The following is a 144179-nucleotide window of genomic DNA, read 5'->3' on the forward strand; positions in this document are numbered from 1 at the left end:
AACCTCGTTCAAACAATCTAAGCGCTCGATATCTTACCTCTAGCTAAGGAAATTATGTACAAACAAAGGTTTTACCACTGAATCCCATTCCAAGTTTCTTAGATGAATAAATATTCACCCAAATTTAATAAAATTTAAGCCCTAGGTGTATAGTTTCTATGTTTTGAATACAGGTTCCCCCACTGCAGCAAGGAGCATCGGATATACCTCACACCCAGCCTTCATCGTTGATGTTCAAATGTATATTGATGTGCCCTTTTAATATACCCAAAGGTACCAGACTAGAGGGTTGTAAGTTCACTATGGGTCCTTGTGAGGGTAGCAGTTGGAGACGAGATCTCTCTTCCCCCTTTTGGTGGGGGAGAAGGACTTGTGTACACTTCATCCTCTCTCCTCTCTTTCTCTTTCATAAGGGAGGGGTGTGTCATGTATACTTATTATCACCACTTGGAGATACGTGGAGGCCTATTTCGTAGGAGTGTAAAATTCCTCATTTGAGACGAAAATTTGATGATGGTCCAATACAGATATTGGGATCATGCAAAAGGGTTTGGAGTTACCACCCAGGATCATGGGCCTAGGACCCAGGGGTGGACCCAATTTCTGAGAAAAGTGCCTGAGAATTGGGCTAGTCCAGAGATTTAGAGTAAGTGTCAAGTTGTAGAGTTAGAAAAATGTTAAGCACCCAATCTACCCAATTCAACTAGTCTTCCTACTAGATGCTTAAGAATAAACATTTTTCACAATTATTCATGTTCCGCATGCATGGCTAAGTTTTCACACATATATACATTGACTGAATTTAAATAACTATGTATACTAAAACAAGGTCAATATAAAGTTCACATTGTGCTAGTTCTGTTAAGAAATTATACTTGAGCTTGACCCCTGTTTCGGGTCAAGAGGGGTGGACCCCTGATTAGCACTGGCATGGACTATCTTTTGGATTCTCCTGGCTCAGGGGAAGATGGTCTTGATCTTCAACTTCCTTTTCTCTAGAGATATTGATTGGATAGAGTCCTGACTAGAAACAATTACTTTTGAATTTTGACTATAGTATTGATTCGGTAGAGCTTCCGCTAAGGATGGGCTACTTCTGGGTTTTGATAGAGGTGGTACTCCGACAGAGCTTTTGCTGGAGATAGGCTATGGGAGGGCTAGGCTGAGGTGACTCTAGTAGAGCTTCCTTTGGGGATAGACTAATCTTAGGGATTGAGGAACTTCGAAGGCCTGAAGAACACTTTGGATCTTATGAAGATCTCTCCGAAGACTTGAAAAACTTTAAGGGGGTAGAGAAGGAGAGAGGGCAGAGCTTCTCTATAAAGGGATGCTCACTAAGAGGCTTGGGTTGTTGTGGTGTTATGTTGTGAAAAACCAAAGGGAGGGGGGTATTTATAGGATTCTTGACCAATGGGGAGAGAAAGGGAATTCCCTTAGCCAATAGGGGAAAAAAGTGGTTTTTCTAAACCAATGAGATGAAAATATCAAAATTTGAACCAATGGAGTGGAAGATGATTTTCTTGGACTAATAAGAAAAAAGTAAGTTTTTTTTGGCCAATAAGGTAAAAAGATTCTTTTTTTGACCAATGGGAGGTTGCCGAGTAGGGTATGCTAGCGGAAGAGTGTAAAGTGCACAAGTGGATAAAGAGATTAGCGGACACATATTCCAACCATTGACGATGGCACACGTAGTTGGGCAGGGGTGCACAGGGCATGCATGGGTGCATAGGACAAGCTGGGTATGCGTGGGGCTGGCAGGCAGGACGCGAGACTGGTAGGCAAGGGCGTGTGGGGCTAGCAGGCAAGGGTGCGCGGGGCTGTCAGGAAGGGGTGCAAGGCTGGCACACGGGGGCACGTGGCTAACATGTGGGGGAGTGCTGCTGGCAGGCGAGGGTGCATGGGGCTGGCACGTGGGGGTGCACGGTTGGTAGGTGTAGGCGTGCAGAGTTGGCATGCGGGGGCTTGTTCGGCTGGCAGGCTGGCTGGTCAGCGAGCGCTGCATGTGGGGCTAGCTAACTGGTTGACTAACCAATGCATGCAGCATGTGTGCAGGGTTCGCTACCTGGTCGTGACGCGCACAACTAGGTGTAAACTTACAGGAGTGATTACGGGAGATCCGACAGTCCGATTTTGATGTACCATATAACATTGGAATCGTAATTCTAAATACTATCCATCTGTATGGTCATCATGATCGAATTTCTTTGTATATAAAAAGTCATAATTAGACCCTCTTTTCTCCTGCATGGGATTTCTTGGGTTTTCAGGTAGGTAGGGGATGTTTCTGGGTTTCCATAATCAATTATCATCTCTGTCGGTCGAAAACAAGAAGTTACGTTCAAGATCTACAATTCATCATAGCCGAAGGGGGTGACAAAATTGGGTGTCTACAGTCCCGCGAACCTTCATTCCTGTCCCATAGCTACTTGTCGCATGGCCATGCATCTGTGCAGTGCAAGTATGTGAAAGTGTAATGCATGATGCTTGTTAATTATAATAAAAACAATAACATACATGTTCTTTGCATTCAACGTTCAAAAAATTAGTTTATAAATAAAGTAAGCACTTGTGTATGACCTAAATATGTTTGGTATGATGTTGAACTTGAATCCCCAGTGGAATCACCATTGTGAGGACCAATGGGGGTTTGCAAACCTCCCTTTGTGAAAAGAGTGGTGTGGGTCCAACGGTCTTTATTGATTGGGATTTTCCACCTAGATTAGGGTATAAGACCCATCACTAATTAAAATGGAAATTGAAATGACTCCATCTGAATTGTTTAACCATGGGTTAGGGTTCGTATCAGGTTGTGGTCCGAGGAAGGGGTTAGGCACTTTGGTCCACCTGGTAAAACTAAACTTCAACTCTAACCAATAAGCCGTCTAGGTTTGTCTATATACAAGCATCGATATCACACAAATTGAAAAGAAAATCATGGCAAAAAATGTTGGAGAAAGTTAAAATTCATGTACTTGTATCCAATTGCTCTGCATGATTACTATATCAAATGTAAAGCAAATACACTAGGAAAGTTGAGAAATCAAGACAAAGCTAACCCTAGCATTCATCTCATGGAACATGGTATAACGATGTCATAGAAATTGGGGTGGGGATTGGTACATACAACTAGCATGTAAATATAAGAAAAACGAGAAAGGTAATCAGAACATAATTTTAGAGTACTTAATTGAATTAAAAAAGAGGATGCAAATATGTAAATATTCAAAAAAAGAGAATTGTACCACAAGAAAACCATCGATTGAAAATTAAAATAAGAATTGTAAAAAATCTGAAAAATCATTTTAGGTAGAAAACATCAAGATAAAAAAGTTTGAAAGAGATTTTTGTTTCAAAAAAACAAAAGAAAATTTAGACAGTCTGTATAGAGATTCCATGGAAGTGGAATCAGGATGCAAATATGTAAATATTCAAAAATATTCAAAAAAAAAAAAAAAAAAAAGAAAGAGAGAATTGTACCACAAGAAAACCATCAATTTAAAATTAAAATAAGAATCGTAAAAAACTTGAAAAATCATTTTAGGTAGAAAACATCAAGATAAAAAGTTTGAAAGAGATTTTCGTTTCAAAAAACCAAAGGAAAATTCAGACGGTCTATATAGAGATTCCATGGAAGTGAAATCACATATTATGAATGGACCAACAAAAAAACAAATTTATGCAAAATAATAAATTACATTAAAAAATATGAAAATTGCACATGAGGTATATCATGACCTAATCTATAACTTTGAAGATGAAATTTACACAAAATTATACACGAAAAGTCATGTAACTGATTGTACTTCATTGCTGCCCTACTTCGGACAGTAGTGAGTTATGTGCTATGTAGAAGACAATAACTATGAGCTCAAATCTCAAAATATGAAACAGTAGAAAGGAAAGGGAAGAACATTTATCCCTTAAAACTTTCATGAAGGGTGTTTTCTGATTGAAAAGGTTTGGGCTCAAATGTTGTAAATTAGTGCAACCTCAAACTGATGCGAAGTACAACAAAATAGCTCCTTATAATTCCAGTGCAAAATGTACAAATTATAGTATGGAAAATCTTATGTCTAAAGATGTCTTCTCATATGGCCCTTAATGTGTAAACCTCTTGAGCTCTTGACCCATTGTTTGTGTGAAACATCTCCAATTCTCTTTGGACTTACACACGGCTCATGATTATTGTTAAGTTATCGCTTGCTGCCTTATATTGGAAGGCCAAAATACTTGACCAACCAAGAACCATTGCACTCAAAATATCTTGCACAATGTAACACTTAAGAGAGAGAACATATATACTAATAGGAAGAAACGTTTTTACCTTTTAACACCAGTGAGGAATCACCAAAAAACATAGACATGCAATGTCTTAACAATAAGGATTTGGATATTTTGTAAATTTTACTGATAACTTACTCCCACTTGGGTGCACATACCTAATGCATCAAAAATCGAAAAACGTTAAAAAGTTCAAAGAGATATGTGCTGAGATTAAGAACCAACTAAGTAAGCATATTAAATATTTAGATTATATGAAGGAGAAGAGTACTTGTCAGATTAGTTCAAGGACCATCTCAAGTAGGAAGGGATTGTATCATAATTGATAGTCCCAGGGACACTACAACAAAATGGTGTCTTTGAGAGACATACTTGCACATAATTCGATATGGTTTATTCTATGCTTAAGCACTACAAATTACCTTGATCTTTTTGGGGATTTTCCTTAGAAACTCCCATGTAAATACTGATTAGTGTCCCAACTAAATCTATACCAAAGACACTTTATGAATTGTGATACGGTCAAAAGTCTAGTCTAAGATATATTAGGGTTTAGGATCACATTGCACAAGTTCATAAACAACAAACAAACAAATTGAAATCTTGAACAGCCAAATGCTGTTTCTTAGGGTACCCAACTAGTGCTATAGGGTACTACTTTTATGACCCTCTAGACCAAAGGTAATCTTAGTAAACAAGTGATAATTTTTAAAAGGATTTTTTTCACTAGATGATCCAACATTCCAACCTGGTGATCATAAAAGAAGTTTCAGATGATCAAATACCAATTAGACCTCCAGATGATTAGAAGAGTTAGAAATGCATAGCATCTCATTTGCGTCCTTTGTAGGCATTTTGATCCATACACAAGGTTAGGCATCACCTTTGTAGTGGAAATTTTAGGTAGATTTCAATAGAATATTGATATTTCACATTGGAAGGAAGCAAGACCGTAAATGAGATACCTTTAGGAGCACCAACAGGTTCACATATTAACATATCAACAAGTTAGTGTATTGGAGTCAACTAATTGGACTCGGACTACGCTGAATATAGAGATACTTGAAGACCACTTTAGAATAATTTGTATGCTTGCTGGGGGGAACAATACCTTGAAAAGTGTGGAGCAACCAAAGATTTCACCTTCTACTATGGAAGCAGAGATAGAAGTATGCTATGAGGCAGTCTCTCTGATGCGTCTTGGTTATGGTATTTTGTCACAAACTTTCAAGTTATTTCTTCTATAGAAATGTCAATATGGAGGAAAACACCACGAAATGAAGGTATTCTAACAACATGTGCTCTGTGAGTCGGTGTGAATACATATAGATTAAGTACTTACAAAAGAGGATGTTTAGGATCATCGTCTAGCGATAAAATACATTGCTATTAAAAAAATGATAGCCAACCATAACACCAAGGGACTCCCGTCTATTGTATTTGTGGGACATGTGAGTCGTATGAACTAATGGAAATCAATTTTGTACTTGATTTTTTTTTTTTTTTTTAATCAAGACCATGGAAAGATGATTTCAAGACCTTAAGTTTTCTGGCATTTAATATGTTTGTGCAAATTAAGTTTTGAAATGACAAATATCCATTTTAGAATAAAGGAAAAATCAAGATTGTACCTCGAATTAACTATGGGAAAGGGAAGTAAAATAAATGATGGAAAAGGGAAGTAATTCCTATCTTCACTTTAATGTTTTACCTTTTTTTAAATTTTTTTTTTCTTCAACCAACGATGAGTACTTAGCCTTCGGCATGATTAGTCCCATTGACCCATACTAACCCTACAATTATATAGACCAAGTTATACTCACGTTGAACAAGATTCATTAAACTTCTTCCAAAAGCAATGAAGAGCACTATAGACACTCCATGTAAGTGATCCCAAAGAGATAAGAAGAGTTGAATTCAAAACCATATAATTTTTTAAGGCAAAAGTCACTTTTTTGTTTTCTCACCCCACAATGGGTTTCACCAATTTTACCATCTCATCCATTTTTTTTACACCAAACAAACAAGAGCTAAGGTTGTGTTTGGTAGCCAAGAGAAGAAAATAAAAGAAAAGAAAAAAGTATAATTTTTGCATTTTTTTCCTTGGGTTAAGAATTTTTCTTTACAGTTGGTACGTCTTCACCCATGAGAATATTCTCCTTTTCAAATTCAAAATTTCCTTTCAGAATTGTAAAATTTTCTTTTGTTCTCTCAAAATTTTTTTTGCCAATAACACAAGAAAATATAAGAAAATATAGAAACATAATAAGACAAAAAATGAATGATTACACAATGATTTCCTATGTGTCTATTTCACTCTTAAAATTCAAAATTTTTTGAATTTTTTTCTTTTATTTTCTTTTCTTCTCTTGATAACCAAACATATATACTTTTTTGATTTTCTCACCAATTTTTTCTATTCTGTTTTTTTCTCTTTTCTTGTTTTTCTTAGATTTTTTTTTTCTTCCCCTACCAAACATAGTCGAGGGAAAAAATCCAAAACTTTGAAGTAAGGACACAAAAGGTCTACGGTTTTAACCATCCAGATTTCTACAGATGCCGACAAAATCCCTATTCTAGGTATGCAGGCTATCAGTACTTCATGACCTTGAAGGTGCAGGTGCAGTTGCAGGTGCAATACTATCCCTTATATGCTATAAAACCCGGAAGACCTCAGCTTGTGTCCTCCCCCACCACCAACCACCGGCCCTGTGACTAAAACGATGGGTTCACTGATACAGTTCATAGGTAGAAAACATACAAACAAATAGGCAAACACCCAAAGGGTAAGTGCCATTGGGCAATCTCAACCTCATATTACAAATTAATACGAGGCATTGTTAGTTAATATTATTACATGTATTAATACTTGTAAGAAGTTTTGGAAACACGAACTAAGAATCTGGGACTTTAGGTACCCAGTAACTTGAGACCAAAAGCATATCAGTTCTCGAATCTCATTTCCATGGAGTCCAGAACCTCTAGCCCTTAGACCAACGGGGTCTGAGACAAGTGGGCTCCGTTTTTTCTGGGAATCCCTCAAGCCTATGGTCTAGATAGCAATGTAGGATTCCTTTCCCAGATAGCCTGAGTCTTGGCTTTTGACTCTTGACTCTTGAGCACTATGGTCTAGGACAAGAATAGTACGGCCTATGTTAAGAGAGACAGGGAACGAACTCCCACTCTTCACAATCTGTTGCACCAATCACGTCTAATCAAGTAGGAAAAGCATTGAAAGGGTCAAGGCCATGGCTCATCAGAGTTGGGGCTTGGGACAGCCACCCACCCCCTGTGCATGTAGGAGATGGATGGAGTCTGATGAGACAGACTACTACTAGATTGAGGTAACTAGAGTGCGCATATAATGCAATTAATTCAGCAAATATCGTGTTTATAAATTGGTGTAAAATACCAATGTAAGGTGTGACAATCGTTTCTGGTTTCTAGAATGTAACGTGACACATAGTTTCTAGTTTCCACGGTAATACCCTCTTTTAGGGTAATAATAATAATAACAATAATAATAATAGTAATAATAATACGTAATAAAGTTGTTAGAATGGGCAGTCTCACAGTCATTGGATCACGCAACAAAAATTCCTTCGGCTTCTAATTAATGTTTGATTTGTTTTTCAACATGCAGACAACAGTGCGGATTATTGTTTCGTAGTATGCCCAATAATTTTAGTGGGGTAAGTTTGGCACTTTGGCCTTGTCGGTCCGAACCACCCGCTTTATCCATCCTAAGTTCAAATTATGTCTATTTCGGTTATGAGGTTCAACTTGGCTTAGCCTGGCCTAACCCTGTCTAGTGCCTCAGCTGGGATCTAGGCTCAGCACGGTTGGCCTTGATTTTAATTCTGATTTATTATTATGTTTAATAATAGTGTTTCACTTCCCCTAGGCCTATATCATGCGTTATACAAATCACATAATGTATTACACAAGCTGTTTACATGACTTCAACCGATATCATGTGTTTGTATGACTCCAACCCACATCATGCATTACGCAAGCTACATAGTCTTTCCTATTGAGCTAAGACGACCAAATGGCCAAATTATTTCCTCTATTTTCTTTCCATAGGTTATCTTTGTGTCTCTTGTTATATATTGATATGAACTTTAGATATAGTAACAATCATGAATAATTTGGCTAAAATTTGGCTTGTCCAATTTCTAGGAGATGTGGTGATGCCAAGCAATTAAAATGTCTATCTTATAACCAAACTAACAATCATTCTTGATGCAAATTTATGGATTAGGGGTGGACAAAGGCTGGCCATAATCTTAAAATAATCTCCCCACCCACCCTTGGTAAGTATAGGCTTAACATTTGTAATCCTTTGTAGGAAAAAAATATATATATGTAGGATAAGTCAGGGTCAACCCAACCCGGCCCAACCCTGAGCCCAATAGAGTTGGGCCTAAGCGTGAACCCTCCAGGTTGGGTTGGGCTTGAGTTGAGTTTTGAGGACCTAAGATTAGGTTAAGGTTTTAAGAAACCTGGCCATGTTTCACCCCTAATGCCCAATGCCCATTACAAATCGAAGGGTGGATACTAAGGATGCAAGTTTGGCCCAGCAAGCCTGAGCCTACCTAAGCTCGCCCTAAGGCTGATAGGACCTAGTCTAGGCAATGGTTGAGATTTATAGGTCAATGGTGGTGGCTGAGGCCTTGGTCTAAGCCTAATTCAGTTTAGCCCTATCTATATAAACATGTAATATATATATATATATATATATAATCATAGATGATAATATCATACATTAAGTAGGAGAAAAAAATTCCAATTTTTAAGGCAAGACATTTTTTTCAACACAAAAGAACTTCATTATTCCCAAAACAAATTTTAAAATTCAAAAAAAAAAAAAAAAAATTCCCTTGATTCAAGACATACCTAAGATTATCAGAATTTCTTAAACATAAGTGACTCCCATGCCAACCTAAGGTGAATTTGATTATTTTGAGACTAATGGGGTATCCTTCAATATAGGTCATATCAAATTTTATGATCAATTTCAATTGTTATGGAACTTCATCTATTATTGGGCTCATTTTATTATATTTTTGTGAATAATTCTTCTAAGAGAAATATTTTTACAGACCTTTCATTATTTGACCTGTGGTGAAGTCCAATTGTCTGCAACTTGAATAATATATAAGTAGAAGATGATGTCTAATTGCCCATAACTTTCGAATCCAACTGAACTAACTTGTGATGGCCCGACAACAAATCCTATCGATGAAAATTATCCCTTATGTAACTCAGCTAAGCTTTGTTTCCAAATAAGAATCATACAAAAGTAAAATTCTCTAGCTAATATAAAGTAGGATTTCAATTTCATTTTACATGAATTTTCTTCTAAACAAAGAAAGCCTAATTAAAATATTTTTATACTAAATAAAAATATCTTCCCCAACCTACCCAAACCGCAACATGAGGCAGATCCGATCACTTGTCTCAAAAACAGGAGACCTTACCATCAAGGAAAGGGTGGCACCTCCCTATCATTTATATTCCTAATCATAGAAATCAAGAAAATATCTCTACCCATATCTCTGTCCCTTTCAGAAAGTGAGAAAAAGTGAGGTTCTCTCATATGAACTCTCCTATGAAACAATAAATCAACCACGCTTCTAACTTTTAGCACGCCCGGGGGTGGTCCCATGATGAGAGTCCACTTTCACTAAGAAAATCTGACAAAATCCAATTCTCCTAATTTTCCATCTCCCACATTCCAAGAGAAAGGGGTTGATGGTGTCGATAGGATATTCATAACAATAAAATGTATTTTCAACCATTTATAAATAGGAGGGTGGACAACTCACGCAGCATGGAGGAAAATTTTTCCCAAATCTTTTTGTTTTGGACCTAGTTTCTCTCCTCTGATGGTGAAGAGAGAATTCATATACCAGAAGTTGGGGATGTGGTACAGTTCGCGGGTGCAACGACTATGGGATCTGGAGAAATAGAAGAATTCATGATATAAAACAAAACAAAGTAATGGTTTTAATTCATGTTGGAGAGTCGAACTCAAAATTTGAAAGTATTAGGTGAAAAGAGCTCCCCAAGTAGCGATGTCAAAAAAGCCCAGTCAGCCCTAACACGCCCTGTGCCCGAATAGGGCCTAGGCTGAGATTTCAGGCATGAGCTGGGTTAGGCTGGGTCTGGGTTGAGGTCTCAAGCCAATCCAATCCAACCTTACCCTGTATATTAAGTATATAATAATATAAATATGTTATTATTCATAAATGGGAACTTATAGAAAAAGATCTACAAAAGTCTTTCGTTTTCCACAATCTACATTTATACGAAAACATTGGTCTTTGGCCTCTACAATGCATCAAGATCAAGCAACGAAATAACCAATAGTATTAGACTAGGATGGGTTAGGCTAAGCCCAGCCCAATCATGGTCTATCAGGGCTGGGCTTAGCCTGACAAGGTTGGGCCTGGGCCCAAGTAATCCAGCCCGACCTAGGGCTTGGCTTGGGTTGAGTTAAGAGACCATAGGGTTGGGTTGAGGTTTTATAAAACCCAACCCCACCTGGTCCATTGACACCCCTATCCTCAAGTATTTGAAAGTACCAAGGACCTAAACAAACTGATGTGAGACTATAACTCCGTAACTTTCAATACCCCTCACATGTAATTGAATGAGATGTCACCATACATGTGGAAAAAAACACGAGGGAAAGAACTAATGAAACATGGGTTTGGATTGAGTTAAGAGATCATATGGTTGGGTTGGGGTTTTAAAAAACTCGGCCCCACCCGGCTCATTGACACCCCTATCCTCAAGTATATAAAAGTATTAAGGACCTGAACAAACTGATGTGAGACTATAACTCTGTAACTTCCAATACCCCTCGCATGTAATTAAATGAGATGCCACCATACATGTGGAAAAAACACATGAAAACATGGGCACCGATGTCATGTTGAACATGGAGACAGAAATTATAGGAAAACTCAGGAATCAGAATGGAATTTCCACTCTATTGACAAATTACAAAGAAAAACAGCCCAGCCCAATAGTGAAACACCCACCCTACAAACTAACCCAGAGGATAGAACAGCCCAATAATGTTAGGCTCAACGTGTGGGTTTTTCTCAAATTTGGTTGTGCATAAGATCTTACAATGGATTGTCATGCATGAAATGACTAGAGTTTTTCTGGGCAGGAACGCTTACAAAAGCTATCTAGGCACGCCACATATATTGACACATAGAATAGTGATGTGATTCTAACCATCGAATATGTTAGAAAATTCTACACCTTTTGTGTGTGTGCGCATGCGTGCATGCAAAGGCCAACACCAAGGGGTCAAACAAAGACCTACTCCGGGCCATTAAAAGGGTTCATGGGCCATACTTATTATTGCATTAGCGATGGGATAAGAGGGTCAAACTTCCAACCTCCCCCAGGGTCTAAATTGATCATATATCAAATTTCATATTAAAATATATTTAAATACCCTCTCTTTTGTGTCCTTGTGCCCTGTATTTTTAAGATTTTTTATTCTTCTTTGCATGTTTCAGGAGTAACCCAATAATTTATTCTTTGTTTTTTTAAATAAATAAATTATTGATAGATGAAGAAAACAGCCCAATAGTTGTTGTGAAGCCATGAAAGAACAATACCTTTGATGTTTAACTTGGCATCGATTGCCTCTAGATAGAAATTCCTACACAGACAAGCTGGATCTTATTACTTAAGCTATTCTGTGTTTAATGAGTCAAACTTCAATATTTGTAGGCCTTTTCAATCCCCATGCCCAAATATCCCATGTCTCACTCCATCTCAACTTTTTGAGACTAAAAGATGACACAACTAGTTTGACCAATGTCACATCAACACCTCCCCACTTCGTAAATGTGTCAAGAGCGTAATATAAACGTAGCTGGTGTGTTCATACCCACTTGGCTCCACTGCCATGTGGGGCTAGGTTGGTGCCTAAATTCGGTGGATTTGTTATTCATTTCATTGTTTTAATCTATGTATTAAATTTCTCACAATATGACTGCTCCATGTGTTTTTATAGTTGTACAAAAATGATATAAAAAAGATAACATTGTTTAAATAACAAGGACTATCCAAAAATCAAGGAAAAAGTTCATATCCGTAATGGGTCATATAATTGAAATGAAGAAAAAAAAAAAATTGGGTAAAATGAAGCACCAAAATTTAACTTGTAGTTTATCAAGAACATTTACTATTGGTTGTCTATCTAACAATTAAAATGCCAAATCATCTTACCATGTAGTCCAAAAGAGTGGATGAAAACATTCCCTACAACGAGATTATATGAACAATTTTTCTTCAAAGTGCTTGGTAATGTGATGAAATAGCAATAATAAATGCTTATCGCAGTTAGTAAGGTTAAGATAAATTCTAGAATAGATTCTCTCAAATGTTCTCGTGTGCATCCGATGACCAAAAGTGTTACTAGTCATCCAATTTACACTGGACGCACTGAAGAGAATCCGATTCTATGCATTCGAGTCTTCTGACAGTTACCTTCCACCTCCATGTAAACCAAAAAGCCCTAAAAGTGTAAGAAGTGGGTTATTGGGTATTTGTGTTGTGAATTTTTTGTATAAAAGAAAAGTGGCCCCATTAGTACTAATAACATTCGCGGGGGTGGGGGTGTGAATCTGTCGTTTCTGTATCATTAACAGAAGCTTTTATGAATTGAACAGCCTTTTGCCAAGGGACTATTACCAGCCAAGTTAGGCGGTTTATGGCACATCCATTAACTCTCCTCTCAGTTGTCAAGTTTAATCTTATTTCTTCTTATGAGGTCTACGAATCAGACAGGCTGACTGTAAAGTGTAAGCCAGGCCATCATTCAAGGAATCAAAATCAAATATAAAAAGAATTGGTCAATTCTTGCTGCCTGGGGAGAGTCTACGCAGTTTTACTTCTACTTCTTAGTCGCAATGGAACAACCTTACTGTTACCCTTAGGTCCACCCTCATCAATAAAGTTCCCAGTATTCAACCCAAATAAAACAACAAAAAGGGGGATTATCCTGTGTCTGGAAAGAAATTAAAGAATGTGTATATCAAACAAATTCATGTTATTATACCTTCACAACTCAAACATGGATTCAATCACATTGTCGAGGTTCAAAACTCAAAACAAGCTCCAGTCAAAATGTAATGAGAATGGAAATTAAAAAAATAGTTCTACCCTGAAAAAATAGGGAAGACTTAAGAATTACATATCAATGTTGGCTGGATTCATTTAGGGTTGCTGAAGAAATCGTTAATTGAAGGCATTATTTGTGGGGTCTTGTTGCGAACGAACTTTCTCAAACTGTGTTCAGCGTATACTTCTCCCTCTGCATGATTGTCCAACACTCCAGCAGCTCTATTTTGTTTGCTGACCCTGGTGTAGAAAGAGAATAAAAAAGAAATGAGATGGAAAAAAACCAGAAGGAAAAGGGGAAGAGTATGTAAGTCGATATGGAAACTTTCATGAGACGGATGCATCCCAATCCATCACTAGATTTCTAAACAGGAAAAGGAGAATAAGTACAGCAACATCAATTTTTTTCATCCAGAACACCATGGCACCACCTATCTGTTACTGATGTTCACAACAAAACTGGCAAAAGGTGCAGAATGGGCAGAAAATACAAATTGAAACTAATGTACAACATTCAGGTAATCTGCATGAGTTTTGCCAGCAGTTGTGGAAGTTGCAAATTGGACCACATGAAGTAACAAATGCAGCCAGAGCTAGTATTGGAAGAGTATCATAGTCCTACCTTCTTCAATCTCATGTGTTGCTTATGAATTTTAAAATCTACTCTCAAAATGTCAATGAAACAAGGACAATGGTGGGTATACTAATACTGTAGCTGCTGTATCCAAACATTTAAAAATACAGAGACAGGAACAAACTGCATATGACTCAATTTAAATAAAATATCAATAACCTCAATTTTGCAGCATCATTGTTCCCATTTGCTAGTTTGTTTAAACTGGTCGCAGATTGAATTAAAACCCATGATTCATACATCAAGAAGCAAACAAATTCGAAAATATAAAAATCATAAAATAAATTGAAGAAAAAAGTACTTAACAAGATTTTCTTATGACACCCCAATAACTTGTAACCTTAACATTTATGTTCTTTTAGTATAACACCTTTTTTTTTTCCTGATAATGAGGGCAATTCTTATCATTTGACATGTACATGAATCGCAATGACAAAATGATAAGTCACTTTTAAATTTATTTTGAAAACCCCCTTTTGTACCCTTGACTTGAAAAACTTGTGGGAATAAGAAAGAGCAATCAAAAGAAGGTGTCAAGTTCTAAATACACCCATGGAGGTGTCATTTAGACAGTCTATACTTCTAATAAGGCAACTCTAGGCAAGCCTTCCCCTACCAACTCAGGAAAAAATATTGTAAAAGAAAGGATTTGAAAATGGGGTGAGTTCACAATTTCTTCAAGGCTCCATTTGGCACATACAGAAAATGAAATCAGTTTAAAAAAATGAAAACTTTTACAATCATGACTGTTTAACTACCTTATTCCTCCTAAATATGGTAAAGGAGAGGGTTTCCCAACCGACGGTGTGGAGGGAATCTCCCACGCCACACCAATGACGCCACGGGAAACGGTTTCATCCAATAGGGGGCCACATGGTCAAAAAGGAGAGAGAATGTATCAGTGTAGAAACCACATGGTCAATATGTGAGAGGACATGGGAAAGCATCCATAAACTGTTAGCATGGGATTTTTTCCCCATATGGTTATTGAACTTTTAAAATGGACTGCAAAAGTTCCCATTTTAGCAATCTAAAGAATTTGATTGCAAAATATAGTAGAAATTATGGGAAAAAGTTTCCCATACAGCTATGCCCTCTCACATCGATTTAATTTATTATTTTCACTCTCCTCTTCTGACCATGCAGGCCCCATGTGGATGAAAATGTTTCTCGCACCGCCATTGGTGTAACGTGGGAGATTCCCCATACACTAGAGGGATGATGCACCTTTCTCTCAGAAGACCAGATTTAGAATGTTTTGGAGTTAAGTAAACAATCATGTTAAGTGATAATTACAAAAGTTTTCATTCTAGTTCTGATATAATTTCACTTCCCTTCTTATTTCCCTTGCAACCAGCCAGAGCCAAAATAACTATGATCATAATAAATGGGCGAGAGCCAATTGCTTGTGAAAACCATAAAGCACAAGCTTCTCAAATATCAAAGGCAAAAGATAAAGTTTAGTCATGGATGATGATCAAAGATTTCATACTAGAAGATGCCATAGATCCAACCAACTTGTGCAGTGATATATATCTACAAATTTATTCAAAATTTTATCGAAAAGTAAGATCATATAGACCAAAGGGCATGTATTAATGAATCTACCTGATGTCCTAATCCATCCATCCCCAATGGAACCTCTGCTAAATACTCACCCCCCATATATGCGTTCACCAGAACTCAAAGAGAAAACAAAAGACTAACCCAAAATAAGAGGGATAGGCCTCAGAAAGAGATACCTGACTTCAGGGTTAGTGTAGATGTTCCGGAACAATTGCATTCCACAGATTCCCACGGCAACCCCAACCGCCGCGAACAACGGGTAGACCTTCACAATTCCACACACAAAAATCAACTAAAGAACAAATGAGAATCCACAGAGATCAATAGATCTAAGATTAAGAACTCAAAAGAGAAACCATTTGGGGTTCCTTCCTGAAGAGATCTGTGTAAAGCTCTGAGATTACATAAACCAAAATTCATAACCACCAAATCAAGAAACAGAATGAAGAACAAAGAGAAGAAAGACACAGACCTCAGGCCTTATCCAACGATTAACACTGGAGGAAGCCATTGGGGAACGGAATGCTAAGGTAGTTCTGAACACAGCCTCGCAAAGGTCGACAAGGAGACTGCAGAACCTGTCTTAACCCTGAGCCGTGGCTTGCCATTTTATACATATTTAAAAACGCCCCTTGAGCTGGGAAGAAGGTTCTCTGAAAGGTAGCTTGGTTCCTACGTACGCGTGGAAGTGGAGTACTGGAGTTACTTTCGCGAGCGGAATATCCGTTTTACCGCAAAAGATTCATATATACACGTTGTTCCACTGGTATCGAGGAGGAACGGACATCTTGGGCCATCCTTGGTAAATGGTAAGTATTCTTGTTTCCTTTTAGACTCGTTGGGACCAAGGAAAGTTCAAATTTATTCAATGATTTTTTTTTTTTTTTGATAGGTAGGCCCCACTTGAACTCTTGACTTCTTTATTGTGAGAAATTGATCTTTGTCAACTTAACTATCCTTTGGGATTATCGAATGAATCTAAAGATTCAAATGAGATGAATCTAGAAGTACCATTAAGGGCCCATTTGATAACGTTTTAAGAAATGCGTTTCTGCTATTTCTGTGTCAAGAAACGACAGAACAGAACGAAAATTGTTTGACCAAATTGTTTCATTTCACTTAGTTACAGAAACAAAAATAGAAATTTATATCTATTTCTGGTTCAAGAAATGGATTTGACGAAACAACTCCCACTTGTTTCACCATTTCCGGAAACAACATTCACTCAAAAAACTTAATTAAAGCCGTGTTTGGCAACTAGAAAAAGAAAGAAAATAGTACAAAAGATTAAAAAAATGATAAAAAAGTAATGATTACACAATGATTTTTATGTGTTTATAATTAGGGATGTAAATGGATAGTCGGAAATTTGTATTTGATCCGTGTTCGTATTCGTTTAGGAGAATCCATATTCAAAAAATCTTTGTCCGAAAACTATTCGAATCCACCCTATAACTCATCGGATACGAATATAATAATCCTATTTTTTGACTGATTATTATCCGATTCGTTTAGTTATTCAATGGTAATACAATATCCAGGTCCGTCTAACCGTTTAAATTTCTCTCTCTCTCTCTCTCTCTCTCTCTCTCTCTCTCTCTCTCTCTCTCTCTCTCTCTCTCTCTCTTTTCTATTAAGAAAATGTAACTAATTATCCATGTTCCAAAAATTTGAAATGCTAAAAACCAAATCTATTATCTAAACACGTCATTAAGAAGCTTAAAAAACTTTACCAAAAAAATAAATAAATAAAACTTAAAAAACGGAAAAGAAACATGAGCAGAGACCTAATCGATCTCTTGAAGAGAGGGTGCGGCGACGACATCGAAGGCAGGTCAAGAAGCGTCCAAAGCTGGGGACTCGATCGGTAGTCACAAAGACTGGAACATCTTCGAAAGACAATGACTCAAGTTGGTCAGCCAAATCAAAGAGGAACAAGTTGGTATTTTCAATGGTGGAAACAATAACTTCGATTTGGAAGATCTACTGGGAGCATCAGCAGAGATGTTAGGTATGTAACGGAAGCATGGGTACATCATATAATGTATAGTACTCATTCGAGTCGAACAATAACCGGATTATCCGATTAGTGATTGAATTCAGAATTGATAGTAATTTTCATCTCCGAACGGATAAACAGTTCTAATATGGATATAAAATTTTTAAACAGATTCGAAAACGAAATTATCCTATCCGAGCCAAATTCGAACCGTTTACATCTCTATGTTTATTACTCTCCTCAAATTCAAAAAGAAAAAAAAAATTTAATTTTTTCTTTTCTTTTCGTAGTTACCAAACATAGCCTACATAACAATATATTCTCCAAGAAACATGACTTAAAATTGAAAGGAAATAGAAAAAAAAAAGGGGGGGGGGGGGGGATGATCTTTCTAAATTTAACACACCTACATCAAAGTAGAGGGTTAGAAATTCAACCAAGAAAGAAGGCAATATGAAACCCTAAGCTATCATATAAATTTATGTTTGTGATCATCTACAATTTGGGCCACTTCACTATCAAGTGAAATTTATGAAAACCCAGTAATATATGATCTGTAATATTACGCTAGAAGATGACTGTTGGTATCTAATGGTCAGATATTTATGGTAGGGTGCAAGTAGCAAATCTCTAGGTTTTCGTTTTCAATAAAGAAATGGATCAGAGCCTAATTATCATATACCGGGGGTCTCTATTATGTTGGAGGAGGCTGAAATATTTTAAGATTATTTAATATAGCAATTCGTGGATTTTCTGTTGAATACAACTTAGGAACCTTTGCGAACCATATCTCTTGAAGTTCTATATCAATGTTTGCCATAAGAAGGTAGTAAGAAACTTTGATCTATCACATAAACAAAATGTGTATCACAATGGCATGAATAGATTTAATACATGCAGAAATGAAATATTAATTTAGGGATGCAAGATATTAGAAAAAATCCATAAAAATTTGAAATGAGCCAAATGGATGGCATATCCTGGGCGATATAATTAGATAATAATGACAATATTAGTAGAAGAAAAAAATGGGAGTAATTAGAAATAATAATATATGAATTTTGGATTTTTTTTTTTTTTTAGGCTAATAAAACAACTCATTAAAAAACAAAGGAGAAGAGACAAAAAGCTTGGGACAAGCCAAATTAACAAGAAGCTAAGAGGAACCACAAAGCCTTAGGTAAGGCAAAGGAGGAAAAAAAATAATTAAAGGGCAAACTAGACAGCCATAAATTAAGTTTTTCATTCCTTAAAACAAAGGTAGCGGAAAATCTTATGGAGTGACTCTGACCAATATAGATGACATTGTTATCCAAATCATCATATATTAAGGGTGCTTCAAAGATTCCTAAGTGTCATGCTAAAGCCTTGCTGAAGAAGGAGGTTCATTGATGCAAGAAAAAGAGGAAAATTGCCATTCATTAATGTTGAGGAATGGAAAATCTTCATCATGTTCCACACTAACTTCTTGAGGCAAAGGTTTGAAAATATCTTATGAAGAGGTGACAGAAGAGTTGTAAGCCTCAAGGGCCTCATTGCATGGAGGCTCATGCCACTTCCCCTCCGATCTCCAAGCTTTAAAGGCTCTAGAAATGACTTGGAGTAGTACAACATAATTCACACATTGGATCTTAACCCGATCAGAAGTGGATATGCCATTGCTATAATCAATCTGATATACCCAGTTGTCTTGCAAAGAACGATGGTGTTTCACCAAAAAAACAAAGAACGATCGATGGTGGTTATATTTTGAAAAAAAAAATAGTAATAAAGAATAGTTGGTTGATCCTTTACAACCTATAGGGAAAAGTAAAGCATTTGGATCTTTTAAGTGTCTGGTGAGAATAAAGGCAGTTCATTTCTTAAGGTGGAGATGAAAAAATGGGTTGATGGATCTTAATAGCGTGGTGGAATTTGGAAATAATACAATTTGATCCTTAACAACGTGGTGGAAATTAGGGTGATGTGGTGTAAATAAAAACAGTTCAATTCATGGTTTTAGTATCGATATTAGATCGGCTATTTTGATCGTATGTTGGAATATTTTAATAATTTTAAAATTAAATATTCAAAATATTATTTTATTTCATCAAAGTGTGTGTCGGAGAGGTTTGTCTCTTCCTAATAGGCACCTAAGTGACCAATAAGTGCGACTATTGGAAATCATGTCTGAATGGTCAACAGACATGTATTATGGAAGAGACATGGCTTTTGGGAGCACCCATTTAAGGTGACCCTTCTTCTCCTATATATAGTAAGACAATCCCTACTTAAAAAAGGTTTTTTTGGTTTTCTCCATCATTATTTGATTTTATTCTTTTGAACTATTGGGGTCTAGCCTTTCTCTCCCAAAGGATCACAGTCTGGGTACAATCAGACAGAGATCAGTGGTTGTTTTATCTTGAAGGTAAAATGCATGAATGCCCAATTGTACCATTGTAGGGGGCGTTTCAGACTTTAAGGAGAGTATCTATTTTGATACGACTCAACCTGTTTGGTTCGTTGACTTAAACAATCGGTGCTGATCTATTTTATCAGTTCATATTGCTTCAACCAAGGAGTGCATTTCAATAATATCTGTCATGTAATTTTCAACATCGGGTACTTATTTCTAACAATCTTAAGGTTTGAAAACTAAAAATCTGATTTGAGTTATTAGGCATGACTGATTTGAATTATAAAGAATAATCTGAATAATACTATTGGGTATGAGATTGACTGAATCGGCATGCTACACTTAGATAAATGAGTGTTTTTCTTATTAGAAATTCAGTACGTAAGTAGCGCATTTTAGTTGTAGTTTGAAATTGTGACTGCAGATGGGAACGGTGAAGTTCTCTTGACCTGTTGTTGTGCTCTCATGCCATGCAATTGGCTTTGACAAAAATGTGATTAAGGTTATCGGCATTGAAATTTCTAATGGGTACATATGTGTATGGATGCTTGACTTTTATTAAGAAAAAAGTTTGATTTGACCCCTAATTATTGCTAGATAATGGCAGAAGGGGGGATCACCACGTGTTTTATATGGTACTCTACCTTTAGATTTTACTGATTACTTGTTTCCATGCATTTGATAAGTGATTCTTGGTTGAACCATTACATTGGTTCTGATCGTTCTTGGTTGAGGCAATACACTGGTTTTCTGATTTTTTTTCTTTTTTTTTCTTTTTAAACAAGATTAACAGAACGTTTTAAAGAGACTTACACAAAGAACCGCTAAACAAGCATACTTTGCAAATTAGAATAACATAAAGTACTTTACAAAAATTCAAAATTTTTCTTATGCTAGAAAAACAGTTTTTAATACGGATTGATAATCAGGCAGTTCGCGATTTTTTGAAATCCAAAAAACACGAAGAAAATGACCGAAGAAGTAATTGGTATAATGAAATTAGTCAATATAGATTTGACATAGAATATATTAACAGTTCAAGAAATTTTCTTGTAGATTATCTCAGTCGACAATAGATAAACAACAAAACAATGATGGATGGATAACCATCAAAGGAAAAGGCAAAACAAAATAGTCCTCAAGCAAACCTATTGCAAAGGAGTCTTCTAGCAAACCATTGGCACAAAAGCCTTTTGGGAAAAAATCTTCAACGTTATATACATGACCTACTAATAAGATTGATTTATCATAAGCTTCACTTACCACAAGCAAACCATTTAAATATTCTCCTACACCAGGAATATCTCAACGGACTCCACTATCTCAGATTTAATGGACACAAGCTCCATTATCTCAAACACCTTATTCTCAAATTTAGTGGGCACAAAACCCATATGAGACCCCTCTCACTTACCTACAAGTGACTTAGATACAAAATGATATCTGACTTCGAAATCTCTTACAGCAAGAGCCTACAGAAGCCTTTGAATTCAAATTCATTGAATTTCATAAATATCAAGGACTCCCCAACGATGTCTATTACATGATTAATCAAGTATGAAAATCACACTGTGGCAATAAGAAAAAAACCTTCAGACAAGATTTGCATACTCTTTCCACAACCCTTGCCCAACATTTTGCAAACTAAAAACGTTTTCAAGAATTGATCTTCAAAATCATTACCCAAACAAATTTTGACGATGATATTGAATATGAAAAAATAAACAATTTTCTCAAGCTCTCCGAATTTCTTATTGATTTTCATGAAAAACTCATTTTTCACAAAATCAAAAGAATTTGTCTTTATGAAAAAGCAAGGCATGTACTACCCAAGGAATGCTTTAAGTTTATCAAAAGAAAAATTTTCGAAGATAATATTTTTCATTTTTCTCAAATATTACAAAAATATCTAAAAGACTTGTTTTTTCATGAAAATTATCTTCGAGTTCTTTTTTATCCTTCCACTGACTCATGGGATATGCACACTATCGAATGGGGACTCTGTAGACGAATTATATTAGAATTTTTTATTTTTAACATTAATCAAATTAGAAGATTGCAGAAGAAACGCCCTCAACTGCGATATATTCATATAGGTTTAATACAAATTGAAATTACATCTTTGTTTAGGCAAGGAATGGACGTACCAATTATTGCTGTCATTTTTGATAAAAGATTTATAAAAAACCCTATAAAAGCCCTTATAGGAGGAATGGAATCTAATATGGTACATGGCCATATTTGGTTCAAAATCAAACCAAACTATTTTGTCTCTATCACAAACCCTGCAGTTTGTGATTCAGTAGTTCTAAAGATCAAAACCCAAAATTTAGACATGAGATCCGATAGTCATAACCTTGCAGTCTCATGGAAATGTCTTCATGAACTTACTAACATGACTTATACAAAGTTACAACCAGCTGATAAAAGTTTGTTGAGATCTTTGAACCTCGTGTTTATGAAATAGAGTTAGAACCTAGGCTATTAAATTGGCATGACTTAAAGATCCCAAAAAATTGGCTTTTGACAGACATCCTGCTAAAACCTCAAGCACCACCAAGAATTCTCCAAACCTTTGATATCTTGACTTCTGGAGATACTCTATATCTCAAAAGAAAATTGCAGTACTAAAAGCTAGACCCCTGAAAAATCTGACAGACGAACAAGTTTGTGGATACAATTCAGGAAAATTCACGTATACACAAATACGTTATATCATATTAGAAAAAGAACTTTTAGCCCTTCTTTTTGGATTAGGGTAGATATACTAGGTGCTTTGAACCTATTTACTGATTAATTTAGTTGGTTGATAAATGAGCCTTCCAATGGTTGAACTAATGAAGGGTTGCGATGGTTGATCTTGTTTGTTTACACCATCACATAGAAATCTGGTAATTAATTTCAGATTGAAAGGAGAAAGAAAAGTCAGAAACCTGCAAATGGATTAGCCACTGTAATACAAATTTCAATTTTGTTGTGTTACATGGGATTTTTACGTCTCTTTCAAGATTGAACTTTGACCATTTAAGGCTAAGAGGCTGTGAATTGTGGTGGTTATGTTAATCAAGTGTTTATTTGTTTCAAATCTTCAGTGCGTCTCCAAGAAATTGTGTGAGTTCATTCCCTCAGACTACGGATCTAGGGAGTAATTGAAAGAGGATGGTGGTCTTGGACTTTCATTTCGTTAAAACTGTTGTCATGTGTTTACAAATGACTAGTAGATCATCATATTAAAACAAAAGGTTTAGGTGCTTTTGTGGCCTTTTGTCTTGAGTCTCTTAATTCATGACTTATGGATTTGTGATCTCTACTTTAAAAAGTCGGAAGTTAATGGACTTTTGTTTCAATTATTTGATTCTGTTGATTGCTTTCCACTATTGGTTAATTTGGTTGGGATTTATTAATCATAAATGTTTTGATTAATATCTTTCTGACCAGCCCAACTATAGGGTAATTGTTCCATGTTTATTTTTGGGAATAAGTGGGTAGCATAAGCCTATGATCGGTACAAATGGTAGGTGAATTTTTTTTTTTTTCCATGGTTACTTCTGTCCGATCAAGATTGGGTTGGTATCAGCCTTGACCATTTTTGGCATCAATTTTGTGTTTCTTAAACTATGGTCAGAAAATGGGACAAGTCATGTGTGCTTATTCTACTAGTGGTATTGATTTTTGTATCTAAATGGAATCATTAAAATTGGAAAATTGGATTTAAGCATGTCCCTAGATCTTTTGATTATTGATACATGGTGACTCAATTCAAACTGAAATAATTATGATGTACAGGTTTTGTTACCAAATGAGAAATTTATTTATTTTTTATATCAATGTGTTGCATCATGTTAATTACAAGTATACTTAACAACCCATATTTTGACTCAAGTTAAGTCAATCATTGTTGTTTTGGTTTTCCATATTTTATACGTATATTGATATATGGATAAGACAACATGTCTATGATGCAATGTTTAAAGTATTTTATAGGTTCATTATATGTCGTGGTTGTATGATTGACAATGAAGTCACAATTCCATATTTTTGGATGAGATAATATGTTTGCATACTAGAGAAAAGTGAGTTTCTCGTATGTGAATATGAAATTGTGGAGGTTTTGAACTCCACAACATGAAATTGTAACATGCAATTGGTAGTGCTTGACTATTATGTTACATGATGCTATAGTGGTGTGTGTTTCCCATAAAGTGCATACTCATATTGTTTGGGTTATATGTATAGATGTTATAAATCTAAAAATGTGGGGGAGTTATTATGAAATGTATATATCTATAGAATAAATATCTTTTAAAGAGATAAATAAAACAAGTAGAATGATTAATCTCTACTTGGAAATGGAATCTAGTAGATGTGCATAGATTTGGTTATGTATGTGTTTAGAACATTACCTTGGTTCAAATGTGGCATGTACAAACATGTGTTGATGGAGTGATTCATGGAATCGGTAAAATAAACCTTGGTTATAGGTTTCACCATCATTGTATTGGTTTATGACTTTGCATGAAGGTCGTATCATAAAGCCAAAAAGGCTAAGGATCTAAATAACAAATTAAAAAAATATAAAAAGCATATATATATATATATATATATATGTTTTGGATATATGTGGTGTGGCTAGTAAGATAGAGTTATCAACTCTATGTTTATGTAGTCAAGAAAAACAATGACCATGATTTGTATACAGTCTCAAATCACTAAAGTGATATCATCTAAAGGAATGAGCTCTAGAAGGCCTGTGTCAAAGGTCATGTGATGAACACCCAACCTATGTAAAGAGATAAATTCCTAAATTAGGTTCAAAAGGTAAAAACGAAGTCACTAGATGACCTGTCTAACACTACTAAAATATTTGTTCATTCTAGTTAGATGGGAAAGTAGTACCACCACAATGAAAGAATGATGAGTTTTAGACTCTTAATCAAGTCGAATCTCATGAAATGTGGAGATGTGTTAACTGTGGTGCATACTATGGACTGACCAATGTAGATGTAGGGGGTTAGGCCACCTACTGATGAAAGTTTTATAGGTAAACTCTCTAAACATCCACAAAACCAAGATAAGAGACAAGGCCGGCTTTTAGTGAAAAAGAAAATGTCCATTTCATAAAGGGATTGTAATTAAGGTCGATCGATAGAATATGATTGGTGGGCTAGTCAGCTACGACGATGATGAAAGATTCATGAAGTCTGACTTCACTCGTGCTCTGTAGCATAGTTCATCAGACCTAGTGTAGGTTCAAGTCTTGAAGACACTTGCAACAAAGTGTTCTATTGTGTTTTATACGCTCAATAGTTTGATTCAAGATTTCTCGATTTTTAAACTTGTATGGGCTTTACTAGTTGTATGGAATATTTCGAATCTTATGGGGGATTATTGGAATATTTTAATAATTTTAAAATTAAATATTCAAAATATTATTTTATTTCATCGAAGTGTATGTTAGAGAGGTTTGTCTCTTCCTAATAGGCACCTAAGTGACCAATAGGTGTGACTATTGGAAATCATGTCTAAATGGTCAACAGACATTTATTATGGAAGAGACATGACTTTTTGGAACACCCATTGAAGGTGACCCTTCTTCTCCTATATATAGTAAGATAATCCCTACTTCAAAAAGGTTTTTTTGGTTTTCTCCATCATTGTTTAGTTTTATTCTTTTGAACTATTGAGCCTAGCCTTACTCTCCCAAAGGATCATAGTCTATCTACAATCAGACAGAGATCAATGGTTGTTTTATCTTAGAGGTGAAACGCATGAATCCTCAATTGTACCATTGTAGGTGGCGTTTCAGATCTTAAGGAGAGTATCTATATTGATATGACTCAACCTGTTTGGTTTGTTGACTTAAACAAGCGGTGTCGATCTTCTTCATCAGTTCATATTGCTTCAACCAAGGAGTGCATCTCAATAATATCGGTCATGTAATTCTCAACATTGGGTACTTACTTCTAACACCGTATTGTATCGTTATCGGTTGAGACCAATCCCAATATTTGGCCAATTTGGGATTGGATATTGTATCAGTATCAGGGGTAAAACCATTAAAAAAAATCCTAATTTTATGAAAAATGAGGAAAATATTGACCAATCCAGACCGATATAACCAATCCCAGATCAATATTATATCAGTATCAGTTGAGACCAAAACCGATAACTAAATCCTTCGTTCAACTCTTAAATTGTGTATACTTATAAAATTAAGTAAAAGGGTTCCCTAAACATGGGATGTAGACAACGTCTATACACATGGGTTTTCTATTTTTTATTTTTTTTTATATTTTTTGAAAAGAAAGAAAGCATTTTAATAAAATAAAAAGGACAAAATATTTTTTATCTACGAGAGGCCCCAACACCATAAACACAGGAATATGCAATGACCATCATGCCTTGTCTTAGAGGCACGCACCCCTGTATATAGACATAGGGGCCTCTAGCAGATAGAAAACACTTTTTACCAAAAAAAAAAAAAGCAAATAGAAAACACTATCTCAAAATAATAATAATAATAATAATCAAATGTAAATGGACATTTATGATACAGCTAAACCTCATGTTCACACACGTACTTTTCCTAAAAATATTTACCCTTCAATGTGAGGGTTTAAAGAATGTAAGAGAATAACAATGAAATGGAAAAATAAACAAATAAATTAACGACTTCCTATTGACTCCAGAATGGTGTCAAGGAGACCTTGACTTGGGGCTTGCAGTTTTCCAATTCTACGAGTATTTCCTACTATTAGGATTTCTCTGCACAATTTCTTGATAATCTAGATTCTCCCAACATGGTTTTGTAATTTGGGATTGTTGAACCGATACTGATTTGATCGAATCCGATTTTTAAAATCATGTCTCCATGGGTTTCAGGGACTTTTCCAAGGGTTCCATGTCTTTCAAAGGCTTCCTAGTGCTTGTGGTAATTTTTTTTATTTTTTATTTTTTATTTTTGATTGTTTGGGATTTTCATGATTTTTACCCAGAGCTTTCTGGGATTTTGAGGCGCTTTTTTTCAATATTTTGAGAGAGGTGAAAAAAATGAATGAGTCAACCCACTATTTATGGGATATTTTTTAGGATATTTTTATTTATTATTATCATTTATTTTTATGACTCATTTCATGTTGCATTCGTACATCACATGTGCTGCACATTTTTTTCTTTTTTATAAAGAAATAATTTATTAATAAAAGCGATGTAAAGAAATCCCCACAAAGTCAAAAGTGGGAGGGGAATCGTGCCACCAGTTAGAGGCCGTTTGATAACACTTCTATTCCTGGAGAGTGTTCTTTTGTTCTTTTTCAATTCCATGCTGTGAAGACACTCTGGCGGAACAGAAACAGCGTTTAGTAAAACTATTTCAGAAATGGCTTTAGAACATGAAAAGAACAGAAACAGCGTTTGACAAACACTTCTATTCCTGGAGAGTACAATAATGAAAATTCACTTTTGAACAATGAAATCAATAATTACAAACATGCTATTATGGTCAAATTTAACTTAAATAAGGAAATAATTTGTTTATGAAATTATCTTTTAAAATACTATTACTTAAAGGAAATAATAAAATATAAACATAAAGAGTTTCCACATTTATCTTAATAAGAAAACAAAAGTCTACTATTCAAGTTTATAGGAATTACAAAATAAAAATCATAGCTGCAAATAGGTGTCTTGAAATTTTATTACATAAACAATCAAATCAGGAGGTAACCCTTATCTACTGCCATCCGATTTGCAATTTGTATCCTTAGCTCATTCATCTGTCTTCCTTGTACACGTTGACTGCCCTGATGAATTGTAGTAGAAGTACTCGCAATATCACCATCTTCTTATTCTCCATGAGCGTTGACTACCCTGACTCTCTCTTCATTAGGATCATAGTAGTCATCTTCCCCATATTGTTGAAAAAGTGCATCTGCTATTTGTTCAGATTTAATATAGTTATGAAGTCCACAACAAGCTATCACAATATAACTTTGGTAACTAAGTGAGAATTGAGGCATGTTTTTTAAAATAGGGAATCTTGATTTTAAAATCCCAAAACAACGCTCAATATGATTCCTTAAAGAAGAATGTATATAATTAAACAATTCCTTAGTACTTCTGGGTTGTCTTCTTCCTCCATTATAATCTGATATATGATATCTCTCTCCTTTAAATGGTGTCAAGTATCCATTCCTACTCGCATATCCTGAGTCTACAACGTAATACTTCCCTACAATATGATAAAGCAAGACATTAAAAGCATACACAATAATCATTTGCATACATGATAATTTGGGAATTGATATACCTTGGGGAGGATGAGGAAATCGTAAAGTAGGATCCTCTAGGGCTCTATTGAATACACGACAATCATTTGCACTGCCTTCCCAACCCGCATATACGAAAGTGAATTTCATGTCAAACGAGCAGGCACACATCACATTTTGGGTTGTTATCCCCTTCCGTCCTCGATATGGGATCTGTTTTCCCTTGGGAACTATAGCAGTAACATGTGTACCATCTATGGCACCAATGCAATCCTAATTAAAATAAAACAAAAAACCAACCAAAAGCACTATTATGTGAAATAAAAAACGATCATAAGTTAAAAAATAATGTAAACTTATTAGAAAGAAAATTGCCAATTTACCTTAAAATATGGCCACCATTTGTTGTTTGCAATTATTTCCATATGAATCTCATCAAACGATGGGGCTTTGATATACTCCTTAGAAAGCTTAAGCACCCCTTGCAATACTTTGCCAAAGTAATAGCTGACAGTCTGTCCTGAATGTTGGAATCTCTCCTCAACTGCTCTATTAGTAGGACCTACACCTGTTATTCTGAACATGAACATTGTCAATCGCTCATCTACCCTAATTTTGCGACTGTCTTGTAACCAACCACGATGTCTCATTAGTAGGCATAAATTTAAAAACACATGTCGTTCCATGCCAAATTCTTCGTAACAGCGGTTTGCATGCCCATGCAACACCTCATGTACCCATGCTACCCCTGTGAATGCACTATCCCTGCGTGGTTATCTAGTGTATAAATCGCTGGAATAATGATATTGTACTATCAACAATGTTGCGAGAATCAATTCTTCTACATCGTCGTCAATAGAGGAGATTATTGGAGTATTATCGACATTTGTCATAACTGATTCATACAAATTTTAAACTTGTTAATATCATACAAATGTTTATCCCCTAATACAAATTTTCCAAAAGATCTATAAAGCTATAATCATCCAACATGCATAATTATCAGATGATGTAATAAGTAGTTAAAACAAAAGACATCCAACAGAATCATTGCTACAATAATAGTAAAATTTAACTGGCATATTTAGAAAAGTAGCATAAAGTGTAAATATCCATATTACACTTTTACATCAAGTGTACCTAACAAAATATATCGATCCTACTACAAAAGGTCTTAAATGTATTTCATTACAATCATCCATATTAAAAAAAAATGTTAGATTATCATCCATCAATCTAACACATCAAAAGCCAATTGTTTCGTTTCATCATTGAGAGTAATGAATAATTCTCTCCATTCCCGATCCACCAATATCCTCTTGCACGTCTTAATATGCAACTCTCTTGGGATATCATTCATAGTTTCCAATAATCTAACACAAGTAGAAGTGCTGAAATCTGTGGTATTTGGAGTGAGACCCATTGGAGTTGAGCTAGGGGTTGAAGTATTCTTGTTTGCTACTGACTCGGCTAGGGTCTGTATGGCGCGTTCAATACCAGTTGTCCTACTCTTCTTCCTATATCCTGTAGGTGTCCTATCAAGTCTTCTGTTGACTCTAGGACGATCAGTTCCTGGATCTTGGCTTTCATAATAACTTGTTGGCAACGTATTAGCCAATGGAGTAGTTGGAATTACATCTACATCTGCATCCACCTCATCATCAACACCTCTCGATTCCTCTTCAAACCTGAAATCAGATTCATTCCCGAATCCTCCTATCCCACTAGCATATGAATCCCCAAAAATTATACATAGTTCAGGCCAATGTGGTAGCCCATTCCTCCTAAACTTTGACCAATCACGATTTGCCTGAAAAATTTACAAACTAGCTATTAGATATAATTACACCGAATATTAAAAAAATCATATAAAAGTACAGTATACCTTGATGTGTACATCCCAAACACTCTCATCTTCAACTGTACAGGTCCTCGTCACGGAATTCCAACCAAAACCTGTAGTATCCAGTAGTCTCTTGAAAGCGCTGTAATCGAATCGCATTTTATTCATCTTATTCCTTAATTGAACCATCGTAAATGACCGATTAGCTTTTTCCTCAAGCCCCTTCTTGATATTGTTCCACCCACCTTTATTGAAAGTGTTAGAACTCTTATTACCAACTTTCACTTGTTCAACCATTAATTTCAAGAGATAATCTTGTTCGCTTTGAGTCCATTTTGCTGCCTCGTTATTAGCTCTCGAAGTGGTGCCATTACTCTAAAATTAGAAACACATCTCATTATAGCCTAAAAAAAGAAATACATGTCTTTTCTGGTATTTATTTACATCATGCTCAAGAACTTCAAATTGATCTTTCCGTCATTCTCATCAAAATAGAATACTCTAATCATAATAAAAGCCCTCTTCCAGCTCCAAAATATCAATATCATTAAGCACTGAAGATTTTATTAGTTTAAAAAAGGCTCAATAATGGTAACTCTGGTCTTTTAATCCTCTAAGTATATTCTACAGGAAAAGGGACCTGCAAGGTGGATCTCCAACCAGAGAAATAACAGGAAAAATGATAGGGACTAATGAACAAAATAGAAGATAATAAGATAAGATTTAAAATCAGACAATTTAGAGTAGATGAACTAGAGGAGAAAATTAATAACTAAGAAAAGATCTAACTGTCCTAAAAACCTAGTCAAATGATATTTTTTATGAGGACTGTTGAATGGTATAATATTACAGAAATCGTAATTCAGAAAGAAAGGCCAATAGTAAAGTCCTAGTGCTAAAGGAAGGCCAGAGTAGAGATGAGAGAACTAAGATGATAATAAATTCAGGTTTCAGATTAAGAACAATTAAAATATGACAGCAGAGAATTTCTCACAAAATTCCAGATCAATCTTGGCAGAATTGAAAGAGAAATTAGTAATATGAGCAAACTGGAATTGACACCAAAAATAGGGGTGCCATAAGCTAACTAGAAGAGTAGAAAACTAACCTAGGTTCAGGAAGAAACAAAACAAAAGAGACTGTTAGAAATATAAACACAAACAGAGAAATAATATTCTAACTCTTTTCCTAATATTTATAGGAAATCAATTATGATTCAATCACTCAACAGACAAAATATAAGATCAAAAAGCCCACTTTAAACCTCTATGATCAGACTTGAGTACTTGACTAACTTTCATTAGATATGAAAAACAAGGTAAATTAACCCCTTCTCTTTTTTTCCAGTGTTGCATCAGTTAAGCATCCATATGAGTTGCTAACTAGAGTTAATTTAGATTATTAAATTTAATTCATAGTAAATAAAAGAGACCATTCAATTTTGAATAATATATTAAGCTTTTGACATTTTTTTATTACACTTAAGTAAATGGGGACTGAAAGTTGTTGCACCTTACTATTATTGTTTGTGACTGGAATTGCTCAATGCAAAAAAGCACCCATTTCTTCATATACCTGCTTGTGTGAGTTACTAATGGCCTTCATGGTAGGCATCTATCACTAATCTAATGAAAAATTTTTCCTCTGTGAAAATGATTTTGAAAATTCTTGCTGAGACTTTGAAAACACCCTCTCTGAAAGTTGTATAACAATAGAATTTATTATGCTTAAAGATTTCATTTGCTGAAAGTTGTATAACAATAGAATTTATTATGCTCAAAGATTTCATTTGCAGGGAAGCGGCGACTTTGATCGTGAGAGGCAAGAGAGCGAGAGAGCGAGACAATACCTGCTGCAGGGAAGCGGCGACTTTGATCGTGAGTTGCAGGGAAGCGACGATCGTGAGAGGCAAGGAAGCGACGACCAGCGACTGACCTGCGACCGAGAGAGAGAGACAGGGAAGCGACGAAGGAGAGAGAGGGCAGCGGCGAAGGAGAGAGAGGGCACCGGCGACCGACCTGCGATCGACCTGCGACCGAGAGAGAGAGACAGGGAAGTGGCGAAGGAGAGAGAGGGCAGCGGCGACTGACTTGCGACCGACCTGCGACCGAGAGAGAGAGACAGAGAAGCGGCGAAGGAGAGAGAGGGCAGCGGCGACTGACCTGCGACCAACCTGCGACCGAGAGAGAGAGAGAGGGAAGCGGCGAAGGAGAGAGAGGGCAGCGGCGACCGAGAGAGTGAAAACCTGCAATAGGTTTTCCTTAGGATTTGGGGGTTTTTAATCGTGAGATGGAGAAAAGGGATTGTGGGGGTTTTGAATAGATTTGTTCTTTTAAGTTTCTAAAAGAATAGAAAAGCAACTTTTTGGTACTCTTGCAATGTATTCTTTACTCATTCTTTTTCATTGGTTCATTCCGGGGGAATACAAAAATGAACCGGACGTGTCAAACATATTTCTGTTCTATTTGCATTCCCGCAGAATAGAAGAACACCAGAAACATTCTCCCAGAGTGTTATCAAACGGCACCTTAATGATCTAAGAATAAACCTTAAAAAAAGCAATACGATCTCCTGCAAAATTCCATTCTCTTAAGAACAAATGGAAAATGGTGGAATTGAGGGCAAAATGATCAGCCGTAAAAAATAATGTATCTAATTCTTCACGGGATGTCCAAAATGACCAGCCGTCAAAAACAATGTATCTAATTCTTAATAGGATGCCCATTCAACTCATAAGATTGGATAAGAAACGAGAGAAGTGTTGGGGGATCCTCTCCAATAACTAACTGGGGCGCCCAATATACATCCAACAATTGATAGGATATCCGTGTCTATATATTCAGATCCGTGTCAATGTATTGAGATCCTTTGTCTAATCCTACACGCTGAACATCGAGGGAAAGAGACTAGATTATTGATATTTTTAGCACCCCTCTTTAATTACTACGCGTTTTAAAACTGAGGGGTTTGTCCCACATACAATATTGTGGTTCGATGTAGGTTCCAGAAGCTACAAATGTTACATGAGTCGAATTTTTTAAGTTTTTAAAATCGAATTCACGCCATCCCATGTTCTCTCCCTCTCTTTCATTAGTCTTTTCCCAATCGACTTTGTTAACGCGGTGGCGCAATCACGGGGATTTCTTGAAGGCGTGGTTTTTCTGGAACCGTTCTGAACCCCACGACGAGTTTAGCTTTTGTGATTCAATCTCGTTCCTCTGTCTAGGGCTTTCTTCTTAATCTGTTATTGAACCTTTATCCCTTTTTTTTTTATCTAATGGCGAGTACGCAGGGAGGTGCGCTGTTTGGCGCTCCTTACAGATCGAGGTAGGTACTCCAATCGTTCGGAGATAGGAATCTGGCGCATTTTTTTTCTTCTGATCTCTCTTAGATAATTTTATTTTAATTGTTGCAGAGAAGGTCTTAGCACGAGACCCGTGTCTAATTCAAATGAAGTGCAAGTGCAGATCGATCCTGTGCACGCGGATTTGGACCAAGAGATCGTTGGTCTCCATAGAAAGGTTAAACAATTGAAAAATGTAAGTTCTTTTTCATCCCATTTTTTGAAATCTTGTTGTTTAGATTTAGGAAATTAAAAAAATTATGCAATCTCTAGATTGGAAATTTCCTTCATTTTCGGCTGTTGTGATTTTTCGTGTTTATGGGGAGTACTGCCTAATTCCGCCTAATACCAATCCATTAATGGAATATCGTTTATTGCATGATTAGAGTGCACTTCGCTCTATTGTTCAATGAGTTGATTTATTCTTTTTACTGTCAGAGGAATCGTGCTGGAAAGGTAGGATTTAACTGTTAAGACACTGCAACAACACCAAGAGTTCTCGAGTTAAGCCTCCTGTCTGTTATTTACTTCCCCTCCCTACCTATCCCCCCCAACCCCAACCCCAACCCCAACCCCCCCCCCATCCCAAAAAAAAAAAAAAAAAAAAAATTTCAAGACATTATCACCAAGCGAAGAACTTTTTTTCCTGGGGTGTTGGTTGGGGTGGAAGTTTGGTTCAAAACACAAGCATTAGTGTAACTGAAGAAATTGGGTCAAATTACTGGCTTTTGAGGTAGCAACTCCCACACAGTGCAACAGGAAGAGTCAGGGAGGATCAAGGTTCCAGTAATCGTATTTGGGGATGGAAAATTCTGATTCAAATCGGTCCACAGATACATTTTTTGGGATTTGACCTGTTCAAAACGCAAGCATTAGTGTAGCTGAAGAAATTGTTCAAATTACTGGCTTTTGAGGTAGCAACTCCCGCACAGAGCAACAGGAAGAGTCAGGAGGATCAGGGTTCAAGTAATCGTATTTGGGGATGGCAAATTCTGATTCGAATCGGTCAACAGATACATTTTTTGGGATTTGACCTGGATTCAGCATAATAAATAAAAGAAAAAAAAATCAATTATTCTCTCTCTCAAGCAGAACTTCCTGCTCCCTGCAACTCTCTGCCATCCTCTCCACCTTCGACACCACCCCACCTCCGCCCTCAGTCATGCCTCCAACCCTCTGCCCTCTACGCTGCAAGTAGAGTCTGTATGGACACTGGTAAGGCTCTACCTGCTTTTGTACGGACACAAACTCTTCCTCTCTCTTGGAGATTTCAACTCCTAAAACTTTCTATAGACAGGGAAAAAATACGAGAACGGAGAGGAGAAAAAGACAAATCCCTAGCTCCTCCTCCACTAGAGAAAAGAACTCCCAAGTTCCAAAATTTTTAACCACCACCACCTTAACCACGAATAGATAAATTAAAAAAATATTTCAAGACTAAAAAGAGTCAAAGCCCAAAGTGGAAGATAGGGATGCAGAAAATGTTAAGAGAGCTTGAAATTCCCATTTTGAAGTAAAAATGTCCAAGAAAGAAAACCGCATGGGTAGATCTCGCTGTTGGAACAACCAGATTTGAAGCTCCGTCGCAAGGTTCAAAATCTCGTTTCATTTCAGTGTTTTAGTGGGTTCAGAAGCTGAAGTTTCGTTTCGTTTTGGCAAAATTTTGGCCGAAATGGTGTATTTTTTTGTTTGTTTCGGTGGTCAAATGGCCATATTTTGACCTGAAACTTGGTGGGTAACTTATTTTAAGATTAATAACATGCTTAGAACATAAAAATGCAAAAAATATTAGGATATGACATTGTTTTAGAGTTGCACCTTTGTTTGGCAGCAACCGTCGAACTGTTTTGAAAATTTTACCTGGTTTTGAAGAAAACTTTACATTTCCTAAGTTTTGAATGTGTAGATCTTGTAGGAATCCAATGGAAGTCAAAATGTGTGATGATGTGGTTAATTAGAGGCTTGTTGGAGACTTGAAGTGTTTTTCCTTCAAAATATGCAAATGAAACCGAAACCACCGAGACAGGCGAGACAGTTGAAATTTTGACTGAAATATAGAAATTTCGGCTGAGATATGGTATTTATAACACATGGAATGTACCGAGACAGGTGAGATACTGAAACAATACCGAAATTTCGACCCAAATTTTGTACAAATGTTATTTTGGGCCTTATTTCGTTTCGGCCAAAAACAAAAAACACCGCAATTTATTTCGGCGAGATTTCGAACCATGCTCCGTCACAATAGAAGTGCCATTCGTGATCTTAGAGGTTCTACCTTTGGTGATTCAACCCACCATTTCTCTCTGTTGTTGGAGATACCACTTTGATTTATTAATTCTTAACAAGTATTTGGGAAAATGCAAGACCCATTTGGGATTCCTGCTTTCTTTTCATCTGGAGAGAAGCTGGCTGATGATCTGGCCACCATGACCAGGTCAGGCCAAAGTGTGTTCGTGTTGGGCTCTCCTTCTCTTCTTCAAAACTTGGAACTTTGTGCGAGGGCAAGATTTTAATTTCGAGGATCGTTAGTCATCTGAGTTGAAGAGGATGCAGGGCGGTGTATTGATTTCGAGGTCCTATGAACATTTCCTGGCTTTCCCTTCCCCTCCCGCTGTGTCCTACTCCCCTTGCCCCTCCATCTCCTAGTCTCTCTCAAAATCTTTGCTCTTTCGGAAGTTTCCATTGGTATTTTTAATACCTGAGAAATGGCCACATGGCAAGCATGCATTTGACGGAATTGGGTTGGATTGGCCAATTCCCAGTCCTACCCAATTTCCTAACTGATCCTCTGCACCACTGCAGAATTGGGAAATAATCGGTATCAGGTTCAGCCAGTTCCAACAATCCATTTCCGATTCTGATTCCTCAACTTATGGGGAGGATCCATATATATTTCTGATGCTTTCCCTTTGTGTACACATACTTTAGTCTTCATTGCAGTGTATTAAATCTTTGACCACCCGCTTTTCTGGTTCTCTAATTGAAAATTCCAGATTGTTAATGGTGTGGTGATGTAAGGTTGCTTTATACTAGGTAAACAACCCTAGTTGATTGAGCACTCCAACCCAAACTCATAAAATTATGTTCAAATCTGATCAACAGTTACACCTAACCAAAACTGGAAAACAGGGCTGAAGGAAGAGATCTGTTACTCACAAACCAAGACTCAAGGGAGCCTGATATACTGGTCGAGCGGCCCCTTAGATGTGCTGACCAAGCCCTCCAAAGGGTCTTGTGATCAGATCTCAGGTTCTGGGAGATCTGAAGTAGGTCCCAAATTAGGAAATGTTTAGGAGAAAGTTACTGAAGCTGCTCAAGGCCTCCAAAGGCCAAACCCTCTTAGTCGAGTGACCTCCTTTGTGTCCCCAATAGACCCCTAAAAGGGTTCCAAAAGTTGACTGTTAGTTTGGGATTTCTCGAGGAAATCGATCTATGCCAAAACCCCGACTACTTGCTGAAATCAATTTTGGTTCCTTTTGCTGAACTTCAATCTGATATTGTGAGTGGGCTTCAGGGCTTCAACAGGCTTGTAATCACTCTCAAAACTCAACATTGATAGCAGAAAACAAAGACAAAAGGAATCGATGTAAGGTTGAGGAAGGGGGAAGAAAAAGGGATTGGGTTGGGCATATGACTCAGGTTTTGGCATCTCACCCACTCGAGCGAGTTGGACCCATCACAATTTGGGAGGCTCTAAAGTAGATATTGAACAAAAAATTTGTTCTTGATTTTGAGAAAATGCTCTTCCGTAAGATGGTCGACTTCCATAGAGTTCCACAATTTGTTCTCCAGATGCAAACTCTAAAGAGACGTCATCAATGGACTGAACATAGAGATCTGGTTAGAGCTTGCTAACAAGTATTGCAGATTATTTGATGTGGTAGTTGCATATGTCAAGACTGCTAAAGAGAAGTAGTCATCTGAAGGAGATGATCAAGACTTCTTCAGACTACAGGTCTACACCCAAGTTTGAGGAAAGGAAGATTGGGCCTAGTATGGTTGATGAAAAGAAGCTTGAGATCTCCAAGGGCAGCGAATGTTTGAAAACATTGTATGTCACAATTGTGGCTATAAAGGTCACTTTGGTTGCAGGTGCCCCCACAATACTTGCCTTGTGAATGTAGCTGAGACATAGTCAACAAATAAAGGTAGCAATAATGATGTGTATGATGATTATCCTTATCTTCTTGATCCAAGTGATGACATTGAATATGATTATGATTATGATAATGATGTTAAAGCCAATTCAGTCGGCCTTACTTCCTTCTCCAGTGGGCTAGTAGAGAAGGCTCCCCTTTTTTATAGTAGGGTATTCTAATACATGGTGAGGATGCAATAGCAGTCCAAACGGTTGTTGACACGGGAGTGGAACCCAACCTCATCTCTGCATACCTAGTTCGGACAGTTAATCTTTCATAAAAGAAACTTCTCAAGAAAATCTATGTGCAAGGTTTTAGCCCTAATGCTAAAGAAGACGCTAGTGGAATAATGTGAGTCGACCTACATATTGGGCCACTTCACTACGGGGTGCCTTGCTAGTCAGCCCCCTACCACATTGTGATGTTCTATCAGGATGACCTTAGCAACGAAAGGCTGGTATTCTCAATGATGGTTCCACGGAACACCATCAAGGTGAAACTAGGAGGGCGAATATTTCTGATGTTGTATCACTCGTTGACGGATGGATATGCCTTGATAACAATAGAGGGCTCCTCTTGCTTTGAGTCACTCTCTCCTTCCCACTAAGAATTTTTCGACCGTCTTCCCCAATATATACCACTTCAATGTTGAGTTTAATACGAGGTATCTTGGGTTCACCACCTAACTTGACAGAGTCAAGTTCTTTAAGAGCAAGAGAGCTTATGCAAATAAACATAGGGTCGGATAGGAATTTATTTATTTGTTTGGGTTATTTTTGTAATTAATATTTATTTTTCCCTTTCCGTTAGTAGTCGATTGGTTGTAGAGTTGAGAGTTTGATTTAGAGTTTGTTTCAGTTAGGAGTTTTCCTTTTTCTTTAATGTAGAAGTTGGTTATACTAGGTAAACAAACTTCCAATATGTTAAGCTCAAACCAATGCCAAATCTGATCTCTCTAATTAACCTCAACAGAAATCAGAATTAGGGATAGAGAACAAGGGAATTAAGAACCAGAAGTTTAGATGATCAACACTATTCCAATGAATCAGAAATAGCCCCCAAAATAAGCACTTACAGCAGCAAGAGCTAATCCAGAAAACAAACTGACAACAACAGACAGAAACCCAGACAGAACTGGTTTCGGCCAGATTAGAGGGAGCGTTTGTAACTGATATTTGGCTGAGTATCAGAGGGTAAATGCCTGGTCGATTGTTCCCCTTAGAATGGTCTTTAACTCCTCCAAAGGGTTTCCAGAAATACTGAACAGAGGTTGAGAGAACAGGTCCTGTTGCTACTTTTGAAATCCCTTGCTTCTGAGAAGAAATGATGGCTGGTCCTGCAACTGGACTCTGTAGAACATCCAATCAATGCTCTAAAATTACTCTCAGATCTCCCTCACACAAGCAATAATAGACAATAGAAAAAGAAGAAGAAAAGAAGATGTCCAACACGATAGATGTGGTTGGGAAGGCTATCTCAGCTTGGGTATCTCACCCGCAGTTGTCCTAGTTGTTGTCTTCCTTTCTCAAGAAAGGGATCAAGCAAAATTGCAGCAAAACTTCATTATTTCAATAGTAATTTGTGTCTACAGCAACCCTCTTTATATAGAGGTCTGAATTACAAAAATTAGAAACTTGACACAAAGTAGAAATCAAGGAAAATAGAAGCTAATTCAAAATAGAAACTAATGCAATTAGCAACTAATTCAAAATAGAAACTACTGCAAAATAGAAACTACCACTAACTTCTTAGGAAACAAAATAGCAGCTAATAGGACTTCCTAAAACCATAACCATACTACTAAATTAGGAAACTAAAATAGCAGCACAAGGGAGCTTCCTATGCTGACCGGTTGCTTTAAGGCTGCTTCTTCCTCCTTCGACAATGGATCCCATGATGGGGATCTACATCAATTCCCCCTTTCTTAAAATCATTCATCTCCGAAGAATGGATGGACATATAGCGCTCTTAGAGATCCGTATCAAGACGCTAAAAATATCGGCATGGATCTAAGTGCTATCTTGTCGAGGACGTCCTTCCACTTGACTAGAAATGAGTAGTAACCCTTGCCATCATGAACAGTAGTGAACTTGTTGTTAAGAACTTCAATAACATCATTCTTAGGGGTCACAAATTGGGGAAGTCTCAAAGTATGCTCCGTATCTCCGTCATCAGAATGATGGCCCACATAAAGTGTAAGATCGCCAGCGTTGAAGACATTGTTGATCTTCATGGTAGGAGGAAACTCCAACATGTAGGCATTAGGACCAGTGTGCTTCAAGACCTTGTAGGGACCCGTATTCCGAGGATGGAGCTTGTGTACAGTACTGGGAGGGAATCGCTCCGGTGGAATTCGAACCATAACCATGTCACCTGGATGAAATTCCACATAATGGTGATGCTGGTTAGCATTTGCCTGATACCCATCATTACTAACGGCTATGTGACGGCGAACGTCAGCATGTATCTCTATGATATGCCTCAGAAACTCATCTGCTTCAACACTAACACGGGCATGAGGTGGCAATGTTACCATGTCAATCGGCCGTTGTGGTTAAAGACCAAGTACAATCTCAAATGGTGTACAATCGGTGGTACGGTTGATGGAACTGTTGTATGCAAATTCAGTTATGTCAAGAATAGAAGGCCATGTCTTCTCATAGTCACGAACTAGACAACGGAGGAAATTGCTAAGGCTTCTATTCACCACCTCCGTCTAACCGTTTGTTTGAGGATGGAATGCCGTAGAAAACTTTTAACTTGGTGTTAGTTTCTGCCAAAGGGTCTTCCAAAAATAACTCATGAATTTTACATCCCTATCAGAAATGATTGACTGTGACAAAACATGTATATGCACTATCTCTTTAAAAAAGAGCTTGGCTAGGTGACTTGCATCAAGAGTCTTCTTACAGGGTATAAAATGTGCCATCTTGGAAAAACAATCCACAACAACTAATATAGAGTCATACCTTCCCTGTGTAGGGGGTAAGCCTAGGACAAAGTCCATGCTTATGTCTAGCCAAGGTGCATGTGGAATGGGTAGTGGCGTGTACAAACCCACATTCTTCTTCTCTCCTTTAGCAAGTTGAGAAGTGCGGTATCATTAGATGACATGCTGAACATCCCTTTGCAAATGAGGCCAATAGTATAAATCCACCATCATAGAATATGGCTTGTCCTTGCCAAAGTGTCCACCTATTCCTCCTCCATGTAGCTCTCGAACCAAGTGGTGCCTTAAAGAGGTATTCGGAATACAAAGACATGTGCCCTTAAATAAATATCCATCATGAATGGAATACTTGTCATCCCGTCCTCCCGTCCTCCTTGTAATTTTCTGAACTCTTCAGCAAAATCAACATCATTAACATACTCATCTTTGATGTGTTCCATTCTTGTGCTTTGTACGGTAAATGTATTCATCATTAGCACCTTCCGACTAAGCGCATCAGCCACTTGATTTTCTTTTCCAGCTTTGTATTTGAGAGCAAATACATACTTTTGCAAATAAGAGATCCATTTAGCATGTCGATTGCTAATGGTCTTTTGGGAATGCAAGTACTTGAGTGCCTTGTGATCCGAATACATTATGAACTCCTTGCTGACCAAATAGTATCTCCAATGCTTGAGAATTTGAATGACGACATAGAGTTCCAAATCATATGTAGAATACCTTCTTTTTGCATCATTCAACCTTTCACTGTAGGAGGCAATCAGATGACTAGCTTGCATAAGCACTCCTCCTATCCCCACATGGGATGTATCGGTAGCCACAACATGAGATCAAAATTAGGTAGCCTAAGCACCGGGGCTTCTGTCATCTTTTGTCTGATCACGTTGAATGCTTTAGTGGCAGCCGGGGTCCATTGGAATGGCGCTTTCCCTCCTTTCATGCACTCCTTGATAGGTGTCATAATATCGCTAAAATTCCGCATGAGCCGTTTATAGAATGAGACAAGGCCGTGGAAACTGCAAACCTCTGTCAAAGTCTTAGGAATAGGCCAATCTACCATGCGCTTAACCTTCTTGGGATCAGCTTCTATACCTTGAGAGGACACAATAAACCCAAGGAAGATAACTTTAGACAACATAAATGAACACTTCTTCAAATTGTTGTAGAGCTTCTCTTCCCGTAGCACCCTCATCGCACGCCTCAAATGTTTAAGATGCTCATCTTGGGCTTTGCTGTAAATTAATATGTCATCAAAGTATACCACAAGGAACTTGCCAATAAGGGGGTGTAACACATGAGTCATCACTCTCATAAAGGTACTAGGTGCATTAGTAAGGCCAAAGGGCATAACCTTCCATTCGTACAATCCTTCGTTTGTCTTGAAAGCTGTCTTCCATTCATCCCCTGGATGAATCCTAATTTGATCATATCCACTTCGTAGATCAATCTTCGAAAAGATAGTGGCTCCCGTTAGCATATCCAACATATCATCTAAACGGGGAATGGGAAATCTATACTTTACCATGATCTTGTTGATGGCACGGCTATTAATACACATACGCCATGATCCGTCCTTAAGTGTCAATAGGGCTGGTACAGCACACGGACTCATGCTTTCTACTAGAAATCCTTTTCGCAAAAGGTCATCCACTTGTCTCTTGAGCTCGGCATGCTCGGTAGGACTGAGACGATAAGTGGGCAGATTTGGTAATATTGATCCAGGCACTAGATCAATAGCATGTTGTATGTCCCTCATAGGTGGTAGCTCATCCGGCAGCTCATGGGGTACCAAATTTGAAAAATCAGCCAACAAATCTCTAATGGGTGGAGAATGTGTCACCTCTTTCACCAGTTCAACTTCCTTTGTAACAAGGGCTAGAATCAGTCCGTTTTCTTCACATGTAACCAAGAATTCTCTATGGGCCAGCACGTACAATTTCTTGTCCACCATGTGTTTCTTACTTGTGCTTGCCTTATATGGTTGCTTCTTTGGAAGGGGCCTTCTCAATATTCTTCAAAACATGTTGCCTTCGTACTTGGGTAGCCCTCAACTTAGCTTTCACTTGAGGTATGTTGAGTGGGTTCAAAGTAAGAGGCTTGCCTTTGTGATCGAAGAAACACCGGTTCTTGGCACCACCAACCAAGACATTATTGTCCTATAGCACAGTCTTCCAAGCAACACATCAGTTAACACCATAGGAATTACATCACACCACACATTCTCTTCATATCCTGAGATCTTCAATGGCACAGAACATCGCTGATTTACAGCCATGGTATTATTGTCTAGACGTGACACCTTGGAGGGTTGTGGATGGGGTTCGGTCTTGAGCTGTCTCTCAATCACAAAAGCTTGAGACACCACATTTACACAACTCCCGCTGTCCACAATCACTTGAGCCTTGTGAAGTCCACTAGTCATTAACGTATAGAATATGTTATGTCTCCTCCAATCTTCTCCCTTTGATTCAGCCATCAGAATTTTTGCAACCACATTAATAGTAGTATATCGGTCATCATTTTCTTGTGCATATTCAACCTCGTACTCATCTTCCATTCCTTCAACGGCGACATTCACAACCCAATCATCATCTTGGGGTTCATGGATTTGCATGTCCGGGTTGGATTCAATTGCGGTGATGATGGAATTGGCTCTTCCATGTTTAGGATATAATTTGGCAGTGTCCGGTACCACCACAATGGAAGCACTTCATTGTTGCTGTCTCTCCCCCAACCATTGGACTCTTACCCATATTCTGTGTGACTTGTGGAGCTCGGGTAGGGAATCCACTAGGTTTATTTCGTGCATATGGCTTCTTAACTTCAATGGGCTGATTATACCTTCTTGGGGCTGATTTGATCAAATCTTTTGCCTCTTAAGGACTTTTCAATACATTGATTCAAAGTGGAAAGTTCTATTACTCCAATTTTATCACGGATGTCATGTCGTAGTCCAAACTTGAATCGAGACATAAGCAGTTCCTCATCCTCGCGATAAACACATGTACGTGAGAGTAAATCATTAAACTTATCAATGTATTCCTCGACAGTCCTGGTACCTTGTCGAATAGTGTTGAGCATGTCATAGAGACGGCGTTGGTATGTTGGGGGAAGGTATCTATCACTGAGTATTAATTTAAATTCCTCCCAATTGCGAGGCTCTCTCCATCTCCATATCAGTCTATCCTCTTTAGCTTTTCACCAATCCTTAGCACCACCTGTAAGCTTGGTGATAGCCAGTTGGACCTTCCTTTCCTTAGACATACGGAACCACCGAAAATAGTCATCTAATGCATTCAGCCAATCATGGAAATAGATAGGGTCATGTTTTCCATTATATTCCTTCAAGTCCAACTTCTCCTTTTAAGTTGCATCATGGGGAAAATGGGGTCCATTATATTCATCAACCCTTCACCTCCACCATACGTACGGGCTGGTACGTTCCTTCGAACAGGGACTGTAAACCTTCTTGGTGGATTATTGTTTTCATTCACCGTGGGTTGAGCATTAGATTGGGCAGCAATGGTCTCCTTTAACTTTTCAAATTTTAGGTCCATCTTGTCCATCCTTGAGGTCAACTGTTGGTGGGATTTCATCATGTCCTCCAGTGAGTATTGGTTATAGCCTTCTCCAGCCATAGCTCTGATACCACTTCATGTAAAAGTAGGTCACACTAGGTAAACAAACTTCCAATATGTTAAGCTCAAACCAATGCCAAATCTGATCTATCTAATTAAGCTCAACAGAAATCAGAATTAGGGATAGAGAACAAGGGAATTAAGAACCAAAAATTTAGATGATCAACACTAATCCAATGAATCAGAAATAGCCCGCAAAATAAGCACTTATAGCAGCAAGAGCTAATCTAGAAAACAAATTGACAGTAGCAGACAGAAACCCAGGTAGAACTGGTTTCAGCCAGATTAGAGGGAGGGTTTGTAACTGATATCTGGCTGAGTATCAGAGGGTAATTACCTGGTCAATTGTTCCCCTTAGAATGGTCTTTAACTCCTCTAAAGGGTTTCCAAAAATACTGAACAGAGGTTGAGAGAATAGGTCCTGTCGCTACTTTCGAAATCCCTTGCTTCTGAGAAGAAACGATGGTTGGTCCTGCAACTGGACTCTGTAGAACCTCCAATCGATGCTCCAAAATTACTCTCAGATCTCCCTCACAGAAGCATTAATAGAGTATAGAAAAAGAAGAAGAAAATAAGATGTCCAACACGATAAATGTGGGTGGGAAGGCTATCTCAGCCTAGGTATCTCACCCACAGCTGTCATAGCTGTTGTCTTCCTTTCTCAAGAGAGGGAGCAAGCAAAACTTTATTATTTCAATAGTAATTTGTGTCTACAGCAACAAAAATTAGAAACTTGACACAAAGTAGAAACCAAGGAAAATAGAAGCTAAATCAAAATAGCAACTAATGCAATTAACAACTAATTCAAATTAGCAACTAATGAAAATAGAAGCTAATTCAAAATAGAAACTAATGCAAGTAGCAACTAATTCAAAATAGAAACTAATGCAAACTAGAAACGACCACTAACTTCTAATTTAGGAAACAAAATAGCAGCTAATAGGACTTCCTAAAAACATAACCATACTACTAAATTAGGAAACTAAAATAGCAGCACAAAGGAGCTTCCTATGCTGGCCAGTAGCTTCAAGGCTGCTTCTTCCTCCTCCGGTAATGGATCCCATGATGGGGATCTACATCATTATTTTTTCTTATATATGGTTTCTCCTCCTCTACTTTGTCAGTTACGATCTGAGTTCTTCTTCTCAGGTGTGACCAATCTTCTCCTCCTCTCTTATTCTTTATTCTTGCTGCTGTTGTCTCCCTCCTGCTACAGGTAGCTCCTGTGTTGTCTAACCGGTTGCTGCTTGCTTAGCTTTGTTACATCCAAGGATTAAAGTATCGGTATCGGTCGCCGTATCGGTCGGTCAAAATTAAGATACGTATCGGAGGGTATCGTATCGTATCAGAGATACACTAATATACGCTAAAGATACACACATAAATGGATAGGAAACATTTTTTTAAACACTTTTGCATAAAGAATTTGTTAAAAAAAGCTATTGATAACATGTATTATGCATAAACACTAAATTGAGGGTATCATACAAAGAATTCAAGGTCTGTAGTTGTCCCATAAATGTAAAATCCTTGTTCCCAACCTTGATTTCCACTTTAGTTAGAGAGAAATATGGCTGACAGCAACTTTGGAAAAAAAACCCTTCAAAAAATCGTTTTTTTATGAAAAAATACCCATATTGGCCATTATATGACCATAGCGCCGATACGTATCGATACTCACCGATACGTACCGATATATATATATATATATCGATACTCACCGATACATGCTGATATATATTGATACGTACCGATCGATACATATCGATACTCACCGATACGTACCGTTACATACCGAAACGTACATTTTACCTCTATTTTATATTTTTCATAGAGTCGTATCGAGGCATGTCGTATCGTATCGATGTGTATTAGTGGTGTATTGATGCATATCGGTATGTATTGTAGGATATATATCGATACGAAATGATTTAAAAAATTCAATGTATCGTATCGGTGTGTATCGTATCGGCCAACTAAATTTAAGATACGTATCGGAGGGTATTGTATCGGTATCGGAGATACTTAAAACCATGGTTACATCTCTTCCAACACTACATTTTTAACTTTCTGATTGCATTCTCTCTTAAATCTTAAGTGGTATACAACTACTGTAGCTTCATTCCAGAGTATGACCTACATTCACTGTTTTCTGGGTTTTTTTCTTTCCCCCTCTGCAACTGGCCATCGCACCACCTAAACCTTGCTTAAAAGATAGTTTTCTGCCCTGGGCCTTGTTAAATGGCCTAAGCGATTCTGCCTTTGAAGTCCCAGACCAGACTGAGAATGTTGAGTGAGTTACAGCTCATTTGTTTGATAAGGTTTATTGCTGGGCACTATTCATATTGTTGGGAAGAAGTTCTTATTGCTTTTAGTACCATATCTTACATTATTTACCATTAAGCCATTCTAGTTCTAGGCTTGTTTGATTCATTCCGATCTCTATTTTTAGTTTCCAAAACTACCCTCCCCTTAAACTTTGCTTCCTCATAAATCCCTACTTTGTATTCTTCACTTTATAGCCCTAAACTTTTACATAATTACAGAGTTTCCATCATCTTTAAAATTTGATCTGGTTATCACTTGGGTGGACCCATAGCAACCCATAATCAGCATTATTGAACCCAAGATCACAAGATCACATCAGTTCTTTTTCGGTGTTGGGCTTCCCACACGTCACCTCTTGGTAATGTAAAGCTAGGACTTAAAGATCCTATCTCCAGGCAGGATCATAATATATAACAGCAATTAATCAAGTATAAGTAGTTCTTTAAATCTGCAGTAAGACAATAACAGTAGGTCACAACCCCAATTAAATACCTCAACAAACAATCAGTCCAAACTCCAACCGTAGGCTACAATTAGGTCATAGAAACTCAGATATTAGATCATTCAAACTTCGAAGAACTACAATATCACAAAGCGCATCAAGTTGGGATTACCAGTCGAACTCAGTTGTTCACAGTAGGAGTCAGATCTCAGAAACTGGGCCTGATGATAAAACTATCTGAAGAACAGCAGAAAATTTTGATTTAGGGCAGAATTTGAGAGATTTCTTGTGTCTCAAAGACCTGGCCTCATGGCCCGACAACTTTGTTCAAGTGCTCTTTAGGAGGGGCCTGAATGGTCCTCGAAATATGGGCTTCAATAGACAAACAGGTTGGAAGAACTGGGTTGCAGCTTGCTGCAGAGAAAACCCAATAGAGCAGTATCGCAGGCTCTTTTTATGGTGTCTTAGATCAGCAGCAAGCAACCTCAGTGAGTGAATCTTATATGGGCTTCAAATAGGTCTCGAAGGGACTAAATAACACTCATAGAAAAGGGAAAGAATAAGTGATGTAGATTGGGCTTGTAAAAGAAGGGGATGCTGGTCCCAATCGAACCAGGCCAGCCAGTTCCAATTCTGGCCACTCGAACCAGCAGCAAGCCAGCTCCAACATGGGCCAATCGAGCAGCCAAACTGCCGTAACTCTTCATGCAGGTACTGTTCACGTGGACAGTACCTTGGGGTCCAATATTGATAGCTGGCTTGGAAGAGATCCTGCCAATAGTTGTTAGGATATTAGATATTAATTTTTTATTTACTTTTTTTCTTAGCTAGCAAGTAGTTATGTTTAGGTAGGATTAGTTTCCTAAAGTGTTAGTTTCTATTTTTATTTCCTTGTTTTAGTCTTGGCAGGCAAGCTCTGTAATTTAGGAAGCTTTTGTTCCCTTAGTTAGGAGTTACTATTCCAATACTTTCTTTTTATTTGTTATTTCCTCCTCAGTTTAGTTTCCTGTTTCTGTTTGGAGCACAAAGTCAATACTTTCCATATTTGTAGTAGCTTGGCCAAAGCTATAAATTGGCCCCATCGATTGTGATAGTTATAGATTTAATTTTAAACAATGCTTTATGCTTGCTGCATATTATTGAGTACTGACTTGAGATAGGTTGTTCATCAACTGAGAGAGTTGAGGGTGGGAAATCCAGGCTGAGATAGCCATCCCCTATCCCCCCTTTCTATCCCATGATTTCCCTTCTCTTCATTGTGAGTGAGTTGTTTGAGAGTTAATTACAATCAGACTGAAGCCTTGTAGACCTTCGGCAACTTGAGTTTCAGCAAGATCACTCAGATCCAAAGATTAGAATCAGGGTTTTGGCTAGATCGACTTTGGCCAGATCTCCCAAATTAGAGATCCAATCCATAATCCCTTTTGAGGGTTTGTCAAGGACCCTAAAATAGTCACTTGACCAGAATATCAAGGCCTTTCGAGGCCTCCTGAAGGAGCGGCAGGATTTCTCCCATTCAGCTTGTGAAACCCTAATTCTTGTCCTGCTCTGGAAAGCGAATGGTTTCCAGCCATATTTGGAGGACTGTTTGAGGGTGTCCTTAGCCAATTCGGTCCAAGTTTGAGGCTCATCAGAGCCTTGGTTGTGACTTGTGAGTATATGAATTTACCCTATTTCACAGATTTTCAGATCCTGCCTGGGGTTCGGTCCTATGTGATCTAGCCTGACATCAAGAAGAGGGATAAATGGGTTGAGTCTCTCTCATCCCTGGGCCTCTCACCCTCTCATAGGTCTCTCACCTCACTGCATCACAGCATAGTTTGCAATTAACTGTGTTTTTCATAACTCAGATTGTGGCATTTCTCCTTCAGCCTGTGTTAATAATAAGCATCGAGAGTGACAAAATAGAAAACCAGTCCATGCGTGGATGTTTGATGACTAAGCCACTTGATTACTAGAAAATAGAAACTCCTAGCCAGTAAAAATAGAAACTAAATATCAGGAAACTCCTAGCTAAAGAAAATAGAAACTAAAGTTGAAAGTCTTCTAGGAATCCCACGCAAAGCAGCAACATCTCTTGGAATTGTCTCTCTGACATGTGATGCAGATGCCTTGGTTTGGCTGGACAGGACTGATCCATTATGGAGGCCTAAGCCACGACACAACCAACCCAAACCGAAATTCTGGTCTGGCCAGGGTTGGTAGTTGATGTTTAGGAAAGCAAATTAGTATGTTTGATTTTCTTTGCTTTAGAAACAGATACATAGGATTTCCTTTGCAATTAGTTAGTTTCCATTTTAGATTAGTTTCCATCTTTCAATTGCTTTCCAATTTTATGTGAGGACTTCTTTAAATTTCTGTAAACGATTATGGAGTTTTCAGTTTTTGAAGGAAATAATTGAATGAACCGATTGAGAGGTTGTTTGAGAAAGCCTGTGGGCTTGGTGTGCTTGTGCGACTCTTCCCCTGTTTTTTCTGTTCATAGCACTCGATTCTGTTCATCTTCTCTGCTGGGCGGTAATAACAAACACCCAACGAAGCATCTGAACCCCTGGCTGATACCGATTGGCTCTGAGATTAAGGTCGAAGGTTGCTGCCTTGAAAACAACTCAGACCCTAGAGAATCAACTCCAAAGTCTTTCTCTGCTTTGAGAATCAAACCTGCAATAGAGTTGAAACCCTATTTACCGCCAGGTACAGGTTCAGGTCCTTCAATACTTCTTGTGGTGGGTTCTTTCGTCGAGAGCCCTTTTGTTTTTGGAAGGTTTGAGGTTAGCAACTCTACATTTGGAAGATCAGACCTCACTGTGATGGAGATTGACAGAGTTCCTCTCTTTCGTTTCTCTGTTATACCGCCTCTGGTGTGGCTGTCTAGAAGTTGAAGACAAACCCCAACAGAATCGTTAGTTAGTGTCTTTACTCCCTTTTATTCTGAGTTCCTATTATGCCCTCCTATTTGTTTTAAATTCCCCATCTCCCCTACTTTTATTTTACTTCCTGGTTTACCCTCATCAAGTAACTATTAATTCCTTTTAAGTCCCCTCTCCCAAACAGCTCATTAATAATCTGGATATTTACAATACTGCCACTGCCTTTGATTATTGGGTACTCCTATTTGGGTGGGCCATTAAGCGATCCGAACAGGGTTTTCTAGACCCCGGTCTGCATTAACAAGCTGTAATTTCAAATTAAATCTTTCCTAAATATTCTCCATGCAAGCTGGTCCATGGGACCCACCAAGGTCTCCCAAATTATCTTCTCGCAAGGCAGCTTTCTGGCTGTGACACTGTTCATGTGAACAGTAATGTCAACAGTGTGTTGGCCTTCCAGAAGTTCACATACATAAGGAAGCTTTCAGCCAAGCTCTCCATGCTGGGCCATTCTTGGACTGAAAAATTGACTTTAATCTGATCCAAACATACTTGGTCGATAGACTTCTTTTGAGGCAGAATATGGCTGGACCAGTTACTTGATTCGATGGCCAAGATGCTCAGCTGTGAACCAACTTTGGGGAACCAAGACCAATTGAGGATTTTGCCTTCATCATTTGAAGCTTTGCTCCTTGTTGTATATCCTCTTGAGTAAATTTGCTTCCTATTAAATTTGGTTTCTTGCATAGTGAAGGGGGGAGGTGCAGTGGGGAGATTGAGTTAAAAAGTCAAGCAAAAGATGGCAATAGACAAATTGTCCCAACTATTGGTCCAAAGAATGTACTGAACCAGACCCAGATTCAGTATAGAATAATACCTATTGCAAAGCAGGAAAAACAAATCAAAACCAGACTAAACCAACTAGAGCAGCTGCACCGCAAGATTGAGGTTTCCCTTTGACTTGAGAGGGTCCTGTGGACCCACAGATGATCGTCTGTCGGAGAAACAAGCATATGGGTGTCTGGTCATGCTCATCAGCCTCTCCTGCTTAATCAAACCCAATGAGTGAAAACTGAAAAGGCTTTATACTAGGAACTGGAGGAGCTGAACATGCAATATTAGATTACAGTTCAGTGTAGATTATTCCATGTTTATGTATGAGGAGGTCATACATTAGTTGCCGGTTGAAAAGTAGGTATAAATATGCATTCTCTGAGGGCATGAACTTTTCAAATGCTTCTGATCAGAATACTTGACTGCAAAAGATTGTGATATACTTGTATCCAAGAAACTTCTTCCCTTGACAGGCCAGTTTCACAAGCACATGAAGATTGTCTATTTGCTGAGTCCTATGATTCTTTTCAATGCTTTCAGTACTTCATTATTATTGTTATTGTTATTGTTATTGTTATTGTTTCCTTGTGCATTCTGTTGCCTGAGTTCTTATTCAACTATCTATGGCTCTGCAGGTAGCTCAAGAGATCGGATCAGAAGCAAAATATCATAATGACTTTATTGCTCAGTTGGTAGGCTTCAAACTTCAGATATATTTGTTTGCTTTGTAGTAGTAGCTGTTCTATCTTTGATGGCTGTTCAGGACATCCATTGTTTTTATGTTTTCTTATACCTGATCTAGTTGAGTTCAATGACACTTACTGTTAAGATATCAAAAGTCTGGTTCAAAGCAACTACTGATTCGTTTTGTCATCATTATTTGAATCACTAAAACAACCTGAACAAAATTTTGTCCAAGTTTGCCATAAGTGTGTTAAGGTATGAGGGGTGGCACATTTACCTTCAAAAGGATGGATTAGATGTTTTAAACCATTTCCCGAGTGAAGACCAGTCAGTTTGACTTGACTAACCAGGACCTCATGGACTCGTTAACATAATTTGTTTAATGTATGACTGATGGTGGATTAGCCATTGCTTAGTTACAGTTGGTAAGTGAGCGGTATGTTTGTATTTTGTATAAAATACCTGGAAAATGTTATGGTATTTTCTGTTTATAAGCAAACTCAGCCTCCGCAATTCTTAAATTTTAAGCAATCCATTCTATCCTGTGCTACTCACTGGAGACATTTATAACTTTTTTTTTTTGGTTGATGAGGGAACACAGAACACTTAGTTCTTGCGTAGTCGACAATTCACCTAGTTCTCATCTTTTAGATTTGATTAGCAGCACCAAAAAAATTTCATTAATTGGAAAAAGCATAAGGATTTACAATATATACATTTGTTTGTATCAGTAGCTGTGCAAAATATACAAAAGAACTAACAAAGAAGATGGAAATACTTTGTGAACAGAAAATTTTCAAAGATCCTAAATAGAACTCCAGTCCAAGCCAAGATTGATGCAGCTGGGCGTGGGATTACTTGGGGTTAATTTTTTAATTTGGTTATTTATTTATTTTCTTTGTTTTTAGAGTAGGGTGTCGGTCAAGTAAGTTGGGTTAGAATCAATCTTTATATCCATTAGTAGATTAGAATTTAGAGTAGGTTCCTCTTTTGTTTCGGCTTAAAAACAGGAAAGTAGATTTACTTTTAGTCTTTAAATATCAGCTTGTACCCAACGATTTAGTTGGATTTTGAAGAATTGAGAAATGAATGAAGTTTCTGGTTTGAAAGCAATGGCTGTCGTGAGTGGTGTGAAGCTCCCTCTCCTTCCCTGACCTTCTTCTCATCTTTTCCCTCTTATCCTCTTCCCTTTCTATTTCGTTTCTGGTTCCTGCTCTTTCTTTCTTTACCTGAGAATACTTTGTTCTGCGCGGCAGATAGGACTGCCAAGAGGAGAGCTCGAGCTGACCAGATCATGGTCCAGCTCTGCCCTACATTTGGCCCTGGTTCAACCCAATAAACCAGGCCAGGGGGCATGCTGTTCTGGCCCTTTTATGGCTTCATCAATCTCATCAATGAGGGTAGGAAGACGGTCCATCGAGCAGCAGCTTCGTTCTCCAGTTTTGTCTTCAAAAGAAGCTTCTAGAAGATCCTCTAGCTATCCCTCATTGTTGAAGAAACAAGCTTCAAAAGGAGGAGTCCACCGACCATCAAATTATGCAAGTAGTTTAGGATTATTTAGTTTCCTTTTTGTCTTGTTGACAAATTAGTTTTGTTAATTTGAGTCTTAGGTAAGTTATTTTCCTTTTATTTGTCTCTTGTTAGACAAAGTAGTTAATTTCCTAGTTAATTTCCAAGTTGTTTGGAGTTCCCTTTTTTAGCACTCAACGATGTCATAATTTAATCATCCAAAAAAAAAAAAAACTATGTAATTAATTTTAAATCCTATAAAGAGGCTTTCAATTGAATAAAAAGACAAGTTGAATTTAATAATTTGAATGTCAACTCTTTGACTGAGAAAGCTGTTATTTGAGAGGATGAGATGCCTAAAATAGAGGAGTGAGATACACAACCCAACCACTTGTTCTCTCCCTTCCTACCTCCATCGGGGGGAAGAAAAAAGCAAAGAAGAAGAGGGAACAAGAAAATGGGGGGAAGGCAGAAAGAAGGCAGAAACAAGACAAATCCAAGTTGAACTATCTTTGTCAGTTTATTAGTATGTTTCTCTGTGAGTCGGATAATGATGGACTGCTTTCTCACCATTTTACTGCTTCTGGTTCTTAAAACAGCAAATGACACTGTTAAAAGCTCAAGCAGGGGTAAAGAACAACGTGAGGAGGTTGAACATGAGCATCATCCAGCAGGGCTCAAACAATGTCTTACATGTGGTTTTGTTTTGTCTATTTCTTTTCTTCGTAGTGTACCTCTTGGCGAAATTTTTCAGAAGATGAGAACCAGCTGACTAGTCAGCTATGGCTATGTAGGACAGAGAATGTACAGATTTGAGTAAAATGATTGATTTCATAGCCAAAATGTTGTTCTAGTACATGTTCCGTGGTAAAGCCTTTCTAAATTTTGCAGCTTTGATGCTGTCTTCGGATGGATTGCTCTTTAGTTTGTTCCCTATTCCTGATATACTGCTACTTACTAAAATATTGTAACGTAAAGATGCACATTTCTTACATGTAAATTAATCTTAAACAAATGGTGTTCAATCTTAGCAAATCGCTGAAGATGAACATATCTTAGAGTTATATCACCCTTTGTACCTGCTTTCCTGGGTGAACAGAACACACAAACTGTTCCCCAACAAATATTTCAGGGTGTCTATGTAATGGCTGTTCGAATCCAAATGATAGGTAAGCTTCCATCCGAAGACCATCAAACATTCAGTGTTATAGTGCCAATTATAATCTTTGACAAATGGTGTTTGTCGAGCCTCATATACTAGGGACTTCAAGTGGGTCTGAAGCTCGTATATCACTCATGGTTCTAAAACTCGGATAGGATCATGAGTGATTCCTAATCCTGACCTTTCTGATCACAATACACATATGGTTCAAGGGTAAAATTATAATAAAAATGATTTTTTTTTTCCTTTTTAACAGGGATAGATTTGTCTAATATGGTCCGATCCAGGTTGATCCAGACTATTGAAACCCTTTTTCATGTGGAGACACCACTTGTCCCACGTACCATTTATAGGGTGAAAAGGGGGTAAATATGGAAGTATAGCGACAAATATGTACGTTCAGGTGAACACGTACATGTACATGCAGAAGATCTATCCGTGACTAGCACCCAACACAAGGGCACATGAAATTACTATTTTACCCCTATCAAATACGTAGTTCATTCATGTTGATGTCCATATGCACAATTCCCTTGGCTGATCCCCAACCAGGCCAATTCTAGATGATCGGGTCTGATCCAAGCCAATCCTGATCCAACCCCCACCAAACAGTGGGAAGCTTAATACTATTTCTACCCACTGGTTTAGTACTCTACTTTGCCTTAGGCGACCTACAATACTGTTGAATATAACTTGAGAATAGGGAACATCCTTAAATCCACATGCATCTTGAGTTCAACTCCTCTTACCCCCTTGGAGTCAGCCTCATAGTTTCTATGGCTCTAATAGGAACTAACGTTGGCCCGACTCGTGTTTGTGGGAGTGTACACATGGATCTGGGAGATTAGTCGGGTCATAGATTTGGACACCCTGGTTGGAAAAATAAAAAATAAAACGCCGTTTACTTGTATTTTATGGATTCCATGAAAAGGTGGGGTTGTTAGATTGAGAAACCTTTTGGTTACAAGTAATAACAACAGAGAAGCATAAAAGGCCAAGAATCAATCAGGAATATTAGAATTACCTTTGAAACTAGGTAACAACTTTTATTTAATTAATTAATTAATTAATTAATCACAGGCACAGCCGGTGGATCTCAAACGCTGTTTGATGTGCGAATTTGAAGCTTCGTCCATCCTGCTGTGCTTGACGTCATGGAGTACATCCCTCACCCACTCCCCAAAGAAGGTCTCATTAAGGCCGATCTTGCCACCCTTGTAGATGGACATGCAGCGGCGATCGTTTTCAGGGTAGGGGCATTCATCGCCTTTGGGGTCCCTCCATGCACCCCTATGTCTCATCCCTGACCAGCTCGCAATCCAGTGGTACACATACTGCCCTACTCCAGCTAGTTTCAGCCACCCTTTCGGGAAGAACTCCATTACACTGCTGTTCCTATCCATGAAGAACATGTTCGTTAACTGGGCCCCGTGTGGAGACACCAGTATGTCTGTATAGCTCATCAATCTTACCTGAAAAATATGAAATCAAACCCACTGTAATTAACACTTATGGTTAATTATATATCTAATCCAATCCAATGAATGTATTTAATGTCAGGGTTCCATGGGAAAATGAAAGTAATAGTCTCATATGGGATGTGAGTAGCTCGATGTGAAGACTTACAAGTACTTTGGGCAAAAATAGATTATCTACACATAAATTCACTTGGATGTACATGTGAAGATCCAACACTCGTCCCCTTTTGCTTCCATATATACCATCTTCACTTTTTTAATGGCAGTAAGTGGGACAGATTGGATCCTTACACATTCTACTTTTGTATCCACTTTAATGGCTAGTTTTCAATGATGAGTTTTACCTGAATCCCTAAAATTTTAACAAAGGCAAGAGAATATATACACCCTGTTGGCGCAGGTACATGGCAATGCTCGGGCCATTAATGGAAATGTGCAAGAGAGCATCCTTAGCACAGGGGTAGTATAGTCTTTTCACACCTACTATGTCTAGGTGTTGATACTTGCAAGTGGGCAATGTTCTTTCTTCCTTTAAATAAATGAGCCCGGATTCTCTCCATCTGGCTGTACCCTCCAATCCCATCTCATACCATCTACATGGGACTAAAGGTTATAACCGGATGCAGAGAAACCGAATTCTAAATAAACAAGAAACATTGACGATCCAAACCTGGTCACAGAAGCTGAGATTATTGGCGTAAGCAACATTGACCCTGCAACCTTCAACCTTGAGGCATTCTCCCCGGAAGATCTCAATCACAGCAGAGTCATTCCTGAAGGATCTGGCCCCAGTCCTCATGAACAGTGTCAGCCCCATAACCGGCACTCCCTTCTCGTTAACATCAGCAACCCTACCCTCAAGACTCACATTACAGGACACCCTTGCCTTACACCTCAACATATCATACACCTCCATCCTCCTTTCCCTAGACATCCCACCCTCATTGTGTCTCATCACGACTGCCTCTTCGAAGCAAGCAGGCCCTTCGATCCCATCAAACACTTCAATGTTAAGGGCCCCACCAAAGGTTGCCTCCATGAGATACCCCAACCAGGAGCCCATCTTACTCCGTAGCTCACCCCAGTGGTACAGAATCCAACGGTTGGGGACTCTACAAGAACCAATCCTCCTGTGCCACGCCACAAATGGAAAAACCGCTGATAAGCCATGCCAAATGTTATCATAGTTGTAATGGTTGTAGGAGATGAAGGTGAGACCCTTCAAGAGAGTGGCATTGTGGGGTAGTGCTTCTGGCCATGCCAAGGCGTAAGAGTTCCATGAGCCATCGTGTGTGTCGTGACCCAATATGCAGAGTAGTCTTCCTTTGGAAGCCTCAGAAGGGAAGTGTTGGTACTGTACCTCGTTTTCCTCGTGAGTGTCGTACATGGAGCTCATGAACCATGTGTGGCCTTGTAAGGCAGTGTTTGTGTACCTTAGGTCCTTGAGTGGGAGGAACGTGACTGAGTCACGTAACTTGGTAACCATGGCACTAAGCTCGACAGAGCAGTTGTTGAAGTTGCGTAGGAAAGCCCATGATGATGATGAAGAAGGGAAGGATGGGGAAGAGTATAATTGTATGGATTGTATTAAAGTATGGGTTTGGAGGAAAATAAAGATGATGACACAGGAGATGAGAATGAATAGAGAGATCTTATGTGAGTAGAGAGAGATGGAAGAGGAACTGCGTTGTTTGAAGGGCTTGCTGGGTCTATTCTCAGTTTCTGTGAGCCCATTGGTGGTCATGGCGGAAGAAGAAGAAAGTATGTGTAGGCCTGGATTTGAGACCTTTTGCTTTGCTAGTCTGCTTTGATTTCTTCAGGACTGAGAGAAAGAAATACAAAATAAGTGGAAATGTAGATGTGAAAAATCTTCTAGTGGGTCAGATTCTGGGGCTGCTTCATGGTTTTGAGTGTAGAGAGAGAGAGAGAGAGAGAGAGAGAGAGAGAGACTATAATCCATTAGAGCGCAACTTGGGGATCTGGGGTGTGCATGCCTGCCTAGAAAGAAACAAAGGGAAGAAACTATTGAAGCAAAGGAAGTAACTAGATAGGGAACCCTCCCCCTTCCTTTCGCCGGAAGAAACGAAAGCTCCACCTCCTAAGCTTATACTTGTGAATGGTATTGGTAGATGGGAGGGTACGGTACATGTGAATTTTAGTTAATTCCAATTCCGGATTTGAATGGTGAGCCTTGACTGCTCTTTTGCGTGAGAGAGAGAGAGAGGAATGATCAAGCTTCTTGTAAGAGAATGGTCATTAAACAAAGGGAATGAGAAGCATGCATCACCCTTGACCAGATTTATATATATATATATATATATATAGAAAAAGGTTGTCTATGCCACCAGTATACCTACATGGTGTCTATCTCTCTCCATTATTTCTTGGAAAAGTCTCTTATGTCTCTTTTATCTCAGTCCTCAAATAGTCAAATTGGTTAAGTCCCTAGCTCTAGGAATTCATTAGATATCTCAAATTAGAGATTGAATCCATTGTTCTACCTGATCATACAAGTCATGTTCCGACCCTAAACCCCTTCTTCTTCAAGGAGATATTTTCTTATTCAATTTTACTGGGATATTTATAATGGTACTTTGCTTAAGTATGCCCTGTGGTTGCCAACTTGGTTGGATCCTCCACATCAGAATAAGTGAGTATCAAGAAAAGATCAAGTAGCCTAAGAAGACGAGAACATCTTTCTCATGTCCAATAATTTGCAATAGTGAGCAAAGGCCTTGAGAACCGTTGAGCTTTTGCCAGAAGGCGGTGTTTGTGCTCTTTTATCTTGGCAAATAGGCTGACTATTGCAGGCTATTGTGTAGATCATCTGGGCAAACACCTTCTGGTGCATATCACTCTTACGCCCTGTACAATTGTTTACATGATTTTCTCCGAGGAGGAGACTACTCCATTGTATTACATATGTCATCACTATCAGTCCCTGTTCTCTCATCCTCTAGACCCTCTAATTCTTCGTCCTCTTCTACTGAACCATTACCTTTACATTTTAGTAATGCTTCTAAGGTTGATTACTTGTATGAGATCCAGTACTTACCTGAAGACCAATAGATCTATCCCACCAATTATCCCATTATTAATCCTTATACTATTTTTCCCAAGAACCCTGCTACAACTAAGAAAAAGATTACTACTATCTTTTCACCCAAAAAGGCCCCTATTGCTAAAGAATTGGTTCAGGCATCTCGCTATGACCAATGTATCATTCTAGCCGCTTCTCAAGGGCAATTCTTTACTCTTGAACTCCCTGCAAACCTTCATGCTACTACAATGCCCAAGGATATACACACCTCCATTTCGGTGCCATTCGTCTGGCCCTTACTTTCCATGGAAGAAAAGGTCTTCCTGTGGTAACTAGACTAGACCTTTTGGACAACCACTTTGAAAAGTTTGAACATGTTGTCATCACAGATATTCAGACTACTCTGAATGCTGGTACATTCTTCACCATTTTCCCCAATTACAACATCCCTCTTTGTGATACATCTTCTTGATGAATTGCAACTTCAAGTTCAGATCACAGGTGCTTCATAAATACCTGATGCAAAGGCAGCTACTCTCCATTACCAAATGGTTTACAGGCAACAAAATCATGCTTTTGACCTTGCAACAGGTCATTCTTCCAATGCATTGTTCATTAATGTGGATTCTCAACAGGTCCCAAATGTCACATATGTGGGAAAGCTTGTGATGTTGCTGCTTTAAGGGCTCGGAGCTAATCTTCCAAAAATCTCTTTTCTTTTTCTTTCTCTGCTAAAAGATGGTATGCTTGGTTGTAGTCTGAGACAGTAGCTACGATACCGGGCAATTGATGATGTACTTCTTCAATTCTCATCTTTAGTTCATTAATCATCCAAGTATTTGTAGTAATAGATTGTTGAAGTGTGCCTTGAAACTGTTGCATTTGTTGCTGGTTTTGAGCAATCTGCTGTAAGTACTGGTTTTAGACCAGAGCATTCTCAGCTTGCAGTTCAAAGCGGCTTCTGTTAGAGAAAGGGGGAGAACTGCCCATTTGATTGGATTATTCTAGACTGAATCTTCCACTAATGTTGCTAGTGTTTAGCATCTTTAAAAGCCATAGTTGATGGAAATTATTTTTGAACTGTAGAAGAACTGGATGCATATGCTGGAGGAGGCGTGGCAGCTGGTGGTCGAATCATCTGGCAAGGTAAATGTTCTGGTAACTGGAATGATGGACGACCATATTCAACTAGATTTTGATATCTTCCACTAGCTTCACCAAGAGGACCAACATTAGGATCTCCATTTTTATAACGCTCTTTGAGGCATTTTTGAGAGCCCTTCTTTCTGTGTCTCCTGGATGTACTATACAAATCTTCATCTTCACTTTCTTCTGATGAACAAAAAGGAAAATTACATACATCAAACCATTTATGGCCAGTAGTGTCCTAGAATTCATAAATGGGATCTACTACCTCCGTATAAGCAATTATAGGTACTGCGAGCAACTTAGACGAAATTTGTTGTTGTGGCAGAATAGGCAAAAGAGCTGATATAGGAGGAAATTCGATCTCAATTTCTCCATTAGGCCTTCTTGAAAAAGTAGGGTCTGTGGACACAAGGGGTTCAGTCTAGGGTTGATTTCGGGCTAGGACTCTTTGTTCATATGTGGTAAACCAGGCTTCAGGTAATAATTTCACCAAGTCAGAACGGGGGATTTGTCTAGGAACATTTGGGACATTTGGGACCGGTTGAGAATCCACATTAATGAATAATGAATCGGAAGAATGACCCGTTGCAAGGTCAAAAGCATGATTTTGCAGCCTGTAAACCATTTGGTAATGGAGAGTAGCTGCCTTTGCATCAAGAAGATGTGGATCACAAAGAGGAAAATGGTGAAGAAGACTGTGCCAGCATTCAGAGTAGTCTGAATATCTGTGATGACAGCATGTTCAAACTTCTCAAAAGGGCTGTCCAAAAGGTCTAGTCTAGTTACCACTTGAAGACCTTTTCTTCCATAGAAAATAAGGGCTAGACGGATGGCACCGAAATGGAGGTGTGTATATCCTTAGGCCATTGCAGTAGCAGGAAGGTTTGCAGGGAGTTCAAGAGTAAAAAATTGCCCTTGAGAAGTGGCTGGAATGATACATTGGTCATAGCGAGATGTCTGAACCAAATCTTTAGCAATAGGGGCCTTTTTGGGTGAAAAGATATAGCAGTACTCTTTTTCTTAGTTGTAGCAGGGTTCTTGGGAAAAACAGTATAAGGATTAATAATGGGATAATTGGTGGGATGGATTTGTCGGTCTTCATGTAAGTACTGGATCTCATACAAGTAATCAACCTTAGAAGTATTACTAGAATATAATGGTAATGGTTCAGTAGAAAAGGAAGAAGAAGTAGAGGGTCTAGGGGATGAGAGAACAGGGACTAATAGTGATGACATATGTAATACAATGGAGTAGTCTCCTCCTCGGACATGTAAACAATAGTACTGGGAGTAAGAGTGAGATGCACCAGAATGTGTCTGCCAAGGTGATCTACACAATTAGCCTGCAATAGTCAGCCTATTTGTTGAGATAAAAGAGGACAAATGCCGCCTTCTGGCAAAAGCTCAACGGATCTCAAGGCTTTTGCTCACTGCTGCAGATTATTGGACAAGAGAAAGATGTTCTTGTCTTCTCAGGCTACCTGACCTTTTCTTAATACTCACTTGTTCTGATGTGGAGGATCTAACCAAGTTTGCAACCACAGAGCATACTTAAGCAAAGTACCATTATAAATATCTTAGTAAAATTGAATAACAAACTATCTCCTTAGAGAAGAAGGGGTTTAAGATTGGAACATGGCTCTGATACCACTATTGTTATAGAAAACTCTACTGTTATAGCCGTAGATGCTGACTCGTACGATTACGTGATCATATGAGCGACTGATCCTTTCTCCTCAAGTAGGTATAAGGTGGCTTCTCATCAATGACTAGAAATAAAGATAGAACTTTAACTCCCACAAATTCTTCTTTTCTAAGGTATAAAATCCAAATATCTTATTTCACTATATTGCTTAAAGTGTTTTCTGGTGGAATTAGGCCGGTTATTAGGTCAGAAATTAATGGGGAGAAATTGCTCATCCATTCACTGGAAGCCACAGACTCAAGAGTCTAAATTTCAGTAAATTCCAAAAATCATACATTGATTAGGGAACGTCTTTTGTGCCGAATTGGGCTGACCTAGGCCTTGGTCTCGACCATCTCTTGGACTTTTGACAAATTAATTCCTTTTAACTCTTAATTTCAAACCCACTTTTGACAAATTGATTCCTTCAGCTCTTAATGGGGAATTTACTATGACTCCCCTACACTTGGCCTGTATTTACTAAAACTCCCCTACCTTTTACTTTTTTTTACTGATACTCCTCTGCTTTTTTATTTTTACATCTCTTTCTCCCCTACTCTTTTTAAATACCCAGATTACCCTTCCTTTTCACTTGTAACATATTACACTTTTTTCAAATTGATTGGTTCAATACATGGTTTGAACCAAGCTACTAACAAGTTTTGTCTCATCCAATCATCAAGGGTTTTGTAAATTCAAAAAAGAATAATTTTGTATCCAATCTATATCTATATCGGTATCATATGTTCCAATCAGGTACTACACGTTTTTTATTTTTTTTTAATCCTTAGATTGGCTGAGACCGATGCCAATCTAATACAGATAGAAAAAAAATAGATTGCTACATTTGTGATGAAGGATGCGATAAAATAATAATAATAATAATAATAATAATAATAATAATAAATAAATAAATAAATAAATAAATAAACAACATCCCTGATGATTGGATTAGAAGAAATAAAAAAAATAATAATAATAATAAATAAATAATATCTTTAAGGACACATCAGCTATGTTAATATCCTTGATGTTTGGATGAGACAAAACTTGCAAGTGGTTTGATTCAAACCATGTTTTGAACCAATCAATTTGAAAAAAGCGTAATAGGTTACAAGTGAAAAGGAAAGGTAACTTAGGTATTTAAAAAGAGCAGGGGAGAAAAAGATGTAAAAATCAAAAAGCAGTGGAGTATCAGTAAAAAAGTAAAAGGTAGGAAATTTTTAGTAAATATAGGCCAAGTGTAGGGGAGTGATAGTAAATTCCCCACTCTGAATTTCAAAATCTGAAAAAATACTTGGAAAGGGTTTTTTTTTTAGAAAATTTAAATAAAGGTTGAAAGATCATTCCAACTATTTTCAAATCGGTGAGATTAGAAACAATTGTGGCCTAATTTTTAGGTTAATGGGACCCACAAGGCCACAAAACAAAATCTTTTTAAAATAAACATCAACTTGAATATTAAAGTCATTTTTTAATATTGGAAACTGATTACCAAATCATAAAAATGAGATCAATTTCAAGGTTATTTTATTAACTTTGACCCAATGAACCCTACGAGGGATATTTTGGTAATTTAAACCAACTTTAATTCAAATTCAATCAAAGCCAATGCTCCAAGGTTTGAGTCCGGTGAATCTTCACGTAAATTCACTTGTGGTAGATTCTTGACACATCTTATCTTTTAGAAAATAGTTAAACCGTTAATTAAGTTATCTAATATTTTTGTTATCCCAACAAAAACGGAAAGTATATTCTCCTTTGATTTCGTTGGCAATCTCATTCCTATTGAAACACTAGAGATTATCTTAATTTTTTTTTAATACTCTCGCTCTCTCCTTCTCCTTTGATTTCGTTGGTAATCTAATTCCTATTAAAACTCTAGAGATTATCTTAACACCCTAGCACTACCACCATAGTCTCCCACCCCCTCTCTCTCTCTCCCTTTCCCTCCCTTCCCCTTCCCCTTCCCCTTCCCCTTCCCCTTCCCTGTCCCCTTCTTCTTCAACACTCTCTCAACTATGTTAAAACTGCATCACTAGACTTTTTATGTTTTTCAAATTCCTCTAACGCAAGATGATATTTTTGAGTTTCAACTCTTGCACCTATAGCAACTAAATGAAAGAGCATACAAGAAGAAGACGATGAGAGAAAATAAAATAATCTCTTATGACTTATGTGTTATAAAAAGAAAGAAATTACAAAACAGAATCAAAGCAATTGGATCATTCTTTTTTTAAATTAATTTTCAAAATATTTGAAAGTAGATAATGGATAGTTATCATTCGATCAAGGATTTAACAAGTGCCAACATATTAATGTACGTGAATTAAGAGTCCCACTTCACTTAAGTGAAGATTCACCAGACTCACCCTTCAGATTCCTACATCCAACTTCGAATTTCAAGGGACTTCCACTACCGATATAAATAATTCAATTTTTTAGGCCCACAAACTCCAGTGCTTATTGGCCAATCATCACAGAAAGAGAAGAAAGGACTGAGAAGGGGAAGATGGGCACTGATTGATTGATAGAGATCACGTATTTTGCATCTCAGTTCTTTCACATCTTCAAAGAATGGTCACCAGACTCACCACTCACCCATCATATCTTGGGAGGAGTCTTTGTTGTTTTTCTAAGGGTTTGATCTGTTGTGCTCACCTCCCAAGGTAAGAAGAAGGGGAAGGATATATAGAGCTTAGGCCGAGATCTGATATTATAGTGTTAAAATTACCTCCAATCATGGTTTTAAGTATTGGTATCGTATCAGTTGTATCAGTCATATCGTCAACTAATACTAATATTTGACCGATTTAATTCAATTGTCAGTATTGTTTTAGGGGTAAATCAGAAAAATAAATGTTTTTTTTTTATTTTTTTAAATAAAGAAAAATGATCAATGCGCATCAATCCTTACTGATACCAATCCTTGCCTCTAATGGATCATGAAGGTTGAAGAACCGAGAGGGTATCGATGTGATAATTGTCAAAGCAAGTGTTGATGTTTCCGATCTACCTTGAATTGCTCATGATATACCATAATATGTACACTACGACCTAGGGATGGTCGGTGGTCAATTAACACTGTATCGGGCTTTCCCCCTAGGAACAGATGACCATAAGGCTTGACTAGGTAAGGGCCGACCACCTTTCCATTGATCATATGGCTATAACTGTGGGAGAAGGCTCTACGCTGTATTAAGGAGTATCCTTAACTAAACTTGAGCAGTTATTTGACAGAGGTAAACCATAGTCGAGTTAACCATTATGAAGAATGCCATCTGAGCTACAAGTGGAAGATTCAACCAATGAGGAAGAAACCCAAAATCACTATAAGAAGGGCACGAATCAACCAAGTAAGGTAAGCAATTCCAAACATTCAGAATTCATTCCACTTGGATAATTATCGGAACTCAACTAACTTAGGCATTGGAGCCCTTTTTTTTTTTTTTTTTAGTCCCAAACTAAACGTATTATACACGTTTTAAATGCATATAATACGAGTACCTATAAAATACTCGTATAATACTTATTTTTTGAATTAATTTGGAAAATTATGACCTCTATTTTTTTTTATCCCGAATATTATTTGTGACCCGGGATAGCCCCTAGAATTTTATTAGAAATGAAACTGATCATAAAAATACAGAGGGGGGGGGGGCGCATAACCTGCCTTAACCTAACCCACGAGAGATAAGTCACTCTATCACTCTCAAAACCCAAAAGAAAACCCTTTATAAAATAAACTATTACATTCTAAAGACTGCTAAACCAGCTTTGTCCTCTCGAATGATGCAACTAAGATCACCTGAAAGAGGATCATCACCATAGAAAATCAAATTTATTGTAGGCTCACAAGCAAAATTAGCTAACCAATCCACTACTCGATTTCTTTCCCGAAATGAAAATGAAATGTGCGCTCTTAAAGAATCGCAAAGGTTAATAACTTCCTGAAACCAATACCAACAGCTCCACTAATTACAGGATCTTTGGGTATCCAGCTTCACAATTAAAGAGGAATTAGAATTAACATAAAAATTGGAGATGCCCAATTTCCCACACAATCTCAATCCATCTCTAAGGGCTCTCAACTCGGCCATTGAATTTGAACACATCTCATAAAAATTTGAGAATACCTCAAGAAGATGCAATGGAGAGTACTGGTGATGGAGAGGGCGACAGAAGTGCAGAAGAGACTAGGGTTTTGGGCGATGGTCAGGACCCTGATGGAGCACCACCATTGCAGAGGTTGGTGGGATCTAATGATGAGGAATATGTTGCTGCCGTGTTCGAGGCAGGAGGCCCTTCGGTAAACCTTGCTCCAAAAAGTCATACTCTAGGGCCGGGGGGACTACACTCCCTGAGGTGAATGATCTACCCGATCCTGTTCATGCCGGGAACTTCACAAAAGTAGTCATTCCTCAGAATAAATATGAAGAACGATTAGCAAGGTATTGTTATGCTTTGATTGGTAGATTGAACTTCAGATTCATATCTTTAGATGACGTGCGAAGGGAAGCTCATGATTTCTAGAACCTTAGGGGCAATGTGAAGACGGAGAAGCCCTGTGAAAGAGGGAAGGCAATTCATGCGATTTCAGAGATGGCACCCTGATTTTAATGTTAATGAGAAATTCATCAACAAGGCTTTCATTTGGGTGCATTTCCCCGACTTACCTCTCGAATATTGGTATGAAAAAGTGTTATTAACAATGGCTAAGGCGGCAGGTCACCCTATCGCTCTTGATCAACGCACTAAAAACGTGGTGTTTGGAAATTATGCCCATGTTCTTGTGGATATGGAGGTGGGGATTTTGATACCGAAGGAAGGTTGAGCGCAGGCATCCTAGAACTGCAAATCTTTTTTGGTCTAAACAACCTTTGGTTTATGAAGATGCACTGGGGAAGTGCGAATTCTATAAAAATGTGGGTCACACCATTGGAGACTATAGGGAGAAGAAGGCTGCAGATTTGAAGAATGTTCGTCAGGACGATGGTGACATTCTTGGTGCGATTTATGCTGATGAATCTCCAAAGGGGTCGGTGATTCCAGCGACTAACCTTTCCTCGGGTAGGCATTGTCAGGTAGGCTTCTCAAGATGTAAACCAGGCCTTGCATAGTGGTGGAGGTGCCTTGCATGGTGGAGGAGAAACCGCCCACGGTTTTGATGAGAATCAAAGGGAGGATATTCATATTATGGAAGGAGATTCTGACTCGGATTCGATTGAGAACCTTTTGGAGTCTGGTATGCCCCAATCAAGGAGACTTTCCTCTTTTGGTGTTGATGTGGATATTCCATCCAATAATAGAGTTGGAAACCCTAATGTGGACTCTACTTCAATTTTTCAAAATAATGCTCAATTAGAGGACGTTTCAAACATTTAACCTAATGCTCGGTTGGAGGTTGTTCTTGGAATTAGTAATGGGTCAACTCAAGTGGGACCGGGTCGACTGCTTAGGGAGATCCATATCCCGCCAGTCCCAGGCCCTAATATGGATTGGGCATCTAAAGAGGGGCCTGATTCTCAAGCGGTGGGTCAGACCAAGGATGGAGTGCGCATAAGCCTTAGGCATGCAAATCGTTGTGACCTTGTCTCCAAGGGTGGGCATGGTCATGTTGCTGCCAACGCAAGGGATGGAATAGTGAGGGTTGACTCAGTGGCCCTGCAAAGAGAGGAAGGTCAGTCATGGTGGCTTAAAATGAATAAGAGAAAAGGCAAGCAAGTTCGCGTGGAGGATAGGTCTAATGTTGGGACTGATTGCCTAAATCAACGCATGTGATCATGTGAGTTCTCTTCTGGAACATCCGCGGTTTGAAGAAGGTTGCTGCCAAGGTAACCTTAGGCAAGATTGTTCGCGACAATAACCCTGATATGATTTGTATAGCTGAGCCAATGATACCTGTGTCGAAGTTTCCAAGGTTATTCTTTAATAAACTTGGTTTCGAAGTAGATTTCATCTCGAATGAAAGATCTAATACGCACCCAAATATATGGGTGATGTGGAAGCAGACTTTAAAGACTCCCATGGTTCTCTCCATATCTGATCAACATGTTTCCCTGCAAGTTGACTGGAAGGGCACTCTCCTTGACCTGTCAGTGGTCCACGCTAAATGCTTAAGGGCTGATCGTAGAGCCTTGTGGATGCAGCTGGCAGCTAGTTCTTTAGGGAACCCAAGGATGATCATAGGGGACTTTAATTCTATTCTATTTGACCACAAGAGGAGAGGTCTGAGCAGATTCTGTTTAGGCATAGCCACATAATTTGGAGACATGGTTGATGCGACTTCGATGGTTCAGATTCCCTCGTCGGGTAGGAAATTCACTTGGAATAACAACAAAAGAAGAGGGAATGTTGCTGCAGTCCTTGATAGGAATTTTGTGAATGAAGAATGGCTGGAAACTTTTAATGATTGTATGCAACAGGTTCTCCCCCATGTTGCCTCGGATCATGCCCCTGTGCTTGCTTGCTCTGGTTCAGCGATTAAGCCAAAGAATCACCCCTTTAGATTTAATAAGTTCTATATGGACCACCCCGGCTTTATTGATATGGTTCGAGAGAACTGGGAGATTCATATCATGGGATCCTACACTTTTATTCTTGCTCAGAAGTTAAAGCGACTGAAGGCTGCTATGAGATCCTAGTCGCGAGTGGCTTTCCCTAACTTGGACCATGAGGTGACTTCTTCGAAGGGTGCCCTAGATGACCTTCAGCATCTTATGGAGGAGGAGGGTTTTTCTAAGCATCTCTTTGACCAGGAAGCTAATGCCAAGTCCAGACTCTGGAAAGCTACTGAAAATGAGGGGAAGTTGCATGCCCAGAAGTCTGAGATCAGATGTTTGCGCAAAGATGATAGATGCTCGCATTTTTTCCATATTATGACCAGAGAAAAAAGATCTAAAAAATTCCATTAAGAATATTGTTATGGAAAGTGGAGACGTGATTTCAGATCAAGAGCAATTGGGTCCTATAATGTAGATTTTTACGAGATTTTTCATAGGCGTGTAGATCTGGATAGTCACCCACAACTATTCAACTGCATTCCAAGGGTTCTTCAAGACTCCGAACATTTGATTTTGGATTCAATTCCCTCGGTTGATGAGACAAAATGAGCAGTTTGGGAGTTGGATACTGACAATTCGCCCAGGCCAGATCGGTATTCAAGTGCTTTCTTCAGGGTCTACTGGAAAGTCATTGGCGTTGATGTGTGCAGGGCTGTGAAAGGCTTCTTCTCTTTAGGTATTCTCTCTAAATGCATCAATAATAATTTCTTGTTGCTTATTCCTATGGTAGAGGGGGCCAGAAATCTTGAGAAATTACATCCTCTGTGCATGGGGAATTTTTTCTGTAAATTATTGTCTAAAATTATGGCTAGCCGAATAGCAGACGTCCTCCCTAGAATAATTTCTCCAGAGAAAGGGGCTTTTCAGAAAGGAAAATTTATTCAGACCAATATTGGGTTAGCTTCGAAGCTAGGAAACCTTATGGGAAATTCTTCTAGGGGTGGTGGCCTTGGGTTGAAGATTGACATCAGAAAGGCGTTTGATACCCTTTCCTAGAATTTTTTGTTCCAAGTTATCGGCAAGTTTGGGTTCTCTAAGACTATGATTGGATGGATCTGTTCTACATTACAGTCTGCCAGGATTTCGGTTCTTCTCAATGGAGGTCCGATGGGTTTTTTTTATGTTAGTAGAGGTCTCAGACAGTGAGATCCCATTTCCCCTATTTTATTTATAATTGTCGAGGAGGTTCTATATTGTGGTCTCAGAGAGTTGGCTATTAAATGCTTTATTAAACCCATTGGTGGTCTTGCGGTGTGGAAATCCCAACTCATCTGCTTTTTTCTGATGACGTATTCATCTTCATGAATGCATCCAAAAGGTATGTTAGAAATTTGAAGAATTTTCTTACTTTATACCAAAGCTGCTCTGGACAGTTTTTCAATTTAGAAAAGAACAAGTTATTTTTAGGGAAAATTCCACTAGTTAGAAAGCAATGGTTAGATAAGGAATTAGCCATTCCTACTTGCAATTTTCCTACCAAATACTTGGGTGTGAAAATTTTTCACGGAAGAGTTAAAAGGGACCCGCTTCTCCCAGTGATGGATAGAATTAAAGCTAAGCTTTCCGGTTGGAAAGGAAAGCTTCTTTCCATGGCTGGTCGGGTTGAGCTTGTCAAATCTGTTATTACTGGAGTGCCTCTTCATAGTTTTCTCAGTTTATTGGTGGCCTGCTACTCTGATCAAATGCCTGGAGAAATGGATGAGAAATTTCATATGGACAGGGGAGATTGATTCGACCAAAGCCATCACTGTGAGATGGGAACGGGTTTGCAAGCCTAAGAAGGAGGGAGGCCCTAGCTTGAGAAGGCTTCGGGACGTGAATAAGGCTCTTATTGCCAAGTTAGCCAAGAAGATCAAGCATGAAGACTCTCAGCTGAGTTGGATCATCAGAGCTAGATTTCTCTCTGCCTCTGGTGGGTTTAAAAGAGGTCATAAAAGTTCCTCTATCTAGCCTAGGGAGAGGAGATTGTGGCAGTTTGTGACTGAAAATGAAAGATGGTTTGTTGGTGATGGAAAAAGCATAGATTTTTGGAGGAGCAGCTGGTGGGGCTCTACATCTATTTTTGAGACCTCTGGTCTAAGCGTGGAGGTCTTATTAGTAGGTATGAAAATGTCTATAGTCAGCTAGTGAATAGGCATAAAAGCTGCTACATTATGAGCTCCAAAGCCTCGGAAGCCCATATGAAAATTGTTGGTGACACTATAGGGTTTGTGAGAAAATCTCTGCCTATAACATACTTGGGAGCGTCCTTCTATACAGGAAGATTGAAAATTTTCTTCTTTGACAATATGCTAGATAAAGTTAGAAACAAAGTGGTAGGTTGGAAAGGGAAGCTTTTATTTTCAGGGGGTAGACTGGTTTTGCTTAAGCATGTGATTTCTTCCATGTCGATTCACATCCTTGATAGTTTAGAGAACCAAAAATCGGTTATGCAAAGCTTTTACCATATTTGTGTAGATTTTCTATGGGGTTCTTATGTTTTGTAGAAATAATTGTATCATCAACAAACATGCTATTAGAGATTCCCAGGCAATCCCTAGGAAGATGATAATATATTGCACATCCCTCAGTAAATAACGTCTTCAACCCTCTACTAAGTATTTCTTCTACAAGAATGAACAAAGTGGGAGATAATGGATTACCCTGATGGAGACCTCTGGTAGATTTAAAATAGCCATTTGGCCCACCATCCATAATTACAGAGAACCAACAGTTTTCTATAGTTTTTTTATCAACTCAACCCATGTTCTTGAGAAACTGAATTTGTTTAGAACTTCATAAATAAAATCACATTCCATGCGGTCGTAAGCCTTTGGTATATCCAATTTTAAAACCAAATTACCACCTCGAGATTTTCTGTTCAAATCTTGCACCACCTCTTGAACCAATGCAATAGTGACATGGATTCACCTTCCATGAACAAAAGCTCCCTGTTCTTCAGAAATCAACCGAGGGAGAAAAGTTGCCAACCTCGTAGAGATAATCTTAGCAATAATCTTATAAGAAAAATTACAAAGACTAATGGGTTTAAAGTCCGACATTACCTCTAAATTTTCCTTCTTAGGAATGAAAGTGAGGTGAGACGAGGTAAAACTTCCTGGAAGAAAAAAATCATTGACTGCCGCCCTCACATCATGACCCACCATCTCCCAGCAAGAAGTCAAGAAGTGCTCAGTAAATCCATCAAGCCCTGGTGCGTTGTCCTTAGATAGAGAGAATATTGCTATTTCAACCTCTTCTATAGTTGGACCCAGGAGGAGATAATCATTGTCCTCCGTAGAGATAAACATAGGGATAGACTCAAGCAAATCATTGCCCAAATTACGAGGCTGAGCTGAGAAAATACTAGAGAAATAGTCAACCGCCTCGGCGTGCACCCTATCAGCACCAAAAATCCAATCCCCTTCCTCATTTTTTATTTTCTCCATCCCCACATTTTTCCCTTTGGCATTAAACATTGCATGAAAAAATTTGGTATTCCTATCCCCCTCTTGGAGCCATTTCACTCTTGATTTCTGCTTCCAAAAAATTTTGTCCTGAAGCAGAGTACACTGGAGGTGATTGTGAGTGCTTTGTAAAACATTCTTCATGGCATTAGAAGGATTTAAATCATACTCTACTTCTGCCTGACTAACATCATCCTGAGCATTTCTAACATTCTGATGAATATTCCTAAAAACATCTTTGTTTGATACAAAGAAGGTTAAGCTTTGAGTAAAGAACAAAAAGAAGTGAACCACTCATTGATGGATGCCAAATATCTTTCACAAAGCTCTTGAAATCAGGATGGGAAATCTACATTTGCTGAAATTTAAAAGATGATACTCTAGGGGCAACAGAAGCTAAAAACTCGAATCACAATGGTGCATGATCATAGCAAGTTTGATTAAGATGATGCACTCAGGAAAGCTAAAATGAGCAGTCCATTGACTATTATAAAAGACCTGATTCATATGTACTATCAGAAGACTGTTCCCCCCTTGATTATTGGTCCATGTAAAGGCATTACCATTATAACCCGCATCGATTAGCATAGCCTCGTCAACAAATTTACCAAACTCATCCATTGATTGAGAACAATGTGGCCTCCCTCCTACTTTCTCAGATGGGGATAAGATCGCATTAAAGTCCCTGCAAACAACCTATGGAATAGTAATCGAACTTGAGAATTCAATAGGCTTCTCCCAGAGCAATCATCTCTCAACCAAAGAACACAAAGCATAAGGAAAAGTAGCAAAAAATTTACAATTAGTTGTCGTATCTATGCAATTGAGAGTAACAAATTGAGCATGCTCCTCTACAACTTGAATATGGATATAATTTTTAAAAAACCCAAACTGTCTCTCCACCTTCCACACCATTAGTAGTACAATCATGCATCCCAATTCTTCTTTTGATAAAGTGGGCTTTTAAAATAGAAAATTTTGGCTCAGATATTACAACCATATTAATTTTGGAAGACAAAATAATGGATTTCAAATGCCTACATGACGGCTTGTTCCCAATTCCCCTAATATTCCAAAATAGAAGATTCATTAAACACCAGAGGGATTACTACTAGAAGGGCCCTTAGACCTATGCTCTGTTTAGAGTTTTTCCCCATAAACAAAGTTATTAGTTGCAAGAACCTGCCTGTCTTTCTAAACTGAGGTGTCTGAAAGTGCTTGCTCAATACCATCATTTACTATCTCAACCCTGTTATCCTTCTTAAATTTGGAGAAGGTTTCCTCCATTCGAGCATTGAGAGTAGCGCTAAATCCTCTTAAATCATTGAAAACTATATTCCAATCTAAAACATGTTTACTACATCCATTCAGAAGCTGATCATCCTTGGTTCTGCTAGCATAATCATCTTTCCAACATTTGGAATAAACCACCAAAGTGCACCCTAGAGTCATCAATGCAGTGCATACGTGTAGGACAAGGGGACTCGCCTAACACATTATCCCCATCTTTGGGCTCACATGATTGAATTTATGTTGCCTCCTCCTAGCCTTCAATATCCCCCTCTATACTGTCTCCCTTGGTAACCTCAAAATGTCTACCTGTGGCCCTCCAATGACTCAAAGAGATGTTAGAAGGGATCAATTGATCAACGTGAACAGTGCCAAGCAAATCTACACTAGGAGCCTCAACCCCATTATTAGGGTTATTTGCATGAATTTGCATATCAGAGCCAATAACCGGGGGAGACAACCTCCCTTCCCCACCTTCAACACACATGTGAGGTAGCCCATACCACTACTGCCTTCAACCATATTAGCATCATTCCCTGCCGCTCTAGTATTTCCAACCACAGAAGTATGCACCTCAACAACAGCCCCATTAGCGGACTCCTTACCCCTCGTCTTCACATGATTTGCAATATTAGGACCAATAGTCTCCTTACCTTGAACAATGATATAATTTTTCTTTTGTTTAAAACCATTGACTACAAGTCTAGCCTTATATTTGTCAAGGGTTCCATTAAGTTTTGTTTGAGATTTCAAAATGTAACCGCAAGCGTACGGATCAGTGTAGCTACGGGTCGAACATAGGGAGAGCAATCACTTTATTTATTTATTTTTTTTTTGCTTCTTTTAATAATGCGAAAGTGAACCGATTAATGATTGTGCTCTAATTCTAATTACCGTCCTAAACATATGCATCTAAAATAATGTCCTAACCATTCGTCATCTAAGAATTTAAACATGCAAGCCACACAATTAAAATTAAATAAATAAATAGCTGAAAATAAACACCCCATGCAATTAAAAATCAATGAAGGAAAAAAAATTTTGAAATAAAAATAAAGTAAAAGAAATGGGATAAAGCTAGAGAGAGACTCACAAGTAGGTTTCTCTACTTAGCCCGAGGGATGCATCATAATATGAGCTTCCCTACTTGGCCAGAGAGTCACTCTTACAAGGGTTACTCTACTTGACTTTAGGGAAAGGGAGACAATTAAAATAAAAACAATAAAATGATGGTTCTACGGCTAGTAGGGGCAAAGCCAATACATACACTAGCCATGAACCTTGGGGGAAAGGGATAGCAATAATGTAACGACTAAAATTAAAATCCTAAATTAAGAAAGAAAGGATAGTCAGAAGAGAGAATGAGAGGGGGGAGAGAAGACTACTGAAGGAGCCTACTTACTTGAACTTCAACCCTTGAACTGAAAACTTGATTGATTTGAGATACTACCAGTACTAAAAACCAGATCTGGAATAAATCAAATCTAAAATTTCTAGTACTAGAAAAAACAAATCTGAAAAAAAAAAATTGAACTTGAAAGAAATGCTTCGTAGCTTGTTCTTGTCACCTAGAACTAAGCCTAGAACTAGAACTTGAAAATTACAACTTCAATTGCTTAAACAATAAAAATAAAATACTAAATAAAAAAACAAAAGTGCTAGTATTAATTAAATAAAAAGAACTTAAAAAAATGTTTAAAGCATAAACCTAGAACTAGAGCTAGAGAAAGAGATAGAGCAACTAAGAAAAAACCCTAGAAGAAGAATGAAGTGCCTCTTCTCCTTGTGTTAATTCTATTATATAGAGAATGGGGGAGGGAAGCTAACGATTTTAGCTTCTAAAAAAAAAAGATTTTTTTTTATCTTGTTGATGAGGTGGAGGAGAAATAAGAGAGAAAACATGTGGAGAGAGATCTCCCACGATTTTTTTTTGCCTTTTTTTCTCATTTTTTCTCCCTTTTTCTATTTTTCTCTCTCTTCTTGCGCAAGAGACCCCCTTGGCCGATTTTTCTTGCTTGGATTTGGACAATATTCTATTTTAATGAGAAATTCCATCCATGCCCTTGTCTTTTTTTTTCTTTCCTATTTTTTCTCTTTATTTTCTTTCTCTCTTCTTCAAACTTGCGTACAACCATCTTGGCCAACTTCCTTTAAGTGATGAGTAGGAGAGAGAAAATCTTCTAAAAAAAACCTTAACAAAATAGTAGCTAAGAGGTTCGAACTTGAGACCTCCTAATAAGCAAGGGATTTTGCACACCACAACTCACCAACTACACGAATCTTCAATCACTTAAGGATGTGGTCCATCGATCCTTGTTGGCATTTAGAATATTCCTTATACCCTTAGGACAACTGCAGATGGGCTGGTTCTGCATCTTGGTTCAGTTCTGATCCATTATTCTTTTTTTTGCTCGAAAAGAATTATCACTTGTATGATTGGCCAAAAGAATGTGTACTTGCAATTGAACACGTCCATCTTGCTCAGAATTTCTTCCTCTTCATAACCATGAAAAGAAATAGGACCTCTTTACGTGTAAAATTGGAGATATAGCATCTGATAGTCCTTAAGGCCTTGAAAATATAAAACCTGCAAAAAGAGAGTAAAACCCAAGGTAGCTCCATTCTAAATATGTAAAAATTCATGTTTTACTACACTAGATTTCACACATAAATGTGTTTATCAAGTTTTAATTTCTTTTGAAATATCCACTCAGTATCTAACACTATTGATAAATCAACCAATTCCCAAGTATGATTTTCTATTATTGAATCTAGTTCACTTTTGATTGTTTCTTTCCAAAAAAATAGAATCTAGGGATGTGACGACTTCTTTATATGATAAAAGATCTTTGTCAACAATATACACAAGCCAAGCATCTCCTAAATATTTTTCTTTCTTTTGTCTTTTACTTCTTCCTAATTGATTTTAATTAAAGTTTTGAGGTAAAGTATTATCCATATTTGATATTCCATTATTCAAATCAGAATTAAAAGAACCAACATAATTATCAATTAAAGTAGATTTAAAAGGAAAAATATTCTCAAAAGATTTTGCATCTCTTGATTTTATTATATCATATTCTTCTTACACATCCTCTATAGTTTTGATAACTAAAAATTGTTATGCAGAACTATGGACAGCATAGCCAATAAAAACACAATCAATTGTTTTAGGCCCTAATTTCCTCTTTTTAGGTTCTAGTGTTGTAACTTTTGCCAAACAGCCTCAAATCCTTAAATATTTGAGGTTTGGTTTTCTCTTAAACCATAATTCATATGATAATAAACCAGTCTTTTATGAGGTACTTTATTTGAAATATAGCAAGCAGTTTGAATGGCTTCTCCCCACATATCATGAGGTAATCCTGAATTTATTAGTAAAGAGTTCATATTTTTTTTAGAGTTCTATTTTTCCTTTCAGCCACTCCATTAGATTCTGGTTGATAAGGGGCTGTAGTTTCATGTATTATACCATTTTCTTCACAAAATTTTGTGAGACTATAATATTTAGAACCTCTATCAGTCCTTAGTTTTTAAATTTTTCTCTCTAACTGATTTTCCACCTTAGTTTTAAATATTATAAAAGTATTTCATGCTTCATCTTTAGTTTGAAGTAAGTAAATCATAGTAAATCTGGAATAATCATCAATGAAGGTTACTACATATTTATTACCACCTCTAGATTCAGTAGATTTAAAGTCACATAGATCAATATGTATTAAATCAAGAAGTTTACTACGTCTTTCAATTGACCTATAAGGTTTTTTAGTGAACTTTGCTTTAACACAAATAGGGAATTTATGTAAAGGCTTGTGAAACTTTAAATTAATTAAACTCATTTTACACATTTTTGAAATGTAAGTAAAATTGCAATGTCCTAATCCATTATGCCATGTATTGTAAGAGTCAACAAAATAAACTAAAGAACTACAAGGATTTTCATTCATAATTTAAAAAATACTGATTATAAAGAGGCCCTCATTGAGGTAACCTTTTTCCAATAAAAACATCATTTTTAAGAATAAAAGCTTTGTCAAAATCAAATGACATTTTCATTTCTGCCTTGATAAGAAGTGGACCAGAAACTAAGTTGCGACGAATTTCAGGAACATGAAACACATTGTTCAAGATGAGTTTCTTCCCTGAAGTGAGCTTTAAGATGATATCACCTTTACCGATGACACTTGAAGTTTGTGAGTTGCCCATATAAACTTTATCACCAGTATTGATAGTAGTATATTTGTTAAAGGAACTGCAGTCTCCACAAATATGTCTGGTAGCACCAGTATCAATTACCTAGTCTGTTGGTTTTTCTACTAAAGTAATTTCAGTAACCATTGCTGAAAAAATTTCTTCTTCAATCAGGTTTGCCTTCACCATGTTAGATTTCAAAAATTTCTTGTTTCGACAATCCTTCTTGAAATGTCCCAGTTTGCCACAAGCAAAACAAATAACTTTTGGTTTCTTGAAGTTTTTGTCCTTTTTCACTTGAAGTGTCCTCTTCAATGAACTTTGTTTCTTAGTCTCCACAAGATTAGCTTTGAGTCTTGTATATCCAAAGGATTTTTCTCCTTTATCTTTGGCCCTATTTCTCTCCTCAATCTTAATTCTGATCACCACTTGCTCAAATGTCCATTCCTTCCTCTTGTGTGTCATACTTAATTTAAATGTATTCCAAGAGGTTGGAATTTTCTCAAGTAGTGCTCCAGTTACAAATGTATCAAGGAAGATAATATTTTCCTTAGATAAGTTTCTAACTAAAATTTGAAACTTATATATTTGGGAAGAAATATTTTCACCATCTTGCATTTGAATATTAAGGAAATTAACAGCACATACACATTGTAAATATTATTGGATAGAGCATTAAGAATACGATTCTTACATTGGAAATCAGCTTGTACCCAAGCAATCCTTTTTGCATCCAGAATTGGATCCTCACTTAAATCTGGTTTCGGTTCAAACAATGCAAAAGCAACTCCCAATTGAGTAAGAGCAAATAACATCATTTGCTTCCACCGTTTAAAATTTTCTCCATCAAACTGAGTTATATAATCAAATTCATAATTGATTCTCAGTTTCTGCATTCCAAGTTGAATGGAATTTGCAACTTTAGTTTCCCTAGTCGTGATTCAAGATGCAGTAAAACCTTCGTTTGATCCATCGTTATCATTGACCACAATGAGTATTTCTTTTCCAACCATATCTAACACATAAAAAAATGTCTTTAACACCTTAAGATTGATGTAATAGAATATTAAAGAGGCATTGTTAGACTTATATGAAATGAACGTAGATGATGCACTAACCTTGAGATATAGTCCTTATATCACGTACAGAAGTTGAAGCAATAGAAAGTTCCGTTTGTAGGTACAGTAGGGTGAAGTCGTATAAGATACTCTCCTTAAGGTGTTAAAGAGCCCTTAATTTGTGCATACAAGGTTGACCCGCTCTTTTACCTCCAAGATAAAATCACCTCCTAATGACAAAGGTGCACTCCTAAGTGTGATAAAGAAAGGGAGTCTGTAAACTATACTAAGAAAATCAAAGAGATGAAGAAGAAAAGAATAAACAAAATAGAATACAATAGGGTATGAATGTACAAGACAAGACTGACATTCTCTCTGGATTTGTTATATTTTTCTAACATGTAGGCAGTGGGAATTTATAGGCCTAAATGTACATGTACGTGAATAGGTGTACCTGTACGTCTACTAATACCTGTATGTACAGATATGTGTCCCTTCATATATAGGGTGCATCTATTTTTGTATGTATCCATACGTATAGGTGCGTCCCTTGTATGATATACATGTATGAGTGTGTCCCTTAACTATTATACATGTATTGATAAGTAAGTACATGTATAGTCAACTTTAACTCACATGCTTTTACTAAAACCAAAGAACTTGAACAATGGAAGAGACTAGTTGTTTTGAAACTTAAAACTCCAACATTTATTCTCAACAAACATAACTCACATTTACAACAATATAAGTTCTTAAATTTCGTTTGAAAGCATAGATTTAGGTACTGGTATTGGTATTGGTATCTATGATACCAATCCGGATTGGATCGGTGTGTGTCAGTCACTTTTGCCCTTGCTTTTTGGGGAAAAAAAATATTTTTCTACTATTTTAGCATTGAAACGATATGGATAATCGATCTAGATTGGTTAGGTATTGGATATCTATCAATCTCAATTGATACCAATACGATACGGCCAATTTGATATTGATACTTGAAACCATGTTTGAAAGGGATGTGTTTGTCCCTTACACACACAACACCCCCCCCAACCCAAGCACAAAAAAGGAGAGATAGAGAGATATTCATGTCTTACAAAATTTTAAATAAAAGATGTAGGTCCTCCATTTCATGTGTAAAATGTAATATGTAATATGATGAATGAAGAAAATGCTATGTTGCCTGGAATGGGGGACTTAGGAGAGAGAAGCTCTGAGAAGGATGGGGGGATTTTTGCTCCCCGCCCCCCTGATAGAGGAAAACAGCGGAGGATTATAGACTTCTGGGGCCCAGCGAATAGCACTGTGCCTCTGCCAGTCGCTACCGACATACCTAGTTCGGCTGAAATGTCTCTTCCAAGGGAAGAGGCGACCGCTGGGAGTTTGACCCAAAACTGCTCCTATGGTAAAATCCGAAGCATCACACATCAGTTCAAAAGGTTCAGTCCAAACAGGTGGTTGAACAATGGGTGCATTGGTCAACTCCTTCTTAAGTTGCTTGAAGGATTCTAGGCACTCTTTGGAAAACTCAAAAGTCTAATCTTTGGCAAGTAATGAGGTGAGAGGTCGGGCTAACTGATAAAAGTTCTTAATAAACCTTCTGTAGAAGCCTGCATGCCCTAGAAAGGACCGAACATCCTTAACAGATTGAGGAGGTGGTAAATTATCAATTAAATCCACTTTGGCTCTATCTACCTTAATTCCCTCCTTGGATATTACATGGCCTAAAACAATACCAGATTTAACCATAAAATGGCATTTCTCCCTATTCGAAACCAAATTCTTAGATATGCACCTTTTCAAAACTAGGGAAAGATGATGAAGACATTCAGAATAGGAATTTCCATGAATTGAAAAGTCATCCATAAATACTTCTAAGAATTTTTTGACAATGTCAGAAAAAATGCTCATCATGCATCGTTGGAACATAGCAGGGGCATTGCAAAGCCCAAAGGGCATACACCTGTAAGCAAATGTTCCATATGGGCATGTAAAAGTGGTCTTATGTTGGTCCTCTTAAGCAATTGAGATTTGGTTATAGCCAGAATATCCATCAAGAAAACAATAGTATTCATGTCCAGCTAACCTCTCTAACATCTGATTAATGAATGGCAATGGGAAGTGGTCCTTCCAGGTTGCCTCGTTAAGTTTTCCGTAGTCTATGCACACTCTCCACCCTGATTGGACACTGGTTGGAATTAGTTCATTATTGGCATTGGGAACTACAGTCACCTCAGACTTCTTAGGCACTACGTGAACTGGGCTTACCCATTGGTTGTCAGAAAGAGGATAAATTATTCCATGATCCAAGCACTTTAGGATCTCTTTCTTAATGGCTTCCATCATCACTGGGTTAGCTCTTCTTTGGGATTCCGTGGATGGTTTGGAATCCTCCATAAGATGTATATGATTTTGCACAATGGAAGGGTTTTATACCCTTGATATCAGCCATGGTCCAACCTTGGGCTTCCTTATTATCTTTTAACACTTTAAGTAACTCTTCTTCCTGGCTAGAAGTCAAATTTGAAGAAATTATTACAGGAAGAGTCTGATCAGGCCCTAGGAAAGCATACCTCAAATTAGATGGCAACTCCTTAAGATCTAGCTTAGGGGGCTCAACTATGAAAGGTTTGGGAATGGAATTGAAAAGGGGTCCTAAGGGCTCCACAAGTGTGTGAAGACTCAAGACTTCAGAAAATAAAATTTCACTACCATCATCCAACTCATCCATACACTCTTGGAATTCTGAATCAAAATTAATATCATAGTTGGTAACTAAATCATCAGAAAAATCCAAAAAATCCTCAAGCATATTGCTCTCTTCTTCCATATGTGGTTGCTTGCCAATCCTAAACATGTTAAACTCAACAGTTTGGTTATCAAAAGATAATCTTAGGAAACCATTCCGGCAATTGATTAATGCATTACTGGTAGCCTAGAATGGTCTTCCTCGAATTTTTGGGATCTCATCCTTGGTTGAGAAGGGCTTAGTATCTAACACAATGAAATCAACAGGGAAAATAAATTCTCCCACCTTTAGTAAGACATCCTCAACCATCCCTTTAGGAATCTTAATAGACCTATCTGCCAACTGAAGAGTAGTTCCAGTGGCTTTCAATTCTCCTAATCCTAGTTGTTTGTACACATGGTAAGGTAAAAGATTCACACTTGCGCCAAGGTCAAGTAAGGCATGCTCAATGTAGGTGTTGCCTATAACACAAGATATGGTAAGGCTCCGTGGATCCTTATACTTGGCTGCTATAGGCTGAGTAATTATGGAACTAATGTTACCTGCCAAGAACACCTTTTTGAACACACTACGTTTGTGAGTACACAAATCTTTCAGTACCTTTGAGGGATGTTCACTTCTACCTTTTTGAAGACTTCTAAATTTTTGTCCATGGAAGCAGTCTTCCTTTTGTTTACCAAGCGATTAGGAAATGGGATAGGATGAACATAAGGACTGTTAGGGATTTGCCCCTGTTCAGAAGAATCATTTTTGGTTTCCTCAACCAAATCATCTTTAGTTTCAGAAAAATCTTTAGGTTCATCAGACGAACCTGAAACAAGAGGCACACTTGTGTCCTCAACTGAAGGAGAGTTAACATGAGTAATAGATGAGAAAGATTTAGGAACCCTCTGTAAGTACTCTCTACCACTCCTAAGGGCATAAACAACATTACATTGGTTAGAGAGCCCTTGTTGGGTCTGACCTTGTACTATATTCAGTGGTGCATTAGTTGATGTTTGTGAACTAACAGGCTGATGATGCCTAGGGTTAGGCTCTGGTTGACTGGGTAAAGTTCCTTTCTCCCTCTCACGCATAATTGAGACAACTTGAGTGAGTTCTCTCGTAAGATTTTGATGGCTTGTCATGAGGAGGGCCATATTTTTTTTCAAGTCACTTATTCTACTTGCCTCTCCAGTGTTGGTAAACCCCGGGGGTTGCTGATAAGATGATAGGAGAGGGGCCCTAGGAAAACTCGCCTGAGGTCCTACATTTGACCTAGGAAAAGTATTTTGAGAAAAAGATTGTTGTACAAAGGGAGGCCTTTGGAGTCCAGGTTGACCTTGATTATGGAAATTGGAAGGCCCTGCTTGGTTGCCCTGATTCCAAGAGAAATTTAGGTGATTTCTCCATCTTGGATTGTAGGTATTACTATATGGATTATTCTGGTATAAGGCATTAACACTATCATTAGAAGTGCCCCCAGAGGTGTTGGGGCATTCTTCTATGACATGTCCAGGGGACTGGCACCAAGCACAAATCTTAACCATATTGACTGATGATGGCTCTCTAGGAACAATAGCCTCAATCCTTTTGATTAGACTATCCAAATGGGCTTCCTTGGCTACTATCCTATCCACAAAATATCATTTTCCTCCTATGGTTCTTTCACTCTCTTGAGTTGATTCCCACTCACGGGTTTTGTCAGCTAAGTCAAGTAAGAATTCCCATGCCTTTCCTTCATCTGTAAAGGATGTGAATCCCTCAGGGCACATAGACTCTATCATTTGTTTAGTTGGGTAATCAATACCCTCATAAATTATTTGACATAAATGCCATAGGTCTAGGCCATGGTGAGGGCATTCTTGGAGTAGATCCTTGAATCTCTCCATAAGTTTGGAAAATGACTCACTAGGCTTTTGCCTAAACTGAAGGATATCACTTCTAAGCTTATTGGTCTTATGAGTTGGGAAAAACTTCTTAAGGAAGACAACTGTGAACTGTTCCCATGAGGTTATAGAATTTGTGGGTAACCCATACAACCACTTCTTAGCTTGGTCTTTCAATGCAAAAGTGATAAACCTAAGCTTAGCAACATCATCAGAAAGCTGTTGGATCTTAATTAGAACACATACCTCTTCAAATTCCCTTAGAAATAGGTATGCATCCTCAGAGGTCAACCCATGGAAGTGGGGCAACATAGTGATGTATTGAGATTTGAGTTCAAAAATAATTGCCCTGGGCTTGTGGTAGAACTATACAGGAAGGTTGGGCTGTTCTAGTAGGGTAGAACCTATCTTTCAGAGATTTAGGTGAAGGGTTTTGCTGTTGGTCTCCCATATTGAAGGGTTTTAAAGAGAGCAAACGTATAGGGTCACTACTTGTTGGATCTCTTCTTTCTAACCGATTCTTAATATTATGTACCCACCTAACACTCATGCAATAGAAAACTACCCACAACTAAAGTAAGACAAGCACAAAAGAATGGATAGCAAAAATTTTTTAATGATTTTTTTGATTTTTTTGAATTTTTTTTTTGGCTTTTTGGGAGCTTACCGGTAGGGATCCGGGGTTGCTCAGGTCAATTCCTGAGGTACTGCTACAGGGCGAAACCTGTCTTTATCATACTGTGAGGCATGGCGACCTCCACTGATACAACTATTATTGCAAGTTGTTCTTCTCAGGAATTCAATAAAAGAAAAGGAAAAATATAAAACAAAGCAAAAAAAGCACTCCAATTTACCAAAAGAAAGTGAAAAATAACATGGAACTGTCTCTCCGGCAATGGCGCTAAAAACTTGTTTGAAGTTTAAAATGTAACCGCAAGCGTACGGATCAGTGTAGCTACCAGTCGAACACAGGGAGAGTAGCCACTTTATTTTTTATTTCTTTTAATAATGCGAAAGTGAACTGATTAATGGTTGTGATCTAATTCTAATTACCGTCCTAAACATATGTATCTAAAATAACGTCCTAACCATTCGTCATCTAAGAATTTAAAGACGCAAGCCACGCAATTAAAATTAAATAAATAAATAACTAAAAATAAACAACCCAAGCAATTAAAAAAAAAATATATATATATATATATATAGAAAAAAATGCTGAAATAAAAATAAAGTAAAAGAAAGGGGATAAAGCTAGAGAGAGACTCACAAGTAGGTTTCTCTACTTAGCCCGAGGGATGCATCATAATATGAGCTTCCCTATTTGACCAGAGAATCACTCTTATAAAGGTTACTCTACTTGGCTTTAGGGAAAGGGAGACAATTAAAATAAAAGCAATAAATTGATGGTTCTATGGCTAGGAGGGGCAAAGCCAACACATACACTAGCTATGAACCTTGGGGGAAAGGGATAGCAATAATGTAACGACTGAAAATAAAAATCCTAAATTAAGAAAGAAAGAGTAGTCAGAAGAGGGAATGAGAGGGGGGAGAGAAGACTACTGAAGGAGCCTACTTACTTGAAACAATGCTTGAACTTAAAAAAAAAAATTGCTCCATGGCTCGTGATCTTGTCACCTAGATCTAAGCCTAGAACTATAACTTAAAAAATTACAACTCAATTGCATAAATCATAAACATAAAAAAGCTGAATAAGAATAAAAGAGTGCTTGCATTAATTGACATAAAAAAAACTATTACAAAAGTGATTAAAGCAAAAATAAAGAAGAACTAAAACTAAAGAGTGAGAGAGGAAGAGAGAGAGCAACTAAAAAAAAACTAGAAGAAGAATGAATTGTCTCTCCTCCTCTTACATGAGTTGTATTTAAAGGGAATGGGGAAGTAGGGTAACAAATTTCTCTTTCCTAAAAGAGAGAAACCCACAATTGATAGTAAGATCTTTTGAGTCCAAAAGTGCTAAGATGGAGGAGAGAGAAGAAAGAAATAAACTTGGAGAAATTTCCTATAATTTTTTTGCTTATTTTCTTTCCTTTTTCTAATTTATTTCTCTTCTTTTTCTCCCTCCAAGGGACGATTTTCTTCTTGCTTTGTGTGATTTGGACAATATTTTGGTGATGATGTGGAGAAGAGAGAAGATTTGGACAATCTTTATTTCTCCCTTTTTTTTTCATTCCTTTTTTTTTTCTTCTCTTCTTGCGCAGGAACCCTTCCACGATTTTCCTTGCTTCTAATTTGATGTGGAAATCTCCTCCATGCCCTTAGTGCTTTAAGTGAGTGAAAAGTAGAAAATCTTCAACAAAAGTCTCTAAAAAAAACAACCATGAGATTCTAACTTGAGACCTCTTGGTGAGCAAGGAAATTTTGCACACCATAACTCACCAATTACACTAGGTAGTTGTTGTTATCAAAAATGAATCTTCAATCACTTAAGGATGTGGTCCATCGATCCTTGTTGGCATTTGAAGTATTCATTGTGCCTCTGAGACAATTGCAAACAGGCTGGTTCTGCATCTCAGTTAAGTTCTGATCCATTATTCTTTTTCTGGCCTGAAAAGAATAATCACTTGCACGAGTAACCAAACGAATGCATACTTTTAATTGGACATATCCATCTTGCTCAGAATTTTGTCCTCTTCGCAACCATGAAAAGAAATAGGACATCTTTACGTGTAAAATTGGAGATATAGCGCCCGATAATCCTTAAGGCCTTGAAAATATAAAACCTACAAAAAGAGAGTAAAACCCAAGGTAGCTTCATTCTAAATATATAAAATGCATGTTTTACTACCTTAGATTTCACACATAAATGTGCTCATCAGTTGTCAAACCTGGTTCAGAGCAAGTGTCTCAAACCAATCAGTGGCCCAAGAGGCGAGAATACTTCTGGACACATTTTATTCGCAGATGTTATATTCATCTTCACCAACGCCTCATTGAGATATGTAAATGCTCTGAAATCTTTTCTGATGAAGTATCAGGACTTTTCAGGCCAATGCATCAGCTTTGAGAAAAGTAAGCTTTTCCTAGGAAAGATAGCTCCTGCTCGCAAGCAGACAATTGCTGATACCCTTGGAATTCAGATATGCACTTTCCCAACTCGCTATTTAGGAGTTGAAATATTTAAGGGTAGAGTGAAGAAAGAGGCTCTGCTTCCAATGATGGACAAGGTGAAAGGTCGTCTAGCGGGTTGGAAAGGAAACCTCTTGTCTTTGCCGAGCAGAACGGAGTTGGTCAGATCAGTAATTGCAGGTATCCCTAACCATAGTTTTGCTATTTATTGATGGCCATCTTCCCTTTTGTCTATAATGGAACGATGGATGAGAAACTTTATTTGGACGGGGGAGACTGAAACGTCCAGGAAAATTACTGTTACATGGGACTCCCTTTGCTTGCCTAAAGAGGAAGGCAGTTTAGGTATCAGGAGACTCCGTGATACCAATAAAGCTATGTTGTGCAAGCTTGCTTGGAGGATCAATCATGAGAGGACAGCCACCAGCTCCTTCCTTAAAGCCCGCTTTGTTAAAAAAGATGGTAATTTCAAAAAAGGAGTTTCTTCCTCTATTGCCTTGGGGGTGAAAAAAGTTTGGAGTTTTGTGGAAGAAAATGAAAGATGGATTATCGGTAATGGTAATCTTACAAATTTCTGGAAAGATAAATGGTGGGGACCTAAATCTGTTCTAGAGGAGCTAGAGAGATTAGACCTGACAACTCTTACATTTACCACTAAGGTGAGAGAATTTATCTGTGATGGAGCATGGGCGCTCCCTGAGGTGAGATCGGCAGAGCTGAGAAGAATTTTTGATAAAATTAAGCAAATTAAAATTCCTTCAGGTGAATCAGATGACACATGCTGCTGGTCTTTGTCGACTTTGGGAAATTTCTCTACAGCCTCAGCTTGGGAGGGCATCAGAAGGAAGGCTAACAAGACTCCATGGAGCACTCTGGTTTGGAGGAAAGGTCTGCCGCCTAGGTTCTCCACTCTAGGTTGGCGTCTTGCACATGGTAGACTGCCAACAGACGAGCAGATTAGACATAAGGGGATTTACCATGCTTCTAGGTGTGCCCTCTGCAACCAAGACAAGGATAGCATTGATCATATTTTCCTCAGGTGCTCCTTCGCGACTTCTGTCTGGAAATCCTTTACGGACTGCTTTGATGTGAGATGGAAAATGCATCAATCGATTGATAATCTGATTAGTTGGTGGAAAATGAAGGGAAGAGTAGTAAATCTCAAAACACCTTNTTTTTTTTTTTCTTCTCTTCTTGCGCAGGAACCCTTCAACGATTTTGCTTGCTTCTAATTTGATGTGGAAATCCCCTCCATGCCCTTAGTGCTTTAAGTGAATGAAAAGCAGGAAATCTTTAATAAATTCTCTAAAAAAAACAATCATGAGATTTGAACTTGAGACCTCTTGGTGAGTAAGGGAATTTTGCACACCATAGTTCACCAACTACACTAAGTAGTTGTTGTTACTAAAAATAAATCTTCAATGACTTAAGGATGTGGTCCATTGATCGTTGTTGGCATTTGGAGTATTCCTTGTACCTCTGAGGCAATTGCAAACGGGCTGGTTCTGCATCTCGGTTCAGTTCTGATCTATTATTCTTTTTCTGGCCCGAAAAGAATAATCATTTGTACGGGTGACCAAACGAATGTGTACTTTTAATTGAACACGTCCATCTGGCTCATAATTTCGTCCTCTTTGAAACCATGAAAAGAAATAGGACCTCTTTATGTGTAAAATTGGAGATATAATGCCTGATAATCCTTAAGGCCTTGAAAATATAAAACCTGCAAAAAGAGAGTAAAACCCAAGGTAGCTCCATTCTAAATATGTAAAATGCATATTTTACTACCCTAGATTTCGCACATAAATGTGCTCATCAGTGCCTTACAGGGAAACTATGAATCTGGTTGGCTGCAAGTGGGTGTACCACATCAAACGGAAGGCAGATGGCTCCCTTGAGCGATATAAGGTCCATTTAGTTGCTAAAGGATTTCATCAACAACCTAGTCTTAACTACCATGAGACCTTTAGCCCTGTCATCAAACCTACTACTATACGGACGGTCCTCTCCTTAGCCATATCTAACGGATGGGATGTTCGTCAACTTGATGTTCAGAATGCGTTCTTGTATGGTATTCTTTCTAAGGAAGTCTACATGGCTCAACCCCAGGGTTTTGAAGATGCCCTACATGCCCTAATCATATCTGTCGCCTCCACAAGTCCCTCTATGGGCTCAAACAGGCTCTTAGGGCTTGGTTTCATAGGTTATCTGAGTTCCTCACTCACTCAGTTTTTTGGTCATCCCAAACCGACACATCACTGTTTATCTACATGCAGGGCTCTTTGGTCATATATCTCCTTGTCTACGTAGATGACATCTTGGTTACAAGGAACCAACCGATTCATGTTTAGACTCTCCTTCATCAGCTTGCTTTAGAATTCTCTATTAAGGATCTTGGTTGTCTTAGCTTTTTCCTTAGTATTGAAGCCCTATAATGGTCTGATAGTGTCCTCCTCTCTCAACACCGGTACATAATTGATCTCCTACAGAGGGCTGGCATAACTGACTGTAAGCCAGTCACTACTCCCATGGCCACCACCTTTGTAGCATCTTCCACAGGGGGTGTCCTTTCAGACCCCAGCAGGTATCGCTCCATTGTCAGTGCTCTCCAATACATCACCCTCACCAGGCCTGATGTGGCTTACTTAGTGAACCGTGCCTGTTAGTTGATGTACGCCCCCTCCGAAGACCATTGGACACTAGTCAAACGGATTCTATGCTATCTCCAAGGTACCAAGGATCACAGGTTGTTCATCTCTAAATCTAGTTCCCTCCAATTACAAGCATTCTCCGATGTTGACTAGGCTGGTGACAATACGAATCGCAAATCCATAGGAGGCTATGCCATCTATATGGGTCCTAATCTGATCTCATGGGCCTCTAAGAAGTAGAAGACAGTTGCACGCTCCTCCATCGAGTCTGAGTACAAAGCAGTGGCTGATGCCTGTGCCGAACTCACTTGGCTTCGCTCTCTTTGAGGAATTAGGGATCCCTGTTCCCATTGCACCCATTCTTTGGTGTGACAACATTGGGGCCACTTACCTTTCGATCAATCTGGTCTTTTATGCTTGTACCAAGCACATTGAAATTGACTTCCACTTTGTTCATGATAAAGTCTCCTCCAAGGACCTTCAAGTGCATTTCATTTCACCACATGACCAAATAGCCGATATCCTTATCAAAGCTCTCAGCTCTACACGGTTCTCCTTTCTACGGGACAAGCTGTAGATTCGACCTTTCAAATCCTCACCTTGAGGGGGGTGTATCAGATAGTTAACGTCCCCCTCGAACTCAACCTCTAGAGTCATACTCACACTCAACAACCTCTCCTACATTATAGGCATTTTCAGTGAGCATAAACTCTAGAGATTGACTTGCAGTCCAAGACTACCTCATGAGACATCAGAGTTGGAATAGGATTCTCACGTGTGATAATAGACTTTCAGTCCATTACTCACATATGTTAACAGTCCATTACTCACATATGTTAACAGAGTCCTACCCTATTACTATTAGAGTTTGAGTCTCCCACATGTGATTATAGAGTTTGTCTATGACTCAATAACTGTAATCTCTATATAAGAGCACCATTGTACACTCATTAAAGTGAATGCCAACACACTACTTCAACACATAGAAAAGAAAGCCACATCTTGACAAACTGACAGGATATTGAGTATGATCACAGCATGTCCATGTCCTACCAGAGATAGCGAAAGGGCCAAAGTGAACAAACAAGAGCTTCCTACCCTTTCCTACGGTGCTGGTGTACATTAAGGGCTTCCTACCCTTTCCATCAATGAAAATAGTAGCCACAAAGAAGAATGCAGTCTTGATAACTCCAACAAGAACAGTTGCAGCAAGAAGAGTGTTGTTGTCCTGAATCCCAGCTTCTTTGAAGATCGTGGGGCAGTAATACAGGGTTGTCTCAATTCTCACAAGTTGCTGGAAGCATTGGAGTCCAAACCCAGTGATTAGCATTCACGGAATTGAAGGAGAAGGGGCCAACAGTTCACGGCACACGGGTTTCTTTTCGTACTACTCTGAATTATAGATCCCATATGCTTGTTGTATCTCTGGCATTCTCTCCCCCACTTCTTTCTCATTTTTATTTGAGAAAGAGGGGTATTTTTGGAATAATGAAAACATGTTACATATTAATCTTTTACTCATAAGGGTTAAAGAGTCATTTCATAATATCACTTAATAGAGACTGACGGCAAGGGCTAAATGCAATTTGACATTAAACAAGGGGTGTTCTTATAATACTAGCATTCTCTAGGGGGTGGCACTGTAAATTACCCTAAAGAAAAATAAAACCCAAAATCACAAATCTCTACCCCTAATAATCTTACAGTTAAGATTGCTAATAGAAAATTAGTCTAATCAATCAAGGTAACCTTGATGAGATCCTTAACACATAAAATTTCTAATCTAAAAAATAAAATAAAAAAATAAGGGGGAGAGAATCCAAAATCATTTCCAAGGGCATTTCTGATTTCCTTCCTTTGTCTTGAATTGCTTTGTAAAAATAAGGATAAAAGAATATTCGCCAATATCTTGCTGCACTAACTTAAAAAAAAAAAAAAAAAAAAAAAAATCCAATTATAGAGTGTAACTTATAGAAATCATCTAAGTATGAAGTATGGCGCTTGTTTCATTCCTAAAATATAGAATTTTCTTCAAATCAACAATTTCTTAAAATAGAGGAAGTTAAACAAAGAAATTAGGGAGAGATCACATTGAGCATTATTTCTCTCATATTGATAACCTCCCATTGATAAAGTTGGAAATATTATGTTTCCTTAAAAATAGGATTTAGTTTTATCCATCCATCCTCATAGCATTATTTTTCCCCTTGGATTATCCCTTGTCTTATTTTTGAAGGTGATAGGGTAAGTCTTTCATTTCACACAAGAACTATATTAAATGTTTCATTGAATGAATTTAAAATTTTTAAATATTATTTTTCTACCCTTGGATTAAGTAGAACATTATATAAATTTTAGAAATAAAATAAGGTGCAAAAAACGTAGGGTTACTAATCTATTGGGTGTCAAAAAGAAAATCCCATATTGTATAAACTCAAGATTGCAACATGTTGGTCACAGGTTCAAAGTTAAGAAACAACCTATTCTGTGAAGCAGGGGATTATGGTAAGATTGTGTACACTTGTTCCTCCTAGACCTTGTAGTAGCAGGAGCTTTGTTCACTAGGTTGCTCATTTTTTTTTTTTTGGGAGAAAATTACATTTCTCTCCCTGGATTATGGCTTAATATCAAGTTCCTCTCATATACTTTTATAAATACCAATTCCCTCCCTTCTAATTGGAAGATTCTTTCAATCGTCTCAGGAGTGACTAATGGTGTTAAAGTGGCATGTAGAAAAGATCAATCTACCTCGTGATATCTACGTATATTTTCTTCATCCCCATCTCTTCATCTGGAAAACGCCGCCCATCATCTCGTCCGACTCATTTTTTCTATATCGGACAACAAGCTCTCCGGACAAATCCTTCGAGTTTATCGTCGCTGAAGCTAAGCCTTCTCAATTTGTCCAACAACCCGTTAAGCGGTCCGATTCTGCATCGCTCTCTATAGAAGCTTATAATGGTAGCTTCGCCAGAAACCCCGGCCTCTGTAGCTCGATTATCAACTACTTCCGGCCTTGTTCGTCGGATTCCGGTGAAGTGGCGATTGGAACGATCATATCTTGCTTGGTAGTGGGAATAGCCGTATTGATTGTCTCAGTGGGTTGTTTTATTTTCCTAAGGAAGCAGCAGAAAGAGAATCAGGACCGTACATTGTCGAGAGATTCTTGGGCTGTGAAATCGTTTCATCTGATGACCTTCAACGAACAGGATATACTGGATTCCATCAAACAGGAGAATCTGATGGGGAAAGGTGGGTCCGGTAATGTCTACAGAGTCGTTTTGGGTGATGGCAGAAAACTTGCAGTGAAACACATTTAGAATAACATGGAATCAGGCAAACGGAGAAGCTGCAGGAGCAGCGTGGCAACGCTGATGCGGTGGGTACGAGGAGTTTGAGACTGAGGTGGAAGTTACATGTTTGAATGATGAGGTCATCATTTAATGCGGTAGCTTTGACTTGTGGAGCCGACACTTAGATGATGAGGTCGTGGGGTTGAACCCTATCGTACGCATTGTGTGAATGTGTATGTGTGTTTTTTTATTGAGGATTGATATTTATGAAAATACATGAAGGAACTTGATATTAAGCCATAGTCCACGGGAGGAGAATGTAATTTTCTCTCATCAAGATTAAGTGGCCTGCCAAGTCTAACAAAGTTTTAAGGTTTCAAGATACTGGATACAATTTCAATTTATTCATCACTGAAACTTACTTTGTAAGCTAAAAATATTATGAAAAGAACTCAATACAACTTTTCACAATCATGTAGAAAATCCCTCCTTTATTTTTAGAACTGCTTCCCTTCAAAGGTTTGTCCAAAATTCCAACCACTTGGTGCAACATTATCAGATTGCACCGTTTTACCATCACTAGTAGTCACTTGGAATGACAAGCTTTGTCCTAACAATTGTGTATTAGTTTGCCAGTTTTGGCCCCAATTTCGTGACATTTGTATCCAATCTGTGTTCGAACCCTTAATCTTCACATTTTTAATGTCTCCGGCACCGGCAACATTGTACAAGAACACCAATACCCAGTAAGGATTTCCCTTTATCTCGAACTTTAAGCCTCCGGTCCTGACGCACGGGACGCGCCGGTAAAGAACCGGAACAATGCCAGCCTTATACTGAGCGATCTTGATGAACATAGGCTGCGAGAGATCAAAGTGCTTCAATGGAGGGTTGCACCAGTTCCCATCAGGCTTGTCGTAATTTGGTGGGCAGAAGTTGGTGGCTGTTACATGGACTGTGCCATCAAGGCACCATTGTGATGTGGCCTTGTCACACTTGATTTCATAACAAGCACCACAAGTGAGGCCGTCATTAAAGAGTGTTGTGCTTAGAGCTGTTGTCTCTAAGCCATATCCTTGCTGTATCAGATTGCCGTATCCACAAGCTCCTTCTGTTGCCAAAAACAATCAATAATGAGTTCTCTTTGTGTGTGCAAGATCCCATATCCATATTAAAGCTAAAATTTTATCCCGAAATAGGAAAAGTGAATCAAAGTTGGAGTCAAATTTTCTAATAAAATTACAGAAATTCCATAAAACAGAAATGAGTACAAAATTACAAAATGACAGCTGGGCACACCACCAGGTAGGTTTTGTTTTGTTTTGTTTTTTGTTTTTTTTTTTTCAATGAAAATAAAAATAGAGAAGGGCTGCGACAAAATTCTAGAAAACATAAAAATAAAATTTTATGGAAAAAGAAGTAGGAAAAGTTACATGGCCCTATGCCTAGACAAAGGGTGGGTGTAATGACGGATCCACCACCTCAAGAAAAACGAAAATCCTACCCCTATTGATGCTTTTGTATAGTCCCATTGGCCCTCATGCTGACTGAAATAGGAGTCATGCTACATTTTAGGAAAGCCTCTCCAAAATTTTTAGGGAAAATGATTTTTTTTTTTTTTTTTTTGTGGGTTGGGGGGGGGGGGGGGAGGGGAGAGGGGTGTGTCCTTGTTCCCAAACTTAGGGAGGCAAAATAACCAGTCCACTCCCATGAAATGGAAAATGACGTTTCTATAGATGCTTCCTCGCGCGATTCTTTTAGCCTTTGCACACACGCAGAGAAACCCACTCCCTTTGAAAAACGTTTTTCCAAATTTTTATTACTGGAATGATATGTTTGTACACTAAAGTACTAAACAAGTCATTGTAAGATTGGCAGAAATTCAAAACACATAAATATATTAAAGAAAGAACAACCCAGTGCACAAGGCTCCTGCACTGCAAGGTCTAGGAGGGTAACTGTACGCATCCTTAATTCTTCATAAATATACAAAACACATAAATAATTAATCATTCTAAAAGATAGAAAGGAGCTCCAAGTCTCAAACTCAAGACTTACGCATGGTTTCACCACCACTCATATCACCGTAGAATGTCGCATGTGCATTTTCCCACCCATCACTTTTGGTCACAAACGCATTCAAACCTACACTAATAATCAAGAAAGCCATTGCTATAACCCACAACCTAGGCCAACACCGGCCCATCCTTCCTCTGCCTCCTTCTCTCTCTCTTTACCTTAACCACCTTCATGCTTATGATATGATATGTATTTATAATACTTAGGATGCGGTAATTGGTTAAAAGTGGATTTATTTATTATTATAAAAAACAGAGTGTATTGTTATTAGGTCCATATCATCATTTATGTGTGAAAGTTTTGGAAAAGAAATCAATAAGATCCAAAATAACTTAAAATGACGATATATTGAGGGAAGCTGAGAGGGAAATAAAGGAAAGACGAGAAACAGACCTTCAGGTATTTGAGTCCCAAGTAAGAGATTTCATACACCAAATATTAGGGAAATTTTAAATCTTTTAACAATCTCATGCAGACTTTAGCTTAATGAATTGATTTTTGCCAGAAAGGTGGCACAACTGGTTTCACATTGGCAGAATGGGGTTTAACATCCCAACCCCTCTCTCCCCCCCCCCCTCCCCACCTCCCCACAAAAAAAAAAAAAAAAAAAAAAAAAAGCCGATTGTCGATCTTAAGTCACATATATAGTAGATGATAAGGCAATTTTCAACCATATATATAGGTTGGGTCTATCCTACGTTTGAAATGTGCCAATCAAATTCATATTTATTTGGAATATATAATTAATTTGTATAATTCAATAATTAATGGGTGCTGGTAGTCTTAGGTTAATTTTAACCTAAATCTGTTTATGAATAGGAACAGGATTGTGCATTCTCTTCATATGATTGTTGGACTGTGTACCTAGTATTGGAGATTTCAGGGCACAAGTGCGAGTGTACATACGATGTGTATATTAACACAGATCATACGCGAATTTCACATGTGTGTTATTGTCAGTTCAATTGAATCAGAATCTCGTTAGTAGTGTATAGCCGGTTCCTTGATTTGAGAGGTCATTCTTAATGTGGTTATACATTGCGAATTTTTGCGCACTAGCAGTTGATGTCTCCTTGATTATTTATAGATATATTTGATTCATAGTGTTTGATCATATCCTAATTAGGAGAATATCGAATAGAGATAGTGGTTGTAATTGATTAGAGATAATCCATATAAAATGGCATTTTGATAAATTGTTTGAAAATTTTTGAATTATTATTATTATTTATCAGTCTTGGAAATGTTTTTACGAGTCTAATTGGAATTACAAAATCTCTAAAAAAATATTTCCTATGTACACTACAGGGGTTATAATAGTATACAAATGCCCTATAGTCTATAATCTGGTATTACGCTGTGGGGAATTGATGCATAATGAGCTACTTAAATTGGGAGTCGTTGTTTACACGAACTTGGTCGTGTACTTAATGATAAATATTATATTGAGAATAAGATAATTGATTGACACGTGGCATGCTAGGTGGGATCTCAATGAAATCTACCCCTTTATGGTTGGAGAATTCATTTATGATTGTGAATCCAAGATATTGAAAAATCATGCCTTTCACAAAAAAATATTTATGATATTGTGAATCCAAGATATAGATCACAAGAAAAAAAAAATTCTTAATTATGATTAAATATGATTTGATCATTAAGATTGTGATTGGCCCATAGTAGAAGGCCGAGTCATGATTGGATTTCAATATTGATTGCGCGTCTATAATAGTAAGTTGTCAACCAATTAATGACACATTATCAAATTCCTGCCAGCATTCATTCTACCATTCTCTTCTCTTCTCCATAAGGCTGTGTTTGGTAGCCAAGAGAAAAAAAGAAAAGAAAAGTAGTAAGTACAAAAATTGTAGTGTTTTTCTTAGTTCAAGAAATTTTCTTTGTGCTTAGCATGTCCTGGACAAAGAGAAGACTTTTTTTTTTTGAATTTCAAAATTCACCTTTGGGAATGGTTGATGAGCACATTTATGTGTGAAATCTAGGGTAGTAAAACATGCATTTTACATATTTAGAATGGAGCTACCTTGGGTTTTACTCTCTTTTTGCAGGTTTTATATTTTCAAGGCCTTAAGGACTATCGGGAGATATATCTTCAATTTTACACGTAAAGAGGTCCTATTTCTTTCCATGGTTGCAAAGAGGACGAAATTCTGAGCAAGATGGACGTGTTCAATTAAAAGTACACATTCGTTTGGTCACCCGTACAAATGATTATTCCTTTTCGGGTCAGAAAAAGAATAATGGATCAGAACTGAACCGAGATGCAGAACCAGCCCGTTTGCAATTGTCCCAGAGGTACAAGGAGTACTCCAAATGCCAACAAGGATCGATGGATCACATCTTTAAGTGATTAAAGATTTGTTTTTGGTAACAACAACTACCTAGTTTAGTTGGTGAGCTATGGTGTACAAAATTCTCTTGCTCACCAAGAGGTCTCAAGTTCGAATCTTATGGTTGTTTTTTTTTAGAAGATTGTGTTGAAGATTTCCTGCTTTTTACTCACTTAAAGCACTAAGGGCATGGAGGGGATTTCCACATCAAGTTAGAAGCAAGCAAAATCGTGGAAGCAAGAAGAGAAGAAAAGTGGAAGCAAGAAGAGAAGAAAAAAAAAAGGAAAGAGAAAAAAAGGGGATAACCAAAAATTGTCCAAATCTTCTCTCTCCTCCACATCATCACCAAAGATTGTCCAAATCACACAAAGGAAGAAAAAAAAATCTTCCCTAGGAGAGAGAAAAAAAGAAGAAAAATAAATTAGAAAAAAAAGGAAAGAAAATAAGCAAAAAATTATAGGAAATTTCTCAAAATTTATTTCTCTCTTCTCTCTCCTCCATCTTAGCACTTTTGGACTCAAAAGATCTCACAATCAATTGTGGGTTTCTCTCTTTTAGGAAAGAGAAAATTGTTACCCTACCTCTCCATTCCCTATAAATACAACTCATGTAAGAGGAGGAGACACAATTCATTCTTCTTCTAGTTTTCTTTAGTTGCTCTCTCTCTTCCTCTTTCTCTCTTTAGTTTTAGTTCTTCTCTATTTTTGCTTTAATCACTTTTGTAATAGTTTTTTTTATTTCAATTAATGCAAGCACTCTTTTATTTTTATTCAGTTCTTTTTATGTTTATGATTTATGCAATTGAGTTGTAATTTTTTAAGTTATAGTTCTAGGCTTAGATCTAGGTGACAAGATCACGAGCCGTGGAGCAATTTTTTTTCAAGTTCAAGCATTGATTCAAGTAAGTAGGCTCCTTCAGTAGTCTTCTCTCCCCCCTCTCATTCCCTCTTCTGACTACCATTTCTTTCTTAATTTAGGATTTTTATTCAGTCATTACATTATTGCTATCCTTTTCCCCCAAGGTTCATGGCTAGTGTATGTGTTGGCTTTGCCCTCCTAGCCATAGAACCATCAATTTATTACTTTTATTTTAATTGTCTCCCTTTCCCTAAAGCCAAGTAGAGTAACCCTTGTAAGAGTGACTCTCTGGTCAAGTAGGGAAGCTCATATTATGATGCATCCCTCGGGCTAAGTAGAGAACCTACTTGTGAGTCTCTCTCTAGCTTTATCCCTTTTTTTTACTTTNATTGCTATCCCTTTCCCCCAAGGTTCATGGCTAGTGTATGTGTTGGCTTTGCCCCTCCTAGCCATAAAACCATCAATTTATTACTTTTATTTTAATTGTCTCCCTTTCCCTAAAGCCAAGTAGAGTAACCCTTGTAAGAGTGACTCTCTGGTCAAGTAGGGAAGCTCATATTATGATGCATCCCTCGGGCTAAGTAGAGAAACCTACTTGTGAGTCTCTCTCTAGCTTTATTCCCTTTCTTTTACTTTATTTTTATTTCAGCATTTTTTCCTTTATTTATTTATTATTATTATTTTTTTTAATTGCGTGGGTTGTTTATTTTTAGTTATTTATTTATTTAATTTTAATTGCGTGGCTTGTGTCTTTAAATTCTTAGATGACGAATGGTTAGGACGTTATTTTTAGGACGGTAATTAGAATTAGATCACAACCATTAATCAGTTCACTTTCGCATTATTAAAAGAAATAAAAAAATAAAGTGCCTGCTCTCCCTGTGTTCGACCCGTAGCTACACTGATCCGTACGCTTGCGGTTACATTTTAATCTCAAACACCATGCCTGGTATCTATGGGAGCAGGTCACTCCTCAGTGGTCTGATCCTGCGGTTGATCTCTCCTCCCTGCTATCCTCCATCGACTATGCATAACCTGGAGAGTATCCCTGAGAGTCAGATAGAGCTATGGGCTGAAGCCATGTGGGATGATTCCCTCTTAGATCCGGGTAGGAACTATGAGGCCTTTCTCGAGGAGGAGATAGTCTGTGCTCCTTTTGGTCCTAGAGGGCTACTGGTATGTTTCCTCTCTTGAGCATTTTTTCCATATTTCAAATTCTTCTCTTTTTTTTTTATTGATGTTCTTTCAGTGGAGGGCATGACTGTGGAACCCCTCCTACCCGATCACTAGCAGGTGCTGCTACCTTGTCTTAGATTGAATCTTTTATCATTGTGAGGGGACCACTCTGAATGGCTATCAGTCCCTTCAACGGTTTCTCGGGCTGGTCTTACCCCGATGTAACCCGTCCAGGCATTCCTCAGCTCTTGGAGCATAGAGTGGACAGAGACACCTCCCTTGGACTTCCTATCCCATATGACATTATGAGTATCAATACACCTCTTGTTTGATTGATTCTTAATTTCTTTTGACTGACATGCTCTTTCTCAGGTGTCTCTAGAGCTCTATGCCGAGCTTAGGAGGATGCATCAGAGTTTATCCGAGGTCGTGGTCAACAAGGTATTCTCCTGCTCTTAGTCCCATTCCTCTTTTATTACTTCTTCTCTTTATCATTCCATATGTTCCCCCAAGAGAGGGAGAATAGTTCCAGTGAGGATCTTGACTTCTAGGGATTTATTTCTGCATTTCTGTAAACACAAACATATGCATATTTTCCCCCATGTTTTTTACTATTACCTTTTTTTTTTTTTTTTTTTTGGCATAATCAATTCCATAACTCAAGTCTTCAATAGAATAATCGGGATGACACGAAAATCCAAATATTCCTTCATTCTACTACCAAGTGAATTGCATGAAAACAACCTTCCTACCATAGACAGGATAGGTAAGTAACAAGGAGGGGAGACAGTTCTTGGGGTGGATAAAAGTTTAATAACTCTTCTAGTTCCAACGCCTCAAGCCCATACAGTTGGCTGATGTAAGTGGGCAAGTAAAAAGATGTATGAGTCAATCCCATCAACCTGATATAATTGGATCCAGGGGTCTTCATCAGAAAATCTTTCTGTGGCTTCCCTGGGCATCTCCATGCAATATCCTTTGTAGTACTTCCTTGTAGGTACTCTTCCCAATCAACAATGAGTTCAAAATCCAAGACTTCCCTCTAGTCCTGGTAGCAATGGGTTCCGAGTTGACCTCCATTTAACGGCTTGATTAGCTTCAGCTTATCAAGTAGCTAGAGTTTGAAAATGAAGGGACATCTATGATAATGATCAAGTCCAAATCTATGGCTGTGGCTCATGTCATCAAGTCCTTTGAATTCCTATACAAGGACTGTAGAATGATATCTCCTCCTTTCTTCAATTGCTTTACCACCTCTATTAGAACCAGTGGTGCACCATGTCTAGGAGTTTGGAGAATATAGTGAGCTATCATGCACAAAAGGTAAGCAACCTGTGCTCTTTACTGATGGATTCTCCGATTGCCCCAAGTGGTAGATATTGAATGAAGATCCTGGCCACCTTTAGAAAGTCAATCTTTCCATATCTGATGAATTGCTTCATTTCCTCCTTTTCCCATTCGAAAAAGTCTTGAATCCCCTCTGAGTGGTCTTTCTTCAAAGATGGTTGGATCAACTTACCCTTGGGTGGAGATAACATATAAACTCGGAATTCTTTGAGAGTTGGATAGGTCTTTACCAACCCAAACCAAAATATTTGAAGATCGGCATCCCAATGCTGAGGCACCTATCGAAGCAGATTGTGATGTAGCTCAATGGACCCAATCCGGCTGAGCATTGATAAAATTGTAGCTTCTAGCAAACCTGGTGCCACTATACTCATGTCCAAATTCCACTTTCTCAATGTCTCATCCAAAGAGTCTATGACTTTTCCTGAAACCATCACAAGCAAAGAAGAAATGTGATGATTTTTGAAAGTATCACTCATTAGCTATTGACACAACTGAACTTTTACCACTGTTGCATCTAGTTTTTTTTTTTTTTTTTTTTTTTTTTTTTTTTTTTATCAAGGATGGGGAATAAACTCACCTTGATATACTGGTGTCGGGTGGTGACTTTTGGGGGATAGAATCCTGGATAAAAATTTGAAAGACCATATGTAATACCCCGCTTCTTAAACCCGGTCTGATTTCGCGGTTGAACCGGTTTGACCATACAGGCGCCGAGCCAGAGGAAATTAGAGCGGGTTCCTTATGGGCTATGATGGCACAGGTGACCTTAAACACCGGCTGGCCCGACAAGTCCGAGCCAGTGCCAGAAGAGACGGGAGTGCCCAAGCAATGTACATGCACCTACCATAAGGCCATGTATGGATAAAGCAGGTATTATATCCGTATTTTAAGGTATATACGTATGCTACATCGTATGCCAGGGGTGGGGTTCGTGCCGAGGCCCGAACCCTGTCAAAATCCCAAGTTTTGGCCCTCAGGTGGGCGGACAGGTGGGTGCACCCACCCACCTGAGTGACCCACCCATGTGCACTATTCACTTAATTAGGAATTGTATATATAGCTTTATGTGTTTCTTTTCTTTCCATTTATGTCACCCGTACGTTGGTGAGGATAGTAAAGAGGAGAGAGAAAAGAAAGGGAAGAAGAAGGGAAGAAAAGGAAGAGGAAGAAAAGAGGGATTTCAGCGGCGCCGAAGCTCAATCTTCCCATTCCGGCGCCGGGAGAGTGATCTTCAACTCTAGATCTACGGTTAGAGGTAAGCAAAGTTGGGTTTTGTGAACATTCACCATATCCAAGCTTTAAACCCTTGATTCGAGTATGGTTTCTTGAGATCTTGTAAATCCCCTTTGAAATGATGAATCTAAGGTTTAATAGATGATTTACGTGTTGATCTTGAAGGATTTGAAGAGATATGGACAAGGTGGAAGGAGCATTGTGGTTTTGAAGTGATTTGGAGGGTTTGAGGTTGTTCTTGAGCAAAGAAGGTAAGATGGTTTCCCATCACTTGAATCTAACCTAGATCTAGGTTAGAACCATCCTATAGGACCTTAAAGCTGTGAAGAATGGGTGGGAAAAAGCCCCATTTGATTCCCCAAAGAATGGAGAAAATGGGGAAGAAACAGGGTGTTTCCCGCCAAGACCGGTGGGTGCAACCAGTGGGCCCCTACCCGCCTGTGGGCACCCACCTCAGAAGGCAGGGGGGCCTTCGGGCCCAACCGGTGGGCCCAATCGGCGGGCCAACCGGCAGGCCATCCAACCCGCCGATCCTAGCAGGGGCCCCTGGCCCAACCGGTGGGTGGAACCGGTGGGCCATCCGTCTGACCCACCCGTGTGGCCCCGAAGATGATTCTTGCGTCCGATTGAACCCAAATCGGACGTGTGACCTTGTTTTGATGTTCTAAACACGATTTTGTCATTGGATTTCATTAATTTTGATCCTAAAATGGTGAAGTACTAACCCCGCTCAATTATGTTAGGTTCACCAAATCCTACCCGATTCGCACCATATCTCACCCGTACCGAGCGGGAATCCTTGTACGCTACAAGTAAGTGGGGAGAGGACGTTTGGCCTTGTTTCAAGGCATTGTTTGGCATTCATTTAATTATATCTAGTCTAGTCATGCCATCATAAATATGCTATGTAGACTATTCATTCCACACATTGATGTGCATATGTGCTATGTTTACTTTCCAAATGCCAATTGAATGAGATGTTTATATGTTGGATGTGGACATCATTGTGCATGTTACATTTATAGACTAGATGCCATAGTCGGCTTGGAGACGAGTTCATTGGTGGCCCGTGGAATGGGACACGGAGGCACTATGCAATCGTACTATTGTCATATAGGAGCATGCGGTATTAGGATTTTCACCATCCCGTGCTACGACCCTTCCCAACAGGGGTTAAGGTGTTGGGTTATCATTTGGGGGGAAGCAGTGGTCGCGGTCATCGGGTCACTGTGGAGGTTAGACATAACGCCCGACGGGTCATGTAGGACAGTCGGCAACCCCGGTGGTACATTCAAGAGGGCCAATCGTACTGCTTTTAAATTGTTGGAGTCAGCACCTTTATTTTCAGTCATTTACATTTCTGTTGAGAGCCGGTGGACGACATTGTCTTTACTTTTGTGAGTACTCACGGTGGGCCTTCTCCGACAGCCCTATGGGCGTATCGCGGGAGGGAGTTCGCGGCTCGTACCCGGAGTATACGCGCACTGTGGTTGTAGTAGCACTAAAACCAAAGACTTAGTAATGTTGCTTAGGTGGATGTGATTTAAAATGTATAGCATGGCATGTAGTGCATATGATGTGTTGTGATGTGTGGACTGCTGTGTGGTCCATCTTTCTACTTACTGAGCTAGTGAGCTCATCCCACGTGTACACCCCTTTTTAGATGATTTTGCAAGTCATACATCTGAGGAGCATGGGGTGGGTCCCACAGTCGAGTTTCCTGAAGAGGACTGGTGGACCCCTGAGGAGTTAGAGCACGGCACTGACTGCTCGTGTGAGAGCTGTGCTGCGGGACAGCAGTTTTGAGGCCGTGCTGAGCTCCACTTCTGAGGCCGAGCTGAGCTCTACTATGTGATGCCGAGCTAGGCTCAACCCTTGATGCTGAGCTGAGCTCCAGCCTTGAACCCGAGCCGAGCTGTGTACTCTGATTGTTTTGGTGGATTTCCTTATGTACTTGATATTTGAATTTTAATCCTTTTGTGTAAATATCATGCCTTCGGGCCCAAATGTATATAATTATTGTATCACTATCCGGGTATCAAGTATTATGGGAGTATTCATAGGTAAAACTTAGTCTTCCGCTGATCTGATGAGTTTATATTAGTTATGTGTATGCTGTGGTGGAATACAGTATCTGATGATCCTGGCAGGTTTGGGTTAACCGGTGTTAACTCGGTCACTGGCCCAGTTCAGTGTGAACGGGGTGTGACACCATAGGTGAATGATAAATACCTAATGGCCTTGCATGCCAAATAGTGATTCTTGGGGGACACAAACTATGATAATCTTTTTAGATACCTTGATTAATAATCTAAGAACCAATTTATTGCCTCAAGATGGTTGAGACCACACTTGCATATGTTAAGTTGCCTACGTATCCCTTGAGAGGAATCAGGTCTGACGTAGTTTGGGCTATTCACCTTATTAGACATAATATTTCTTGAGTTGATCCATGTTGACTAGTTCGGGTATTTTTTCGCCTTTGTGGTCTGTGAGTTTCGCAGCCTTGCCTAGTAGAATCTCTTTGATAGTGAATGGGCCACTCCAGTTGGGCCTGAATTTCCCTCTTGGGTCATGAATTGGGGCTCTTTGTTCTCGAAGAACAAGTTCACCTTCCTCTATGTGATGGAGCTTCACATCCTTGTTGAAGGCCCTTGCCATTCTCAGTTGATATTTCTTTAGGTTATCCATGGCTTTCATATGCCTTTCATTAAGAAAGTTGAGCTCATCGTGTCTGGCCTTCACCCATTCTCCTTCAGGTAACTGACTGTCAAGAAGCACCATTAGGGATGGTACCAGGATTTCCACGGGTAAAACCGCCTCAACTGCACATACCAAAGAAAAAGGGGTTGCCCCTGTTGAGGATCATACAAAAGTCCGATATGCCCACAAAGCAAGTGGTAACTTATCTGCCCAATCCTTGTGTGTTTCAGCCATTTTCTATAAGATCACCTTGATTTCTTGTTAGCTGCTTCTACTGCCCCATTGGTCTCTGGCTTGTATATGGTAGAGTGGTGCCTTTTGATACCAAACTTCATGTAGAATTTATTGGTTTTACCTAAGAAATGAGATCTTTGATCCGATATCAACTCTTAAGGTACTCCATATCAGGAAATGATATTTTCTTTGATGAATTTTTCCACCTTAGCAGATGTGAGGACTGCGTATGACTGAGCTTCTACCCACTTGGTAACATAATCAATGGCTACCAGGATGAATTCGTGGCCATTGGATGCTTTGGGGTTGAGCTCCCCAATAATGTCAATACCCCAAGTAGAAATGGCCAAGGAGAACTGAGTGAGTGCAATTCCATTGAAGGGATATGTATGACATTGGAAAATATCTGACATTTGTGGCATTTCTTAACGAAGCTCACATAGTCTGCTTCCATTGTGTTCTAATAGTATCCCAGCCTAAGAATCTTCTTAGCTAGCATCTTGGCATTCATATGGGGTCCAGAGAGGCCTTGATCAATTTTCTCCATGATGGTTGTAGTTTGTTCTTCATCCACTCATAACAACTATATTCCATCATAGGACCTCTTGTATAACAAGTCCTCTTGAAGAATAAAGTGGGTGGCATATCTCCTCAGAAATTTCTTTTCTCTATCTGTCGCTTCAATCGAGTACCTCTTTTTCCTAATAAAATCCACAATATGAGTGAACCAAGACCAACCATCTATGCTAAGAGAGTTTACTAAATTTTGATAAATGGGTTTGCTCTTTGTTCCACTAAGAATGGTCAAACTCTAGCCATAGGATTGCATTCTACCATGGAAGCCAAGGTTGCAAGGGCATTAGCAAACCTGTCGTTATCTCTCTAGAAGTATTCAAACGAGATCTTCTTAAAGTGTTCGATCACCTCTTCTAGATGTTCTTGATACAGCTTCAGCTTTTCATCTCTGATCTTTCACTTTTATTGCGTCTGACAAATGACGATGGTTGAATCTCTATACACCTTAATCCTATTCACTCCAATAGTTAAGGCTGTTTCTAGTCCCAATGCACAGCTTTATATTCAACAATATTGTTGGTACAGGGAAAGTCGAGGTGGAATAACGAAGGCAAATAAAGACTATCAGGAGTGACAAGCAATATTCCAGTGCCACAACCCTTTTATTTAGCTACTCCATCAAAGAACAACTGCCATTCATTAGCTCTATCTTCTTTCCCTATTGTTGTGATTCCTTCATCGGGAAAGGCATCGTCCAAGGCTCTTCCATCTTCTGTGGGGTGGGTAGCCAAATGATCAGCTATAGCTTGCCCCTTGATGGATTATTGAGTAACATAAGTGAAGTCAAACTGTGAAGTAAAAGTAGCTACCAGGCCATCCGTCCTGTTAGATTTGGTTTCTCGAAGAGGTATTTGATCGGATCCATTCTTGAGATCAAATGCGAGGCGTGGGCATCTCCTGAATTGCTTTAATCTTAATAGGTCCGACTTCAAGGCCTCTTTCACTCACCAAGGACCCTAACAGTTTTTTTGTTGTTGCCCCGAACACATACTTCTGAGGATTCAACTTTAACTGATACTTCTTGATCCTTTCAAAGAATCGTCTTAGTGCGGGAATATGTCCTTGTCGATCCTTTGACTTCACTATCATGTCATCTACATAGACTTCCACATCTTTGTTCATCATGTTGTGCAATATGGCTGTAGCTGCTCTTTGATAAGTTGCCCCAACATTCTTTATTGTAAAATGCATCACTTTGTAACAATAGGTTCCCCAAAGAGTGGTGAAGGCTATCTTCTCACGATCCTCTGGGTGCATGCTCACTTGGTTGTGTCCCGAGAATCCATCCATAAATGATAACAAGGCATGCCTTGCCATGTTGTCCACCAATACATCAATGTGAGGTAATGGGAAGTCATCTTTAGGGCTTACCTTGTTAAGTTCTCGGAAGTCTATGCACATTCATAACCAAAGGCCCCCATGGACCTGGTAGCAGACGGTTCGGACGATGATTGTGTCCTGAACCCAGTCAGCGACACATTTTTGTCAGGAGCGGCTGAACAGCTGCGAGCCATTAGTTTCCTGGAGAACGGCGGTACCATCGGCAGGTTGCTGATACTCTGGAGAAAACGCAGAGCCAACAGAAGCAAAGGCATAACCGACATGGAACCGATCATAAGTTCCAGGTGGGAGATCGAGTGTGGTTAAAGTTACCTTGCCATCTTTCTTTGGTACCGGTACTATGTTAGCCAACCATTGGGGGTACTTCACTACTTGTAGTAACCCTGCATTCCACTACTTCTTCTTTGATCTTCTCATTCCATTCTGGCCGCATCCTTTGGAGCTTCTGCTTAACCAGCTTTGCACAAGGTAAGTCGACAAACGGTGTTGTACAATGTTGGGGTCTATACTAGGCATATCCTCATAAGACCAAGCAAAGACCTTGGCGAATTCCTTCAGAAGACTAATCATCCATTTTGCTTCTTCGTTGTCTAGGGTGGTACCAATTTTTACCTCTCAAAGGCAATGGTCAGTTCCTAGATTAATAAGCCGGCTATCCTCACGGATGGGTTGGGCTTTATTTGGTTTGCATTATTTTATTAACTCTTGATATTTATTAAGATCATCATCAAAAAAAGGAGACAAGTCATACTCAGAATTAGAAATTTCATTCATGAAAGAAAGAGTAACAGACTCGACATACACGGACTCTGGACTTTCCTCGACAAGGAAGGCCGACTCATAATTATAAACAGAAGACTCAACAACTGACTCGACTACAGACTCGATGACAAATTTGATGCTTTTATCAGTGGTATTTAGGTTAGTTGACTTGGTAGCATAAGTAAACTTGAAGTTCTCCACGATGCTAGTCCAATTCAGCAGCAGTTCAATGGATCGATGGATGAGGAGATGTGGCAAAGGGCCTCCTTCTCCTTTTGAGAAAGTTACTGCTATTTCTTTAATGGTGCAATGGTTCTTCTGGATATGTGTCTGCTTCTTCACAAATACCAATTGATCAACCTCATGTTCCCAAAAGCTAAACTTTCTGAGAGGTGAGGATTGGTGGAGAGTGCTCAATCTTTTTTCTATAAAGTCGATCTTTTCAAGCCTATTGAGGGAGGCCATCCCGGTGCCTCGGTCACATCTTTGACCACCTTCACGAATCTTTCCATTGTAGTTGATTCGGGCATAGTACATGTAGACCATCATTCTTTGTGCTCTTCTTTGCTGCACATATACACTTCTTCCTGTGAAAGGACGAGGCTTGAGCTCATATATCTCTTGAGCTCTTGGTTCTTGTAGGAGGGAGCAAATGTAGCATTTCAAATCACTGGGAAGCTGTAAACTCTAGGTGAGCCTTATCTTCTTTTCTCATTCTCTTTTCAGGAGGACTTGAAGACTTGGTGCCTCTTTTGACCTGATCAATGTTGTAGGGTTACTGGAGGAAGACCCATTCTCAATCAATGCAATTTCTGTTATCCTAGTGATGCAACTATCTTGATCACTTTCTTTGACTAGCATTTGTTGTTGTTCTACCTCATGAGTTACCCAGTCGAACTCATCTTGAAAGAATACGTCAAATCCTGGTTGTATCTTCATGGCAGTTTCATCAAATAATGGTTCAACATTTTCGTAAAAGGAAAAATCTTCTCCTTCCCATATGAAGTACCCATTAAGAGTGGGGTAGTAAGAGGCGGATATTTTCCTAGTCATCCGCAGTGCATTCTGCCCTTTGCTACCATTCTTTCTCCTTGGTCCCAAGACCACTCCTTTGCTAACCACAGGGGTAGGTAATTTTGAAACACCCTAGTGATACTTTCTTAATCCCATCCCTAGAAAGTATTGCATGTTCCTCTTCATCTAATTCACTGGAGTGCTCCATATAGCTTCATAGTTATCCGAAATCCTTTCATCTGGCAATTTCTTGGTGAGTGCTGCACAAGTTTCCTCTATCTCAAGACCACTAAGTTGAACTTCCTAGTCTTTTCTTCTCCATTTTCAATATTGGCTAAGGTGTTCACCACTTTGGGGTCCCTAGCCACTGTAATCACCTTCTCTTTATGAATGAATTTCATTTTCTGATGGAGACTAGAGGACACTGCCTTCGTATGATGTAACTAAGGCCTTTCTAAGAGCATGTTGAATGATGTTGGTATATCAATGATCTGGAAATCAATATCAAACTTCACCGGGCTAATCATCACAGTGATGGTGAGGATGCCAAGGATTTTCCTCTTAGTGTTGTCATATGCTTGTATGGTTTGGAAGTCATCTCTTCCAGGTTGATGCCAATAGTCTTTGCCGATCTCAAGGGTAGAGCTTTATTGTGCTAGGCTCCTTTGGGGAGTTCAGAGTTTGAGAACATCAATGACTGTACTGCATAAGTTACCCCTATTATGTGAGAGAGATGAACTGGATCTCTCTTGATTGGCACTTGCACATTGGTTAGAGACTTCAAGACTACTTCACGGTGTGTGGGGGAGGCTATAACAATCCCCAAATCGAGATATTAGCATGGGACTTCTTGAGCTGAGCCAAGACTGGATTCTTCGGTTCTTTCTTCGAGCCATTGGTTTCTACCTCATTAGTCCTTGACTGTTCCACGGCTAGGGCCTTGCCCTTGTAGTCTCTTTCGCTTTGAGTTTCCATCACATTGGCAGGTTTCTTTATGATGATCTCTGTTGGATAACACTCTTCATCATCACTATTTGTTATGGTAATGATTCCTACCATAGGTTCATCCTCTTCTTCCAATTCTTCTTCCCTACTCAGGGTTGGAAGTCGAGGTCCTCCACAAATGTCAAGGGCCTTGGCTCGCACCATCTTGACTGCATTGGAAAGTCGTGCAACTGCTGTATCCACCATTTTTACAAGTGGAATGTCCCCCTACTTTTTCAAGGATTATCAACTGCTCGGTATAGCATTGTTCACCGATGGCTATTTCACCTAACATTTGATCAATTTCATCAGCCTCGAGTTTGATGTCCACCAAACGTTTATAAACATAAGCCATATGTTTTGCTATAGGATTTACTTCACCTTCAACAGTGATCTCATACCTTTCACTATCTTCTGAATCCGATGTCAGATCTTCCCCTCCCATGTGGATCATAAATGCCAACTGAATAGCATCTGTGGGATCAACCATCGTGTCATTCTCTCCAATTGCATATACTAAATATCCTCTCGGATCTCTGGGTGAATAATATCCAGACTCATCATCTTATTTATTGTCCCAAGGCCATTGGTAGTCATCCCAGTCTAGGTACTCATCATCACCTTGAGAATTAAAGTCATCTCCATCATTCTCATCTTCACTCTCATCCTTGTGATCATCCTCTGTGTCACTCCCAATGTGGATTAGGGAGGTGTGCTCTTTGATTTGTTCTCCCATGGCCAAAGCTGTCACTGCTCTGGGGAGGTCATCTGTGACTTCTTCAATGTTTTTTGGGTTGTCCTCCTGAGGTACGATGGGCTGAATAAGAAAAGTGGGATCACCATCCAGGCCTTCTCCTAAAGCATTCACTGATCCTATTGATGAGGTCATCTTTGGGGAATCCAGTAAGGTCGGTATGTCTTTCCATCTGTACCCATCCAACCATCCTTCTTTTGGGTTATACACCGAATCTTGAGAATGGGATTGGTATGAGGGTGATGAGGGATATGAGGTGGGGTGATATGAAGGTGATGTGATGTGAGAGGTAGTGTATAAAGATCGGGGGTGATAAGATGAGGAAACTAACTGTTGGACCACACCTGCCACATTAGTTTTGGGACCCTTTCCCCGTCCAATTCTGGTGTTCTTCCCTGCATCTTGGGAGGATCCTTGATACTGAGCTTCCCTTAGGATTCTATTTTCCACATGTGTACTAATGGCTGTCAAGGCATCAAAAGTTTGTAGATGTTGATAGTAAAGGACATCATAATAAGGCTTTGACAAGTTTTCAATCAATATTTCTACTTGCTCTACTTTTGAAGGCTGACTGTCATCTTGGCGGGCTTATCCCTAAATCTCATCAGGAAGGTGGTGAATCCTTCTCTAGGCTATTGTATCAATGTCTCAAGCTCTCGACACTTCGCATCCACTTCAGTATTATATGAATACTACTTGGTGAAGGCTTTCACCACTGTTGTCCGACTTTGAGTTTGGGAAGACTACAACTAGGTGAGCCACCTTAGTGCTGGTCCTGATAGGGTTAACATGAAGGCTTACCCCATCTGGTTGTTCGTAACTTGTCATGACTTGGTGATGCTAAGGAAGACTTTGAGATGAGCCTTATGGTCCCCTGACCCATCAAATCTATCAGTTTGTCATTTGAGCTATTCGGGGATTCTTACCCCAGAGAAGAAACTCGTGTCATCAGAATCCACTATTTAACTTTTTGAACCTTTTCCCACTCCAATCATATTCTCCAACTTCTCTAATTGCTCTCTGAGTTTCCTTTCTTTCTCTGTCTCTATAGGCTCCATTCGGACATGTGCAACGAACTCCTCTTCTTCATCTTCAATCACTACCCTGGGAGGAGGGACCCTAGAATAGGCCCCTCGTTGACCATTTGGACAGGTAGGTGAAGCTTCTCTCTGACTAGTTGGCCTAACTTTCTTTGGTTCTCCAGATTCAACTTAGGAAGAATTCAAGCGATCACCTGTAGGTCCGTTCTGATCCACCTCTCTTGTTGCTTGTGCTGGTTCAGCCCTGGGAGGATTTTGGAGTGCATGCAGTATCTGAGCTATTCCTCTCTCGACCTCAACCATCTCTGTCTGCAAGGTCTCTACAAGGTGGACCCATGCTTGCTCAGGTGATTCAAGGTCGTGTGTCACATTGGGTTGCAATCACTTGGCAGTAGACAATCTCGAAGAGACGATGGAGGTGACACTAGACTTAATTGAGTCAATCGATTACCTTGACATGTCCAAATGGATTATGGAGAATAATTAAGGTGTGGAATTGTGCCTGAACCAAAAGTGGCTTATTTTAGGATTCTTGTATTCCTAACCCTTATTCACTCATTCACTAGATTAACAACTAATGATCTATCCAAATTTAGTTCACTTGATGATAGGGAGTGGGTAGGGGTCGATGCCCCTGGTCCACTCAATGTCATAAGCGGTAATTTTATACAAATGGATTGATCAGAATATTCCTATTAATATATTCTCAGTCGATAAAGTTATGCTTTTTTTAATCCTACCCCACTATGTGACCTTCCTCCTAGTTTCCTCAAGTCTTTTAGCTAATTTGGCATTTCGTGGGACTTTGATAGAAATCAGCTCGGATCACATATGCCAAATCATCCATAATTCATTCTAAGGAGGAAGGACACCTTTTATCCGAAACTCACTTAGGAGAGCATTTCCTTACAACTAGAATGTGTTATAAAAAAATTTCTTTACCACAAACAAATTCTATAGATCAACTTGTGGCATTCTTAGCATTCTCCATCTATTTCCTACATGATGCGAGCATGTGGTGGATGCAATAGGACCGATAAGGCTTCCTTGACATGATCTATATATGCAAGGTATGTGATCCTTTTGATATACCCATGGGTACGAGGTCAATGGGGTGACTTCCTTGCCCATTACTTGTCACTACACATGAGGTTAAGCAACTGCCCATGGGGTGGGGGAACCATGAGTGATTGTGTACAAAAGTGTAATGCAGGAATATCATTATTCGATCTCAGAACGTCATAAAGTGTATGGACCCCCCCAAGGATGCTGACACAATTATGAACATCCTCACCGTTTAATAATACTCTACACCCTTATATAGGAAGCGGCTACCATTTTCTCTCAGAGTACTCTCCATGATATGCACTGACCTCCCCGAGGGTGCAGGCATGACAGGGAGTCCCTCGCAAAATGATTTCACTTCGAGCATGATGTATGATGTGGTTAGCAAATACAATACAAACATGGGGTTAGCCCAACACGTTTTCAAACAGATATGGTGGAAAATGTTCTTGCATTTAATGATAGCATCTAGTGTCGGAAGCTTGACATTTATTCCTAGCAGAGTTGCCACTGTGAGGGTAGCGGCCAGAAGATGACATAAAAAATTGATGTTTTATACATTCACATTCCATCCTCTCTCCTCTCTTTCTCTTTTATGAGGGAGGGGTGTGTCATGTGTGCTTACCCTACGGGTCCCGCACCATCATGTAACTGCTTGGAGATACATGGAGGCCTATTTCACAAGAGTGTAAAGTTCATCATTTGAGACGGGGATTTGATGATGGTCCAATACGGGGATCAAGATCATGCAAAAGGGTTTAGAGTCACCACCTAGGATTATGGGCCTAGGACCCAGGGTGGGCCCAATTCCTAAGAAAAGGGCCCGAAATTGGTCTGGTCCAGAGATATAGGGAAAGTGTCAGGTTGTAGAATTGGGAAGGTGTTAGGCATCCAATCTGCCCAGTTTAACCGTTCTTCCTACTAATTGCTTAAGGACGGACATTTTCTATAATTATTCCTATTCGGCATTTATAGCTAAGCTATCACACATATATACATTGACTGAATTCAAATAACTATGTACACTAAAATAAGGTTAATATAAATTCTACATTGTGCTAATTCTACCTGGGAAATTATACCTGAGTTTGACCCCTGTTTCGGGTCAAGAGGGGTGGACCCCTTGGTTGATGCTAGTACAAACTTTCCTATGGATTCTCCCAGCTCAGGGGAAGATGGTCTTGACCTCCAACTTCCTTTCTTGAGAGATACTAACTGTGATGATATTCAGATAGAGTTTCGGCTAGGAATGGTTACTTTTAGATTTTGGCTGAGGTAGTACTCCGGTAGAGCTTTCGCTAGGGACAGGCTATAGGAGGCTAAGCTAAGGTGGCACTCTGGCAGAGCTTCTACTGGGGATAGGCTATGAGAGGGCTAGGCTGAGGTGGAACTCCAATAGAGCTTTCACTAGGGATAGGCTATGGGAGGGCCAGGCTGAGGTGGCACTCCAGCAGAGCTTCTACTGGGGATAGGCTATAGGAGGGCTAGGCTAAGGTGGCACTCCTGCAGAGCTTTTGCTTGGGATAGGCTATGGGATGGCTAGCTGAGGTGGCACTCAGACAGAGCTTTCGCTCAAAATGGGTTGAAACCTAAATGGTTGAAGAACTTCGAAGGCCCGAAGAACACTTCAAAGATTCGAAGGAATCTTACATAGATCTCCCCGAAGACTTGAAGAACCTCAAAATGGGGTGGGAGACTAAGGGGAAATTTTTCCTACACAAAATCTCACTTATAGAAGGCAAGGGATTGAAGAGTTTTGAAGCCCAGAGAGCACTTCGAAGATCTGAAGTGTTTATTTGGATCTTATGAAGATCTCTCCGAAAACTTAAAAAACCTCATGGGGTGAAAGGGGAGGAAAAAGGGCAGAGCTTCACAACTATGGGATGCGCACTAGGAGACTTATTGTTCTGGGGTTGTGTTGGTGTGTAAAATCAAAGGGAGGGGGTATTTATAGGATTTTTTGACCAATAGGGAAGAGAGAGAAAACTCCTTAACCAATGGTGGTAAAAAGTAATTTTCCTAAACAAATGGGGTGAAAGTAAAAAATTTTGGACCAATGGGGTGGAGGGTAATTTTCTTTAGCCATTGGGGGAAAGGTAAATTTTTTGGGCCAATAAGGTCAAAAGATTCCTTTTTGGACTAATGGGAGGCCACAGTGTAGGGTACGCTAGCAGGGCAGTGTAGGGTACATAGGCAAATGAAGAGGGAATTCCTTCTCCAAATCGGTCGCTAGAAGGGGGATTCCGATCGTCGGTGGGGGTGTCGGAGGTTTTGGCAGGGGTCCGTGTCACATCCCATTCCATACAGAACTGAACCGATGAATGACTTAACACCTGTTAACCCAAAACCTGCCAGGATCATCTGATACAGTAACCATAGCACAACATATACACACACTAAGTCAAGCAAATCCTATATTTCAGCGGAAGTCTTACATGTACATACTTGTAAATACCCCAATACTCTTGATATCCAAATTGTATTACATAATACATTTGCATATGGGCCCATAGGCATGATATATATGCAAGAAATACAATTTACACATCCAGAGCACAAAAGGGGTAACATTTCAAAAATATAATCAAAAGAATCCGGTGTCGGTATCAGTGTTGCTATCCCGTAACACAACTCTTGCATGGGCACTTGGCCCCGTGCCTAAGATCTTCAAGGACCCACCAGTCCTCAACTAGAAACTCCATGGTGGGTCTCAACTCTAGCTCTTTAGCTAGATAACCTACAAGATCATCTAAAAATGGTGTGCATATAGGATGAGCTCACTAGTCCAATAAGTGAAAAGAAAGACCAGACAAGTATGTACAATACAAATGAACCTATATACGTGCAGTTCATTTTATTATCTTAGTCCACCTAGACAATAATTCTAAGTTAAAGGTCAGCTGTAGGTACCAAAAAAGTAAAGTGTCAACCCACGGCGACAATAAAGTAAAATGCTGACCCACAACGACATTAAAGTAAATTGTCGATCCATAGCAACATTAAATTAAAATGGGCCATGCCCTGCATTAAATTTAAAGCAATATGATTGGCCCTCTTGATATATCACCAAAGTTTCTGACAGTCCTAATGATCAGTTGGGCAAACTTCTAACCGCCACCGTTGGTTCACAACCTCAAGCTTCCCCCGAGTGATAAACCTAGCACCTAAACCCCTAGTGGAAAGGGTCATAGCATGAGGATATGTCATTCTTAACCACATGCTCCTATGTGAGATATGAGATTGTATAGTGCCACTACGTCCCATTCCACGGGCCACCAATGCATTCATGTCTAAGCCGACTATGGCATCTACTTTAGCAAGCATCATATTCAATAGTTTGAAGTCATCCATATTTATCACAAGCAAGAATAGGCATTTAACAATTAAAGATATCAGCATGTCAAATCATAATTGAATTTCATAACGCACACGTCAATGCATGCAATGGCACTTATGGATGACTAGTCTACATAATAATAACATGATGACATGGCTAGTCTACAACCAGAATGACATGATGCAATGTCCTCTTCCTACTTACCTAGTTGTATACAAAGATCGCCCTTGGTATGAGGAAGATCCGGTGCATGATGATGCGAGTTCTAGTACAACCTATCATAAAAAGAGTTGGGTTTAGTATTGTGAGGGTAGCGGCGGAGATGATGAGATGTCTCTCTTCCCTTTTGGGGGGAAAAGGACATGCATCTTGTCCACTCTCTTTCTTTGTCTTTCATATGAGGGAGGGGGTGTGTGTCGTGTGCTTACCTTGTGGCCCCCGCACCTCGTATTGCCACTCTGTGATACGTGGAGGCCTATTTCGTAAGAATGTGAAATTCGTCATTCGAGATGGGGGTTTGATGATAGTCCAATACATGGATCAGGATCATACAAATGGGGGTTTGGAGTCACCACCTAGGGTTAAGGGCCTAAGACCCAGGGGTGGGCCCAATTCCTGAGAAAAGGGCCCAAAAGTTAGTCTGGTCAAGAGATTTAGGGTAAGTGTCAGGTTACAGAATTGGAAAGGCGTTAGGCACCCAATTTGTCCGGTTCAACTGGTCTTCCTACTAGATGCTTAAGAATGAACATTTTCCATAATTATTCCTATTCCGCATGCATGGCTAGGTTATCACACATATGTACATTGACTAAATTTAAATGATTATGTACACTAAAACAAGGTTAATATAAATTCTACATTATACTAATTTGGGTAAGAAATTATACTTGAGCTTGACCTCTGTTTCGGGTCAAGAGGGGTGGGCCCCTGATTAGTATCGGCTCGGACTGTCCTTTGGATTCTCCTGGCTCAGGGGAAGATGGTCTTGACCTCCAACTTTCTTTCTTGAGAGATGTTGACTGTGATGGTATCGGACAGAGTTTCGGCTAGGAACGGTTACTTTCGGATTTGGATTCAGATAGAGCTTATACTAGGGAAGGCTATTTTTGGATTTGGACTCGGACAGAGCTTAGGCTAGGGAAGGCTATTTCTTGGTTTAGGATGAGGTGGCACTCTGGTAGAGCTTTTTTGGGGATAGGCTAGGGGAGGGCTAGGCTGAGGTGGCACTCTGGTAGAACTTCCGCTGGGGATATACTAGGGAAGGGCTAGACTGAGGCAGCACTTCGACAGAGCTTCCATTGGGGATAGGCTAGGGAAGGGATAGGTTGAGGTGGCACTTCAGTAGAGCTTTCACTGGGGATTGGCTAAGGGAGTACTAGGCTGAGGTGGCACTTCGGCAAAGCTTCCGCTGGGAATGGCTATTTCTGAAAAGATTTTAGGGGCACTTGGACAGAGCTTCTACTAGGAACTACTATTTTTGGAAAGAAATAGATTGACATAAAAATGGATTAAAGATCCCCAAAGCCCTAAAGAACACTTTGAAGATCCAAACGGAGCTTCGAATCTTGACAAAGATCTCTTCGTTGACTCGAAGAACCTTAAGGGGGGAGGGATTTCTATTTCTGGTAAAGCTTAAAAACACTCAAAGGGGGAGGCTAATAACATACTATTTTTGGAAAAAATTGGATTGAACTATGAACTTGGATTAAAGATCTTCAAAGTCCCAAACAACACTTTCAAGAGCCGAACAAGATTTCAGATCTCGACGAAGATCGCTCCGAAGACCCAAAGAAAATCAAGAGGGGGAGGGGAGGAGGAGGAGAGAGGGTTTCACTACTATAGAGTGAGGTGGGGTTGTTTGGTGTGTAAAATCCAAAGGAGGGGGCGTATTTATATGATTTTTGGACCAATGGGGAAGAGGGAGAATTTTTAACCGATGGACAAAAGAGGGTTCTTGGACTAAAATGGGTGAAGAGGGCTTTTATCCAATGGGTAAAAGGGGTTCTTGGACTAAAATGGGTAAAGAGGGCTTTTATCCAATGGGAAAAAGGGGTTTTCTGGGAGAGAGAATTCTTAGCCAAAAAGTGGGGTTTTGGCCTCAAGTGGGTGAAGAGGAAATCTCTTCACCTATCGGGCCAGTGGAAAACCAGTGCCAACCATTGATGGTAGCACACAAGATTGGGCCGAAGTGAATGGAACATGGCCATCACAGGAGGGCAGGCAATGTGTACAAAGTGTGCAGGGAATGTCATAGATGTGTGGCACATGGCACGTGGTCAGTGGCATGGATGTGCGGGAAGTGGCATGGGTATACAACACCTGGCACATGGGGCAGCACACACATGGGCACTGGCAAGGCAGCAGGCAAGGCTGGCTTGGCACTAGGCAGTAGCTACATGGGCTAGGTAGCAGTAGGCACAGGCTATAGCCAGCAAGGCCGTGAGCAGGGTCATACGAGGGCACAGGCCAAGTCATATGGGTGAGCGGGCTAACTCATGCGAGGGCACGAGCTAGGTCATGTGGGGGTCGCTTACGAGGCTGTGTGGGCTGGCCTACTGGCTAGCAAGCATAGCAAGCATGAGGGCAGGGCTAGCATGCACGAGGTAGCAACTAGCGCGCAGTATGGGTGCGGGTTGGCCTGCTGGCCAGCACGCGCATGATCATGAATTTTTCTAGTGATGATCACAGGAGATCCGATGGTCCAATTTTAACATGCCATATATAGTTGGAATCGTATTTTTGAGCACTATCCATATGTATGGTCATCTTGACTAGACTCCTTTGTATATAGAAAGTCAAAATTAGACCCTGTTCACTTCCGTGCGGGGGTTTCTAGGGTTTTAGGTAGGGGAATATTTCCAGGTTATTTGGGTAGGTAAGGGATGAATTTTACGGTATTTGGATAGGTAGGAGATTTTTCCAAGTTTTCAGTATGCTTTCCAGTGTGTGCAGCATACATACGATCCAATTTTGAAGTGCCATATGTCATCAGAATCGTATTTCCAAGCACGAGCCATTTGTATGGTCATCTTGACCAGATTTCTTTGTATATGAAAAGTGAAAATTGGACCCTCTTCTCTCCTGCATGGGGTTTCCATAGTTTTCAGGTAGGGAATGTTTTTGGGTTTTCTTAGTCCATCATCTCTTTTGATCGAAAGTCTAATGTCGCGTCCAAGATCCACATTTCTTCACAGCCAGAGGAGGGTGACAAAATTGGGTGTCTACAGAATGCTCATCTTTTGGCTAAGGCCTGTGCCAACAACCAAAGGGAAAAAAATGACCATATTTTGTCACTTGGAGCATGTACTACCATCATCTTGCTTATTTATAACAGAGTTGAAAAATGCAACAGATGATCTCTCAACTTCTTTAGAGTTTTAGGACTTACTTGGGCTACTGATTGTAGGAAAGGAATCCGTTGCTCTTCTAATCCTGCAAAAATAATATTAGTACTTTCATCTTTGAATTTTCCTTAGCTGGGCTTCACATGTGCCAGTTCTGGGACCGATGGTTACAAGAGAGAAATCCACTGCTATTCTAATCTTGCAAGAAATAAAAACATTTGATTCTTGGATTTTCCTTAGCTGGGCTTCACATGTGCTAGTTCAGGGATTGTGGTCTCCAGGCTGGGTCTTTCGACCCAATCTGGACTATCTGGGACCAATGGTTACAAGAGAGAAATTTGTTACTCTTCCACTATTGTAATAAGTAAAAACATTTGATTCTTAGATTTTCCTTAGCTGGGCTTCACATGTGCCAGTTCAGGCATTGTGGTCTCCAGGCTCGGTCTTTCGAACTAATCTAGACTATCTTGGACCGATGGTTACAAGAGAGAAATTTGCTGCTCTTCCAATCTTGCAATAAGTAAAAACATTTTATTCTTGGATTTTCCTTAGCTTGGCTTCACATGTGCCAGTTCAGGGAATGTGGTCTATGAGATTGGATCACTCAGAGCTAATACAAAGAGAAAGGGCCCCTTGCAGCAGGGTAAATGCAATTGGGCCATCTGAGGCCGGGTCAATGAAATTGTTTCTTTTCTTGATTTTCCCTTAATTTCTTGATTTTTGGTTCTTTGATTTAGAACCCTGCTTTTACTATTGATCTTGCTTTCTTGCTTTTTTGCTTTTTTGCTTTTTACCATTGATTTGGAATTCTTGCTTTTTCATTTATTTTGCTTTTACCATTGATCTTGTTTTTTTGCTTTTTACCCTTGATTTGGAATCTTGCCTTTATCATTGAATTTTCTTTTACCATTGATCTTGCTTTTTGCTTTTAACCTTGAATTTTGACCATGAGAAATTCTTTTACTCATCAATAAAGATTTGACCTCTTTTCCACGTAATATAATTTCCACCTACCACATGAATTTGAATTTTACCTTCCTTTCGATTTTCACTTTCCATTTTTCATGTGAATAATTTTCACCTACCACATAACTCTTTACCTTCCCTATGAAATTTTACTTTCCATGTGACATAATTTGCAACTACCACCAAAATAATTTTGAGTAAGGAACTTTGATTTGCACCTTGGGATTGGAATCTATTTTTTTTTTATCATCTTTTATGTTGTTTTTTTATTTTTCTTTTTTTTCTTTATTTCCATTAGCATGAGGGGAGGGAACCACCTACCTTGGCCCTGTATGGCCATCCGAACATGGTTCAGTCATGGTACAGGGTACTTCCTCGTAGAGTGAGGGAGATAGTTGATGCATCATACCTGTGTCGATTAGCCCTTGTAGAGACCCAAGACCTGTTGTCATATGGAGACTGCGGTCTCAAGGCAGCGAGCTTCATCCTCCAGGTAATTTTCCTTCTTGTACCTATTTCCTTTCATTCATTTGGGTTGCACTTTCTTACTTAAAACAGCCTTGGTGCTTTGAGCACTTGGGGACTATAGCTCCCAGACTGAGAAAAACTCAAGCATTCTTCTTCCCTATAGCCACGAGGTGGGGAGACAATCAGGTGATCAGGGCTCGATGCCATCCTCAGGGGACCACCACTCTTTCTTTTTTGAATGGTCTCACTGAGGTTTGCCATGTTTGACATTGAAATTCCTTTTATCTTGTGCTACACTGACTTTTCCTTGGATTTGTAGGTTACTTGAAGACCATTCCAGTGCCTTGTATTTCCAGATTCTGAAGGAGTCGCATTGGCTAGACACTTATCCGAGAACTGAGTCCTTTTCCTGGGTATATAAGGCCACGTCTGGTATCTGGGAGAGAGAGTAGTGCCCCAGTGGTCGGATGTCGAGTCACGCTTCTCTCCTGGCCTTCCTCCACCCACTATACACTGCCCAGAGATCATTCCTGCAGACGAGATGGAGAGTTTGGCTGATGGAGTATAGGATGACTCCTTCTTTGACTGGGATAGGGACTACAGAGCCTTCCTGGAGGAGGAGACAGTATGCACCGCTCTTGGTCCTGATGGCCCAGTGGCATGTTGACCTTTCTTAAGTATTTCCTTTAAATTCTTTCTTGTTTTGGTTTTGACTGATGTTCTTTCAGGGGAGAGCGTGACGTGTAGATCCTTCTACTATTTGGTCACACCTCAGTGCTATTGATCCTTCACAAGCGGGACCCAAAATTGCTAGCATCCCCTTTCATGGCTTCCTTGCTTAGAACTATCCCAATGCAACCAACCCTAGTCTCCTTCATCATCTGGATTGGAAAACAGAAGTAGATGCTTCCTTCGGGCTGCCCATTCCTTATGACTATGTGAGTATCTGATCATCCTTCAATTAACTCTTGACTTCCTTTGGCTGATATGCTCTTTCTCAGGTGTCTCCAGAGGTCTATTCTAAGATTAGAACGATGCATTATGGCCCGTGCAAGGCGATGGTTGCCAAGGTATTTCATACTTTCCTCTTTTTCTTTTTGCCCTTCTTCCTTCATTATTTTTCTTCTTGATCCTTTCCTATATTCCTTAGGATGGGAGGATTGCCATCTTGGAGAGCCAAGTTAGTTCCTATGAGTAGGAAATTGCACAACAGGATGCACTAATTCAGGACATGACACAGAGGTTGTAGCATACTGGACTAGCATTCATGGGTTTCCTGGTGCTCCATTGAGATGATTCAGAGTATGGTTCTGATGATGACTTATGACCCACAGGGATTTGTTCCCGTATTTCATATAAACACAAACACATTTAGATTTTCCTTTTTCTTTTTCCCTCCCACTTTTTGTTCATCATTTTATTTTAGCATCTTATGAATGAAAACTTACCTTTGGTACAAAGAATTTTTATTTTTATTTTTTTTATTTTTATTTTTATTTTTTATTTTTATTTTTTATTTATTTATTTATTTTTTTTTTGTGGTTTGCAATGTTTAGGCATAATCAATTCCATAACTCAAGTCATAATTAGAATAATCGGGATAACAAGAAAATCCAAATACTTCCTCCTTCAATTACTGAGTGAATTACATGAAAAAGGGGAACACCTTTCCTACCATAGACAGGGTAGGTGAGTAACAAGGTGGGGAGACAACTCTTGAGGTGGGTGAAAGTTCAGTAACTCCTTTGGGTCAGTTACCTAGAGCCCATATTGTTGGCCGATGTACGTAGGCAAATAAAAGGATGTGTGAGTCAATCCCATTAACCTGACATAATTGTAGCCAGGAGTCTTCATCAGAAAATCTTCTTATGGCCTCCCTAGGCACATTCATGCTATATCTTGCATTGGTTTTTCCTTCAGGAACCTCTCCCAGTCAACGATAAGGTTGAATTCTGGAACTTCCCTCTTGTCCTAGTAGCAAAGAGCTCCAAGTGGGCCTCCTTTTAATGGTTTGGTTAACTTTAGTTTCTCTAGAAACCAAATCTGAAAAATAGCAGGACTCCCTTGATAATGATCTAGTTCGAATCTGTGGCCATGGCTCATGTCATCAAATCCCTTGAATGTTTCTGCAAGAATCGTAGGGATGATGTCACCTCCCTTCTCTAACTATTTTACCACCTTAATTAGCACGGGTAGTGCACCACGCTCAGGAGTTCAAAGAACATAGCAAGCTACCATGCAAAGTAAATAAGCATCTTGTGATCTCTATTGATGGATTCCTCCCATTGGTAGATATTAGACAAAGATCTGGGCCACCTTTAGAATATTTATCTTCCCATATCTGACGAATTGCTTCATTTCTTCTTCTTTCCATCTGAAGAATAATCTTTCTTCAAAGGTGGTTGGAATAAATTTCCTTTGGGTGGAGATAACATAAAAACTCTGAATTCTTCGAGAGATGGGCAGATATCTACTAATCCAAACCGAAATACATGCAGATTGACATCCCAGTGTTGAGGCACTTGCCAGAGTAATTGGTGATGTAATTTCACACACTCGATCCGATCGAGAAATGACACATTCATGGATTCCAGCAATCTTGGCACCCTCATGTTCATTTCCATGGTCCATTTCCTCAATGTCTCATCTAACGACCACATGACTTTTCCTGAAACCATCACAAACAAAAGAGATATGATGATTTATCAGAGCATTACTCATTAGCTAATGACTCAAACAACCTTTACCACTGTTGCATTAAGCTCTTTTTTTCTTTTTTTTTACTGATCAACGATGGGGAATAAACTAGCCTTGATAAATTGGTGTTGGGTGGCGATTTTCCTTTAAGGGATGGAATCTGGGATAAGGGTTTGACGGACTATAGGTGAATGACAGATACCTAATGGCCTTGTATGCTAAATGGTGATTCTTCGGGGATAGAATACTCGATAAGAAGTGATGGACCAATGGGTGGATGATAGATGCCTATTGGCCTTGCATGCCAAATGGCGATTCTTGGGGGACGCAAACTATGATGATATTAGATGATACTTTGATTATTAATCTAGGAACCAATTTATTACCTTTAGATGGTTGAGACTGCACTTGCACATGTCAAGTTGCCTATGTATCCCTCGAAAGGAATCAGGTCTGACGTAGTTCAAGCTATTCACCCTTTCAGACATAATATTTCTTGAGTTGATCCATGTTGACCAGTCCAGGTATTTCTTCACCGTTGTGGTCTATGAGTTTCATAGCTTTGCCCGGTAAAATCTCTCTGACGGTGAATGGGCCGCTCTAGTTAGGCCTGAATTTTCCTCTTGGGTCATGAACTGGGGCTCTTTGTTCTCCAAGAACAAGTTCTCCATCCTCTATGTGGTTGGGTTTCACATTCTTGTTAAAGATCTTGACCATTCTTAATTGATATTTTTTCAGATTATCTATGGCTTTCATGCGCCTTTCATTGAGAAAATTGAGCTCGTCTTGTCTGGCCTTCACCCACTTTCCTTCAGGTATGACTATCAAGGAGCACCCTTAGGGATGGTACCAAGATTTCTATGGGTAGAAATACCTCAACCCCATATACCAAAGAGAAAAGGGTTGCCCCCGTCGAGGATAGTACAGAAGTCCAGTATGCCCAGAAGGCAATGGGTGAAATAACCTAGAGGGGGGGTGAATAGGTTATACTAGTGAAATTTTAACTCTTTTCGATGTATAGAACACAAGTGTGATTGTAATTTAAAACAATGCGGAATAAATAGGCACAATCACACAACACAAGATTTATAGTGGTTCGACTCAATCCGAGTCTAGTCCACTCCCTACAAGAATCCTCTTGTAAGGTATTCCACTAGTTCTCCCTTTCAGTACAGTAGGTAGGGAAGAAAACCTTTACAATCTTTTTCACGGATAAGAGTATCCTTACAAATCTCCTTTTCAGGCAGAGAGACGCCTTCACAATCTCTTTTAGAGGTAGAGAGAGACCTTTTTCTTTTTAGGATAAGAGTATCCTTACAATCCTAAGTACAGTCTAGAATTGTAAATAAAAACAGAAAAGAAATAGTGGAATAAGAGGAATACCTCAAGTATGGTGCAAATGAGAGTGAATAATAAATGATGAGTGATGCACCTTATGTAAAGTCCTCTCTTACGGCTTTGACTTGCACAAGAGAGAGTAGAGGACTTTGATTAAGACTGAAGCCTCTTCTTTGGGATTTGTGTAACAGAATAACTCAAGTGGAATAAACTTCTCTAATGCTTGCAATAATGCTCTTTTAGCTCTTTCTTAATTATTAATTAATTAAGAGTGATTAGGGTATTTATAGGTGAACTTAGTGAAGCATTTTAGGTAGGGAATCAAGCTCTAACGGACATATTCTGGGTATACCGGTCGACCGCCATTAGTAGCCGGTCGACCGCTAAGAGCCGTTGTAGGCAAAAAAATAGCCGTTGGAGAACTTCCAGACAGGCACCGGTCGACCGGGACTTTCATCCGGTCGACCGCCTATGGTCTCGAACAGGTCCGATCGACCGGAACTTCCAGTCGGTCGACCGCCTATGGTCTCGGTTGGTTCCGGTCGACCGGAGATTTCAGTCGGTCGACCGCCAACATGACACGCTCTGTCATACTGACCAGTCACCAGTGTTTTGACTATAACTTTTTGGTCCGACCTTGGATTGATTTGAGATTAGTTGTGTTGGACTCACAACTTAATTGCCTACAACTTCTATGAAGGTTTCATCTCCTGATACTAACTTTAAGATTCCCTAAATACCCTTGAGTTAGGTTACTGTGTGTTCCACACCACTTAGAAATTTTTCATACCTACTCAAGCATGCTCTATGGTCATTCTAATATGATGCAATGCACATGCATGAAGTGAGTGCATATAAGTATGTGGAAATTACAAATTACACTAAAAATAACTAATCTGTCCTAGTGATCTTCTTCTTCACTTGAGTCTTCCATTCTTTAGCCCTTCATCTTCTTTCCTTCTTGTTTGTTGTTTCATGTCTTTAAGCTAAGCTTCATGTCTTGATTCGACCTTTGATCTTCTAAGGGTTTCTTCAAGCTAATCACACTTTAACAATCAAGTTAAAGATGTATGTTTGTTTGTTAACACCAAAACATGGCAAGGAGTGTGGACATGTTTCCCAACAATGGGTAACTTATCAACCCAATTCTTGTGTGTTTTCACCATTTTCTGCAGGATGATTTTGATGTTCTTGTTGGCTGGTTCCACTGCCCCATTGGTCTGTGGCCTGTAAGGGGTAGAGCGATGCCTTATGATACCGAACTTTGTAGAGCGATGCCTTATGATACCGAGCTTTGTGCAGATTTCGTCAGTCTTGCCCTAGAAATGGGATCCCTGATCTGATGTTATGTCTTAAGGCACTCCATATCAGGAAATGATATTTTCTTGGATGAATTTAGCCACCTTAATAGATGTGAGGACCACATAGGATTGAGCTTCTACCCACTTGGTGAAATAATCAATGGCTACCAAGATGAGCTCGAGACCATTAGATGCCTTGGGGTTGATCTTTCCAATGATATCGATGCCCTAAGTGGAGAATGGCCAAGGTGAACTGAGGAAATGCAGCTCAATTGACAGGATATGTATGATGTTAGCAAATATCTAACACTTGTGGCATTTCTTGACAAAGTCCACACAATCTACTTCCATTGTGTTCTAGTAATATCCTAGCCTGAGGATGTTCTTAGATAACATCTTGGTATTCATATGGGGTCCACAAAGACCTTGATGAATTTCCACCATGATGGTTGTAGCTTGTTCCTCATTTACACATAATAACTGTATTCCGTCATAGGATCTCTTGTGTAACAGATCCTCTTAAAGAATAAATTGGGTGGCATATCTTCCTAGAAACTTCTTTTCTCTATCAATTGCTTCAACTGGGTACTTCCTTTCCTTGATGAAATCCACTATGTGAGCGAACCAAGACCGACCATCCATAGTGATAGAGTTCACTAAATTTTGATAAATGGGCCTGCTTCTTTGTTCTACCAAGAATGGTTGGACCCTAGCCATAGGGTTGCATTCTACCATGGAAGCCAAGGTTGCAAGGGCATCAGAAAACCTATTGTTATCCCTCTAGAAGTATTCAAAAGACATCTTCTCAAAGTGTCCAATCACCTCTTCCAGATGTTCTTGATATGGCTTCAACTTTTCATCTCTAGTCTTCCATTTTCCCTGTGTCTGATGGATGATGATGGATGAATCACTGTACACCTTGATCCCTTTCACTCCAATAGTCAAAGCAATTTTGAGCCCCAAAGCACAACCTTCATATTTGGAAATATTGTTGGTACAGGGGATATCAAGGTGAAATGATGAAGGCAAATAAAGGCCATCAGGAGTGACAAGCAATATTCCCCCACCACATCCCTTCTGATTGGCTGCTCCATTAAAGAATAATTGCCATTTAGTAATTGTATCTTCTTTCTCTATTATGGTGATTCCTTCATAGGGAAAGGAATCATCCAAGGATCTTCCATCTTCCGTAGGGTGGGCAGCCAAATGATCGGCTATGGCCTGCCCCTTGATAGATTTCTGAGAAACAGAGGTGATGTCAAATTTTGATAGTAAAAGCAACCAATGGGCCATCCTTCCTATTAGGGCTGGTTTCTCGAAGAGGTATTTGATGGGATCCATTCTTGAGATCAAGTGCACTGGATAGGAAACCATGTAGTGTCACAACCTTTTTGTTGCCCAAATCAATGTAGCATAGCTTCTTTCCGAAGATGTGTACCATGTCTCATATTCTAGGAATTTCTTACTAAGGTAGTATATAGCATGTTCTGCCCCTTCTTTCGTCTCCTTCTGTGCCAACAAAGAGCCCATGAAATATTCTCCCATGGATAAGTACAAGAGAAGTGGTCCACCTTCCACCGGCGGTGTCAATACTGGGGGGTTCATGAGATATCCTTTGATTTTGTTAAAAGCTTGTTGGCATTGATCATTCCATTTAGTGGGCTGATCCTTCTTTAGTAGCTTGAAAATTGGTTCACAGATTGTAGTCAAACTGAGTTATGAATCTGCTAATATACTGGATGTGACCCAAAAATCCTCGTATTTGTTTCTCAGTCCAAGGTGTGGGCATTTCCTGAATTTCCTTGATCTTGATAGGGTTGACTTCAATGCCTCTTTCACTCACCAAGAAACCTATTAACCTTCCTATTGTTTCCCCAAATACATACTTCTGAGGGTTCAACTTCACCTGATACTTCTTGATTCTTTCAAAGAAACGCTAATGAATATGCCCCTATTGATATTTTGACTTTACTATAATGTCATCCACATAGACCTCCACATCTTTGTTCATCATGTCATGCAATATGGCCATAGCTGCTCTCTGATAAGTTACCCTGACGTTCTTCAGTCCAAAAGGCATAACCTTGTAACAATAGGTTCCCTATGGAGTGGTAAAGGCTATCTTCTCACGATCTTCTAGGTGCATGCTTTATTTGGCTGTATCCCGAGAATCCATCCATAAATGATAATAAAGCTTGCCCCACCATATTATCCACCAATACATCAATGTGAGGTAATGGGAAGTCATCCTTAGGGCTCACTTTGTAAGGATCTCAGAAGTCCATGTACATCCATACCTTACCATCTTTCTTCGGTACTGGTACAATATTGGCCAACCATTGAGGGTACGTCACCACTTGTAGAAATCCTGCATTCCATTGCTTCACAACTTCTTCTCTGATCCTCTCACTCCATTCTGGTCACATTCTTTAGAGCTTCTGCTTTACCGATTTTGCCCCAGGGTAGGTCGACAGTTGATGCTACATGATGTTGGGGTCGATACCATGCATATCTTCATAAGACCAAGCAAAAACCTCGACGAATTCCTTCAAAAGACTAATCATCATTTCTACTTCTTCATCATCAAGGGTAGTGCCAATTTTTATGTCTCAAAAGCAATGGTCGGTTCTTAGATTAAGAACCTGAGTATCCTCATGGATGGGTTGGGCTTTCTTTGGTTTTCATTGTTTTATTGATTCTTGATATTTATTAAGATCATAATCAGAAAAAGGAGGCAAGTCATACTCAAAATCAGAAATTTCATTCATGAAAGGAGTAACAGACTCGACATACAAGGACTCTGGACTCTCCTCGAGAGGGGAGGCCGACATGAAATCATAAACAAAAGACTCAACTATAGACTTGTTAACTGGCTTGATGCTTTTGCCAAGGGTATTCAGGCTGGTTGACTCAATAGCATGAGAAAAAATTAAGTTTTCTCCAATGCTTGTCCAGCTCTAGAGTGGTTCAATGGCTTGATGAATGAGGAGCTGTGGCAAAGGGCCTTCTTCTCATTCTAAGAAAGTTGCTGCTACTTCTTCAGTGGCGCAATGGTTCTTTTGGATAGGTGCCTGCTTCTTTATGAATACCAGCTGGTCAATCTCATGCTCTCGAAAGCAAAACTTTCTGAGGGGTGAAGATTGGTGGAGACTGCTCAATCCTTTTTCTATAAAGTCCATCTTTTCGAGCCTATTAAGGGATGCCATTCCGGTGCCTCGGTCACATCTTTGACCACCTTCACGAGCCTTCCCATTGCTATTGGCTCAGGAACAGTACATACAAACCATCATTCTCTGTGTTGTTTTTTGCTTTACATACGCACTTCTTGCTTTGAAAGGATGAGGCTTAAGCTCATGTAGCTCTTGGGCACTTGGCTCTTATAGGAGGGAGCAAATGTAGCCTTTCAAATCAATGGGAAGCAAAAAAATTTAGGTGAGCCTTATCTTCTTTTCCCATTCTCTTTTTAGGAGGACTCGAAGACTTGGTGCCTCCTTCGATTCGATTAATGTTGTAGGGTCACCATAGGAAGACCTAATCTCAATCAGTGTAATTTCTGCTATCTCGGTGATGCAACTGTCTTGATCACTTTCTTTGACTAGCATTTTCTATTGTTCTACTTCATAAGTCACCCATTCAAACTCGTCTTGGAAAAATACTTCAATTCTTGGTTGCATCTTTGTAGCGGTTTCATCAAACTATGGTTCCACATTTCAGCAGAAAGGGAAATCCTCTCCTTCTTTTAAAAAATACCCATTGAGAGTAGGGTAGTAAGAGACAAAGATCTTCTTATTCATCCTCAACACTTTCTACCCTTTGACGGTTGGAGGAGTGTACACGAGACCATTCTTTCCTTTGTTCACCGCCAAACTAGGCTGCTTTGGTACTCCTTGATGATATTTTCGTAGCCCTATGCTAGGAAAATATTGTATATTCTTCATCATCTGATTCACTGGTGAACTTCAAATGGTTTCATAGTTAGCTGGGGTTTCCTCCTTTGGAACTTCTTTAGCAATGGCTGCACAAGTTGGGTTAATTCAAAACCACTTTGTTGGACTTCCTGGTCTTGTTCTTCCCCATTTTCAATATTGGCTACGGTATCAACCACATCAGGATCTCCGGCTGTTGTGATCACCTTTCCTTCATGAATGAACTTCATTATTTTATGGAGACTAGAGGACACTGCCTTTGCATGATACAACCAAGGCCTTTCCAAGAGCATGTTAAAAGCTACCGGTATATCAATGACTTAAAAGTCAATATCAAACTTCCATGGGCCAATCTTTACGGCAAGGGTAAGGATGCTAAGGATCTTCCTCTTGGTATTGTCATATGCCAGTATGGTTTGGGTAGTTGGCCTCATTTTTTCCAAGTTGATGCCAATACTCTTTGTCGATCTCAATGGTAGCACATTCAAAGTAGAACCGTTGTCAATAAGAACCTAGGGAACCACCTTGTCAAGACATTCTTCCGTGATGTGGAGAGCTCGATTGTGCTGGACCCTTTTGGGAAGCTTTGAATCTAAGAACATCAAAGATTATACCGCATATGTTGACCCTACTATTAGTGAGGTACTTCAAAACTACTTCACGGTGAGTGGGGGAGGCCGTCAACAATCCCCAAATTGAGATATTAGCTTGGGACTTCTTGAGTTGAGCCAAGACTGGGTTCTCTGGCTCTTTCTTCATGTTGTTAGTTTCAACCTCATTAGTCCTTGCCTGTTCTACTACTAGAGCCTTCCCCTTGTAGTCTTTTCCACTTCTAGTTTCTATCACGTTGACAGGTTTCTTCATAATAATCTCTGTGGGATAACAGTCTTCATCATCACTATTTGTTATGGTGATTATCCCTACCATGGGATCATCCTCTTCTTTTGATTCTCCCTCCCTACTTGGGGTGGGAAGTCGAGGTCCTCCATAAATATCCACTGCCCTGTCTCGTAAATTTTTAAATGCATTAGAAAGTTGTTGGAATGCAACATCTACTGCCTCTACAAATGTGTCATCTGACCCTATTTCTCCAGATCATCCAACTTCTCATGGTAGTAATGATCATTGATAGTTACTTCACCCAGGATGTTGTTAATTTCCTCCACTCTTTTCTATATCCTCAATGTGTTGGAGTATATTTCACACAGCTTTTCTTCGATCTCTAATGTGGATTCCGATTCATCTAGATAAACTTGCATCGGCTCTCTAGATCCTTCATCACTTTCTGAATCTGACATAGAATCATCTCCTCCCATACAGAGGGAAGGGTAAATGCCACCTATCAGATCAGCTATTAGATCATCACCACACCAATAGCATAGACTGAGAAACATGTTGGATGATCTGGTGAGTAATATTCCAACTCATCATCATTATCTTTGTACGAAGGCCTTGGTAGTCATCCCAATTTGGATACCCATCATCCTCTTGAGAATCAGAGTCATCTCCATCATTCTCATCTTCATCGTTGTCGTCATCATCCTCCTCTTCATTGATTTCCCCCTCACTTGGTTCTCCATCAGATTCTTCTGGCCCATCAAATTCTCCCACATCCAAATGCTCATAATATTCAGAGTGTATGGACTGAAAGATTTCCATAGGGTTGGTCTTGACATCACTGGCCCGAAGTTTGACCAGTCCTGATTCTTCATCCTTTGTGTCACTCTCTATGTGGATTAGGGAGGTGTATTCTTTGACCTATTCCCCTATGGCCAATGCAGTTACTACTCTGAGAAGATCAACTATAACCTCTTTAATTACCTCTAGATTGTCCTTTGAAGATATAGCAGACTAAATTAGAGAAGTGGGATCACTTTCCTGGTCTTCCCCTAATGCATTCACTGACCCTGTTGATGAAGTCATCTTTGGGGAGTCTAGTAGCCTAAGCATATCCTTCCAATCGTACCCGTCCATCCATCCTTCTTTCGGGTTATATACCGAACCTTGAGAATGGGATTCGTATGAGGCTGATGAGGGATATGAAGCGGGATGGTATGAAGATGATGTAATATGAGAGGTAGGATATGAAGATTGGGGGTGATAGGATGAGGAGATTCCTTCTGGGGTGATAGGATGAGGAGATTCCTTCTCCTTGATGGTGGGGTGAAGGTTGATGGTATGGCAGAGGCTGATAATATGCTAAAGGTGGGAGGTATGGTGGAGGTTGGTAATATGGTACAGTGGATTCTTCTGTTGATGAGGAATGATGGATGGTGGGAGTCCAATCTTCTGATGATTCTCTTCTTTTGGGAGTCCTCTTGACTCTGGCCCTTTGACTCATAAGTTTTATGTAAGCGCGGGCATTCATATGATTCTTTCAAGCTCTGGGTACAATGAGTTGAGTAGGATCACTCTTTGTGGCTTCTTCATGTAGATTGCTCACATGATCAGGGAGTGGATTGCTGTTGACATTGGGAGATTGCTTCACCTTGACCTCAATGGTTCCGTTGTCTACTAAGTCCTGAATTGCATGCTGTAGACCCAAACATCTTTCAGTGTTGTGCCCATTCTGAGTGTGGTAAGCACAATATTCATGATCCCTATACCAAGCTGGAAGAGGTTTGCTGATCACTCTTGGAGCCATTGTCCCTAGCAATCCCTGTTTCTTTAACTTCTCATACACTATCGTCATGGGCATTCCTAAATCAGAAAACTGACTTCTTGGGCGAGGGGCCTTCTGGGAGGGTGCATCTGCTTGTATTAGGAATAGCTGTGAAGAAGTGTCTGGTGAGCGTGACTGCTGAACTGCACTCACCATATTAGTTTTGGACTCTTTCCTCATCCGACTCTGGTGTTCTTCCTTGCATCTTCGAAGGATCCTTGATACTGAGCTTTTCTTAGGATTCTATATTCCACATGTGTGCCGGTGGCTATTAGGGCATCAAAAGTCATTAAAATTTGATTGTAGAGGACATCATAATAGGGCTTTGACAAATTCTCTATCAACATCTCCACTTGCTCTGCTTCTAAAGGCCGATTTGCCATCTTGGCAGCCTTATCTCTAAACCTCATCAAGGAGGCAGTGAATCCCTCTTTGGGCTGCTATCTCAATGTCTCAAGCTCCTGACATTTCACATCCACTTTAGTATTGTATGAGTACTGCTTGGTGAAGGCTTTCACCATTGTTGTCCAATTCTGAATTTGGGATGACTCCAACTGTGTGAGCCACCTTAGTGCTGGTCCTGAGAGGGTTAGCATGAAGGCTTACCCCATCTGGTTGTCTGTAAGCTGCCATGACTTGGCGATGCCGAGGAAGACTTTGAGATGAGCCTTGGGGTCTCCTGCCCATCAAACCTATCGGTTTGCCACTTGAATTTCTTAGGAATCCTTGCCCCATAAAAGAAACTCATTTCATTTGAAACTACTATTTGGCTTCTGCACTCTTCCCTACTCAGAACATATTTTCTACCTTTTCCAATTGCTCCCTAAATTTTCTTTCTCTATCCTTTTTGGGGGTTCCATTCAGACGTATGCTGAAAATTCCTCATCCTCATCTCCAATCACTACCTTGGGAGGAGGGACCCTTCCACCCCTCATTGACCATTTGGATGGGGAGGTGAAGATCCTCTTTGACCGGTTGGCCTGACTTACTCTGGTTCTCCTGAGTCAACTCAGGAAGATTTCCAATGATAACCTGTCACTCCATTTTGTTCCACATCTCCCGTAGCTGGTGCCGGCTCATTCCTCGGATCAGCTCTGGGAGGGTTCTGAAGTGCATGCAATATCTGAGCTATCCCTCTCTTAACTTCAGCCATTTCTGCCTACAAAGTCTTCACGGGACGGACCCAGGCTATTTGGGTGATTCAAAGTCATGTGAATCCATACTAACTGGGCTGTAACCACTTGGTAGTAGACAATCTTGGAGAGATGATAGAGGTGACACTGGACTTAGGCAAGTCAACCGATTACCCTGACGCGTCCAAAGGGACCATAGAGAATACTTGAGGTGTGGAATTGTGCTTGAACCGAAAGTGGCTTATTTTAGGATTCTTGAATTCCCAACCCCTTGTTCACACATTCACTAGATTAACAACTAATGATCCATCCAAAGTTAGTCCTCTTAATGATATGGGGTGGATAGTGTTTGATTCCCCTGGTCCACTCAATGTCATAAATAGGAGATTCATACAAATGGCTTGTCAAGAAAATTCCCATAAAACATTCCATGTAATAAAGTCATGCTTTCCTTGCTCTTTTTCTCACTAGGTGTCCTACCTCCTGATTTTCTTGGGACTTCTCGGGACTTTACGTGACTCTGACAGGATTTCCCCCAAGTCACATATTTGGACATTTTTCTTAAGGAGGAGGGACAACTTCTATCCGAAATCCACTTAGGAAAGCAATTCTTTACTTGGGAATATAATGTAGGAATATTCCTTTTCAAGGCCGCAAACAAGTTCTACAGTTAGCTTGTGGTGTTTCTAGCTTCTTCATCTATTTTCTACATGATGATGAGTATCCAGCGGATGTAATAGGACCAACAACGCTTCCATGATAGGATCTATACACATAAGGTACGTGATCATTTTGATATACCCATAGGTACGAGATCAAGGGGGTGACTTCCTTGCCCACTACTTATTACTACATATGAGGTTAAGCAACTGGCCACGGGGTGGTGGAACCGTGAGTGATTGTGTGTAAAAGTATAATGCGGGAATATCATTATTCGATCTCAGAATGTCATAAAGTGCACAGACCTCCCCAACGGTGCTAGAACAATTATGAACATCCTCTCCATCTAACAATACTCCACACCCTTGTATAGGAAGTGGGTATCATTTGCTCTCAGAGTACTCTCCATGACATGCGCTAACCTCCCCAAGGGTATAGGCATGACAGGGAGTCCCTCACTAAATGATTTCACTTTGAGCACGATGTATGATGCGGTTAGAGAATATAATTACAAACATGGAGTTAGCCAAACATGTTTCAAACAAATGTGGTGGAAAATGTTCTTGCATTTAAAGGTAGCATCTAGTAACAGAAGCTTGACATTTTTTCCCAGTGGAGTCACCACTGTGAGGGTAGCAGCCAGAGATGATGAGATGTCTCTCTTCCCTTTTTGGAGGGGGAAAGGACTTGCATCGCATCCTCTCTCCTCTCTTTCTCTTTTATGTAAGCTAGGGGGTGTGCATCATGTGCTTACCTTGCAGGCCCCAAACCGTCGTATCGCCGCTTGGTGATACGTGGAGGCCTATTTCGTAAGAGTGTGAAATTCGTCATTCGAGACAGGGGTTTTATGATAGTCCAATATGGGGATCGAGATCATACAAATGGGGGTTTGGAGTCACCACCTAGGGTTATGAGCCTAGGACCCAGGGGTGGGCCCAATTCCTAAGAAAAGGGCCCAAAAGTTGGTCTAGTCTAGAGATTTAGGGTAAGTGTCAAGTTACAGAATTGAGAAGGTGTTAGGCACTCAATCTACCCGGTTCAACTGATCTTCCTACTAGATGCTTAAGAATGAAAATTTTCCAGAATTATTCCTATTTCGCATGCATGGCTAGGTTATCACACATATGTACGTTAACTGAATTTAAATAATTATATACACTAAAACGAGGTCAATATAAAGCCTACATTATGCTAATTTGGGTAAGAAATTATACCTGAGCTTGAATCCTAATTTAGGTCATGAGGGGTGGGCCCTTGATTAGTTCCAGCTCGAGCTGTCTTTTGAATTCTCCTAGCTCAGGGGAAGATGGTCTTGACCTCTAACTTCCTTTCTTGAGAGATATTGATTGTGATGGTATACGAACAGAGTTCTGGCTAGGAATAGTTACTTTCGGATTTGGATTCAGATAGAGCTTCTGCTAGGGAAGGCTATTTTCAGATTTGGAATTGGACAAAGCTTCAGCTATGGAAGGCCATTTTTGGGTTTAGGATGAGGTGGTACTCTGGTAGAGCTTTCACTGGGGATAGGCTAGGGAGGGCAAGGCTGAGGTGGCACTCTGGCAGAGTTTCCACTGGGGATAGGCTAGGGGAGGGCTAGGCTGAGGTGGCACTCTGGCAGAGCTTCCACTGGGAACTGCTATTTCAGGAACGATCCACTGGGAATGGATGCTTTTGGAAAGAAATGAATCGACCTAAAAATGAATTGAAGATCCTTAAAGCCCTGAAGAACACTATAAAGATTTGAACAGAACTTTGGATCTTGACAAAGATCTCTTTGTAGACCCGAAGAACCTCAAGAGAGGTGGGATTTCTATTTCTGGTAAAAACTAGGAACACACAAAGGGGGGAGGTGAAGAACATACTATTTTTAGAAAAAATTGGATTGGGCTAAAAACTTGGATTGAAGATCTTCAAAGTCCTAAAGAACACATCCGAGCAAGATTTTGGATCTTGACCAAGATCACTCTGAAGACCCAAAGAAAATCAAAGGGGGGAGGGGAGAAGGGGAGAGGGCTTCACTACTATGGAGTGAGGGGGTTGTTCAGTGTGTAAAATCCAAAGGAGGGGGGTATTTATTGGATTTCTGGGCCAATGGGATGGAGGGAGAATTTTTAACCAACGAATAAAAGAGGGTTTTTCGACTAAAGAGGGTGAAGAGGTCTTTTATCCAATGGGTGAAAGGGGTTTTTGGACTAAAATGGGTGAAGAGGGCTTTTATCCAATGCGTAAAAGGGGGTTTTTGGGAGAAAGAATTCTTAGCCAAAAAGTGGGTTTTTAGTCTTAAGTGGGTGGAGAAGAAATCTCTTCACCCACCAAGCCAGTGGAATACAAATCCGGGCCATTGACGGTGATGCACAAGATTGGGCCGAAGTGCATAGGGCAAGGCTAGCACAGGAGGGCAGGTAATGTGTACAATGTGTGCAGGCAATGGCATAGGTGTACGGCACATGGCACGCGGCAGTGGCATTGGTGTGCGGCACATGGCTCATGGGGCAACGTGTGTGTACAACACATAGCATGCGGGGCAGCACACACATTGGCACAGGCAACAGCAAGGGCATGGGCTAGGCAATAGTAGGCACAGGTGCAGGCTGCAGCTAGGGGGTGCTTGTTGTAACCTACGGGCGCAAGGGCTGCAGCCAATGGGTGCGTGACCAACGGGCGCACGGGCAAGGTCATGCCGAGGCGGGGGCTACATCGTGTGGGGGCACGGGGTGGGTTGTGTAGGGGGCACGGTTGCGAGGCTATATGGGCTGGCCACTAGGCCAGCGCGTGCAGCACCCTTGTGGGCAAGGCTAGCTATACAGCATGCATGGGTTTGCTAGGCAATAGGCATGGGCAGCAGGCATGCGCTAGGCAGTAGCCAGCACACAGTATGTGTGCAAGCTAGCCTGCTGGCCAACGAGTGCAGCATACATGTAGGCTGGCCTGCTAGCCAGCATGCACAGCATGCGTGCAATCACGAATTTTTTGTGTGATAATCATAGGAGATCTGACGATCTAATTTTGACGTGCCATATATCGTCAGAATCGTATTTTCGAGCACTATCCATTTATACGGTCATCTTGACCAGATTCCTTTGTATATAAAAAGTTAAAATTGGTCCCTCTTCTCTCCCACATAGGGTTTCCATAGTTTTTAGGTAGAGGATGAATTTGGGGTATTTAGGTAGGTAAGAAAATTTTTTAGGTTTCCAATAGGCTTGCTAGTGTGTGCGGCATACGTACGGGAAAATGTGATTTTATGGGGACGATTATGGGAGATCCGAACACCAGATTTTAATGTGCCATATATCATCAGAATCATATTTCTAAGCACTATCCATCTGTATGGTCATCTTAACCAGATTCTTTTTTGAATAGAAAGTCAAAATTGGACCCTCTTCTCTCCCGCATGGGGTTTCTAGGGTTTTTTGGTACTGAAATGTTTTTGGGTATTCTTAGTTTGTCATCTCTATTGATCGGAAGTCAAAAGTCGCATCCAAGATCCACATTTCATTATAGCCAGAGAAGAGTGACAAAATTGGGTGTCTACAAGTATACGTCCACTTTAGGGTCATAACTAGTGAGGCATAATGATCCCAATTTGTTTAGAATCACTAGAGTAGGTTACCCTATAAATTTGGGTCCAATTGGGACCCAAGAAGTCGGATTGGTGGGTTAACCAATGGGCAAGGAACCCACTAGTCCTTGCTCACCGCTCGACCCAGGGACTCTGCCTAGATCGATGGGCTAGGAGCGATGGGCCAGGATACCCACTGGTCTTGCTGGCCTATCCGACCAGTAACTCTATTTGGACCAGAGCCAGGAGCGACGAGGCAGGTCACCCACTAATCTTGCTCATTGATTAAGCCAACAACCTACCTAGGATAGGCGGGCACTGGATTGGTGGGTCATTTCATTCCCAGGCACCCACCAATCAGAATCGGGATTATGCTATTCTATCCCATTCTTCACCCCACCTTGGGGAAACCACCATGGGTCGATTCGACCACATTTTTCACAAATCTAAGGCTCCAAATCATGATTTTGACCAAGATCTAAGATTAATCTAAAGTCTTAAGCGTGGATCTTACCTCTCGCTCAAGAACACCTCAAATCCTTCTCTTTAGCTCAAGAGATCAACAAATACTTCACAAATCTTGCAAGTCTACCTCTAAATCCTTTATAAACAATATATAGAACCTTGATCGGACTTCACTAGGCATGAACTCAGACTCATCTAGCCAACCGGAGTTTAGAGTCACCCTTGCCATCATGTTCCATAAGGCACCCACCTTGGCTTGCTTGGGTTTAGGTCCTGTAAGTCCAAACCGAACCAATTGGGTAATTAGATCAGGCTTAAAAAGTAGGGTATAACAGTGAGGGAGCTTCAATAGGGGCACTGGAGCTTTAGCAGGGGTGCTGGAGCTCCAACAGGGGCGTTGGAGCTCCTGTATGGGTGTTGGGGCTCTGGTATGGGTGCTGGGGCTCTGGCATGGGTGCTAGAACATAGTTGGGTATACGTGAGGCTTGGTCGGGTATACACGGGGCTTGGTCGGGTATACACAGGGCTTGGTTGGGTACAGGGCTTGGTCGGGTACACGCGGGGTGGGGGTAGGGGCACTCAAGCCAAGGTGTGGGTGCTCACATGGGTGGGGTTTGGGCACTCAAGGCAAGGCGTGGGTGCTCGTATGGACAGGGTTTGAGTGTTCATGGAGTAACTTCTGGGAATGATTGTGGGAGATACGATGGTCTGATTTTGACGTACTATATATCGTTGGAATCATGATTCTAAGTACTATGCATCTGTATAATCACCTAGGACTGAATTTCTTTGTATATAAAATGTCATAATTGGACCCTTCTTTTATCTTGCATAGCTTTCTGAGGATTTTGGATGAGTATGGAATGCTTCTGGGAATAGTTACCTCAGTCAGTTGTCACCTCTATTGATTGGAGGAGAAAGGTCACATCCAAGATCTGTAAGTCATCATAAGAGGGGGAGGGTCACAAAAATGGGTGTCTACACTTTCGTGGGTCATACTCTTATGGTCCCTCTTACAGACAACCCTACAGGCCATTAGGTTATTCTTCCCGACCAACTAGTGGGCCGGGCACTACATCTTTTTGCCCGAACGCTATTATGGAGTCTACGACTCTGAGACCCCCTCGTCCTTCGATTATACCAGGATCATTATAGAGAGCTCCCACTTTGGTTTAGGCATCACCGAGTCGATTTTATAATTGTCATTCGTATGGGTATTTTGCCAAGGACTGCCGGTACCCATCAGTTGTACCATCAAACCAACCCCTTGTCTATAGACCTGCACTGACCCAGGGGAGCCAGCCTCAGGGAAGGACGTATGCCTTATCAGCTGAGGAGGCTGAGGCTAGGACTGAAGTAGTAGCAGGTACACTGTAATTAAAAGAATTTGTGTTAAAATTTGAATAACCTGTTATACTTATATGCAATGCAATGCTAGGTGTCTTATCACTAGCAGGTATACCTGCATATGTCTTACTCGACTCCAGAGCTTTGCATTCATTTGTGTCTAAGAGATTTGCTAGGAAGCTTGATGTGCCAACTAAGACCTTAGAATGCAAGTCAGCTGTTAGCATGCTTACAGGCACAGTGGAACAATTAAAAGAAGTGTGTGGGCTGTGTTCAGTTGAGATTAGTGGAAAGAGGCTGGATGCCTAGCTTATCAAATTCAACATGCAAAATTTTGATGTCATTCTGGGCATGGATTAGTTGTCGGCTCATCAAGAAAATATGATGTATATCAAGAAACAAGTTAAGATGATGGATGATGAAGGAGAAGAGCTTATATATCAAGCTGAAAGGGCAAAGCGACCTAGAAAGATTGTTATCTCTGCTTTACAGGCGGTGAAATTATTAGAAGATGGATGTCAGGGCTACCTTGCATCAGTACTAGATGTGGATGCAAAGGTTACACCACTGGAGGAATTAGAGGTAGTCAAGGAATTCCCTGATGTCTTCCCAGACGATTTAACCTGACTACCACCTGACAGAGAGCTGGAGTTTGCCATTGATCTAATTCTTGGAGCTGCCCCAGTGTCTGAGGCTCTATATAGAATGGCACCTGCTGAGTTAAAGGAGCTACAGACATAGTTGCAAGATTTTTTGAAAAAGGGGTTTATACACCCATGTGTCTCTCCTTGGGGTGCACCAGTCTTATTTGTTAAGAAGGATTGTAGTTTGCGTATGTGCATCGACTACTGGGAACTGAACAAGTTAACCATAAAGAATCGGTATCCATTGCCTCACATCGATAATCTATTTGATCAATTACAAGGTTCTAAAGTATTTTCAAAGATCGATCTCAGATATGGTTACTACCAGCTCAAGATAAAGAGCAGTGATATACCAAAGACAGCTTTTAGAACCCGATATGGTCATTATGAATTTCTGATGCTATCATTTGGGTTAACCAATGCACCAGCTACTTTCATGGATTTAATGATTCGGGAATTTCATAATGTCCTTGATAAGTGGGTCATCATTTTCATTGATGACATCTTGATTTACTGGAAGTCGGAAGCAGAACATGCAAGACACTTGAGGATGGTACTACAAAGATTAAGAGAACAAAAATTATATGTCAAGCAAATGTGAATTTTGGCTCAAGCAAGTTGGATTCCTAGGACACGTGGTGTCTGAGAATGGAATCAAAGTTGATTCAAATAAGGTAAATCATGTAGTAGAGTGGGAGGCACCCAAGAATGTAACAGAATTTAGAAGCTTCTTGGGCTTAGCAGGCTACTACCAGTGCTTCATTGAAAAATTCTCTCGAATTTCTGCGTCGATGACTAAGTTAATCAGGAAAGGTGTAAAGTTTGAATGGTCAGAAGAATGTGAAAATAGCTTCCAAGAGTTAAAGAAGTGGCTAGTGTCGGCTCCTCTATTGACCATTCCAAATGGTACAGTTGGGATGACAATCTATACCGATGCATCTAAGATAGGGTTGGGTTGTGTTCTTATACAACATGGCAAGGTAGTAGCATATGCATCCAGGCAACTTAAGGAGTATAAGAAGAACTACCCCACTCAAGATTTAGAAGTGGAAGCAATCATTTTTACCTTGAAAATCTAGCGTCATTATCTATATGGGGAGAAGTGCAAGATATACAGTGATCATAAGAGTCTTAAATACTTCTTCACCCAACGATATTTAAATATGAGGCAGAGAAGATAGCTTGAACTCATTAAGGTCTATAATTGTGACATTCAGTATCATCCAGGAAAAACTAATGTGGTGGCTGATGCTCTAAGATGAAAGGCTCAGACAGTTTCACTTTCGTACTTAGCTATCAGTCCACACTGATACAAGTGGCAGTGCTGATGGATGAAATCCTTCTACAGGAAGGGCAACCTTGGAGCTAGAACATCAACCAGATGATGTTAAGTAGTTGACTATATCTCTGACAATCATATAGGTACACCTATCCATCAGACAAGAGGTGATAATGAAACAATCTTTGCATCCTGAGTTGCAAAGGATCAGGATGAAAATTCAAGAGTAGACAATGAATGACCCTGACTTGACAATAGCCAATGATGGGGCACTACTATTTTGATACAGGTTCTGTGTTCCCAATGACATGGAAATATAGGATAAGATTGTGAAGGAGGCACATAGTTTTGAATACTCACTTCATCCCAGAAGTATGAAGATGTACAAAGACCTTTAACAAAGCAATTGGTGGCCAGTAATGAAAACTATTATAGCCTTGTATGTAGCACAATGTCTTGTATGTCAGAAGCTCGAGGTAGAGAGACATCGACCATATGGTACTCTGTAGCCACTCCCTATACTGGAGGGGAAATGGGACAGGATCACCATGGACTTTGCCATAGGGCTACGTTGTACACCTAAGGGAATGGATTCAATCTGGATGGTAGCTGACGGGCTTACCAAGACTGCTCATTTCATCCCAATCAGAACCAATTATTCCATGGACAAGTTAGCCCAACTATATATGGATAATATAGTCTGTTTACATGGAGTGCCAATGAGCATTGTGTTAGATAGAGACTTGTAGACACCCTATTTTGTCACCCTCCTTCGGCTATGATGAAATGCGGATCTTGGATGCGACTTCTGGCTTCTGATCAACAAAGATGATGATTGACTGAGAAAACCCTGGAAACCCCATATGGGAAGGAGGAGGGTCAAATTTTGACTTTTCATATACAAAGGAATCTGGTCAAGATGACCGTACATATGGATAGTACTCGAAAATACGATTCTGACGATATATAGTACGTTAAAATCAGACAGTTGGATTGTAATACCCTACTTCTTAAACCCGGTCTGATTACGTGGTTGACCCGGTTAAACCATGCAGGAACCGAACCAGAGGGACTTAGAGCGGGCTCCATATGGTCTATGATGGCAAGGGTGACCTTAAACACCGGCTGGCCCGATAAGTCCGAGCCAGTGCCAGAAGAGACGGGAGTGCTCAAGCCGTGTACATGCACCTACCATAAGGCCATGTACGGATAAAGCAGGTATTGTATCCATATATTAAGGTATATACGTATACTACATCGTATGCCGGGGGTGGGGTTTGCGCCAGGGCCGAACTCTATCAAAATCCCAAGTTTTGGCCCTCAGGTGTGCAGACAGGTGGGTGCACCCACCCACCTGAGTGACCCATCCATGTGCACTATTCATTTATTTAGGAAGTATATATATAGCATTTAGAATTTTCTTTTCTTTTCATTTATGACACCCGTACGTTGGTGAGGATAGTAAAGAGGAGAGAAAAAAGAAAGGGAAGAAGAAGGGAAGAGAAGGAAGAGGAAGAAGAGAAGGATTTCGGCGGCGCCGAAGCTTGATCCTCCCATTTCGGCATCGGTGGAGTGATCTTCAACTCCAGATCTACATTTAGAGGTAAGCAAGGTTGGGTTCTTTGAACATTCACCATACCCAAGCTTGAACCCTTGATTCGAGTAGGGTTTCTTGAGATCTTGTAAATCCCCTTTGAAATGATGAATCTAAGGTTTAATAGATGATTTATGTGTTGATCTTGAAGCATTTGAAGAGATATTGACAAGGTGGAAGAAGCATTGTGGGTTTGAAGTGATTTGGAGGGTTTGAAGTTGTTCTTCAGCAAAGAAGGTAAGATGGTTTCCCATCACTTGAATCTAACCTAGATCTAGGTTAGAACCATCCTATAAGACCTTGAAGGTGTGAAGAATGGATTGAGAAAAGACCCATTTGAATCCCCAAAGAATGGAGGATGTTGGGAAGAAACAGCAGGTTTCCCGCCAAGACTGGTGGGTGGACCGGTGGGCCCCTACCCGCCTGTGAACACCCACCTGAGAGGGCAGGGGCCTTTGGACACAACCGGCGGGCCCAATCGGTGGGCTAACTGGCGGGCCATCCTACCCGCCGGTCCTAGCAGGGGCCCCTGGCCCAACCAGCAAGCTAGACCGGTGGGCCCTACCCGCCGATCCAAACCGGTGGGTAGGACCGGTGGGCCAGACTGCCCACCTGTCTGACCCACCTGTGTGGCCCCGAAGGTGATTCTTACATCCGATTGGACCCAAATCGGACGTTTGACCTTCTTTTAACATTCTAAACATGATTTTGTCATCGGAACTCGTTAATTTTGATCCTAAAATGGTGAAGTACTAACCCCGCTCAATTATGTTAGGTTCACCAAATCCTACCCGATTCGCACCGGATCTCACCCGTACCGATTGGGAATCCTTGTACGCTACAGGTAAGTGGGGAGAGGACGTTTGGCCTTGTTTCAAGGCATTGTTTGGCATTCATTTAATTATATCTAGTCTAGTCATGCCATCATGAATATGCTATGTAGATTAGTCATTCCTCACATTGTTGTGCATGTGTGCTATGTTTACTTTCTAAATGCCAATTGAATGAGATGTTTATATGTTGAATGTGGACATCATTGTGCATGATGCATTGATAGACTAGATGCCATAGTCGGCTTGGAAACGAGTGCATTGGTGGCCCGTGGAATGGGATGCGGTGGCACTATACAATCGTACTATTGTCATATAGGAGCATGCGGTATTAGGATTTTCACCATCCCATGCTACGACCCTTCCCAACAGGGGTTAAGGTGTTGGGTTATCATTTGGGGGGAAGCAGTGGTCACGGTTGTCGGGTCACTGTGGCGGTTAGCCATAACGCCCGACGGATCAATAGGACAGTCGGTAACCCGGTGATACATTCAAGAGGGCCAATCGTACTGCTTTTAAATTGTTGGAGTTAGCACCTTTATTTTCAGTCATTTACATTTCTATTGAGAGCCGATGGATGGCATTGTCTTTACTTTTTCGAGTACTCACGGTGGGCCTTCTCCGACAGCCCTATGGGCATATCGCGGGAGGAAGTTCGCGGCTCGTACCCAGAGTATACGCGCACTGTGGCTGTAGTAGCACTAAAACCAAGGACTTAGTAATGTTGCTTAGGTGGATGTGATTTAAAATGTATAGCATGACATGTAGTGCATATGATTGTGTTTTGGATGTGTGGACTGTTGTGTGGTCCATCTTACCACTTACTGAGCTAGTGAGCTCATCCCACGGGTACCCCCTTTTTAGATGATTTTGCAGGTCATACATCTGAGGAGCACGGGGTGGGTCCCACAGTCGAGTTTCCTGAAGAGGACTGGTGGACCCCTGAGGAGTTAGAGCACAGCACTGATTGCTCGTGTGAGAGTTGTGCTGCGGGACCGCAGTTCTGAGGCCGTGCTGAGCTCCACTTCGGAGGCCGAGCTGAGCTCTACTATGTGATGCCGAGCTAGGCTCAAACCTTGATGCTGAGCTGAGCTCTAGCCTTTGTTGCCGAGCCGAGCTGTGTACTTTGATTATTTTGATGATTTCCTTTACATACTTGATATATGAATTGTAGTTTTATTGTGTAAATATCATACCTTCGGGCCCACATGTATATAATTATTGTATCACAATTCGGGTATCAAGTATTATGGGATTATTCACAAGTAAAATTTAGTCTTCCGCTGATCTGATGAGCTTATATTAGTTGTGTGTATGCTGTGATGGAATACAGTATCTGATGATCCTGGCAGGTTTATGTTAACCGGTGTTAACCCGGTCACTGGTCCGGTTCTGTGAGAACGGGGTGTGACAAACGGTGGTATCAGAGCGTGATACTCTGCTCCACTCATAGCATACCATTAGAATCCCATAGACTCTATAATAGGGAAATGGGGTTGGGTTAATGTAAAAGCTTTAAAGAG

The 144179-nt window shown here is 39.5% G+C and overlaps 5 protein-coding genes and 1 non-coding gene across 6 annotated transcripts; 2 read left to right on the forward strand and 4 right to left on the reverse strand.

Moving 5' to 3' along the window:
- Positions 1-13349: 13349 nt before the first annotated feature.
- On the reverse strand, positions 13350-16267 carry LOC122083782. Its single transcript, XM_042651674.1, has 3 exons — positions 16110-16267; positions 15814-15902; positions 13350-13677 (listed from the first exon to the last, which is right to left on the reverse strand). Exons 1-3 carry the CDS (start codon positions 16146-16148, stop codon positions 13530-13532), a joined length of 276 nt encoding a protein of 91 aa, XP_042507608.1. The 5' UTR covers positions 16149-16267; the 3' UTR covers positions 13350-13529.
- Positions 16268-28243: 11976 nt separating this feature from the next.
- LOC122084839 lies at positions 28244-30438 on the reverse strand. The gene is made up of 5 exons (XM_042653264.1): positions 30184-30438; positions 29624-30108; positions 28682-28874; positions 28395-28571; positions 28244-28261 (listed from the first exon to the last, which is right to left on the reverse strand). Exons 1-5 carry the CDS (start codon positions 30436-30438, stop codon positions 28244-28246), a joined length of 1128 nt encoding a protein of 375 aa, XP_042509198.1.
- Positions 30439-32980: 2542 nt separating this feature from the next.
- LOC122084233 (bet1-like protein At4g14600) lies at positions 32981-53724 on the forward strand. The gene is made up of 4 exons (XM_042652319.1): positions 32981-33468; positions 33557-33680; positions 51324-51380; positions 53481-53724. Exons 1-4 carry the CDS (start codon positions 33419-33421, stop codon positions 53640-53642), a joined length of 393 nt encoding a protein of 130 aa, XP_042508253.1. The 5' UTR covers positions 32981-33418; the 3' UTR covers positions 53643-53724.
- A 1199-nt stretch (positions 53725-54923) lies between these two features.
- On the reverse strand, positions 54924-57996 carry LOC122085147. Its single transcript, XM_042653600.1, has 2 exons — positions 56192-57996; positions 54924-55515 (listed from the first exon to the last, which is right to left on the reverse strand). Exons 1-2 carry the CDS (start codon positions 57263-57265, stop codon positions 55114-55116), a joined length of 1476 nt encoding a protein of 491 aa, XP_042509534.1. The 5' UTR covers positions 57266-57996; the 3' UTR covers positions 54924-55113.
- A 24515-nt stretch (positions 57997-82511) lies between these two features.
- LOC122085308 lies at positions 82512-82618 on the forward strand. Its single transcript, XR_006142084.1, has one exon. It is a non-coding gene; the product is annotated as a small nucleolar RNA R71 (small nucleolar RNA).
- A 9465-nt stretch (positions 82619-92083) lies between these two features.
- Positions 92084-93756, reverse strand: LOC122084840 (expansin-A25-like). The gene is made up of 2 exons (XM_042653265.1): positions 93645-93756; positions 92084-92697 (listed from the first exon to the last, which is right to left on the reverse strand). The coding sequence occupies exons 1-2, from the start codon at positions 93754-93756 to the stop codon at positions 92084-92086; spliced, it is 726 nt and encodes a 241-aa protein (XP_042509199.1).
- Between the last annotated feature and the right edge of the window lie 50423 nt (positions 93757-144179).

This window comes from Macadamia integrifolia, chromosome 7 (genome assembly GCF_013358625.1).
Source record: "Macadamia integrifolia cultivar HAES 741 chromosome 7, SCU_Mint_v3, whole genome shotgun sequence".
Classification (NCBI taxonomy): Eukaryota; Viridiplantae; Streptophyta; class Magnoliopsida; order Proteales; family Proteaceae; genus Macadamia; species Macadamia integrifolia.

Excerpts from the sequence above, each read along its gene's own strand:
- LOC122084233 (XM_042652319.1), top strand. The coding sequence starts at position 33,419 with ATGGCGAGTACGCAGGGAGGTGCGCTGTTTGGCGCTCCTTACAGATCG. Across the intron at positions 33,469-33,556 it reads GGCGCTCCTTACAGATCGAG|AGAAGGTCTTAGCACGAGAC; the intron begins GTAGGTACTCCA and ends TAATTGTTGCAG. Across the intron at positions 33,681-51,323 it reads AGGTTAAACAATTGAAAAAT|GTAGCTCAAGAGATCGGATC; the intron begins GTAAGTTCTTTT and ends ATGGCTCTGCAG.
- LOC122084840 (XM_042653265.1), bottom strand. The coding sequence starts at position 93,756 with ATGGCTTTCTTGATTATTAGTGTAGGTTTGAATGCGTTTGTGACCAAA. Across the intron at positions 92,698-93,644 it reads GAGTGGTGGTGAAACCATGC|AAGGAGCTTGTGGATACGGC; the intron begins GTAAGTCTTGAG and ends TTTTGGCAACAG.
- LOC122083782 (XM_042651674.1), bottom strand. The coding sequence starts at position 16,148 with ATGGCTTCCTCCAGTGTTAATCGTTGGATAAGGCCTGAG. Across the intron at positions 15,903-16,109 it reads ATCGTTGGATAAGGCCTGAG|GTCTACCCGTTGTTCGCGGC; the intron begins GTCTGTGTCTTT and ends GGAATTGTGAAG. Across the intron at positions 13,678-15,813 it reads TACACTAACCCTGAAGTCAG|GGTCAGCAAACAAAATAGAG; the intron begins GTATCTCTTTCT and ends TTTCTACACCAG.
- LOC122084839 (XM_042653264.1), bottom strand. The coding sequence starts at position 30,438 with ATGGTTGAACAAGTGAAAGTTGGTAATAAGAGTTCTAACACTTTCAAT. Across the intron at positions 28,875-29,623 it reads AGAGAGTTGCATATTAAGAC|AATAACAGGTGTAGGTCCTA; the intron begins GTGCAAGAGGAT and ends GTTCATGTTCAG. Across the intron at positions 28,572-28,681 it reads AATGGTGGCCATATTTTAAG|GATTGCATTGGTGCCATAGA; the intron begins GTAAATTGGCAA and ends TATTTTAATTAG.
- LOC122085147 (XM_042653600.1), bottom strand. The coding sequence starts at position 57,265 with ATGACCACCAATGGGCTCACAGAAACTGAGAATAGACCCAGCAAGCCC. Across the intron at positions 55,516-56,191 it reads ATCTCAGCTTCTGTGACCAG|GTAAGATTGATGAGCTATAC; the intron begins GTTTGGATCGTC and ends CATATTTTTCAG.